A 122,889-nucleotide genomic window follows, 5' to 3' on the forward strand; every position below is an offset into this window, starting at 1 on the left:
GGCATGTCTGCAGCACATGCGTGTACACATGCATTGGGCACATGAGTACATGGCTCCATGTTGTGGGTCTCAGGCACGTTCGTCCTGGCCACACACATCCCAAATGTGCACATCCCAGACAGGTACATCCCAACCATGCACATCTCGGGCATGCTCATCTCAGCTTTCCACCTCTTGGACACACACATCACAGCCCAAATTGAGGTTCAGCTGCCATAAAGTGGGGCTCCTGCAGGCAGCCCCAGGGACACTATGTACCTCTGCAGACACATCTCCTGTCACACAAGTACCACATCGTGTCCCGAAGGATGGGCAATGCCTCCCTTGCTCTAACCTGTGGGATGCAGAAACCATGGGTAAAGCAGCAGTGTTGCAGCATGGTTAGGAGCAAACATCTGAGGTGTTGCATGGGGACCGTGAGCAGGAGCAGTTGTGCCCCCAGGAAGAGCAAGAGAAGGAAAGCACCAGCACTCCGGGAGGGCAGGTGCTCCCAGGTCTGCAGCACATGCCAGAGGATGGGAAGAAGAGGAGATGCTCTGATTCCATCGGGGCACACTACAGGTGAGGACACAAAGGCAGTGGGCACCAAATGACACTGCAGGGACACCCCTCTTGCTGTCACAGGGCTGCAGCAAACACTTGGTGCGCTGGACTGGTCCCATAGCTCAGAGCTCACCCTGATGCACACCCAGGCTGTGATTCCCTCCCTGCACCAGGAAGAGCACCGAAGGACGGTGTCATTCCACACAATGAAACCAGGGCTGCAGTGAGCCCCAACAGGAGGTCACAGCAAGCAGCGCCAAGGGATGGAGCCAGCAGCAGATTATCCTCAGTGCTCCTTCAACACCAGGTCAGGCCCTTGAGAGGGGAAGAGACAAAACCCACATCAGATTTCCATCCCTTGCTGGGTTTTCATCCATCCCCTGTTGTCTCCCTCCTCCCGCAGCCCCCGGAGCTGCTGCTGCTGATAAGGTGATAGCATCTAATCACCTGCTGCCAACCGCTGCTGCAATAAACCCCTGTGCAAGCTGCCGGGGGGATGCCACCCGTGTCAACCCCATTGTCCCCAAGGGCCCACCCTAACAGGCTCAGTGGGGAGCACCCAGGGGTCCTGGTGAGGTTTGGGGATCCAGCATCCTGGTTCTCTTCCATGTGTCTCCATCAACATCCACCTCACAGGAGCATCCTCATGGAGGAAGGAGGAGGAAGGCTCCTTTCCCAAGTGCCGTAAGGGGTTTATGATGCCCCCAAGCCCTAGGGTTAAACACAACTGCAATCCTGGCACTGCACTTCCCAAGCACAACCAGAGAAGGGGTTTAATACCTAGCGCTGGTGTTCGGTGGGTGAATTAAGGCTGCTAATTGAATTTCATCAGGCAGCGGAGCCAGGCCGGTGGGAGGCAGGCAGGAAACGCGTTTGATGTGTTTTAAAGGCTGCAGTTTCGGAGCGCGATGGGGTTTGGGGCCGGGTTTATTTGCTTTTTGCTTTAATTTAAAGCCGGTTGTAAAACGATCCCATCTTTGAGGAGCAAATGACTCCCATGAATTATTTGCTGTTGATTTAGACACCCACCCAGCTTTTAAATAATGGTAATACAGTGAAAGGGAATCTGCTCCAGGGAGGAGCAGGAATGATGCTGCTGGGGATGGGGGGGAACAGGGATGTGGAATGTGACCAACACTCCCATAGTGCGGCCAGGCTGTACTTTGGGTTAAAAGCATCAGTATTCAGCATCGGGGCTGGAATGGGCACTTTTCATGCCGGTTTGGTTTTATTCTGACACCAAGGAGCTGGTGTCCCTCTTGGCTGTTGATTTACGTTGGTGATGGTTTAATTGTGCGATTCAGCACGCCTTGAAACATGAAAAACTGCTCCAGTTCTGAAGCAATTAAAAGGCAGTCGGGTAGATCAGCCCCTTCCAACGAGATCAGTAAATCACACCATTAAAAGCTCATCGGGTGGCAAAGGGGAAGCAACTCCCCTCTGTGTGAGCCCCACAGGTCCCACCCCAGCTGTGCCCCAGAGGTCTTAGTGGGACACTGGGAGCGCTGTGGGATGCAGTGATGCGCACACTGGGTCAGGGTGCCACAGCAGCCACACAAGAGCCACCAGCTCCATTAATTCCCTCTTTCCACCCTGGGAATGCCTGACCAGGACAAGCCACACCACTGCTCCCATCACCCATGGGGCCCAGCACCTCCAAGTGATGACCCAAGCTGGGACGTCCCTTCATGAATAGAGGGTCCCTGGATGGACTGATGGGCAGCCTCCTGTCCCCATCATCCCCATTGCACCCCATGACCCCGTTTAAGCACCCAGAAACCAGCATCACGGAGAGCACCCCAGCATCCCCATATACTGCTCCTCCCGCATATAGGGCTCAGTGGGATGCGGACAGGATAAGAGGGATTGATGGGATTCAGGGGTCCTGAATGGGGTCCTGATGGGGTCCCTCGCTCCCCCCGATCCCCCGATGGTTATTGCAGGGGTTTAGGGTCATTGGAAGGGGTTTGAGTGTGGCTGAAGCTCTCCCTTGTGGCAGAGCTGCTCCATTACACCCCTCCCTGAAGCATCGAGTCCGGCATCAGACACATCGAGCCCGGCATCAGACACATCGAGTCCGGCATCAGACACATCGAGCCCGGCATCAGACACATCGAGTCCGGCATCAGACACATCGAGCCCGGCATCAGACACATCGAGCCCCATCATCTCTCGGGGGGGGGAGCCCGGTGCAGGACCCCATCTCCTGGATGCTCCCGGAGAGATGCAGGGTTCAGGAGTGCGGAGCACCCGGCCCTGCAGCCGTGCACGGAGGGGTGCGGGCGGCCGCCGGTGCCCGGTGCTCCTGCACACGCTCCGTTACCCACGGCACGGGGCTGAGCCGCTGCCAGCTCAGCACCAGAGCCGCGCTCCCCACCGCGATCGCCACTCGGCGCTGTTTGTCCTTCGGCCCGAGCCGTAGCGGCGCTGCGAGGGGGAGGGTTTAAGCCGTGTGTACGGAAGTGGGAGCTCACTTCCGGTGTGTGCGCTGAGGAGGGAGCGGTGAGCATGGAGCGGGGGGTACAGCGGCATCCGCCGCCATCCGCGGCCGTGCGGGACCGGGCGGCCCCGGGGGGAGCGGGGGGGATGTGGGGGGAGCCGGCGGGGACCGATGGGCGGGCGGGGGGAGCCGATGGGGGCCGGTGGGGCTGACGCCATCTTGTTTTGTGTCTGTCGCAGGGTGCAGCGCTCCGAGCCCGGCCGGAACCATGGTGAGGAGGGGCCGGGGGGGGATCCCTGTCCTGCCCGGGCCCCGGGGGGGGGTCCCTGTCCTGCCCGGGCCCCGGGGGGGGGGGGGTCCCTGTCCTGCCCGGGCCCCGGGGGGGGTCCCCGTCCTGCCCGGGCCCCGGGGGGTGGTCCCTGTCCTGCCCGGGCCCCGGGGGGTGGTCCCTGTCCTGCCCGGGCCCCGGGGGGTGGTCCCTGTCCTGCCCGGGCCCCGGGGGGTGGTCCCTGTCCTGCCCGGGCCCTGGGGGGGGGTCCCTGTCCTGCCCGGGCCCCGGGGGGGCCGCGGGGTTCGGGGGTTCCGTCCGTGCTGAGCCGCTCTCTGCTTCCAGCCCCGCAAGATTGAGGAGATCAAGGACTTCCTGCTGACCGCCCGCAGGAAGGACGCCAAGTGTGAGTGTGCGGCCGCTGGGGGGGGGAGGTGGGACCCTCGGTACCGGAGCAGGGCACCAGGAGCGGCCCATGGAGCCCCGGTGGGGAACGGCCGTGGTTTACAGTGGTGCTGCTCGGGGTGGAGCCGGAGCGAGGCCGCCCTGGAGAGGGCGGTGCTGTGGGTGCAGGACCTGGGGTGTCCAGGATGCTGTGGGTGCAGGACCTGGGTTCCCCAGCGGTGGCTGCGGTGACGCTGCCTCAGCCACGCTCACCCAGGAGGGCTCAGCCAAGCCGCGGCTTGGAGACTGCTCTCACATCACCCCAGGCCTGGTGCTCTGCAGCCTCAGAGCCCTGCAGGTGTCACGGCTCTGGCTGAGCTGTCACAGGGACAGGGGAATCCTGCCCAGAGTTGGGTTTCCTTCCATTGCACGTACAAAGGTGGTGAGGATTGAAGCTCTGGCAATGCCTTGGTTCGGTATTTAACCATGTGTGAGGAGTTTTCCCTCATCTCTCGCTTATTTGGATGCAGCTGTCCCAGGGAAGGGCACTTCCACACTGAAAGCTTTTTGTTAACCCACGGGGGTGGGTGAGAGGGAGAGTTCCGCATTGAAACACTGATGGAGCTGCTGACAGCCCCTCACAAAGCATTCCTGTGCTGGTCCCCTTGGGTTTCCCAGCAGCTCCAGCCAAGTGGCTCGGATCAAATGGCTTTTGGGGAGTGCTGGGTGTGGGGCTGGGGGTCTGCAGTGTGGAAATGGGAGATAAAATCACTTCTTCATGTTGTTTATTGTAAAACCATCCTCAAAATGAAGCTGTTGGCTCTGAGAAGCCTGGGACTGAACCCCTGGATGCAGCACAGGCTGCTGGTGCAGCAAAATCCACTCAGTTTTGGGGTTCCCAGTGGATGCTGGGCTGGGGGGGCTCCATCCTGAGCTGTTCCTGACCCTGCAGCCGTCAAGATCAAGAAGAACAAGGACAATGTGAAGTTCAAGGTGCGCTGCAGCCGGTACCTCTACACCCTGGTCATCACGGACAAGGAGAAGGCTGAGAAGCTGAAGCAGTCGCTGCCCCCAGGTACCTGCTGGTGTCCCAAGGAGGCTGTCTCCCACGGGGAGCCCCATCCTGGGATGTGTCCCTGCTCCAGGCTGTGGGGTGCTGTGGGACTGCAGCCGGTGCTCACCAGCAGTTCCTCTTCTCCGCAGGTTTGGCCGTCAAGGAGCTGAAATGAGCCAATAAATGGGAGTTTTGTTGTTGTTTGTTACAATAAATAAACCTGACTGTTCCCCACTGGGGTGTGTGCGTGTCCATGCGGCCCTGGTGATCCTGCAGGGCTTCCTTTGGTGACCCCAGCCCTGCTCTGGGGGGTGCTTCCTGGGGGATGTGGGGGGTCTGGGACAATATGGAGCTACCCTGGAGTTTGTGGGCAGGGGGCCATGTTATAGCAGGGACAGGATGGGAGTGTGGTTACCCTGTAGCAGGGCAGGGATGAGTTGTGCTGTGTATATAGCAGGGCAGTGGCAAGGTGTGAGGCCCCTGTAAGAAGGCAGTGGTGGGGTGCAGTGTCCCTATAGCAGGGTGGTGACAGGGAGAGGCTGTAGCAGGGAGGGGATGGATGTGGTTCCTCTTACACAAGGATGGTGGCAAGGTGGAGATGCAGTGAGGTCCGTGTGGCAGGGAGGGGATGGGGCATGGTGTGGTTCCCTTACAGCAGCGGGTGGTGGGGTGCAGCACCCCTACGGAAGGTACTGGCAGGCCCCTATAGCAGGAGGGATGGGTACGGTGCCCCTATAGAAGGGCAGTGACGGGATGCGAGGCCCTATAGCGTGCTCCACGCTCATTGTCCCTATAGGAGGGGCCGGATGCGCCGCCCCGTCCGCTGGGTGGGCGGGGCGAGAGGCGTGGCCTGGAGCAGGGGGTGTGGCCCGGGCTGAGCGGCGCGGGTCGGGTCCCGGTTCCCGGTTGCGGGTCCGCGATGCCGCCCGCCCGCACCGGGTACGCGGCTCCGTGGTGGGTGTGGTGGCTGCACCGGCTGCCCCGCCGGGGGCTGCGGCTGCACAGCGTGTCCGCCGCCTTCCGCCCGAGGGACAGCGACTACCAGCAGGTACGGACCCCCCGGTAACGACCCCCTCCCGGTACCGGCACCACGGTACCGACCCCCCCCCCCCCGGTGCCGACCCCCCCCGGTACCGGCCCCGCCGCCTTCCGTCCGCGGAGCGTAGGCTACCAGCAGGTACGGACCCCCCGGTACCAGCACCCACCAGTACCGGCACCCACCGGTACCGGCCTTGCTGCCCTCCCCTCCCGGGTTACCCCCTCCTCGGGCGCTCGCTGGGTCCCCCTGCCCCGGGGCATTGAACCGCCCCGGCCCCGAGGCGGCGGCGGAGGCAGCGCCGGTGCCCGCAGCACCCTTAGAGCTGTGCTCCATGGCCCGGGATGGGGACGGTTCCTCCTTCCCGGTGTGAGCGTCCCGTGGGGCCCCCGCATCCCGCAGCACGTGAGGGACACGAGCGCTGAGTGCCCCTTCTCCTCCCCAGTCGCTGCTCTTCCTGGGCTTGGTCCCTGCCGTCTGCCTCGGCCTCAACCTCCTCTTCCTCACCGTGTACCTCATCTGCCTGTGCTGCTGCAAGCGGGACCAGGACCCTGAGACCAAGCGGCCCCACTCGTGCTGTGTCACCTGGATGGCGGTCACCGCGGGGCTCATCTGCTGGTGAGCATGGGGACCCGGTGCTGTGTCCCCATCGTGAGCTGCTCAGCCCCAGCCATGAGTTACTTTAATTAGATCCTTGCAGTTAAGCACAGCCCATCCCTGCTCCATCCTCAGCCGCCGATGCCGGCTCCAGCCCTGTCCCTGTCCCCACAGCGCCCGTGCCTCTTTCCCAGCTAATCCCAGCCGGGAGCGGGGCCGGCCGCTAATCCCAGCCCGGAGCAGATGGCGGCTCCCGGCTGCTCCTGATTGCACCCACAGCAATCAGCGAGGGGAGCTGGGGCCTCCCAGACCCGTTCGGGGTTATGGCTGGGAGCGATCCCCGTCCGCAGGCCTGAGCCGGGTGATGGGCTGGGACATGGGCCCTTCCACCACGAGACAAAGGGGCTGCTTCTCCCTGGGCGGAGCGAGGTGGTTGCCTGGAGCGTGGTGCGGAGCAGGGAAATGGCACCAGGGATCTTGGTGTGCTCCCACCGGGATGGCTCCTGCTCCTCCAGCCTCGGGCACCCCACAGAGCATGGCAGGGGTGCCGGGTGCCCGCTGGCAGGCAGCAAAGGAGCTTCCTGCAGCTGCCAGGGGCTCTGAGCCTCTCCCACAGCCGCACTGAGCCTGCTGTAGATGCTAAAGGCTTAATTGTGGTGAATGGGTTTGTGTCTGTTGGGTTTATGGCGTTTGCCATGGGGAGGGGGCACCGCGTGCATCAGCCACGTGCCTGGCACATCCTTCCTTGGGGCCAGCTCTGACTCCACCACGAGCACTAAAGCAGCCACGCTGAGCACTGCGGTGCTGCCCCTGTCCCATCCCCTTTGGCTCTGCCCTGCCAAGGGTAAGGGGTCTCCCCAACACCAGGATGCTCCAGGGAGTGTCCCCACATCCTCCCTGCCCCCAAATCAAGGGTTGGGGTGAGTGTTTCCCTCCCTCTAATCAGGGGTCCTCTCTCTGCCCACAGCACAGCCGTCGGCATCGGCTTCTATGGGAACAGTGAGACCAACGATGGGGTGTACCAGCTGCTGTATGCCCTGGACCACGCCAACCACACACTGACCGGCATCGACTCCCTGGTAGGGCCATGGGGCCGGGTCCCCCCGTCCAAACCCCTCCATGTCCCACAGGGTCACATCCCTCCTCCATCCTGGGTTTGGTTAAAGCACAGTGGAGAGTGAAACATCCGGCTGAGGGACCCAGGCTGAGCCCCAGGCAGCCGTGCTGGTCACAGGGTGACAGTGATGTCACACGGCAAAATGGGCCCTTTGTGGCTGGGAAGGGCCGCGGGGGCCATGGCAGGGCTGTCCAGAGGATGGATCCTGCTGGAGCACAGGGCACTGATGTGGAGCTGCTGTCCTGGAGGGAGCATCCTATGGATCATTGAACTACAGAGTACTTTGTGTTGAAGGGACCTTAAAGCTCCTCCAGCTCCAACCCCTGCCAGGGCAGGGACCCCTTCCACTGGAGCAGCTGCTCCAAGCCCCTGTGTCCAACCTGGCCTTGAGCACTGCTGGGGATGGGGTGTTGGGAAGCGCTGGTACTGCCCATCCCGCATCCATCCCCAGGTAGCAGACACCACACTGCAGATGCAGGTGGGCCTGGAGCAGCACCTGCAGCGCCTGAACGAGCTGCTGGCGGCAAGGGGGGACTACCTGCAGACCCTCCGGTTCCTGCAGCAGCTCTCGGGCAGCATCGTGCTGCAGCTCGCGGCGCTGCCTGTGTGGCACAGCACCAGCACCGACCTCACCGTGCTCGCCGGCCACGTCGCCTACATCGAGTACTACCGGTGAGCGAAGCCGCTGGTGGGGCTGGGGACGTGGTGGGGACATGGGTGATGGAGCCTTCCTGTCCATGCAGGTGGCTGTCTTACCTGCTCTTCTTCATGCTGGTGCTCACCGTCTGCCTCCTGGCCTGCCTGGGGCTGGCCAAGCGCTCCCGATGCCTCCTCACCACGTGAGTACGGCGGTGCCGGGCTCGGCGGTGCCGGGAGCCACATCCCTGTGCATCTCACCCCTGTCCCCGCAGGATGCTGTGCTCTGGGCTGCTGACCCTCATCCTCAGCTGGGCCTCCGTGGCTGTGGACACGGCAGCGGCGGTGGTGAGTGGGGCTGGGGCAGAGCAGGGGGTGAGGGCACCCACTGCCATCCTGCCCAGCACCAGTCATGTCCCTCTTGTCCCCACAGGGCACCAGTGACTTCTGCGTGGCCCCAGACCAGTTCATCATGAACCAAACAGAGAGTTACATCAGTGCGGGTGAGAGGCGGCTGTGGGGTGGAGATGTGCTTGGGGGGACACCAGTGACACCCCAGAACCTCCCTGGGGACCCCGTGTCCTTCAATGCTGGTGCGCTCACACCAACATCTCCCATTTGCTTTGCAGAGGTGGTTCACTATTACCTGTACTGTGACCAGGGCCTGAGCAACCCCTTCCAGCAGGTATGGGGGAGCCTTGCACCCTGCTTGGTGCTGCCTGCTGCAGGGGTGCCCCATGCGATGGACAGCTCTGTGCCTGCTCCTGCTCCTCCTTGCAGGCTCTCACCGTCTTCCAGCGCTCGCTCACTACGATGCAGATCCAGATCCAGGGCCTGATCCAGTTTGCGCTGCCTGCATTCCCAACAGCCGAGGTACAGGCTGTGGGGAGCCCCATGTCTTCCCCCTGCTCCCCATCCTGCTCTCCTGACCCCCCTTCTCCCACAGAAAGACCTCCTGGGGGTGCAGCAGCTCCTCAACTCCTCAGAGACCAGCCTGCACCAGCTCACGGCCATGCTGGACTGCCGGGGGCTGCACAAGGTGAGCTGGGGACACACAGCTCCTGGGGTCCTCCTGTTGCCACCAGCACTGCCCTACTCCATCTCCTGCTGCAGGACTACCTGGATGCCCTCATTGGCATCTGCTACGATGGGGTGGAGGGTTTGCTCTACCTCATTCTCTTCTCCTTGCTGGTGGCTGCCTCCTTCTCCACCATCATCTGTGCCACACCACGAGCATGGAAGCTGTTCACTGGACGGTGGGTCTGCTGCAGCCCTGCCTTCACTGGGGACCTGAGCTGGGCATGGGGGGGGTGATCGTCGGTGCCTTGTCTCCGCAGGGACCGGGACTACGATGACATGGACGATGAGGACCCCTTCAACCCGCAGGCGCGGCGCATTGCCAGCCACAACCCGGCACGGGGGCAGCTCCGCAGCTTCTGCAGCTACAGCAGCAGCCTGGGCAGCCAGAGCAGCCTGCACCCGCCGGCACAGACCATCTCCAACGCACCCGTCTCTGAGTACATGTGAGACCCACACAGACACCTTTGGGTACCGCACACCTTGGGGATGGAGCATCACCCACACCGGGTGCAGGAGGACGGGGGTACCACACACATTGGGGATGGAGCATCACCCACACTGGGTGCAGGAGGATGGGGGTACCACACACCTCGGGGATGGAGCATCACCCACAGCGGGTGCAGGAGGATGGGTGTACCGCACACCTTGGGGATGGAGCATCACCCACACTGGGTGCAGGAAGAGGGGGGTTCTCACTGCTGGGATCTCCCCCCTCAGGAACCAAGCTGTGCTCTTCGGTGGAAACCCACGCTATGAGAACGTGCCCCTCATCGGCAGAGGCTCTCCTCCCCCCACGGTACGGTGGATGGCCGAGGCCAAATCCTTCCTGTGACATCCCTGGGGGGTGGCAGAGGGGGGACCAGGGACCACAGGGCCCCTCTGCTCCACTGTGGCACTGATGGGGAATGGGGTGAGCTCAGCCCCCTCCTCCTGCCCTATCCATGAGCGCATCCTTGCTGCCCTTCTCACTAACCCAGATCCCACCGGGCTGCAGGGAGAGGGCAGCAGCCACGTGCTGCTGGAGACCGAAATAGTCTTCCCTTCTTCCCTTGCTCTCCTGCTTTATTTCTTCATTGTGACTTTGAAAAGACACCTGTCCCAGTGACCCCTGCACGTCCCCATTCCTGCTGCTGCTCTGAGCCCTGCCTGGTTCTTAACACCTGCTTTATTTGATTTATTTCCTTCTTTTTATTTTCATTTGCATCAATTCTTTTGGAGCTAAGTTGCCCATCAAGAGTAAGTTCAGCTGCTTCCTTCTCCCACCTTGCCCTGGGTTCCCATCCTCCTTCCCCTCCTCAGTGCCTCTCTCCATCCCTTTTTCCATGGAGCTGGTTTGCTTTTGGGAGGAGTGCAGAGAGCTCGGGAGGTACAAGAGGATTTGCAGCTCCTGTGTGCTGGGAGTGGGAATGGTCCCTGTCTCCATCCCCTTCTTGGTGCACTTTTCCCCTCTCCTTTTCTGACAGTGTTTAATCTGCTTTAACACCTCCATCCAAAGGATGGAGCACGGTGGGACTGGGCTGGGGCAGCCTGGGGAAGAGAAAGCTCCTTAAGGGGAGACCTCAGAGCAGCTCCAGTGCCTAAAGGGGCTGCAGGAAACCTGGAGAGGGGCTTTGCAACTGGATGGGCTTTAAGCTCCCTGCTGTGATGCTCGGGCTCTCTGGCAGCTCAGCAGCACGTGGTGGTGCAGGGGCTGTGTGTGGCTCACACCACAGGATGGGTTTACACTGACCCCATGGCCTCTCCCCACAGTACTCCCCGAGCATGCGAGCCACGTACCTGTCCGTCACCGATGAGCACATCCGGCCCCACAGCACCGAGGTCCCGGCCTAAGCCTGGCCCCACGCGGCTCCTGGCACCGGCATTCCTGTGATGGGAAACCAAAGAGCCCCAGGACAGACGTGGTGGGGAGCCCGGCAATGGCTGGAGGATGAGCCCCGGCGGTGGGGAAGCCCCCGGGCTCCCTTTACCCTCCTCTTCCCCCTTGGCAGCTCCTTCTCCATCTCAAGTCTTCCTCTCCTATGGCTGGCAGTGACTGGGGCCGCACACTGGAAGATTGGAGATGCTTCACCCCCACCTTTGGGCTCCTCCGGTCCTTCCCCACTTGGGGATGTTCTATGCCATGGAACGGAGCCTTCTCCAGCTCCCTGGAGCACCCAGCCTGGGACCATGGGTGGCTCCTTCCTCCTGTAGCAATGCAGCACCAACCACTAGTGATCCCAGCTCCCACTCCTCATGGATGGAGCCGGCTCCCGTGTCCCCCTCGCTGCTGCCCTGGGTTCAGGGGCTGTAGAGTTGAGGATGCTGTGTCCTTGCTGGTTTCCCTTTGCTTTGCTCCCGGGTTTTATGAGTTCTCTGCAGAGCAGAGGTGCAGTTTGACTCGCTGCCTCTGTGTGAATGGGGTTTCACTGCAGTGTGCATTGGTGGCAGGTTTTGGGCTGGTTTGAAGGCTCTCTTTGGCTGCTCCTCTCAGCTGGGCTGAGCTGGGCTCCCTCCTGCAGGACAGCCACAAACCCCTGGGAGAGCGATAGGAACATCCCTGGGCAGGATGTGGTGGTCCTGGGATGGGCATGGTCCTGCCAGGGCTCCAAGGAGCCGGGAGGAAGCAGCATGAGCTGAGATGGATCTTTTCTGGCTGCCCGTTTTGGTGTGGACTTTTCTGGAGCGCAAAGGCTTAACCCTTAACCCCCATCTCCCTGCAGGCAGCAGCCTCCTGCTGCCGGTTGTGGTTCTCCATCCCTCATCCCTGCTTTGGCTAACGGCTGGGATAGCCAGGCTGTCCCTTGATAGCAGCGACTCACTGTGTGGTAACGATAACCTGTACATCCCCTCAGTCCCTTAACCCGGGTTCGTGTGACTGCGATGCTCCCTGTTGGAAACTGCCTTCCAGGGAGTATGGGGGGGGGGGGGTTGGTGTTTGACTGTAACGGTACTGATAGAAGAGCTGGTGTTAACGCATGTGAACTGAACCTGCCCAGGGCTGCAGCCCCATGCGGATGTTCCCTGTGGGGCAGGACAATAAACACTTGTACTAAACACACTGCTCAGGCCGGTTTCTCTGGGCTGAGCTGCACCAGGGCCCCCTCCTGCCCCCAGACCAGGCTGGGATCCCATGGGGTGTTTGGGGGGGTCGCTAGCTCCTGGTGCCAGGGCTGAGCAGGAGGGGTCAGGGGAGCACAGAGGGATCCCCAACAACGGCCATGGCCCCTCACTGGGGCCCAGCCTGGTCCCCCCATAGCAGAGCCCCATTAACCGTGGGCACTGCGCTGATTACCCCAGCTCATCACCCGCCACCATGGCGGCCGCCATGCGGCACCGGTGCTACCCTCACCGATCACGTGATCGCCGCCCCGCGTTGCCTGGCAACGGCAGACGCGGTGCTGCGGGGCCGGGGCTGCCGGGTCCCCCTGTCCGCCCGCAGCAGCATCCCCGGTCCCACAGCAGCATCCCCAGTCCCGCAGCAGGATCCCCGGTAATGGAGATCTCGTACGTGTACAAGCGGAAGCGCAGTGAGTTCGGCCGCCCCTGCTGCTTCTGTGACCAGGCGGCCATGGTGACCGCGGACATCCCCCCCGAGCCCGGCCTGGCCCACGGCTTCGTGCCCAGGGACCCGGTGCACGCGTCCGTGCAGCACAGCCCCGAGATGTCGGAGCACGAGGTGAGGGCTGGGTACCAGCAGGGGTGTGAGTCACAGAGCCAGGGACCCCTTCACTGGAGCAGCTGCTCCAAGCCCCTGTGTCCAACCTGGCCTTGAGCACTGCCAGGGATGGGGCAGCCACAGCTGCTCTGGGCACCCTGTGCCTCAGCACCCTCATGTTAAGAGCTTCTTCCCTATTTCCAACCTAAATCTCTCCTGTTTCAGTTTGAACCCAGCACCCCTCATCCTACCACTGCAGCCCCTCTCCTGCATCCTTGTATCCCCCTCCAGACACTGGAAACTGCTTTAGCGTCTCCACGCAGCATCTCTTCTCTTCTGAAGGGCCCCGGTGTTCCCAGCCTGGCTTCCTATGGGAAACGAGGGGGAACAGTGCTTCCACAGCATGGTTTAGGTCAGGTTTTGCACCTCTTTGGCTCCCACCTTTGCTTCCTCCCGGCCCCCCCAGGTCAACACGGACCGGGTGAAGGTGCAGTCCCGCGGTGTGAACCACATGGAGGGCGGTTGGCCCAAGGATGTGAACCCACGCGAGGCAGAGCAGACCGCGCGATTCAGGAAGAAGATGGAGAAGGATGAGCACTACATCAACACCATCACACAGCTCAGCACCGTAAGCACCGGCCCCCACAGCCCCTGCCCCTGCCCGGGCCGCTGCCCACAGCCCCTGCCCCTGCCCAGGCAGCTGCCCACAGCCCTGCCCCTGCCCGGGCAGCTGCCCACAGCTCTGCCTGCGCTCCCCGCAGCTGATGGAGCACTGCGTCAAGCAGAACAACGCCATCGACATCTACGAGGAGTACTTCGAAGAGGAGGAGGTGATAGAGGTGGAGATCGAGCCTCCCTCTGCAAAAACCATCAGTGCCCTCAGGTAGCACCGGCTCCCACACAGCACCTGTGTCACCTGCCTTTGGGGACAGAGGAGGTGGAAAACACAGCAGCCTTAGGGTCCTGCTGGATGGGGTCGTGGATGGAGAGCCCTGCCCCATAGCTCCACCCGTTCCTCTCCACCCTGCCCAAACACTTTGGGGATAGGCACCACCATCCAGGGACTGCTCTGGGCATCTCCTCAGTGCTGTAAGCAGGATGTGGTGAATTCTTTTTATGCCTCACAGGTAATTTTCCCAGGTCAGGGGCTGCTCAGGTCATTTCTAGAAGTCAGATCCAGTAACACAGATGGATTCTTAGAATCATATAACTGGAGAGACTTCATTCAATCAACTCTCCTCCCACCCCACCCCCAGGAGAGCCGTTTCCTGCACTCACTGCTCATGTTGTTGGAATTGCTATTCCCCCAGTCTCCTTTGGGAGACAGTCACCCCAGGGCTGGCAGAGCTGTCAGCAAACCAAGTCTTTATTCCATGTTCTGTTATCAAACAGGGATCCCAGGACAGCCAAGAGGACGGCCACGCACCTCTCCTGGTGCCCCAACGCCAGCAAGAAACTGGCAGTGGCTTATTCCATCCTGGAGTTCCAGCAAAGCAAGAAGGATGTGAGCCTTGACTCGTACATCTGGGATCTAGGTAAGGGCAGAGCTCACCGATCAGCACTGCGGAAGCACTTTGTGTCTTCAGAGCATGTAATGAGGCCTCCCAGCACTCTGGAGGGGGTGAACAGGGGGTCGGGGTCTGCTTTGACCACGGATCAATGCGGAGAAGGGGAGGAATGGGGCCGGAAAGCTGCCTAACGGGTGGGAAATAACCACTAACATCCCCCTGCACCCGGAGCTGCAGAGCCTGTGGCCACAGCAGGCAGCTGAGCCCTGCGCTCATGTGGTTCTTGTCTTGCTCTGGTTCACTTGTGATGGATTCCAGCCGAGGCTGCACAAGTCAGGTGCAGAACTGCCCTGCTCTGCCAGGGCTCCCTCAGATCGGTGTGTTCTGGGGTGAGGAACACACGGAGGAGGGCTCAGGGTACCGGGGTCCTGCCGGGTGTCCTGGTGCCACGGCCGCCTCACCCACCCGGTGCGGAGGATCCGGTCTCGAGGTGGGTGCTCACCCTCCAGCCTACCCCTGTACTTGGCTCTTCTCTCATCCCTCCTTGGCAGAGAGCTCCAGCAGGCCCGAGATGGCTCTCAAGCCGCCATCCCCTCTTGTGACACTGGAATACAACCCCAAAGACTCCTTCGTGCTGCTGGGAGGATGCTACAATGGGCAGATGGGTAAGGAGGATGGATCCATCACTGAATCACAGCCTGGTTTGGGTTGAAGGAAGCTTAAATCCCCTCCAGCTCCAACCCCTTCCACTGGAGCAGCTGCTCCAAGCCCCTGTGTCCAACCTGGCCTTGAGCACTGCCAGGGATGGGGCAGCCACAGCTGCTCTGGGCACCCTGTGCCAGCGCCTCAGCACCCTCACAGGGAACAGCTTCTGCCTCAGAGCTCAGCTCAGTCTCCCCTCGGGCAGGTTCAAGCCATTCCCCTTGGCCTGTCCCTACAGACCTTTAATCCAAGTATGAAGCCATATGAACCAGGGTCTTCATGTTAGTTCAGCAAGAGCTGCCTCCAGCTCTGCCTCCCTCACAAACACATCGTGTCCTTAGTGCTGCAGCTGGAACATCCCAGGCAGGGCCTGAAGCCTGGAGCTCTGCAGGCATCCAGAGAGGAGAGGACCCTGCCTGGATCCCTTTGCAGGCCCTCGAGGCAGTGACCCTGCTGTGGGCATCACTGCAGCAGACACGGAGCAGCACATATGCCGTGCCCACCCTCACCTGGATCACGGCATGGCAAGAGCCATGGGGAGTTGCCATCATTTCATGCCCTGAATTGTCCTGTGCTGCTGTTCAGTGCTTGGCAAGGGCTGCTCTTTGCCAGCTTCCTTTATGGCTCTGTTATTTACTCAGCCGGGCGAGCTCTGGGTTTAATTGCCCTCATTGCACTGTTTCCCTTCCCATTGCAGCAGCAGCGCTGGGAGCAGGCAGGGCACGTGTGGCAGGGCTGAGCTGCACGCTCAGGGGGATGGAGGGGATGGACATCACCCCGTCCCTCCAGCACCTGCAGTTACCTAAGGAGCAGTGAGCAAGAGGAGTGCGTGGGGTTCGGTGCCACCACAGCCTCGTGTCAGGGGCACAGATGGGGAAACAGGAGAAGGAAATGCGTGCGGGGGACCTGCCTTAGGCAGCATCCTTTGGGCATGCGGGAGGCAGGATCAGGTCACACAGGCTGGTTTTCAGCATCCTGAGTGCAAGGGGCAGGGTTTAGTGCTGCCAAGGGGCTGCTCAGAGCACATCTGGCCCTGCACAGCCCCTTGTGCAGAGCGGGGGGGCAGGGGGGATTTATTGCCTCTGGGGATTGCTGTGCATCTGGCCCAGAATGATGGGAGCTGAGGAAATGCTCTTGAGGATGTTACCATCCTCCAGGCCCTGCTTGCAGAAGGTGCCAATTGTGTTGTGGCTCAGGGTGGGCGTCCCTGGTGCCTGTGGGGCTGGGAGGTGTCAGGGAGCCCCCAGTGAGGTTTGCTCCCATCCAGGCTTGGGCCATGGGGCAGCACCTCCTTGGGAAGCGTGTGGCAAACAAAGGAGGCCGGGAAGAGCTGGTGCAGACCTGAATGTGTCCTCTTCCAGCCTACTGGGACACCAGGAAGGGGCAGCTGCCCGTGGAGGTGTCTGCCGTGGAGAGCAGCCACAGGGACCCCGTGTACGGAGCCATCTGGTTGCAGTCCAAAACAGGCACCGATTGCTTCTCAGCCTCCACCGATGGGCAGGTAAAGGGCAGGGGCAGGGAGCAGGGCCCTGCACTCACAGGGACCCTGGCAGGAGCTCACAGCCCTAAAGAGCATCCCTGCAGCCCCATCTGTGCCGCAGGTGCTGTGGTGGGACATCCGCAAGCTCTCCGCACCCACCGAGCAGCTGGTCCTGGATGTCTCTCGGAAGGGGATCCTGAAGGATGCTCTGGGTGCTGTCTCGCTGGAGTTTGAGTGCACCCTGGTCAGTGAGTGCAGCCCCGGGGGCAGGGATCCATGGCTGCAGCACCAGTGGGTGATGCTCAGAGTGATCCAGAGCACTGTGCTGCAGCCCGGGCGGGTTCCTGCCTGCCTCTAAGCATCGGGAGTTGATGTTCTCCCAAAGCACAGGCTCTCACTGCCACTTCAGTCTCTAAATCACTGAATCCCAGCCTGGGTTGGGTTGAAGGGACCTTAAAGCTCCTCCAGCTCCAACCCCTGCCACGGGCAGGGACCCCTTCCACTGGAGCAGCTGCTCCAAGCCCCTGTGTCCAACCTGGCCTTGAGCACTGCCAGGGATGGGGCAGCCACAGCTTCTCTGGGCACCCTGTGCCAGCGCCTCAGCACCCTCCCAGGGAACAGCTTCTGCCTCAGAGCTCAGCTCAGTCTCCCCTGTTCTGGCAGGTTCAAGCCATTCCCCTCGGCCTGTCCCTACATCCCTTGTCCCAAGCCCCTCTCCCGATTTCCTGCAGCCCCTTCAGGCACTGGAGCTGCTATCCCAGTCTTCCAATACCTAAATTCCTCAGATCCCTGTGCTCCCACAGCACTGCCCTTTGCTGCCCCACGTATCATGGGATCCCATGAGCTGCTGACAGCTTCTGTCTCCTCCCCCCACCCTCAGCCCACCAAGTTCATGGTGGGCACGGAGCAGGGCATCGTCCTCCTCTGCAACCGCAAGGCCAAGACCCCCACTGAGAAGATCACCTGCACCTACAGCGGCCACCATGGACCCGTCTATGCCCTGAGCAGGAACCCCATGTACCCCAAAATCTTCCTGACAGTCGGTGACTGGACCGCCCGCATCTGGTCGGAGGATGCCAAGGAGTCTGCCATTATGTGGACCAAGTAGGTGCTGGGGTGCTTGCCCTGCAGAGAGCCATCCCTCTGCTGTGGAGAAGCATGGTGAGGGCTGGTGAGCAGCAGGCTCTGCTCTGGTTGGGTCAGGCAGGAGGTGCTGGGGTGGTCACCAAGCAGTGCGGTGCTGTCATGGCTGAGGGCACTGCGAGAGGGTGGCTGAAGGTGCTGCTCAGAGCCCATCCCCGCGGCATCGGGTCTGCCGGCAGGTACCACCTGCCCTACCTGACGGACGGGTGCTGGAGCCCTGTGAGACCGGCTGTGTTCTTCACCACCTGCTCCGATGGGACGATGGACGTCTGGGACTTCCTCTTCAAGCAGAAGGACCCCTTCCTCAGCCTGAAGGTCGGTCCCCAGCAGCTCCAGTTCCCTGCACCCACAGCTCCTTGGCAGGGCTCCCACCTGCCCTGCATGGAGCGGACATTGCCAGGGGTGGAATCCCACCCCATGTCCATGGAGCTGGGGATGAGCTCCATCAAGTAGCCCCCTCAGCCCCAGGCTGTGCCTGGAGCCCATCCTGCCCAAAGCTTCACCCGCAGGCTCCTGTTGTTGGCAACCGCATGGATTTGCCTCATTGGGTTCATCCTGCCTGCATCCCCCATGGGGCATCACATGGGGGTCAGTGCTGCCACCTCCCCTGCTCCCCCCCAGGTGTGTGACGAGCCCCTGTGCAGCCTCCGTGTGCAGGACAGCGGCTGCATCGCTGCCTGCGGCTCCCAGCTGGGCACTGTCACTGTGATGGAGATGTCCTCAGTGCTCTGCACCCTCCAGAGGAACGAGAAGAACCTGGTCAATGCTGTACGTGTGTCCCCCCCCCGAGCACCCTGAGCCCTGCGCTGCCCCTCACCCCACACCTCCTGCCCCAGATGTTCGAGAGGGAGACGAGGAGGGAGAAGATCCTGGAGTCGCGGCACCGGGAGATGCGGCTCAAGGAGCGCACCAGGTCCGAGAGCCACGGGATGGAGATGGAGGAGGAACTGGCACAGAGCCCCCAGGAGGTGTTTGACCAGGCCCAGAAGCAGTTCCTAGAGGTGATCCAAGCGGAGCTGCAGAAGAAGGCACGGGCAGAGGTGCAGCAGCTGCATGGCAAGGTACCGGGCATGGGGTGAACCGGCAACGGGAGCCGGGACCTGCTGCTGTGGGGAGGGGGACAGGGATCAGCCTCTGCCTTTCAGGTTAAGGATCACTCTGAGGAGGCAGCTTTGCAAGAGGAAGAGAGCCAAGTACCTGAGGAAAACATCCAGGTACCTGAGGAGAGCATCCAGGTACCTGAGGAAGAGAGCCAGGAGCCCAAAGGAGAGAGCCAAGAGCCCAAAGGAGAGAGCCAGGAGCCCAAAGGAGAGAGTCAAGAGCCCAAGGAAGAGAGTCAGGAGCCCAAAGGAGAGAGCCAGGAGCCCAAAGGAGAGAGCCAAGAGCCCAAAGGAGAGAGCCAGGAGCCCAAGGAAGAGGAGGGGAAGAAGGAGGATGCTGCCGAGGTCAGTTGTTGTTTCCCCCCTTGCTCGTGTTGCTGCTCCATGGCTCGTGTGGGGCTGAGGCTGCTGCCCCTGAGCTGGGCAGAGCTCGGGGTCTGCCTCAGTGGGGTGGTGAGCAGAGGGCCCCGCACAGCTCCTGACCCCCATCTCCCTCTGCAGGAGCAGTAGGAGCCCTCGTGTTGGGCACAGCCGCTCCCTGCCCCTCCTGGCTCGTGGGGTTTTAATCCAGCCGGAATAAAGGTGTTTTCCATATCACGTTTCCTGCTTCGCACTGCAGGGTTGAGCGGGGGGGGGGATCACAGCCTCTTGCTCCTGTCCCCTCCTCAGGCCACAGACGCAGCTCCTGACCATGGCAGAGCATCCCCAAAGCATCCCCATCCCCATCCCGAGGGGCATTGCAGGGCCCTGGCGGTGCCAGCAGCACCGTGCAGCACTGAGCCCCTTCCAAGCTGCAGAGTGATGCTGAGCAAAGCCCCACGGCCCCAGCCTGCTGCTGGCCCTGCAGGAGAGGCTGTGGGGCCTGGGCTGGGGCTGTCCATGCTGGGCAAACACCTGCTGCTCACCCTGTGAATCATTAACCAGGCACCTGCAGCTCCAGGCTGGGCGCTCAGGGGGCAGGGAAGCAGCAGAGCACCAGGTCTGCAGCTTACCAAGCACCTCCCCATGGGCCACCCCTCATGGTTCCATCAGGAGAGGTGGGAAGTGCTTCCCCAGCCGTGCAAAGCCCCTTCCCCAGGTGCTGGGGTCCCTCTGCCCCTCCAGCTCCCACCACCCCCTGGCAGGAGCAGCTCCCATCACTCAGCACCACCGGCAAGGATGGATGGAGCCACTGGTGCTGAGCCCATCGCCCTGCCAGAGGCTCTGTGCCAGGACAGCGGGATGAGCACCCATCCTGCCAGCCCAGCACCAGGCAGCACCCCCCCGAGCCAGCTAAGCCAGGGGCAATGGGCAGGGGGAGGGATGGGAGCAAGCTCTGCCCATGCCAAACCCACCCCAAAGATGTCCCCACATGCCCCGTGTTTGTTTTCTGGCTTTATTAGGCAGGGATGGGGGTGCTTGGTCAGGGTGGGCATCCGGACCCCCCCCCCGGGCACATACCCGGCTCACCACTGAGGTGCTGGGGCCCCAGGACAACAGCCAGAGCCAGCACCCAGCACAGGGGTACCCAGTGCCACATCACAGCAAGGCCAGGCTGTTCCCGTCCCCATCCTCTTGCCTGTTGGGGTCTGTGAGCCGGGATGTGCCGTGGGCTGCATGTGTCACCTGCATCACCTGCACGGGGCTGGGGGCTCCCAGAGTCAGCACTGAACCCCAGCCTGGGTTGGGTTGAAGGGACCTTAAAGCTCCTCCAGCTCCAACCCCTTCCACTGGAGCAGCTGCTCCAAGCCCCTGTGTCCAACCTGGCCTTGAGCACTGCCAGGGATGGGGCAGCCACAGCTGCTCTGGGCACCCTGTGCCAGCGCCTCAGCACCCTCACAGGGAACAGCTTCTGCCTAAAATCTAATCTAAATCTACCCTCTCTCAGCTTAAATCCGTTCCCCTTTCCTGTCACTACAGGTCCTGGGCAAAGGTCCCTCTTCATCCGGCTCCCCACGGGCACCCAGGACAGTGGTGGAGCAATGGAGACGGGACATGGCAGGGGGACAGCAGGGGAGGGATGGGGATGGGGAGAGCTCAGCCCTGGGATCCCCAGCACAGGGACCTCCATGGGCAGAACCGAACAGGAGCCCCGCGGGGCTGGGAGCAGTGCGGCACCGGGACCGTCCCCCTCGTTACTTCCTCACCCGGATGAGGGAGTGGTAGACGGGTTTGACGATGATGTGGAGGTGCAGAGCGTTGTCAATGAGGTACTCGGAGCCGCGCTTCTGCAGCTCGGCCTGCGCCAGGAAGTCGGGCGCCTCGTCGGAGCTCTGGTGGAAGCTGTACACGTGTCTCACCAGCACCCGGCCCTGCTGCCGCACCCCCACCAGCACCGTCTTCTGGAAGCTGACCCCGGCGAAGTCAGGGCTGCTCATGGCCGGGGTGACCACGAGCCGGGGCCGCCCGTCCTCGATGCGCGCGGCCGGCACCGCGCCCGGCACCGTGTCCGAGTACACGGGACGCAGGCTGAGGGGCAGCCAGCGCGGCGAGAACAGCGCGTTCCACGTCACCCTCCTGCCGGCGTCGTGGCTGCTGGGCCCCAGCTGCGTCTGGAAGCTGGTGCTGCGGTCGTCGCGCGCGGGGTTGGTGATGACCCACGGGGAGCCCCAGCCGGGAGCCAGGTAGTTGCGCGGCACGAACATGCTGCAGTTGACCTCGAAGTACTTGGCGAAGTGGAGGGGGGAGGCTGCGTGGAACTGGAAGGCCTGGAAGAGCAGGTCCTGCACCGCGGTGCGGTGCCGCGCCAGCACCGCCGACTGCGCCTGCAGCCGGAACAGCTGGTTGGGGGGGATCATGGGGTACCGGATGGCGCGCAGCACCCGCTCGGCCACGGCAGGCTCCGGCTGCCGCCGGCCCAGCCAGCCCTCCACGGCGGTGAAGAGCTCCAGCTCACTCTGCAGCACCAGGTCAGAGCGCTCCAGCAGCAGCAGCAGCAGCTCCACGCTCACCGAGCCCCACTCGGCACTGCCCAGCACCGCAGACAGGTTCCAGGCCAGGAACTGGAGGCAGCTCTCCTGCAGCGCCATGTCCCCGGCGCGCACGGCATAGTGGTACCAGCTCACCACGTGCCCCTGGCTCGACTCGCTGGCCAAGTGGCTCTTCATGTAGTCGGCCACGCCGCGCTGCAGCCCCCAGACCCGGTACTTGCTGGCCAGCTGGTGCATGGGGATGGCTTGGTGCAGCAGGATGGAGACCCCCCCGCAGTACAGGTACCTGCGGCAGAGCATGGGGATGTGATGCTGGTGTCCCCCAGCCCCATTCCCAGCCCTGACGCAGGCTCCATCAGCCCAGGGTATCATCCTCCCTCCTGGGCTGCATCCCTCCAGGTGTCCCCATCCCACAGAAACATCCCTTTTCCTCAGCCACATCCCTCCAGGCATCCCATCCTCTAGGGTCCCAGGGGAGCATCCTTCTTTGGCTGTATTCTCCTGGGTACCCCATCCTTTTGAGTTCCTGTGGTCCCCAGAGAGCATCCTTCTTCTTTGCCTACATCCCTCTCATTATCCCCATCCCATGGAGCTCCCCCAGGAGACCATCCTTAGCTGCATTCCTCCAGTCATCCTTCCTGTTGAGCCCCCATAGTCCCCAGAGGAGCATCTTCTCTCCACGGCTGCTTCCCCCCCACCAAGCCCATCCCACTGTGGTCCCCAGAGGAACATCTCCTTTCCTTGCCTACATCCCTCTCATTATCCCCATCCCATGGGTTTCCTGCAGTCCCCATGGAGCTGCATCCCTGCTGCTGTCCCCATCCCATGGGGCTCCTGCAGTCCCCATGGAGCTGCATCCCTGCTGCTGTCCCCATCCCATGGGGCTCCTGCAGTCCCCATGGAGCTGCATCCCTGCTGCTGTCCCCATCCCATGGGGCTCCTGCAGTCCCCATGGAGCTGCATCCCTGCTGCTGTCCCCATCCCATGGGGCTCCTGCAGTCCCCATGGAGCTGCATCCCTGCTGCTGTCCCCATCCCATGGGGCTCCTGCAGTCCCCATGGAGCTGCATCCCTGCTGCTGTCCCCATCCCATGGGGTTGCCGCTGTCCCCATCCCGCAGGTACCTGATGAACTTCTCGAAGAGCGCGGCGGTCTCGGGAGGCTCGTGCAGGGTGAGGACACTCTGGTTGCGCAGGAGGCTCTCGAAGACCTCGCTCTGGAGGCTGAGCAGCAGCTGGTGTGTGTGGAAGACCTTGGCCTCGTCCGAGGCCGCCGTGTGCACCCGCAGCACAGAGTCACTGCTGTTGCTGTTGTGCAGCAGCTCCTGCAGCCGCTGCAGCAGCGTCAGGGAGTGGTTGATGGTGGCAGCTGTGGCCTCACCGCTCAGGTCGGCTCTTTGGGCTGCGGGGAGATGGGACCGTCCCAGAGCTGCACCCCATGAGCCAGGCACAGCGGAGGGGGTCTGGGTGTGGGGTTGGGGGGTAATGGGCAGCCTGGCTCTGTGCACATCCTCCTCCCCGGTGCCAAAGAGCTGTGTGGTGCCAAGGGGATGTGGGGAGGACAAAGGGCACGTGGGGACATCTGTGTCCTGAGGAGCCAAAAACCTGCTTTTCTGCAGCGAACGGGGTGAGACCATCATGTCCCAGGCTGGGATGTGCTGGGAAATGGCCCTGTGCCGGGTGGCACTGGCTCCCAGCCCTCCTGCAGCAGAGTGAGCCCCGGGCATCACCCCCAAACCTGCATCCCAGACTGACCTGTGGGGCTGCATGGGGGGAGCCTGGCACGTGTGCCCTGCACCCAGGGATGGGTTCCCATGGTCCTGGCTGCCCTGGTGTCAGTGCAGACCCGTGCCCGGCGCCATTCCTGTCTCCTCACTGATGCTCTGAACCAGCATCTCCTTCCCAGCCAAACTTCACCCCTGTCCTCCCGGCCCCAGCTCGTGCATGCACCAGAGGTGTCCCTGTCCCTCCCGTGCTGGGCTCCCAGCAGGGACTGGAGAGGGAGGTGGGAACGTCAAACGGGTCTCTGTGCTCCTGTGGAGCCTTCACCCCTCTCCTCCTCTCCCTCATTCCTGCCACAGCTCCCACCCGCTCCCCAGAGCATCCTTCTTCCAGGGTGAATTTGGCTCCATCTCTCTCAAATCCCATCTCGATCCCAGTGAGCGTCCGATTACCCTTCCCAGCACCAGCTTAAACCCAGCTGAGCAGGGATGGAGATGGGGATGAGGATGAGGATGAAGATGAGGACGAGGAGCTCTTCGCCCCATGGTGCTGGACATTGCTGCCCACAGCACCGAGTTTTCCATGGGCACAACTCTATAACCACTGACACCCCCTGGGCACAGCCGTGGGGCTCAGCACACCCATGAGCCACATCCATCCCTCCCAGTTCAGCTTCCCATGGGCACCACCGGACACCACATCACAGCCCAGCCCCACCGCGGTACCGGCATTGGCAGAGGGGTCCCTCCACACCTCCCCCCGGCACAGTGCCCTTACCTGCTTGCACGGTGAGGATGAGGAGGAGGAAGGCAGCAGCACAGCCCCAGCAGCGGCCGGGCCCGGTGCCCGTCAGCCTGGCCATGGCTTCGCAGGCGCATCTGCCGGGGCTCGGCACCAGCACACGCCGGGCGCTTATGTAGGCCACGAGCCTGCCACATCGATTGGTGGAAACTGGGACCGGCCGTTGCCAAGGGAACCGCATCCAGCCCCCATCCATCCCACCCTGAGCCCGGACCCCGGCCCCGCACCCCGGGGTGCTGTGATGGGGAGCCCCGGCACACCATGGGGGCAGATCCGTTCACCCCAGCCCTGTGCCATGCCGGAGCCCCACGCACGGCTGCAGCCCTTTGTGCAGCTGGGACGCATCAGTGGGGTCTTTGCATTCAGGGCACAGCTCTTTGTGGCCTCCCCGCTCCCCCAGCTCATGGGTATTCATGCCGGCAGCAGCCCATCACCATGGCATCCGGGCTGCCGGCAGGAACTGCCTGCCCTTTTCCCAGCCTTTGCAGCCAAGAGGCTGCCTGCACCCTGCGAGTGCCCAGTCCCGGCCCCTGCTGGCTCCCTGCCTGCCCCACACCCCTTGTGGGGCTTTGGGGTGGGAGCACAGGGTCTCTGAACCCCACTTTTGGCTTTGGCCCCAACAGGAGGGAGCCAGGAGCCCAGATGGGATGGAGATGGGGACAGACCCCACAGATGGAGGCTTTCAGGGACACGGCAGCTCCTCACCCAGGGCTGCAGCCCCCCATGGAGGTGTCGGGGGCTGCCAGGCCAGGCCGGAGCCCCACAGCTCGGTGCTCCCCAGGCAGGAGCAGTGGTATCGCTGCACAAGGTCACTGTGGGGGGCAGCAGGACCCCCCTTGGTCCCTGCCTCCTGGGGACGCCGCAGGGGAGATGCTGTGACCTTCAGCATGGCAGGAGGATGCTCACCAGCCCCGGTTATCGAGTATCTGTCCAGGCTGATGGGATCAGCGCTGGTGCCTGTGGGGCTGCAGCTGCCAGCGAGGTGACAGTGCCGTGTGCCTGGGTCCGGTTCACACCATGCGCCCTCCTCAGCACCCACCGAGGGGACACTGCTGCCAGCACCAGCATCCTGCAGCCGGTGGGATGGGGACTGAGTGGTTCATGGGGTGAGGGCACTGGTGCATGCAGTGGGGTTGGATGGGCCGGGGGACTCCAGCAGAGCGGGGGGGGCTCAGCCCATCTGCCCCTTTGCGTCAGCTTGCCTGGCCCTGGCCCTGTGCCCCCAGTGCCACCGCCGTGGCCAGAGCTGCTTTAGTGCCAGGAGGGTTTCTGAGGACACGTTTGCTTTGGGCTCATGTGGGAGCAGGGACAGGGCTGAGGAGCCTCATCCCCAAGCCCAGCCATGGCCAGGGGGGTGAGCCAGGGGCTGGGGCTTAGATGGGGTCTGCAGCTGTTGAGCACAGGCAGATGGTGATGCAGCTCCACACATCTGGCCCTGATCCATGCATGGAGGGGCTGGGGATGAGCCACTTGTGGCTGTGGTTCCATGGGGCAGGGGAGCCTCAGGAGCGCGGTGCAGGCAGAGCCGCAGCCCAGGGCAGCAGTCCTGCCTCGTGGTGAAGAGCAGGGGGACAAGGGGCCCTGATGCAGCACAGCCGGTTAATGGCTCACCACATCCACCGATGCCTCATTTAACCACCCGCCTGCAAAGCAACAGCTTGTGCCTGGTGAGCCGCGGCACGGTGCCAGCACAGCCTGCCCCACACACCCAGGGAGCCTCGTGTGCCCCATGGCTGGCCATAGAACCACATAGGGAAGTGTGGAGCTGGTGGTCACCAGGGCATGGAGCATCCCCTCCTTGTGCCGCTGGGGAAACTGAGGCATGGGCAGGCTTCCCCTCCACTCTGGGCCATGGGTGGGCACCCAGGCACAGACAAAGCCTGGCAGGGACACACGATGGACGTCCACACCTGCACACGCTCCCCTCTGAGTGCACAGAGGTTGGCCACAGACCCCTTGATTGCCACAGGCCTTGGGGGGGGGGGGCCAAGCCATCCCCAGGCACCTGCACCACCATCCCCATTGCCCTGGGTGCAATGAGCTCTGTCAGTCACTCAGGACTGGGGCAGCTTTCTCAGGTGCCCCCATCCCTGGTTCCCATGGGAGCAGTGGGGCTCGTCCCCATGCTCTGCCAGCCCAGCCCGTGGCTCTGCCCACGCTGCTCTCCCTCCGCCCCGTGTCCCTTGAGCCCCGGGAGGCTGTGCCATGGGCTCCCGGTGCTGGAGGGGACACGGACACCGGGGGCAAGGTGGCATCGCACAGCCGGATGGTGGCACAGGAGACCCCACCTCCTGCGGGGCTCGGGGAGGGGCACGAAGGGACCAGACCCGGACCAGTTTACCCAGCAGAACAAACAGGACTGGGGCTGGGAGGGGTTAACGCGCTCCAGCCTCAGCTGCAGCGATCGATGCCCCCACTCCCTGGGGTGTGAGGGGCAGGACATGAGGCTGCTGCTGAGCCAGACCTAATCTGCCGTTAATTGGCAGCCCCTGCGCACCCTCTCACCCCTCCCAACCCCACCCAGCCCAGTTCAACCCTGGCTCCATCCCAGCCGGGAGCAGAGGCCAAAGCTCCCTCGACCCCGGGGCTGGAGAGGTGAGAGTCCCCGAGGGCACTGCTGCGGGGACCCCTCTGCCGCTGGGGGGGCCGGATGGGAGAACGGGCTCTGGGAAACGTGTCCTGGAGCCGTCGGGGGCTGCAGTGAGCAGACCTGGAGCAGTCTGGGGTCCCTGTGGGGCCAGGGGCGGGCTGGGACAGAAGCTGTGCCCGGTACCCCCACACCGGGCTCAGGAACCCCCCCCAGCTCCCCGGCTCTGGGGACCGGGACCCCGAAACCCGTGGGAGATGCTGATTCTTTTGGATGGGGGGTTCTGACCAATCAGAGCGCAGCGCTCAGATTTGGTTTCCCCATTCATGGAAGACGTGTCTCTGATTGGGTAAAACCTGTGACCCTTTAACCAATAGGAGCGTGGAGTTCGGGACGTCTGGGTTTATGAATGGTGGGGGGCAGAATGGGACCGTTTCGGGTGCGGGGTTCGGGCAGGGGTACAGGGGTACAGGCAGGGTCGGTGCTTCATGCAGACCGGCCTGGGGAGCTGGCGGAGGACTTAGCTAAACGCCTGGAGATGGCCAATACCTTTGGTACCCCCGGGACCCCCCTCCAGCACCCCTGGGTCCTCCCCCTGGTATCCATCTAAGAATGTCGTGTTTTAATCTGCTTTTCTTCCAGGAGATAACCAAGGAGCATCAGCAGTTGTAGGGGTCACCCTTTGGGGAGGGGGACTGGCACCATGGTGGACCCATGAAGGCTGGATCCCAGGTCCCTTGTCCCGCAGCAGCCATGGATGTTCTATCATGGGCAGACATGGAGGCAGGCCTGGGGCAACTGCACCCATGGGATCCAAGCCCCCCGCCGGGGTGCCACCCTCAGCCTCCTGGTGTTCCTTGTCTCCCCTCACAGCAGGTCCATGGTGGAAGGCAATGTTCTCGGTGCCCAACAGCACCGCGGAGGTGTGGAGCAGTGAAGCAGCATGGCTGGAGCTGGAGCCGTCACCCTGCATGGTCAGCATCATCCCCATCGTGTATTACAGTGTCCTGCTGGGGCTGGGGCTGCCAGGTGAGGGGCTGAGCCTCGGCAAGGGGTGCTGAGCCACACATCCTCAACCCAGCCCATGCCCTTGGCCCCATCCCAGCCCTGGGGTGTTGGGGATGGGGAGGAGAGTCCTCAAGGGCCCCCAGCCCCAGCTGTGGAGCTCAGCTCAGCTCCACAGGCAGCCCCCGGGGCAGGAGCTGCAGGGACAGATGGTATTTGTGCTGCTGGGGCTGCCGCATGGATGGGATTAATCAGCTCAGTAAATCCCCAGTGCAGTGTGATATTTATAGCTCCACACCCCAGCTGGGCCTGCGGCCGCTCACCCTGCAGCCCTGGGAGAGCCCAGGCACCCCTGGGTGCTGCAGGGAGCTGTGAGTCCCCAGGTCTCATAGAACCCCAGCCTGGTTTGGGTTGAAGGGACCTTAAAGCTCCTCCAGCTCCAACCCCTACCAGGGCAGGGACCCCTTCCACTGGAGCAGCTGCTCCAAGCCCCTGTGTCCAACCTGGCCTTGAGCACTGCCAGGGATGGGGCAGCCACAGCTTCTCTGGGCACCCTGTGCCAGCACCTCAGCACCCTCACAGGGAACAGCTTCTGCCTCAGAGCTCAGCTCAGTCTCCCCTCGGGCAGGTTCAAGCCACTCCCCTTGGCCTGTCCCATGTCCCAAGCCCCTCTCCAGGTTTCCTATAGGCTCACCACACGTTGCTCCCTTCCACACATCTTTCTCACCAGCACACATCGCTCCCCTCCCTCCAGTGAACATCCTGACTGCCGTGGCCATGTTCCGCCTGGCCACAAGGACCAAGAACTCATTGTACTGGTACCTGCTGGCCCTGACCGCCTCCGACATCCTCACCCAGGTCTTCATTATCTTTATGGGCTTCATCCTGCAGACAGCCATCCTGGCGTGGTCTGTGCCCAGCGCCCTCATCCACACCATCAATGTCCTGGAGTTCACTGCCAACCACGCTTCCACATGGATCACAGTCCTGCTGTCCATGGACCGCTACATGGCCCTGTGCCACCCGCTGCGGTACCGCACCATCTCCTACCTGCAGCGCACCCACAAGGTCATCGTAGCCGTGTTCATTGTGGCCCTGGCCACGGCCATCCCCTTCTACTGGTGGTTGGACATGTGGCGTGATGCCGACCCCCCCACCGCGCTGGACACGGCGCTCAAGTGGGTGCACTGCATCACCGTCTACTTCGTGCCCTCCGGCATCTTCCTGGCCACCAACCCCATCATCATCTGCAGGCTGCGGCAGTGGAGGTGCTCGGGGGGCGGCCGGACCCACCTGAGCAGGACCACAGCCCTCCTGCTGGCTGAGACCACCGCGGTCACCGTGCTCTGGGCTCCCCGACCATCGTCATGCTCTGCCACCTCTACGTGGCCTCGGTCAAGCGGGACTGGCATGTGCACTTGGCCTTGGACATCACCAACATGGTGGCCATGCTCAACACCGCCCTCAACTTCTTCCTCTACTACTGTGTGAGTCAGACCTTCCCCCGCACGGTGAGTGTGGTGCTCCAGGCTCACTGCCGGCACAGCCACCGGCACGGCACAGCCGCTTCCCACAGCCAGCACTGATGGTGCTGCAGCCGGCTGCTGGCACTGCCCTCTGAGCCCAGCGGGCACAGCTGCCCCACGGCAAGGGGTGACGGGTGCAGGTGAGCTGCTCCAGGCCTGGTGAGGATGCGGTGCCCCTGGGATGGTCCTTCCTCCATAAACTGCTGCACTGAGACCAAAGCTCTGCCTAGGCCTGGCTCCCTGTGAGCAGCCAGATGGGGTCCCCCTCCATCAGCACCCCCAGGCACAGGGTCCCAGCCCACCCCATTGCTCCAGAGCATCCATAGGGTGCTAACTGCAGGACCTGGCACACAGTAAGAGCCCAGCTCCAGGGGCTGCAGCCCCCGGGTGCACCCAGCACAGGGGTGCAGCATCTCCCACCCTGGGCTCAGGGTGCTGCCCTGCACCGAGCGCACCCACCACCAGTGCAGCCCTTCCACTTACACCAGTGCCAAGCTGGTTGTGATGCTGTGCTTGCGGCTGTGCCAGCCTGTCCCCAGCTGCCACCAGAGGGCAGGGATGGGTCGCCCTGCGGAGCTGGCACCCCTCAGACCCCAGCCCCCAGCATCATCCCCCACTTTCGAGACCCATTCGAGCCTCTCCGGCCGAATTCCCAAGAGAGCAGGCAGGACAGCACCCAGGGCATCCCGCTGCCCTCCCCACGGACCCTGGCTGTGCCTGGCACTGGGGTGGGATGAGGTGAAGCGTTTGCCCCCAGTGTGAATGTGGGCTGAGCCACAGCAGCACCCGCCATGCGCCCAGAGCCCCGCAGCCGGATGGGTGCCCTGCAGGGGCAGACCCCGCCGGTGATGCTGCTTTACCCCAGTCCGGATGCGTGCTCCGGTGACAGGGTTAAAGCCAGACCTGGCGGCGCGGGTGGTACCTGGGAGGTGCTCGCTCCATTAATTCTGGGCTGGAGGAGCGCAGGCTCGGGAAGAGGTTGGTTATTAACCCGGGCAGCGCCTCCCACCCGCGGCCTCCCCTCGGGGGGGCTTCCAGGGCTGGACCCCCCCCTGGAGCCCTAACCCGGGGCCGGAGGGGCCGCCTCGGCCGGTAAAGGCAGCGCTTGGCAGGAGCCCCGGCCCCGCTCGCGGCCCCCCCCTCCAACCGGGGCTTATTTACTTGGAGCGGGAGGTGGAAATGTGCTGACCGCGTCCGCCGAGGGGCTCCGGGCTGGACACAACCGGCTCGGCTGCAGAGCAGCTCCTCGGCCTCGCTGCGAGCGGCTCGGGGGCAGCCAGAGCCCCACCGGACACGGGTCCGGCTCCGGGCAGCCGGGCTCGGCCGTGCCACGGAGCCGCTGCCCCAGGCCCAGCGGGCACCCGGCCCTGCAGCTCCCGAGGAAAGGTAATGCGGGCGGCGAGCGATGTTTGTGGAGCGAGGCGAGGGGGGCCCTGGTCCGGGGCTGTGAGAGCCGCATCCCGCACCTCCCTGCGGCTGCGGCGCCGACGGACCCGCTCTGCCCGTCCCGTCGTGGGCATCAGGCTCCACAGCCCGGCCTGGGCACCGGGGAACCGGCACCGGGCTCTGCCCTCGCCGAAAGGGCTGTGCCAGGCACCGGCGGCCCCGGCACGTGGCCGCAGGAGGGGACCGAGGGCAGCCGGTCCCTTGCCAACCGTGGTTGGTCCCTCCAGGGCAGGCAGCGCACGGTGGCATTGCCCCCAGCTGCTGGGGTGCTTCTGCAGGACCCACACACAGCCCAAGGGGTGCAGCCAGGAGAAGGGAGAAGGAAACCGCTTGGTGTGGGGGGGACACGGCAGTGGAGGTGTCCATAGGGCAGCCTCGGTGGGAGGTACCCCTGCCAGTGTCCCCATGGCCGGGGCCGGGGGTCGCGGGGGGGTTCGTGCTGAGTCAGCAGCCGGGAAACCCACGCGGTGGAAGGAAGCGGAGGCAGGAAACCGCATGCACCGCGGCCTCCGCAGCCCCGGGTCAGGGCCCTGCGGGTCTGAACCGGCTCCGTGGGGAAACTGAGTCACGACAGAGGCCATAGCAGAGCTCCTGCACCCACACCCATGGGAGAGCAAACACGGGCAAGTGCCCCAGCAGGGAGGGATGGTCCTGCCCAAACTCCATCCTGAAGCTCTTTGGGAACATGAAAAGCTTGAGGCTGCAGCACCCAAGGGGTGGCAGCAGCAGCACCCAAGGGGTGGCAGCATCAGCACAGCGCCCAGCCCAGACACGCTCCAGCCCTCGTGCCGTGGGTGCTGCCAGCTCGGGCTCTGCCTCCCGTTCTCCTGGGGTTGTTTTCGGCCCGGGCAGGGGGAGGACCCGCCCGAGGCTCCTTGAACTTTCCTCTGCATCCTTCACCCTCCCAGCAGAGCAGCGCCTGCCTCCTGGAAACCTCCCCCAGGGCTTCCCCTGAGCCCCAGGGATGCGGTGCCTGCGGGATGCCCGTGCCCGGCTCCCGGGTGCACAGGGGCACCCTCACTGGTACAGGGACCACCGGGCACCATTGGCTGCCCTGGACCCCGGCCCATTGCAGGAAAGGTTTTCCTGGGGCCCCGCCAAAGGCTTTATCCGTCAGCTGACATTCCTGCGGGAGGCCCCTCCGGGCCTGAGCTCAGGGCTTCCCGATGGGAACACCGCGGTACCCTCACTGGGTGCCCTGCTCCCGGCTCCCACCCCGGAGCCCACCCGGGGGCTGCTGACCCGGCACAAAGAGGGCTCAGTTCAAGGCCCCGTGTGGGTGATGCTGCCCCAGTGGAGCCCCCCCTGCTCCAGCTCCTGTCCCTTAGGGGGGTCTTTCCCTGGCCCACAGCTCCTGCGGGCTCAGCCCCCACAGGTTCATCCCATTGACGGCTCCGGAGCCCGAGCTCGGCAGGGCCGGGCTGACCCGGGTTCATTGGGTTCCCTCAGCCCCCACAGGTTCATCCCATTGACGGCTCCGGAGCCCACGCCCCGTCCAACGCCCCCAGTCCCAAGCTCTGACCCCACTCCCCCCCCGCCGTGCTCCGGGGCAGGTTCCCCCTCCCGGCGCGGGATCCCCGGTCCCTCCGCGCGGTGCGGGATGGGGCAGGTCCTTACCGGCCCCGCTGAGCCGCACCTCGGGGAGGGGAGGGGCCGGGCCGGGCAGGCGCGGACGGGGCGGCGGGACCGGGGCTCTCCCGGCGCTGCACGGCGCGGAGGAGCGAGGGGAGCGGCCGCGCACCGGGCGCTGGGGTCGGTGAGTGGGGCCCTGCGGGGCTGGGGGGCATCGGGAACCGTAACGGGAACGGGTCGGGAGCCGGACCCAGACCCAACCCCGGACCCGTCCGGGCCCCCGGAGCTCGCCTGGGCCGGCAGCTGGGGCGAGTCTGGGCTCCGGTACCGGTCGGGAGCGCCGGGGAGGGTGGGGGGGACCGGGCGGGCCGGGGCTGGTGCAGCCGGTAGGAGCCGCGGGCGCGGGGCTCGGTCCCAGCGCGGTGCGGGGGGTCCCTGTCCCCATCCCGGCCCCACCGCGGCTGCCCCGGGGTGGAGATCCCCCCGTTCCCCTTCCCCACTCTGGGGCTGCAGCTCCGTCTCTGCCGCCTCTTCCCGTGCTCCCCAGGCTCACAGGAGCGGGGACGGGGCCCCCATGTTGTGCCTGTGCTGAGCCGTGTCCGTGCCATGTCCGTGCCGGGCCGTGCCAGGCTGTGGCCACCTTCGTGCCAGTGGGCACGGGACTTGCGCTGGGTCAGTGCCCGGAGCCGGAGGGAAGCAGCACAGAAGTGGAAAGGGGAAGAGGCTGGCACGCAGGGACAGCCCCATCCCGGGTGTTACCTCTGCCGTTGGTGTTTGGTGCTCCCAGGAGAGCCAACGGGCATGGTGCTGCCTGCTCCTGGCACCAGAGGATGGGATCAGCACAGCTCCAAGTGCCCATCATGACTGGAGAAATCCTTTGTCAGGACGAGTATGTGGGGTGCAGGGGGCTGAGCCCCTCTGTTGGCCTCAGGCCTCTGAACAAGGAGCACTGGGGTGGGTTCAGCTGTGCCAGTGTGGATGCAGCTCCCCAGCACCTGGGTGCTCACCATGGCCTGGCAGGAGGGATGCTCTGAGCCGGCACAGCCATCACCAGGATCGCTGATCCCTGTGTCCTGACACCCCCATTGTCCCACAGGGTCCCTGGCCGCCGCGCTCAGCACCTGCAGCGCGGTGCAGGATGGGTGCTGCTGCGGTGTCACCGGTGGCCGCCTGCGTGCTGCTGGTCCTGGTCCCCACGGCCACCGGCCAGACCAGCGCTCCCTCCGGCTGCGGCAAGGACCTCTCCTCCCTCTACTACAACCTCTGTGACCTGTCGGCAGCCTGGGGCATCGTGCTGGAGGCCGTGGCCAGCCTCGGCGTGGTGACCAGCTTCGTGCTCACCATCGTCCTGGTGGCCAGCCTGCCCTTCGTGCAGGACCACCAGAAGAAGAGCCTGGTGGCCACGCAGGTCTTCTTCCTCCTGGGCACCTTTGGGCTGTTCTGCCTGACCTTTGACTTCATCGTGGGGCCGGATTTCTCCACCTGCACCTCCCGACGCTTCCTCTTCGGTGTCCTCTTCGCCATCTGCTTTGGCTCCCTGCTGGCTCACGCCGTGGCCCTCAACTTCTTGGTGCGGAGGAACCGCGGCCCACGGGGCTGGGTGACGCTGGCGGTGGCCATGCTCCTCGCCTTGGTGGAGGTCATCATCAACGCCGAGTGGCTCATCATCACGGTGGCGCGGCAGGAGGGCAGCGCCGCGGACCCTTGCCAGCTGGCGGACGCCGACTTCGTCATGGCTCTCATCTATGTCATGTTCCTGCTGGTGGCCGCATTCGGCACCGCCTGGCCGGCCCTGTGCGGCCGCTACGGCCGCTGGCGCAAGCACAGCGCCTTCATCCTGGCCACCACCGGGCTCTCCGTGGCCATCTGGGTGGCGTGGACCGCCATGTACCTGTATGGGAACCGGCGCGCGGGCGAGAAGCCCAGCTGGGATGAGCCCACGCTGGGCATCGCGCTGGTGGCCAACGCCTGCACCTTCCTCCTGCTCTACGTCATCCCCGAGGTGACGCACGTGACGCGGCGCGGCCCCGAGCAGCCCTTCGAGGACGAGGGGTACCCCACACGTGGGGTGGGCTACGAGACCATCCTCAAGGAGCAGAAGTCACAGAGCATGTTTGTGGAGAACAAAGCCTTCTCCATGGACGAGCCCTCCTTCGGTAGGTGCCTGGCTCACCGCGGGTGCTCTTTGGCATGCACCGGGCACCGGGGCTGGCAGTGGTGGGTGGCAGTAGGTGTCTGGCCACGGCCTGCCCGGGATTGGTGCCTGACGTGGTTGTGGCTCCCACAAACTCGCCGGGCTGGGTGTACCAGTTTGGGCTGAGCTCAGCACCGCAGGGATGCTCCCGGCCCTCCGCCCCGGGCAGGTGCCGCGCTCCCGAGACCCTGCAATAGCACAGGGTGATGTTATGGTAGGGAATGGCAGCTGGGCGCCAGCGAAGGTGTCTGCAGCCCATGGGCAGGGTGGGTGCTCCTGAGACCCTACAATAACAAACCCCAGCCACACAGTGCAGGGATGCAAACCCCGGGGACAGAGCAAGGGCACTGAGTCAGCTCATTTAAACCTGCTAACCAGGACCAGCTCCCCAGTGGCTGGGGTGGCTCTGAGCCCCCCTCTTCATTGCAGGCAAGAAGCCGGTGTCACCATACAGCGGCTACAACGGGCAGCTCCTCACCAGTGTGTACCAGCCCACCGAGATGGCTCTGATGCACAAGGGACCGGTAAGCACGATGCTGGGCTCTGCAGTGCTGGCTTCATCCTGCCTGGATGGGCTTCCAATGGGAGTGGCTGGGATGGGGACCAGGGTTTGGGAGACCCCCATGTACAAGGGCTGCTGTAATGGGGTATTGGGGAGCATCACCCCCCACCTTCCTCCCCTGGGACCCCATGGGGCTGGGGGTGATGGTGGTGATGCTGCAGCCCCCCCATTCCTGCCCTTTAGACTGAAGGTCCCTATGACGTGATCCTGCCTCGCGCCTCCACCGCCAGCCCTGCCGCCGGCAGCACCAGCTCCACGCTGCGAGCCGAGGACGCGTTCGCGGTGCAGGCCCGGGCCGGCGGTGCCCCACGGGACACCCGGAGCTGCCAGGTGGGTTAATGTGCAACACCACAGGTGGGGAGCGGGCACCAAGGTCCACCCATGGCAGGGGCAAAGTCTGTCCCCACCGCGGCGTCTCCCGTGGGAGGACTCTGCTCAGCCCCGGTGACTCAGGCTGCACCACGGCACCGGTGCCCAGTGCCACCCGCTCTGCTCTGCCCGCAGGTGCAGTCCCCGTACAGCAGGAACCGGTGGTGAAGCCCCCATGGCACAGACCCCACAGCGCCGGCACAGCCGCGGCACCACCGTCCCGCTCCCGAGGTCTCACCGAGCCTCCTCCTGCCCCACCACGTCCATCCCATCCCATCATCATCCGGAGCTGGGTCCTGTGCAGGGGAAGCCTGGATGCACCCTGAGCCATGGCTCCTGCCTGTGGCACCCACAAGCTCTGCCGGACCCACATCCCTGCCTCCAGGACTGGCTCCCATGGGGCCACCCCGACTTGTCCCCTCGCTGCCTTCATGATGCACGGACACCCCACGGCCCCATGCCAGGGACCACGCACTGCCAGGGAGCCAGGGGATGCTCTCGCCACCCCATGGGCCCTGACCTGAGCCAGCAGCGCCCGCTGCAGGGCACCGGCTCTGGCTCCTGCTGTGCCTCAGTTTCCCCATCGTTGGGGCTGGGACTTGACCCCCTTGCGGCTCCAGCCGCCTTCTCGGTGCCTTCCCCACCTCAGGGCTCAGGATCCCTCCTGGGGAGCAAGGAGGGAGCTGGGCCCTCGTTTTCCTCTTGGCTTGCTCTGGTTTTCCTCTTTCCTCCTGTTTTTCAGGTCAGCCCCAATAAAGGTGGTTTTTCCTATGCGGCGCTTGCCCATGATGGGGAGGTGGTACCCAGCTCCCGATCCGTGACCCCACCATAGCATCAGCTGTTACCACGGTACCAGTGGGGTTCAGCCCTTTCCGGGGGGCTGCGGTGCCCCTCATGGCAGCACAGATGGGGCCGGATCCGGCAGGACGGGCAGCACAGTGCCGGCAGATGGGCTGCTGGCAGGACGCACGCACAGAGGACGTGCCAAGGTCGGGGTGGTTTCTCCTGCCCGGTTCCTCCGCCGGCAGGAAGCCTGCGGCCAGCAGCACCATGAATTATTCAGGGCCTCAAATGGCTGCGTGGGGCCGGCATGACCTGGTCTCCTTGAGCAGGGATGGGGCCGTGCACCAGGGATGCACAAGGAAGGGTTTGGCACACGCCGTGTCCTGGCTGTGCCCTTGGCATCCGGCACGTGCCCGCAGCAGCCCCGGAGCCCAGCGATGGCCACGGGGCCGGTTGTTTGCGGCAGGATCCGGCCGTGGCCCCCAGGGCTGAGCTGCGTCACCCGTGTTTACCTGGTGCCGGTTGGCAGCAGGGACAGCTCCAAGCAGCACCAGGCACTCAGAGTCCCCGGGGCCGCATGGTACAGCAGTGAGCTCACGGTGAGCTCATGGCACAGCCACGTCCCATGGCACCTGCGAGCTGTGCATGGAGCAAGGGACAAACAAGGTGCTGCCGGTGGCTCCGCTCTGCCCGCACCCAGCCCCTCCGGAAGCCTGGATCCCACCACTGCCGCCAGCGCGGCCGCAGCACCGGGGCCGGCCCCGCTCCAACAGCAGAGCTTTGTGCCGGCACAGGGCAGGGAACAGCGCGGCCTTTGTGTGTGCAGGTGAAGCCGGTGCCTCGAGCATCCCCCTGGAGAGCTGTTCCATGGGGGCCTCATGGCACGGGGCTGGTAACGGTGCAGTGATGGGGAGGGCACCGCGGTCACCATGACACTGGTGTCTGGAGGACACGGGCAGTGCCAGGCTGGGTTAATGGCACTGAGGGCAGATGAAGGGCTCACGGTGTCCCCGTGTGGTGACAAGGGATGGGAACAACACGATGCAAGTGAGCTCTGTGGGATGCTCCATGTCCCTGGGGTGAGAGCTGGAGGGGTCATGGCCAAGCACTGGGGTCTCCCCCATGGCTGAGCAATGGCAGGGTAAGGGACAGGGACTGCCCACTGTGAGCCAGGACTGCCCTTTGCCAGCCGACACACAGGAAGGAAGCTGGGCAGGGTGTGAGGACACAGACAGCCCCACGCCATCAGCACTCAATGGCACCTTTACTACAAGCATGTCCTTGGCGCTGGGGCCGCACCAGCTCCAGCACTGAGCCCATGGGGTGCCCTGAGCTTAGGTTTGGGGCTATGGGGAGTCCCAGGGCCTGGCAACAGCAGAGCAGCATCAGGACAGCGTCCCCTTCAAGTCCTGGGGCCCGGTGCTGCCTGCCCGCTGCCTGCCCGCTGCCTGCCTGCTGCCTGCCCGCTGCCTGCCTGCTGCCTGCCCGCTCCATGGTGACCACGCTATGCTCAGCGCTGGAGCCTGCGTCTGGCCTCGGTCCTGGCCTCTGCCGCCTCCCGCTGCTGCAGCTTGCGCCTCTGGATGTCCCGGTAGGCCTGGATGACACGAGCCCTCTCCTCCGCCACGATGCGCTGCCGAGCCATGGACACCGGCGCTTCCGGCGCTGCCAGGCTCCGGCCCAGGCGCGGGGTCAGGAGCAGCCGCTTCCGCCCAGCCTGCGGGCAGGGATGGGGCAGTCAGGGCAATGGGGGGAGGCAGGAGCCGGCTCTGGGGAGCTGACCCCCAAGGCTGAGCCGGGGCTGGGTGCCCGGCACGAGGGAGGGGTGACCCGGGCCCAGCCCAGCACTGTGGGTACCCGAGGGGCAGGAGGCAGCACCCCCTGACCTCACCTGCTCGGCAGGGCCGCGGCCCCGGGGCCGGGATGTGATGGTTGGTGGCTGTGTGACCACGTCCCCAAATGCCACCGTGTCTAAGGGACAAGGAGACGCCGGCATCAGACCTGGAACACCTCCACACACTGCCAGGTAAGGGGGTGACTCCAGGCACCCCAGAGCCAGACCCACCTTGGAACAGGCTCTTCTCCAGCATGGCCTCTTTCTTCTCCTCCTTCTTCCTCCGAGCTTTTTCCAGCTTCTTATTCTGAAACCTGAACAGCTCTGTTATGGCCACAACTTGTGACCAAGCAAACAAATGAGCTCCTACCCCATAGGACCCCCTCAAACCCACAGTCCCCTGCTTGAGTGCAACCAGCAGTTCAGCCCCACAGAGGTTCACAGCCCTCCACCTGTGCCCCAGTCACTGCTGGAGCCTGGACCAGTGCTGCAGCACCAGCAAAGCACCCACCACAGCCCCAGCCCAGGCCAGGGCACAGCCCCGGGCTGCCCCGTGCCCAAGCCTTGCCCTCACGCTTTCTTCCTCTTGGACTTGGGTGCCACCAGCTCCTGCTCCGGCTGCTGCTGTGGCTGGTTCTCGGTGAGGAACAGGACGCGCTGCACCTCCTGCTCCATGCGGCACACAAAGGAGCGCTCCGACTCCCCCTTCCCTCTCCTGAACCGGGGCACGGGGACGTCCCCCTGGGCTCCGGGGCCCTTTGGCTTGGGCTGCTTCTTCTCTAGGAGAGACGCTGGCATTAGGGCAGCAGTGCTGGCTGCGGGTCCGTCCCATGGCAGGGTAGGGATGGGACAGCACAGAGGATGCTGCACTGCGGGATCCAGCTGTGCCATGGGATGCTCAGTGCACTGCAGGATCCAGCTGTGCCATGGGATGCTCAGTGCACTGCAGGATCCAGCTGTGCCATGGGATGCTCGGTGTGGCTCTCTCCCACCTGCTGCTTTCTGCTTCCCGGGCCCCGGGCGTTTCATGGCCTCCCGGCTCCGCATGAGCTCCCGCAGGCGGAAGGGGATCTCCTGCTCGTCCGGGTGCTTGGGCTTCATGTTGTCCAACTTCTGCTTCCTGCGAGAGAATGGACACGGTGAGGGGCCTGTCCTGAAGCACCGGGAGCCAGGCACGGTGGGCACCGGGATGTGGGCACACCAGTGGGACACCGGGATGTGGGCACACCGGGATGTGGGCACACCAGTGGGGCACTGGGATGTGGGCACCAGGACCCGAGCATGGAGGGACACAGGGACCAGGACACGGCAGGATACCGGACACCTGGTGAGGCATCTGAAGGCCCGAGACCCGCGTGGGTCTAAGCCCGATCCCGACCGGATCCCATGGGCACTGACCTACTGTGTTGTAGGGCGGCTTGTCCCGATATCTGCCCCGGTCCCGATCCCGGTTTCTGTCCCCATCTCTGTCCCAGTCTCTGTCCCGATCCCTGTCCCGATCCCGGTTTCTGTCCCGGTCTCGATCCCGGTTTCTGTCCCTGTCCCGATCCTGGTTTCTGTCCCCGTCTGTGTCCCGGTCCCGGTGCCCTGCCCATGGCTCCGCCGCTCCCCACGTGCCAACCCCACCGCCTCTTCCGCCTTCCCCTCCCCTGCCCCGCCCCCTGCTCGTTATTGGCCTCACGCAGCCCCAGTCCCTCCTCACCCGGGCTCCCATTGGCTGGCAGAGCTGTCACTCAGGCGGGACCGGAAGGGGGCCCAGAGCCCGGATGTTGTTGCGCGGAGCCCGGGGGCTGGCGGGGGCGCGTCGGGGGGTGAGGAGGGACCGGGGGAGGGGGGGGGGTCAAAGGGGGGTACGGGGGGACAATGGGGGGGTAAGGGGGTGCTGGGGGTGGGGTATGGGTGTGATGGGGGGTGCTGGGGTCTATGGGGGGGGTATGGGGTGCTGGAGGGGTAAGGGGGGGTGCTGGGGATAGGGTGAAGGGATGGGGGCACAGAGGGGGGGTTAAGGGACTGCTGGGGTGTGATAGGAGGGGATGGGGGCAATGGGTGCTGGGGATGTGCTGCGGGGCTGCCGAGGGGGAAAGGTGAGCGGGGGGGGGGCATAAGAGGATGCTGGGGGTGAGGTGGAGGGATGGGGGGGTAAGGGGAAGCTGGGGGTAAATAAGGGGGTGCTGGGGATGAGGTGTGGGGTTAAGGGGGGAATTGGGGAATAGAGGGTGCTGGGGGTGGGGGGGGCCATGGGGGGCGGCCGTGTGAGCTGTGGGGGGTGAATGGGGGTACGTGGGGGTCAGGGCTGTCCCCTGGTGTCCCCCCGTTGGTGCCAGTGTCTGTGTTCCCAGGAGCCCCCGGATGGCACCAGCGGCAGTGGGGGGGGGCTCGGGGCAGGGCCCCCCCTGTCCCACCGCCCCCACACCTCCAGCACTGGGGAGCACTCGGACACCCCAGCAGAGGACAGCAGCACCGCAGGGAGCGGGGGGGGACCCCGAGGTGCCGAAGGGCTCCCCCCGGCCCCGACCCACTGCTGCGGCACCGGCTGCCCCACATGCGTGTGGGTCACGTACGTGGAGGAGCTGCTGCGGCAGTGCCAGGACGGAGGCGCCCGCGCCCTGGCGGCCGTGGAGGAGCACGTGGAGGACGAGAACGTCAAAGCCGTGCTCAGGATGGAGATCAGGCTGCGCATGGGGAAGCACTGAGCACCCCCCGGCCCCACTGAGCCTATGGGGACACCCCCCATAAGAGCCTCTGCATGTCCAAACAGGGCTGTGCTGGTTGGAAGTGTGTCTGTGTGTGCTGGGCTGGGCACATCCTGACCCCCCAGGCCCTGAGCGGCATCACCCCATGGGCCGGCAGCGGCTCCGTGTGCTGAGCGCCCTGCGCCGGTCAGTCCCATCCAAGGGCAGTGGTGCTTCCCCCCCCCCAACCCCGTCACTGCTCTCGCCCTGTCCTTGTGCTCCCAGCCTGGGCTTTAAGCACCGTTGTGAGTGGGGAGGGTTGGGACCCAGCACCAGACCCCCCCTCCCTGCGGCTCTAAGCCTCTTAGGGGCTTCTGCGGTGTGAAGGGAGGCAGAGGCTGTGTGCGGCCCCCAGCACGTGGGGCTGCAGCCTCCAAGGGCACCAGCGCTCAGGTCACAGCCAAAGGGCTGCTCCTGATGCCCTTTCCTCCTCCGTTGCCTTTGTTTCCATGTTAAACCCCATCAGTTTGGCTCAGCTCATCCCTGCTCCATCCTGCCCGTCGGGGCCATCGGGATGAGCTTCCCCAAGGAGCCACGAAGCCTTGGAGCTGAGCTAGAGGCAGCCATTGAGCCCAGGGCCCTGCTCTGTGCCAGAGGAGGAGCTGGTTCTGCTGCCTCCATAGGAAACACACCCAGATCCCTGTAATCCTCTTGGTGGAGTCCAACTAATTGCAATTAGCGGCAGGGGCTGAAGTTCAATTAAAGTGTACTGAGATCATTCCTTTTTATAATTGCTTTAAGGCTGGGATTAAGGGAAGCTTTGGAATGATACCATCCCAGGCCAGTGGGGCTGCCCAGCCACTCTGCTGCCAGGCTTTGGCACAACTGCCAGGTAAAGACACCGGCAGCGGCATCGGTAGGGAGGAATCCATCCCTAGAAGGACAGGGTACACCCGAACCAGGATGGGGTTTGGCAGTGCCTGCAGGCAGGAGCCCAACAGCAGCATCGCTGTGATCAAGGGGCATTGGGGTGACCTTCGGGAAGTGGGGTGTCCCCTTGGTGGTCTGGGATCCTGACACCGTCATTCCCACAGCCCTAATCCAGACACCCCCATCCCTGGAAGGACACCAGATTACCCCGCGGGAAGCAGGGACGTGAGTAATCCTATTACCTGGAGCAGGATAAATCTGCCCTCCCCTACCCCCCCAGAGCTCTGCAGGGGTGAGCTGGAGGACGGAGGGGTCCCACGGAGCAGCGCTGGCCTCGAGGACCGCAGCGGACGAGTAAGTCTGGGGCTCTGCCCCATGCATGGGATGGGACCTGGTCCCGGTGGCACTGGGACTCGGATGGGATGGGATGGGATGGGGTGGGATGGGATGGGATGTGCTCTGCTTCAGGCAGGAGCCTGCTGTTGGGTTCTGCTTCTGCAGCCAGGAGCCGGGTACCTTTGGATCTCCCCAGGCCAGATCCCATAGTGGGGACCCCATAGTGGTGCTGAACCCCTCACATCGGTGCTGGATCTCACCCAGCTCATGGTGTGGCTGCAGTGCTTGGTGGCACAAGCACAGTGGGATGGAGCCCAGGTGCTGCCCGGTGATGTCCATTGGCTCTTGGCCGCCTGCATCCCAGCATGGACCCAGAGACATCTGCAGCGTGGGGTGCCCACTGTTCCCACATCCCATCCTGTTATCCTGAGGGACACGTTGCTCCCATGCCTGTGGCACAGCCCCGGCATGAGCCATGGCTGGGGGTGCTGGCAATGCCAATGAGGGGCTCCATCCACGCTGAGGCAGGGGCCAAGGGCTGGAGGAGCAGCCCCAAGGAGGCAGCAGCTCTGTATCCCTATGGACACGCTTCCCTGCCTTTGGGGCAAGGGGATTATGGGGCTCGGAGCTGGGCTAAGGCAAGGCTGCAGGAGGGGGATCAGTGATAACCGAGGGGTGCCGGAGGCACACAGGGTGGTGGCAGGAGCTGGTGCCCCACATCTCCCCTCATCCAGGTGTGAGGAGCCGTCCAGCGCCAGACCCACAGCGACCCCAGCACAGCCATGAGCCTGGAGCCCCCCAAGCTGGAGGTCAAGTCCGCGACAAGGGTGACGGGGGGACCTGCCACCCCCCGGAAGGGACCCCCCAAGTTCAAACAGAGGCAGACGAGGCAGTTCAAAAGCAAGCCCCCCAAGAAGGGGGTGCAGGGGTGAGTGGGGCAGGGATGTGGGGGGCACAGCTCCATGTGCCTCCATGGGGCCGGGGGGCTGGAAAGGGGTCACACACTGCCTCTCTTTCCAGGTTCGGCGACGACATCCCAGGCATGGAGGGACTGGGAACAGGTACATGGGGGTCCCGTCCCCCCTTTGTGGGGGGTGGGGAATGTGGCTCTCTGCAGCTGCAATGGGGCAGCTGTGCTGACACAAGCTCTCTCCTCTCCCCAGATATCACTGTCATCTGTCCCTGGGAAGCCTTCAGCCATCTGGAGCTGCACGAGCTGGCACAGTATGGCATCATCTAGGCAGGCTGCGGCCATGCTGCCCTCCCACCCTTTAGTGCTGTCGGTAGAGCCTGCCCTGTCCCTATGGCGGGGCTCAGCCTGGAGAAATGCTCATTAAAACCCTAACGAGCACAGGGAGCCTGGCGTGGTGCTATGGGGTGGGCAGGGATGTGCTATGGGATGGACAGGACACAGATGGGGCTGGCTTGGACAAGGTTTATTCTGGGTTAGATCATTCACCACTGATGTCCCCCCTGCCCCTCACCCCCATGCTGTGATGTCTCTGAGCACCTTCACCGCCATGAGCGCACCGAAGGCCTCAACCAGCACCAGCACAGCCACGCCGGCCACGATGGCACCGGCCTGGCCATGGAGCCATGCGCCGAGCTGAGCCACGCAGCCCTCCATGAACACCACAGTGCCAGCCGCCGCGTCCCCGAGGCGCAGGACTCCAGCGGCACACAGGGCATTGACCACAGAGCTGTTGTGCCACGGCTGCAGGCAGCAGGACGCAGGCACACTGCAGGCCTGGGCACCAGCGCTGCTGCAGTTGAAGTACCTGCAGGGAGGACAAGAGAGCAGCTGTGTCCGCATCCATGGCTGCAGGTGATGCCCACACCCGCACCCACACCATGCCCACTCACGGGTTGCTCTCCCAGTCGCGGTAGGAGCCGAGGCCACAGCAGCGCAGCCCCTGCTGCAGCTCATCCACCAGCAAGCGCAGGTCGGGCTCGTCCGGGTAGCGCAGCAGGCAGAGGAGCAGCAGGTCCCGCAGCTCATCCCGCAGCCGGTGCCGCGCTGCCAGCACCAGCACTGCTGCCAGCACCTCCAGCCCCGCCAGGCCCAGCACAGCACCCACGAAGCAGCGCAGCAGGCAGCGGCTGGAGCGCAGCGCACCCAGGCAGCCGGTCATGGACACGGTGCTGGCGCTCAGCCCCACCAGCACCAGCACCAGCATCGGGTCAGAGCTCATCCCGGCCTCAGAGCCCTTGGCCAGCAGCCCCCAGACCCCCATGGCCAGCACCAGCAGCCCCAGCAGGAGGAAGAGGAGGTTCCAGAGGAAGGCCAAGTGCCGCACGCAGCGGCTGAAGGCGCTCGGAGCCCGGCGGACGCTGCAGCCCTCGGCAGGGTCCGGCTCGGGAGCGGGGGGGTCCATGGCTCCATCACTGTCATCGTCAGAGGAGGCACAGGGCAGCTCCACCAGCCGGGACACCTGCACGGATGCACTCACAGCCATTGGGACAGGCTCCCCCCCTTGCCCCTCAGCCCGTGTACCCAGCCCCACATCCAGGGGCTGTCACACCCCCCAGCCCCACATCCCCCCCATCACAGTGACCCCGAGGGCAGAGACCGTGCCCCTGACCCCCGTTCATCCCCATGGGTACCCCACGGGATGAGGGCGCTGCCTGGAGCCAGGACCCTGCGGCCGGGAGCGGGGTCCGAGGGGGGCACCGGAGGTCCCGAGGGGGGCACCGGAGGTCCCGAGGGGGGCACCGGGTCCCGGCGGTACCTGCGGCAGCAGCGGGACACGCTCCCCGCCGCCGGCCGCCCCACGGGGCCGCGCTCTGCCCATCGCCATGGTGCTCGCAGCCGGTGCTGGGACTCGAACCGGTCACGCTGCCATCATGTGAGGGCTGTGGCCGCCCCTTAAATAGGGCTGCGGCTCCCGGCCCCGCAGCTGCGGCCGATGTGGGTCCGGCCCCACCGCAGCCCCCACACCGGGGCCGGTAGCGGGGCACAGGTACGGGGTGAGCGCGGAGCCAGCTCCGGGAAGAGCCGCGGTCCTCGGGAGCCCACCCGAGCTCCGTGCGGGGACACCGGGGACCCCACGGCCGGGCCGGGCCCCGCTGCATGGTGCCGGGGGGACCGATTGTGTGCGGAACCACAGGGAGGGTGCGGTAGCACGGAGGGACGGCTGAGGTGGGTGCGCCGAGCAGCGCGGGGGACCGCTATGGGTGTAGCACCGAAGCAGCGCTGGGGGACGCTTGTGGCGGTTGCACCGCCCCGCCCGGGGTAGGAACTCGGGAGCAGCGGAACGCGTGCGCCGGGGCGCGGGGCCCTGCGAGACGGTGGCGGGGGCCGGGCCGGGAGGCGACGGGGCCTGCAGCGGCCGGGACACGCTCGGAGCCGGCGGCGGCGGGACCGGGACCGGAACCGGGACCGGGACCGGGACCAGGCCTCCGGGCCCGGACGGCGGCAGCGCCATGGCCGAGACCATCGTGAGTGGGGCCGGGGGGAGGGGCCATGAGGCAGCACATTCCTGTGGGGCGGCGGGGCCGGGCCCGGGGCTCCGGTAGCAGCGGCCCCGGGTAAGGGGCTCCCGGTGCCGTGAGGGTGCCCGTGTGCTGGGCTCGTTCCTGTGCTGGAGCTCGGAGGGGCACCGCAGGCTCCGTGTCCCCGTGTCCCCCCTCCAGCCGGCCTGGGCCCGGCCCTGCGGAGCCCACCCGCAGCTGAACGAGCTTCAGGGCAGCCGTAGAGCAGCTCCAGCCCCTTCTGCAGCTCAGCACGGGGACGTTGAGGTGGATGTTTCCCCTTTGTGAAGGGCCATCCCCGGCTGTTGTCCCAGGAGCTGCTGGGTGTCCCCATTCTTCACCCCAGCTCATAGCACGGCTGCTGCTTCGGCTCCCAGAGCACCCGAGCCTGGGGCTTTGCCCTCGGCTCTTCGTTAGCGATGGAGTCACACATCACTTGAAACGAGAGCGCAGGTGCCCACGAGCACCGGTCAGAGCAGGGGCTGTGAGCAGGCACCGCACAAACCCCTCCCCTGGAACCTCTGATTCACGCTCCTGGAAGTCTCATTACACATCTGAGATCACACCTTGGGCCCAAACAAGAGCAGCGTCAGTGTGTGCCGGTGCCCGTCAGTCTGTGCCGGTGCCCGTCAGTCTGTGCTGTGCCCGTCAGTGTGTGCCCGTGCCCGTCAGTCTGTGCCGGTGCCCGTCAGTCTGTGCCGGTGCCGTCAGTCTGTGCTGTGCCCGTCAGTCTGTGCCGGTGCCAGCTTCTTGCCCCCCCCCCCCCCGTGCTGTGCACTCATCAGCCGGTGCCACCCCCCCTTCTGCAGAGGGGCGCAGGAGCCATGGGGGGGCTCCGGGGGGCTCAGGCCCTGCCCGGCGCTGACCCCGGTGTCCTCCCGCAGATCATCCGCGTGCAGTCGCCGGAGGGGGTGAAGCGAATCACAGCCACGAAGCGTGAGATGGTGGCCACGTTCCTCAAGAAGGTACCGGGCTCTGGGGGGGGGATTTGGGGACACCCGTGTAGGGTCTTGCAGAGGGGGCAGCTGGGGCTGACACTGACACAGGAGGGCTGAGAGCAGCTCCAGGGGCTGCAGGGAACCTGGAGAGGGGCTTGGGACAAGGGATGTAGGGACAGGCCAAGGGGAATGGCTTGAACCTGCCCGAGGGGAGACTGAGCTGAGCTCTGAGGCAGAAGCTGTTCCCTGTGAAGGTGCTGAGGCGCTGGCACAGGGTGCCCAGAGCAGCTGTGGCTGCCCCATCCCTGGCAGTGCTCAAGGCCAGGTTGGACACAGGGGCTTGGAGCAGCTGCTCCAGTGGAAGGGGTCCCTGCCCTGGCAGGGGTTGGAGCTGGAGGAGCTCTAAGGTCCCCTCCAGCCAGTTGGTGACTGTGAAAGCTGATAGAGCCTTTGGCCTTTTCAGGTCAGACTCAGCTGCTTGATTTATGCTTTGAATAACATTTGAATATGCTCTGTGTGCTGCTGGTTTTCCAGGATGGGTTTGGAGAGAGCAGGGAAGGAATTGAAGTAAATTCTTAAGGTGATGTGGGAGCCTCTGGCATCTGCTGGGAAGGATTTCTCCCCTGGGATGAGAAGAACGTCTGAGTGCTGGAGCTGTCACATCTGGAGTTGGCTGTGGCTTGTTCTTTGGTCTGAACTCAACTGCTCAGTGTTTAAAGTGTTTCCTGTTCTGTTTCCTTCCCTCCTGAACTCTGCTGTAACCTGGAACTGTCAGATTAGGATTCCTTTGCTTTATAAGACAAGCACTTTGTGTTCCTGTGCCTTTCTTTCAGTCAGCTCCATTTCCTTTCCCCCTGCAAGGGGGAATGGGAACAGAGTGAAACCTTCTGCTGTCTGTGAGTCATTGCCTTTGTTTGGTGCTTGGGCTCCAACCATCCCATCCATCCCCACCTGACCAGGCGAAAATCCTGGTGGATGTCAGGACTGGGTCAGAGCCACCCCTCCATCCCTCAACAGCTGCACCCAGGGAAAGAAAAGCTTTCAGGATCCCTGTGCAAAACAAGCTGCTGCTTTCAGGGGTTCATATTACCCGAGGCTGGGTGGAACAATCCTCCTGCAGCCACTTGGTTGGAACAAAAGCATCAGCACTCACTGACACTGCCTGTTGGCCTGGGGAGAACTGTCCTCTTCCTGAGCTGAACACCAGACATGGTTGGGGTTCTTTTCCTGATAAAGGGGTTGTTTGAAAGAGGAAAACAGCAAACGTTACCACCCAAGGTCTGTGCATGTTAATAGCTGTGGGTTTTAACACTGAGGTGTTCATCCATACAGTGGGGTTTGTATTTAGCTGCAGTTCTAACAGCATCAGGTTGCTGCTTCTGTGCTGGCCCTTAGCTGGGACTCCAGAGAACCCTGAAAGAAGCAAGAAACCAGAGTGAGGAGGGTCTCAGTAATCTGCCTTTTACAGCACGTCCTTGGTGAGAGCTCTGGGGTGTGCACAGGTTAGCATGAGATGGGAACTGCCTCGTGCCTCTTGGTAATGTCCTGTGGGATTTGTCTCCCCAGAACTAAGTGACGAGGCAACGGTTGACTCGAGTAGAGCAGGTGCTTTCCATGCCTTTGCGCTCTGTTTGTGGCTCCTGAGGCTGTGCCTGTGCGCAGCCACTGCCCATGAGTCCTGCCAAAGCCACAAGGAGATGTTCTTCATGGAAATCAAGTCTGCTCACTTGAGGGCTTAGGATGAAACTTGTCATCTAGAGAAGCTTTTACCAGCACCTGAAGTGGTCCAGTGTGAGAATGGCTGTTGCTGTGAAGAGGTGTTTGGCTGAGCAAAACAGCCTTAAAGAGAACTGGTGAGAGGATGAGCAGGGCAAACACTGCCTGGGACTGAGAGGTGGCTGTTGTGAGGGGAAGTTCCATGGGGAGAAAAGAGGTAAATGAGGAAAACCAGAAGGGAGAACAGCGGGAAGAGCTTGAGTGAAACTCGTGTAGCATCTGGTGGGGGAGAGCAGAGGAAGGTGAGAACAACTGGGAGATGAGGGCAAGAGATCCTCAGAGGTGAAGCTCTGGATGGAGGAATTCTGGTCACAGGAAGAGGAGGATGACTTGGCAAGGCTGAATGAGAGACCTGGGGTAATGAGGAGAGAGTTTCCCCCTTCTAGTCATGACAGCACTTGCCTGGATTTAGATAAAGTGCTGCATTTGTCTTGTGTGAGTGAGAGACATGTTCTGTTTCAGTTCCTTTTTAAAATAGATCTCTTGTGTTACTCAGTGTTTCTATTTTCCTTGGTTTTCCTCTGCCCTTCAGGAACGCAGATGAATTCAGCTCCATTTCTGCAACAGAAGTTCCCTGGGTTTAGCCCTCTGAGCAGCTTTCAGCATCTGCCCAGGGGTGTGAGGAGCCTTCAACTGTGTCATTTCTTGTCTCTCTTTCAGGTTGCAAAAGAATTTGGCTTCAGGAATAATGGCTTTTCTGTGTACATCAATAGAAACAGGACAGGCGAGATCACAGCCGCACAAAACAAATCCCTCAACCTGCTGAAGATCAAGTGAGTCCCGGGGAGCACAGCGGGTGCAGGGGGGTCTGTGTGCAGGGGGCTCCCCTCTGAGCCTGCCTGGCCTCCTCCCTCGAGCGGGGCAGCAGCAGCCACGTCACCGTACAGCAGAGCTGAGCTTCTGGCTGTCTCTTGCCAGCTCCTTGGAGGGACAGGGTTGATGTGAAATGGGGGTGATCAGGTTGACAGCGTGTGAGGCTGTGGCAGCTGTTTGTTAGGGCACTTCTGCTGGGGTGTTTGGTGGTGAGGCAGCACCAGGCCCTCTGTTTGCTCTCACAGCCTGCAGCAAGCTCTTCATCCCCTCTTTCACTCCCCTCTCGCTCTGCATCGATGCCACAGTCTGACAGTCCTGGAGCTGGGATGAGTGGTGCCAATGGTGCAGTTGCCTCATGTTTGCTGAGAATGTTTTCATTCTGTTGGTGTCAGGAGTAACATTAAACTGGTTAAAAATACAAGAGCTGTTACCACTGCTTGCAACTTGTCACTTGAATGTGTCAGTGCTGGCAGCTGCTCGGGAAGGCTGGGACTTGATGGGCACAGGATCCACATGAGTTCTTTTTTCCTGCTGGAGCTGTTACTTCTCTTCATATCCTCCTGTTGCCTTTTTCTCCATCTTTACCCATCCCTGGCAGTGCTCAAGGCCAGGTTGGACACAGGGGCTTGGAGCAGCTGCTCCACTGGAAGGGGTCCCTGCCCTGGCAGGGGTTGGAGCTGGAGGAGCTTTAAGGTCCTTTCCAACACAAACCAGTCTGGGGTTCTATGATTAGTTTATATGCATTTATTAGTCTATATTAGTTTATATGTTATTATATGTGATTCTCTGATACAGTTTGTGATAAATTACGTGCTCTCTATGGTCTGGGAGGTTTGCTCCCCAGAAGTATCTCCTGATACCTGTGTGTTGCTTCCCACCCCTACAGGCATGGTGATATGCTGTTCCTCTACCCTTCAAGCCCAGCTGGCTCCTCCTCAGAGACCATGGACACCTCTGTCTCCCAAAGCTTGCGGCCTGTTGGGGCCCCTCAGGTGGTAGAAGATGAGATCGACCAGTATCTGATCAAACAGGATGGGAAGATTTACCGGAGCCGAGACCAGCAGCTGTGAGTACAGCTCCAATTTGCTTCTGCTGATGCATTTGGGCCTCACCAGAGCTTGTAGCCGGCAGCCAGGAAATGTACCACAGGACCTGCCCCTGCACTGCTGCTATGGCCCTTGCTGCCTTTGGAATGTTCACAAGGGAAAACAGCCCTTATCATTGTCCTGGAAGGTTAAATCAAGCTCTGGCGAAGGAAGGAAGCAGATACCAAAATCCCAGGGTCTTTGCCAGGAAGGACTCATTTAGAGCATCCATTGTTCTGGTCAAGGTGGCCCCTGCTATGGGGCTTGGGATCATATAGTTTGTGTTCCTGAAACACTGGAGTTCTCTGGATTAAAATGAATACTTTGAGTCCTTCCCGGGATGTCCCAGCAGCCGCTGCTGTGTCGGAGCAGGAGGTTGTGCTCTGTGTGTGGCATATTGCTTAGGAAGCAGGGGCCTGCTGTGCACAGCAGCTTCTGTCCCATATGGTCTCAATATGCAGCTCCCACCCAGTGCTGACTGAGCATCAAGTTCAGATTTGCCTCCTAAATCCTCTGTCAGAGCAGGGACCTGAGCAGTGTTGCCTTCTCTGGTCACTGCAGTCTGCCCTGCTTGGGCAGAAGCAGCACAGCCACACATCACTGTCCTCAATGGTGCCTCACCTGATGTCCCAAGCAGGAACTCAGGATCTTCAGATCCAGCCACTCCTGATACAAGAAAAACACAGAAGAAAAGGGCATGAGTGGAAGTATCCAATGGTAAAGATGTGGAAGTGAGACTTGGGTCTCTGCCTGCTCAGTTTTTGGCTTCCTTTCCATCACGTGCCTTTCTAACCTTTGTGTGGAAGCAGGGAGTCCATTTTGCTTGCAGCAAAACAACACAGCCTGGCTTTGCCAGGGCTCTGAGCTGCAAGAGGCTTGGGTAAACAGAGCAGCTTGTGGTTTTTGTAGCAGTAAGAACACAATGGGAGTTAACACCAGCCTCCATCTGCACTGATGCTGCTACAATGTCCTGTATCCGCAGAGCTGGGTTTTACTGCTTTAATAACGTCCCTGGGTGCTGGCTTGATGTCTTATTCTGATACAGGCTTGGGGCTGGACCCCCCTGCAGGGTAACTTCTGAAAGGGCTCAAGTGAAGCTTTTAAAGGCAACCAGGAATTCTTTCTGTACGAGGAGAGCTCTCCCTTCCCGTGGTGTTGTCTTCCATCTGGTTTATCTTTAGTGCTGCAGCAGCAAGGAGCTCGGGAGACGTAGCCTTTACGTGGCAAATCCTATCGAGCCTTTTCAGGCTGATGATAGATGAGGGAAGTGTCACATTATTGCAACAATCAAGGCAAAACCCCAGCGCTCCATGGCACAAAACCTGCCTTTAACTTGACCACATTTTTCAGCACAATAAATGAAGGTGTTGTTCTTAGCAGGGAGCCAGAGCACAGTGGTGGGTATTTATGATAAAAAGAGTGTGTCTGGGCTTGTTCCTGTATTTGGGAGTGGATATCAATCTAAACATGAAGGGATGCTGGCGCTCAGCTGAGTGCATTAGCAGCCTTTAGACGTCCTTTATGTACATTATCTGCCACAATACTTTGTTAAAAGCAATGCTGCAACTGGATCTCATCCATTTTGTCTTTACAAGTGCCGTGCTCCTCTCCAGAGGCTTCCTTTGAAACCGGCTCTGACCTGAAGCTGAGGGGGGGGGAAGGGTTTATTGGTTTGGGGTTGGTTTGAAGCAATCACCTCAAAAGGCAATGTTTTCCCCTCTGCTTTATAACTTCCCCAGCAGGTCTTTATCTGCCCGATAAACACATGCTGCCCTGTTTGCTCCACACCAGCCCCAGGGGCCTGATAAAGGCTGAGCGTTTTGGTTGTCTCTTTGTGAAACCACCCGGGCCAAGCCCCTGACGTCGGTTTGGAATTCTTTGACTTGAAAAGCAGCCCCAGTGTGGGGCTGTAAAACCTGAGACGCTGGGATCTGAGAGGGCTTCCCGTGAGCAGGGCTTCCTCTTGACCCGGGACCCCCAGAGCGAGCCTTTAATCTCGGGGTGACCCCGCTGTAATGTTCCCAAGTGGGCAGGGGCTCAGAGCTCTCTGTCTTTATAGATCTTCCACAGCAAACCAGTCTGATTGGCCATGGTTAAATGAGATCTAACGCTGCTTCTCTTTCTCTTTGCAAAGGTGTCGCCACGGCCCCTTGGGGAAGTGTGTGCATTGTGTGCCACTGGAGGTAAGAGCCCTGGGATGTCACACAGAAACACATCCTCTTGTATCCAGCATCCTCCAGGACAGAGGCTTCTCCTCGGAGCACGGCCCACGCAGGGGTGGCAGCTCTGGGTCAGGATCCTGCTGTGCTCTCAGAGGTGCTGGCTCACATCCAGGCTCACTAAAGCTCTAGGCCTTCCTGACCCTGGGTTCATTCTGGTTCATGTTCTGCTTCTCTGCATGAGGAGTTTAACAGAAAGTCCTTTAGGAAAGCTCCAGTTTCCCTCCCTCTTGTCTCCTGCCTGGACCTGCTTGTTTCATCCCCTCTTATGGATCCCAGCACTTCCCAGTTCAACCACATTGAAGGCAGCTTTAGCAATGCCTGCAAATGTGCTGTGTGATTTATGGCATGAAGCAGAGAGCCCTCAAACCAGGATGGCTGTTCCGCCGCTGGGTGCTCGGGAAGTTCTTTGGCCCTGTTTGAGCAGCTGGGCTCTTTGTTTGCTGTTAGATATTGAAAGGGGAAAAGCCTTTTGCCTTTGAGGCTCATTGTGATTTGTGGAGCCAATCTGTTCTAAAAGTAGGAGGTGATGCTAAAACTCGCTGTTGTAAAGCCCCACTGTTTGTATCTCAGTAGTAGCTGCCTGGAAAATGAGCCTAAGCTGCTTTGATAGTTTCCACATTGAGAGGCAGAGGGGTTGACTCTAGAACATCCATTTGCTCAGTGTGTTAGCACACAGGTGTCTGACCTGCCTTTGCTTTGTGTGCTGGTTTTTGGCAGCCTTTTGATGAGGATTATTTGAACCATCTGGAACCTCCTGTGAAGCACATGTCCTTCCATGCCTACATCAGGAAGCTGACCGGAGGGGCAGACAAGTAAGGAAATCTCTGGGTTTGAGGGAATCTTGTTGTAGCTTCTTTTCCTTTTAAAATGCAACTGAAAGCACAGACAGATCTGAGCGGAGCAGTGTTGGATACAGCTGTGGGAATGGCAAACTGAGGAGAAAACGGCACGTTGAAAAGGGGAAGAAAAGCAGGAAAACAACTGTGTTTTTCTTTTCTCGCTTGCTGTGGCAGTGTAATTGCTTCCAGGAAACTCTGCTGATGGAGGAGGAAGCCAGATGGAAGGAAAGAGGTTCCATAATGATTCCAAGCCTGGGTCTCAAACCTCATGGAGAGGCACTGAGACTGTGGTGGGCTTGGGGAGCTTTGATTCCTCAATGGCTTTCCGTACCTACAAATGTGAATAGGACAGAAGGATGAGGCTGATATTCCTCAGGGCCTGACTCTGCTCTGTCCCATGCTCTGTGTGTCCTTAGTGAAACATTTGCCTGTCATGGTGCCAGGAAGATGTGTTCTACCCCTGTGTGGGCTGGAGAAGGCTGTGGTGACACAGGCCAGGAAGTGCTGAGCAGAGAGGGAGCACCAAAAGATCAGCAAAGGATCTCCAAGTCCCTTCAGGACTGCAGGGAGCCCATGTGTTCTGAAGTGCAGCTCCCCAAGATGAGTTACACAGAGGTGTAACCTTCTCCCTCCTATTCCTAAATGCCACTGGGATTTTTCTAATGGCCTTGTGAGATGCAGCTCAAGTCATTTGAAGGGAACTTCCCTTTGCAGGAAGCCTCCTGCACATGAAAGGAGCTCTAATTTGCCCTAGTGGTATAATCTATTACTTCCCCTGTGCTGCATGAATTATTTAAGCAGGGTCTCATGAGTTTTCTGTCTCTGCTCTTGCTTGAATATCTGCTTAAAAGCTGAGTTGGGGACCACACATCAGCCTCTCGACCTCCCACACTAAGTGGGCACCAGAGGTTACTCAGGGATCGCTCCCAGTGGGAGTTTGCAGGGTGCTTTGAGCTCCTCTGAAGATGCCGGGCATTGCTGCCATTACCCTGCATCCTCTTTATTTCTATCACTTGGGTTTTTTGATACCCAAAAGCATTTGTGTGGTAACAGCAGCCTCCTCTTTCCCTCCTTGCAGGGGGAAGTTTGTTGCCCTGGAGAACATCAGCTGTAAGATCAAGTCAGGCTGTGAAGGGCACCCTCCATGGCCAGAAGGCATCTGCACAAAGTGCCAGCCGAGCGCCATCACTCTCAATAGGCAGGTGAGATGGAGCTCGCAGGAGCCTTGTGCCTAAAGCTGAGAAGGGGCTTGGCTTTTGTTTTGGGAGGGGTGACTTCAAGAGCAGCCACCTTGGAAGGAGAAGCCCTTGAGTATTGGCAGGTGCTGGGAAATGGCTGCTAAGGTCTTTAGTCCTTGCAGGAAAGGACTCCAGAATGGGTCTGGATCAGCAGTTTCCTCTAGGCATGGAGGACGCCTGTGCTAACCATGAATCCCCATTCTTTCCTCGTGGGATTCAAAAGGCCACCCACTGCTTTTCCTTATTTCCTCTTAAATATCAGTGCCTGGTTTCAGTTGCAAAGGGCCCTAGGAAAGAAGCCAAGCTCAGGGGGTGCTCAGTGCTTCCCCACACTCCATCCTATGGTGGGTTCTGCTTGCTGGGCAGGGCAGTGGTGCCACCGGGGAAGGCTGCAGCAGCAGGGATGGGTCAGCTCCCTTTGGGCCAGGGAAGGCTGCAGGGGGGTGGTGTGTCCTGGGCAGTGGGACGGTTTCGGTGGTAGGATGGCCTGACGCTTGAACTTTGTCAAACAGAAATACAGGCATGTTGACAACATCATGTTTGAGAACCACACAATTGCAGATCGCTTCCTCGACTTCTGGCGGAAGACAGGCAACCAACACCTCGGGTACCTCTATGGCCGGTACACAGAGCACAAAGACATCCCCCTGGGCATCCGCGCCGAGGTTGCTGCCATCTATGAACCCCCACAGGTAAAAGCTGGGCCCCGTGGAGTCAATCTTCTCTCATGGAGATAATCAGGGAGCACAGAAGTGCTGTGTTGGGAAACTTCCTGCAGTATTTCCAACTGCAGCTCCCTGAGCAGGAGTCCCATGGGAAAGCTGATGTGATTTATGTCTTTAATGTCCCTGTCAGTTATTGCCACTGGAAGACTCTTAAAACCCAGATGTGCTTTTTGGTATTTGTACACTTTCTTTTACATTACTTAGCTTTAAATCATGTGAGCACAAAGGGTGACTTCCGAGGAGTGGATTTCACCTTTCACATTTCCTTGCTGACTGGATTTCCAAGGCTGTGATACACAACAGCTTGAAAACAAAGTCTTTCCTAGGAAAAAGAATCCTTATGAGCTCTCTGGGAAACTTTAAGCAGTTTAATGAGACAGAAATGCAGTGTGCTCCGTGATGGAGAGGCCAAGGAGGAGATTCGATGCCTTGGAGCAGCCGAGTCCCCACTAGATGGTGCACGGCTCCACACAGAGTCTGGCCTCCCAGGAGCCCAAAGGCTGAATGTGCTGTCAAGAGAGCTGGAAATGGAGATGGCAAAGGCAAAAAGCCACACTGCCCCCAGCCCAGGGCTCGGCTTGCAGCAGGGTTTGCCTCCTGGCTCTTCAGTGCTGATCAAAGTCACTTCTCTAAGTGCAGGTGCTGTGTACAATGTACTGCAGTGGGTTGTGTGTTTTCTTCCTCTTGGTGATTCTGCAGGTTGTTAGAGTAAGATGCAACAGATTTGTCAGTAGAAAAAAGAACAAGTGGCTCTTTAGGAGCATATGTGAGGGCAGAATTGCAAGATTTTTGTAAGTTCTTCCTTTCTCTCCATGTGGATCCTGTGTAGAATCAGGGAATGGGTTGGGTTGGAAGGGACCTTAAAGCTTCTCCAGCTCCAACCCCTTCCACAGGCAGGGACACCTTCCACTGGAGCAGCTGCTCCAAGCCCCTGTGTCCAACCTGGCCTTGAGCACTGCCAGGGATGGGGCAGCCACAGCTGCTCTGGGCACCCTGTGCCAGCGCCTCAGCACCCTCCCAGGGAACAGCTTCTGCCTCAGAGCTCAGCTCAGTCTCCCCTCTTCTGGCAGGTTAAAGCCATTCCTCCTTTTCCTATCACTACACACTCCTATGTATGAGCAGAGCCAGGCCCTCTATTGTTTCAGCATCACTGTTAAGCTTCTGATTTGGAAGTTCATGTGCTTTCGATTGTGCACGGTAAGAGCAAGGAAGCTTTTGCTGTCCTGGCAAGCAGTCCCTGCTGTGCTTCTTGACACGGCATCTCCCCACACGAGAGCTCGCCTCTGAAACACCCAGATGGGGTTGTGTGTTCCAGAGCACGAGGGGAAAGCCTGTGCTGGGCTCTTGGATTCACCACATTCCTGCCTCTCTGCTGCTCAGAGATGCAGACAAATGAAGCATCAGTGAAACTGGCAGTTGAACACAGAGCTCTGGAAAATGATTTAATCTCTTGCATTTTCCAAAGTGCTCCGAAATAGCAGTGCCCTGTTTGTGAATGCTCAGTCTTTCATTCATAAACCCTGACCCAGGCTGAAAACACAGCTGAAGAGCTCCGGTGGGATGGGCCTGTGAGGAGAGGAGGTCCCTGGGGTGGAACTGGTCAGTGGTAACGTTGGAGGGGACACCTTGACCTCTGCTTCCCTTCTCTCTCTCGCTCCTGACAGGGGCCAAGTGTATTATGTTTTCCCTGGTTCTGTCCCACCAGCAAGCTTTTCTCTGCTGCAGATTGGTACCCAGAACAGCCTGGAGATCCTGGAAGATCCCAAAGCTGAGGTTGTGGATGAGATCGCGGCAAAGCTTGGACTGAGAAAGGTTTGGATGATGTTGGATCTCGTGTGTCTTGGTGTGGCAGTGAAGAAAGTCCTTGGTGGTTCCCTTCAGGCCCAGGGGGTTAACCGAAATGTAGTTTGTGTTGGTAGTTCTTAGGCTTTTAGGTATGGAAAACAAACCAAGAGCATTTTCCTGAGCACAAGCATCTCTCCAGGCTGTGCAGCTGAAGTCAGCATCCTCTGTCATGAGTACATCAAAGGGAGTAGCAAAGAAGCAGAAACACCATTTTCGCCTTTATTTCCCCTCAGATAGGGGCCGTTCCTGGTAGCATCTCCCCAGTGAGTGCTAATTTGGTGCAGATGCAGCTGCAGTTGCTTTCTGAGTTTCTTCCTTTTGACACAGTCTGTGCTCCGCTTCCAGAGCAGTCTCTTGCGTGTGTTTTATCCTCCTCTGTGGGGTCCTGTCCCCTGATGCTGCTGATGCAGGCAATCTGTGTGTTGTTTAGGGGTGCCGTTCCCCCAGCAGCTGAGCCTCAGCCCTCTGTTCCCCATCAGCCACCCAACCCAGGCGCATGGCTGCTGGGATCCAGGGGACTGCTGGCATCTCTCAAACCTGTCCTGATTATTTTCCTGTGTGGGAAATGTTTCGGTATCACACGAATGCCAGGAATGAGATGTACACAAACAGGACTTGGCTTGCTAAAGAAAACACAAAGCAGAAAAGCCTCAGTGCAGCAGACTATAAACAGCTGTGGGGAGGTCTTTTGTTCTCCACGATAAGATCTGCAGCCTTTTGCCAGTGTCTGAAGCAAAGCTCCTGTGTGTGTGTTATTTATTTCCACGCTTTTCCTCTGCTTCTCACATCAGGTATTTTTAACCAGTATCACCACGTACCTGTGTGCTGGGTGTGGGGTTTGGTCTGAAGCAGCAGCTCTCCCTGTGAAGGGTTAATGGTCAGGAGGGGCCCATCAGAGCTGGCCCCAGCACGTGTGTGAAGGGTTCACGCAGGGGTGTGTGTGTACACATCCATCCTCCTAGGTGCAAACAATGCAGAAAGCAGGAATGTGGTTCTTGGATGGGAGCAGGCCGGGTTGGAATGAATCATACTCCAGCGGGAACATTTGAGCTTTATCTTAGCTAGAGACTGAGCTTCCAAATGAGATCATGTGAGCTGCTTTGTCATCTGCTGGCGCTCCCGCCCCGCTCCATAGGAAATGCTTCTTGCTGTGGGTGGGAGGAGGCAGTGGCTGAGAGGCCTCTTGCAGCCTCCAGATCTTTCCATGCAAAACTATTCCATAGTGAAACATAAAGCTGCAGGTGCCCCCGGCCGGCCAGCTGGCATGCTGCTCCTGGAAATGGGATTCAAATGAGCCCGGCACAGCTGGGAGAGCCATTTCCTTCAGGCAGCTACAGCAGGGCCGTGCGAGGAGCCAAGAACATCTTGTCCTGCTAGGAGAAAATGGATAAGCTCTCTTCTGGTTTGGGGTTTGGGTGGGGCTTTTTTTCCCCCTTAAAGCAACTTTCCTTGTAATGCTCCTTATAGGTTGGCTGGATATTTACTGACCTGGTGTCTGAAGACACTCGGAAAGGGACTGTTCGATACAGCAGAAACAAGGTGAGGTTCAAGCATGCAGCTAATGAGAGCTGCTGGTGCTGAGGGTTGCTAATGGCTAAATGCTGGCTGTGCCCAGCAGGGTGCTGAGCAGTGCTGGATGTGATGCTGGGAATAGAGTCCTTGTGAAATGGGGTTGGTTTTTCAGAAGCTTCTGGAGGAAAAGGAGCTCCCAGAGCACTGTTGAAGCTGTTCATCTAGAATGCAAAGCTGCTTCCAGCCACTCTGCTTTAAGAAACGGTGCTCCTGGTTTAAGAAACTTTGGATGAACTTTCATATCCCTTCCAACCCAAACCAGTCTGGGATTCGAAGATGATTCTATGATTGGGGTGGTTTCAGGTGCAAACTGAGCCAAAGTGACTCTGTCAGAGGGTGTTCCTCTGGGCTGGCCTTTGTGAGACAGACATAGCTCAAACTTTGACCTTGTCAGCTTCCTGTCATTCTAAATCAATGACGTCCCCATCTGGACAATGAAACCCTGTTGAAAGGAAAAGCAGAGGTGTGCAGAGGTGGGGGAAGCACAGGTGGGGCAGTCCCTCTGGCAGGAGCCAGGCTCAGGCTGGGGAGCTGACCCGTCCCATGCTTCCCCCAGTCTCTGCAGCCCCATTCCATGAAAGCATGTTTTGTGGGGGTGTTGGTAGTTTTCTTTGGCTGCAGAGCAGGGCAATGGGCCTGGGCTCCAGCACGTTGTCCTTGGTATTGATACTGCTGCTCTTCCCTCAGGACACGTATTATCTAAGCGCAGAAGAGTGCATCACAGCTGGGAACTTTCAGAACCAGCATCCCAACATCTGCCGCCTGTCTCCAGATGGTCATTTTGGATCCAAGTTTGTCACAGTTGTGGCTACAGGTATTCACTGGCCTGGGCTTGCCCCAGCTCTCCAGGTTACACGTGAATTAGCTCTTGTTAATAGAAGAATATACAGCTGTGCCAGGAGGAACCAGACATCCCGGTCCCCATCTGTCCTGTTTAACAAGGGCTTTGCTTTGCTCTAGCAAGTAAAACACTTCTTCATTCCTTCTGCTATCTTCTATACAATCATTTACCCTGTCCCCTGCAGGAAACTTCACTGAGGGTCAGGCTTGGAGCATCCACCCCTCTGATCCAGAAAGCATTTTTTGCCTGCAGCCAGGGGAATAACTGTTCCTCACTTCTCCTTTGAGTCTTTAAGCTCCAAGTGCTGCTGCCTGAAAATGGCAGTGCGGAACCAGAGGACTGCAGAGCCTGAGAGTTAACTCTGGCTGGTTCAGCATCAAGGAGGGACCTTTATCTCTCGTGTTGCTGTCACAGAAGCCCTTACATAGGATGCTGCTCTCTTCTGCACATGGAAACATTTCATGTTTGCTGAATAAAAGAGAGAAGCTGCAGAACCTGCTTTGCTTTGTCCCCTCTCATATTGGCCATTTCACAGCAAAGCCTCCAGCAGCACCGGGGAACGCTCTGCACTGCCCAGGCTGAGAGGGGAGATGTTGGTGTGTGCTCCCTGTTGTCAGGTTCGAGGTTCAGCCTGCCACGGGGTGACACATGTGCTCCGTTAAAACTCCCCTGGAGCAGATACGCTGGGTTCTGGGTCTGTTTAACACCATAACCCCAACCCCAAACCTCATGATTTCCAAGCAGTATCCAGTGTAAAAACTGAAAGTGTGATGTTCTATTGCCTGCTCCGAGCCCAGGTTTTGTAAGTGTTCCCGGAGCCTTTTCCAGTGAAAAGCTCTCTCTCAGTTGAGGCCGTGCAGTCAGACAGCTGCCCGTGCATTCCAGACTGCTCAACGCATCCATCTTTCAGTACAGATAGATGTGTATCTCACTCACCCTTTGTGTTATTTATTTCTGGGTTTAAACACGGTGTTTTACTGAGAAGCCAATGGGCAGCTTTGTTCAGACCTTGCCTGGGTCTAGGTCTATGTTTAATTTCTAGGAGTGTTTGTTCTGGAGCAGAGAGTGATTGAGGTTGGAGATCAAAGGGTAGAAAATGAATATTTCCTCTTTTCTGTTCCAGATAATCTCATTCTCTTCTGTTCAATCAGCCCATCAGGTTTCTATTTAAACATCTGATTCCTTCGTTTCGTGCCGTATAAATATATTTGGATAGTTTGCATCAACTTTGCCTTTAAATCCTCGACATGGATTAATTCCTATCCCCTCCTGAATTCCCTAGGTTTGGAAATAGTAACGTTTTCCTACCATCTGTCTGTATCTTCTCCTTCCAGTTGTATTCCACTGACATATGACCTGATGGTGCTTACATTACCCAAATTAAAGCGCCAAGCATGTGATCTATCAGTGAGCCAGGGGCTTAATTTCCACTTTCCATGTCAGATTTCCACCGAGCCATCCATTACAGGCTGAGAAAACACTTTTTCTTCTTATCCCTGACATCTCTTAGGTGACCAACCCTCAATCTGCGGCTCACAGCTCCTTGGAAATGAAATAGGCTCCTAGGAGCCGTGTGTCTGCTGTCTGTTCTGAGAGAGAGGAGATCCCCACAGGGTAGCAGGAGGGTGTTGCTATCCGGAGCCATCCGAAAGGGCAGCTTCACCTTTCAGCTCCTGGCAGAGTGCTCTTGCTGTCACTGCAGGGGTCTGTCCTGTTAGGCTGGCTGTGAAAATGTGTGTTACTTAATAATTGTAGAGCTTGGAGGGGCTTCTTGCCTAGAAATCTTGCCATGCAGCAGCGCCAGGGGCTTCATCTCGTCGTTCTTTGCTGTTGGCAACAGCACGGTGTCCAGTGCTGCTCCTGGGGTTGTGCCTCGCAGAGTTAACACTGGGCAGATCACCCCTGGGTGGCATTGTTAACCAGACTCTTCTCTTCCAGGTGGTCCCGACAACCAGGTCCACTTTGAGGGGTACCAGGTCTCGAATCAATGCATGGCTCTGGTTCGGGATGAGTGCTTGCTGCCCTGCCGGGACGCACCGGAGCTGGGCTACACCAAGGAGTCCAGCAGCGAGCAGTATGTGCCTGATGTGTTCTATAAGGTAAGGGCTGCGTGCCTGGGGCAGGGGGGAGCTGCAGGACCAGCTCTGCTGTGTGTCTGGAAATCAGTGTGGCCAGCTCAGGAAAGGATGTCTTTGAGGTCTGAACTATTTTCAGTAGTAACCGTTCACCACATGTCTGCAGAGTAATTGCATAAGCTCCACTTCCCCCTCGTAAACGTGCTGTTATGGTTCCCAGCACAGCAGTAGCCATTGGCTATCCAGCTTCTAAATGAAGTCTGCAGTGATCCACCACGAGCCCATAGCAAGTGCTCTCAATTCACCTCCCCTCTCTACGTGTTGGCAGTATTTGCCATGCCTCTCTGTTGATTTTAATCCCCAGCTGAGTTTAGCTTCCTCCACTGCACTGCCATATGATGTGTGCTCGCAGGAATGGAGCAGTGGGTTCCCTTTGCTCTGCCAGGGATTTGCTCGTGTGTGACACACTTACAGGCACCAACTGGGCAGCAGATGCAGCAAAAAATAGATGCAGGAAGAGGAGGGCCAGCCTTGTGCGTGCTTCTCTGGGACAGGAGGAAGGTGCAGAGGCTGTCAGAGCAAGGGCTGTGCCCCAGCTTTCCTCTCGAGTGCTGGGGTGGCTGCCAGTGCTCCAGTTCTTGGGTCACACTGAGCTCCATAAACTGGTCCTGAGGAGCAGTGGGGGATCCACACCCCCAGCGTGGATCCAGAACACTCCTGCGTGATGTGTCCTGCAGGAGCACTGCTGGTAACCTCTGTGCTGTGGTTCTCAGAGCAGCCGGTGATGAATGGACTGTCATTATTCCCCTGACAGTTGTTCCTGGGCATCTTCAGCCCCCCTGTACCTGCAGGGCTGAGTTAGAAACTTGGGGACAGGAGCTCTGTGGAGGCTAATGGCACCGCTTCTCAAACGTGTGTATGCTGGTGCCCTGTGAGCAGGGACAGAGGAATTCATTAATGGTGCTGTTTGCCAGCTAATTAGCCATCCATCACCCGAGCTGGTTATCTCCTCCTTGTCTGTGATATTCACAGCGTGCTCCTGCTGCCTGTACTAAAGCTGTCCATGAAGGAGCATGGGGTAAGCAAAGCTGCCTTCACTTGGGGTGACTGAAATGAGCCTATCATGCAGCAGCAGCAGGAATGGAGCTGGTCAAAATGCTCTTGTGTGCCCGGAGTCGGAAACGCTGGCCTGGGTGAATTAGCTTGGGAGACTCCATTCCACCCCTTAACACCCAGCTGCTGGCTTGTCTAATAAGGAGGAACAGCCCTTGGCTGATCTCAGTGCTGGAGAGGAAAGGTGGATGCAGTCTGTGCCTCTTCCCTCGCACAGCGGCTCTCAGGTCTGATCCAGAGGCAGCAGAGCTCGGCCGTGCAGGGGTTGGCCCTGGCTGTGAAGATGAGATCACTCCTGGCATGCTCGGGTCCTGCTCAGAGCCCGCGCTGTGCCACACTCGGGGCGCAGCCTTGCAGGAGGTCCCGTAGTCTGTGTCCCACATGTGGGCCACCCGGGGTGCCGGGAGCAGCAGGGAGGCAGTGGGTGTTCCCACACGCTCTTCACTCCCATTCGGAATCTGGGAGATAACCAGAACGGGAACCGATGGCTGCAGTCTGGTGTGGAAATTTCCATCCCCAGACGTTCGGGGCTGCAGCTGATTTCATGCGTTTTGTAACTCGTATCCATGATCACCTCTTCCGTGCTGAGGGGACTTGTCCTTCAGCCTCAAACGTGTTTGGCTGTAGGATCCCTTAGGTTTTTTGCAATGTTCTGAAATCAACGGAAAGCTTCGTCACTGCTGGCATAGAAAACCTTTGGAGTCTCATTGAATGCGCAAGGCTTGAGGTCAGAGACACTACCTCATAGTTACTGGGTGGGTGACAGCGATGGTGTCAAAGCCTTGGTCAAGTGCAGTGTGAGGAGCTGGAGTCCAGCACTTGGCCTCGCAGCAGGGAGCAGATGGTTCGAGGGCCAGTGCCCTGCTCCCTATTTCCCTGCTGAAGCTGCAGGAGCTGAGCCTCCAGTCCTCCCTGCGGAGATCCCCTCTATGCTGGCTGCCCAAAGAGCCTCGGGCTGAGAGCTGCACTTTGGAGGAGTTGCTGTGTTTTGTCTCATGCTCAGAAGCTATCACTGCTAAAGGGAAAAGTCCATAAGTGTATTTCTATGTAATGCACAAGTATTCGTTTGGAAAGCCCTTTGGGATGAAAGGAGCTATTGGATGAGAACCAGAAGAGCAGTGTTCTGTGTAGTGTGGGTATATTTACAGAGCAGCTGTGCATCCAGATGTGAGATCTTCTGGACCCTCCTGTCTGTCTGCAGCAGGGCAGCACAGTACATTCAGCTTCGGCTTTGCGAATAGGAATAGGAAGAGGTGCTGCTGGCTGCATTTCTGGTGAGGGGTAAGCCAGCAACTGTGCTTTGATCATGCTCAAAGATGTCTCATGCCTCTGCAGTAGGTGTTGTTTCAGTGATGACTGCTAGAGATGCACTTGGATTGGCATCGCTGCAGGCACAGGAGGGTTGAGGGCCTGTGCTGCAGGCAGGAGCTGCAGCCTCAGGGCTTCCCTGCGCGGCTGAAGCTGTGTCCGTGCTCAGAGAGCTGCTTTTCCATGGCTTGCACCTTGTTTTGTGTCTGTGGAGCTCCCACGTCCTGTGGGGCTGCAGCTGCTCCTGCCTGAACGTGACTCACATTGTGTGCTCATGCGGATAGGCTGTTCTTCCACGGCAAGAGGAGAGCTGATGGCACCGGTGCTGTCCTGCCTCAGGAGCCGAGGCCTCCTTCCAGAGGCTTACCCTTGTGATTCCTGGATTTCTTTACCATTCTCTTTATGTTGGCCCCTGGCCCTGCTGCTTGGAGGAACCACCCCCGTGGAACTGGCAGTGTGTGCTCTCTGCATGCGGCCGCTGCTTCCCTGGCTCCGGAAGGCTGGAGTTCTGCTCCAGCATGAACACCGAGGGCTCTGGGGACCGTGAGTACCAGTTCTGAGGTGCCTCCCCAGGTAAGATCAGCCAGAAGGAAGAAGCCATCCCCCTGGGTTGTCCGTGCAGCATCACTGCTCAGCGTGGTCTCCAGTCTGAGCGCTGCGCAACCGGCACAGGCATCTCGGCGCGTTCAATGCAGCGAAGCTCATGGAGGAGTCACTCGTGTCAAGACACAGACACACAGGTCAGAGGAGCTGCTCTCTGTGAGTAAAGACAGTGGTGCTGCCATGGCCACGTCACCCTGTTCCTCAGCTGCGTGAGGCAGAGCCTGTCTGAATGTTACACACGAGCATTTTCCATTCCCTGCCTTCTACCCTTGAGCGGTCTCCTTTGTCCGTCTGGTTCTACAAATGAAGGGTATTGATTCTGGTCTCACTAAGAAGGTACCTTCCAAGCCTTGGGTTGATTATTCAGAGCTGAAGTTGAGGAGATTGGCTGCATTTTACAAACCCTTTGAAACACTTGGATAATTGGATTTTGGGACTGGCTTTGTCTCTTATCACAGGTATTTGTGTCGGCTTAGTGCAAACATGGAGATGTCACCCTTGCAGTGAATTGCATTTTACAGCTGCCGTAACATTCCCCCTGAGTTTCTTTGGGATGGTGTAAGACGAAAGCCCTTTACAATGGCACCAGTGTTGTGAAAGAGCCCTTTGCCCTCGCAGGGACCAGCGTGGGCTTTGTGCATTTACAGCAGCTAAGCCTTGGCTTGCAGCTTGCAAAGCGTGGTCCCATCTGGCCCTGGGTGAGCCCTGTGCCAGGGCACTGCTTTTATTAGAGCAAAGGCACCTCTGAGGCAGGCTGCCCCCGGCAGGGCACACGCTGCTTCCTCCTGTCTGCTCTGAGATCCTCTTGCAGGGCAAGCACCGGAGCCGGGCTGCAGGGAGGGTTCACTGACAGGGAAGGACTTCCCCTGCCTGGCCTCCTCCCAACCCTTCTGTTGGACTGGAAAAGCCGCCTTAGCCTTAAATGTCCCAGCTGCTCTGGGGAGGAGGATGCTTGATTAGCTCCTGAGGAGTCTCCTGAGAAGGGTTTCAACTCTCGCTGACCTATTGCTCTTATGAAAGTTGCTTCATTTCTGTGTCAGCTGCTGGATGTGTGCAAAGGGGCAGGACTGGCAGGTAAAGCTCTTGGAATCAGCGAAGGGAAGAGTGAGGTTGGGCTTCATGAATGCACAGGAAGGACAGAGAGCTGCTCAGCTCCGTGGTGCCTTCAGCAGGGCGAGTCCAGCGTGGGATGCTGATGGTGTGGGATGCTAGCAGCCATCCAGCCCTGGGACATGGAGCCAGAGCCTCCTGCTTGACTGAAGCCAGCCAGGCTCCTCACTCAGCTCACAAACCCGAGGCCACCCAGCATCTGGAGCTGCAGGGGTGTGCAGTGCATCCTGCATTCCCTATGGGAGCATCCCATCTTCCCCCTGTTTGACCTCCGTTTGCAGCTCCTGCCTCCAAACAGGGGTTCGCAAGGCTCTATTCGCAGCGCCTGATGCAACCTCCAGCTTGTTCCTGCCTTCAGGATGATTCATTGTCCAGATCCTCCAGGCTCTGCTGCTTGATTTTTGTCCAGGAACCAAATACTTGTGCCTTCGTGAACCTCTTCCTGGCCTCCCTTTGGAGTCGTTGCTTCTGGGCGTTCGTGGCTTGGGGGTCTCAGCAATAACAGCCAAGAGGCACTGCTGGGGCCCTGGTGGCTGCTGAGCTCAGGATGAAGATGTCTTTCTCCCAGCTTGATGTTTGTTAAGGCCTTTAAAACATAATTGCCTCATAAAATGGTGTTATGGGGGTTGGAGAAGTGCTGGCGTCGAGGGGGCTCTGTCTGAGAGGGGCAGGGACTGGAGGGGATGAGGTTCCAGTTTGGTGCTAAGAGCCCAGCACCCGTCTGGAGGCCTCACTCAGCAGCTGACATTCAGAAGAAGGCATTTACCATGGAAATCCCCAGAGGCAGGGATGAAAGCGAACAGGTGCTGGAAAACCCTTCCTGCATATTAGAACTTAATTAGATCTGAAAACGAATTCCAGATGGGCTCATTATGGGTGAGTTGTTGCAGGTTCCTTCTTGCCGGGGCAGGGTTGTGTTTGGGAAGCGCTTGGGTCTGATGGGATTTGGTTCCTGCCTCTTTGCAGTATCACGATGATCTAGGAGCAGGTTTGGCTTCCAGCTCCTGTGATCTCCCTGCGAAGGCTCCAGTCTCCTCCTGCTGCTGTCAGAGGCAGGGAGATGTGAGGCCAGGAGCCACCGGCTCCATCACCACAGGGCCAACAACTGTCATGTTCAAGGACACAGAGATCCTTATCGGGGCTGCTTTTAAAGAGGAGCTTCAAAGGCTGGAAGGTGGATCCTTGACAAAGGGAAGGGTTCCTGGGACCGGTTGGGAATGGGGGATGCTGCCTGGAGGGAGCAGCGTGCCGGAGCCTGCTCGCCTGTCTCAGGGTGCACCGGGAGCAGCGGCAGCTGCCGCACCACATACTTGGGCTGTGTAAATACCAACGTAAGGCAGGGGTGCTGATAGCAGAAACCATGGATCCAGGGAGGAGGGATCGGCTGCGGGCGGCTCATCCCGGGAATGCTGCTCCAGACCCCGCTCTGGGGGGGTCACAGCCTCCAGTGAGGTGTCAGGGGCTGCCTCAGCCACGGGGCTTCCGAGAGCTCCGTGAATGCAAACTCCAGAGTAAGGCCCTTGGTTGGGAATTATGGGCGTGTGATTTATGTGGGGCTCGGTGTATGATTTATAGCACGTTAAGTGATGATTTAGGTAGGGAATAAACTCCCTCTTAGAGAATCTTTAATGAAAAGTGTCAGTTCTCATGAATTTATTCCTGGAGCCGCGTTTGAACCCGGCGTGTTTGACATCAATCACGTCTAATTGTCATCCCGTGATTAATGAACATATGCTGGCCGTTCCTCTCCCTAATTAAACTTTACTTTCAATGCGCCTGGCAAAGCAAAACAAGTTTGTGCCTTGTGATGTGCTGGTTCTTCAGGCTGTGTGGGAGATTCCACCTCCCAGGTGAGAGGCTCAGACCGGTCCTGCAGTCAGGTTTGCCTTGGCTCAGCGGTGCTGCCCTCCCTCTGAGACACCTGCATCTTCCAGGGGCATCCGCAGTGCTCCGGTGGTGCCAGGCATCTCCCTGGTGCTGCCAGCTGAGGCAAGCAGAGCCAGGTGGGTTGTGACCACGCTCATGGCCTCCTTATGGAGATCGGAGCCATCCAGCCCCAGGGCAGCACCAGCCCCATAGGAGCAGGTTCCTCTCTGCACCCTTAGGTCTGCCCGAGGCGAGGATCCCAGGCTCCTGTGGGGTCTGCAGGGCAGGATCCTGTTGGCTTCACTTCCATGCTGAGGAATAAGAAGTCTCTTTATTTTGCAGGACATAGACAAGTTTGGCAACGAGATCACCCAGCTGGCTCGCCCGCTGCCGGTGGAGTACTTGATCATAGATGTGAGTATTCCTTGCACTTGTTTGCTTGCAGCAGGAGGTGGCCAGGGTGGAGGGAAGCCCTTAACCCACTTCTGAATTCACATTGGAGGTGATTCATGTGACAGACATTCCTCCTTTCCCCTCTGGTGCCAGGCATTTCTAGCACTGAGGTGTGCTCTGGGGTGGTTCCAGAGCTCCTTGGGATCTGTGTGGTGCCAGGGAACTGCCTGGTGTTATCCCAGCTGGCACACAGCACCCGGTGGGGAGCAGCCAGCCCGACGGCTGCTGTGCTGGGCACCACCTCACGTCCTGTCTCTTACAACCCATCCCCTTCAGGGGCTCAGCAGAGCAGGTTGGTTGGATGGGGGAGGGAATTCCCGATGGAGCCGGGCTCTGCCTGCCCCTGAGCTAGCACTGCCAGGCCCTGGAGCACAGCTCTGCCCTTTGGCTGCAGGGAGGCTGTGGAAGGGAAGCACATCACTGGGATGACAGATGAGGTGCTGGAGGTGGTGCCAACAACGAGGAAATCCACCCGGAGCAGCGGGTGTGGTGCAGCTGCCCCTGGCACAGGCTCATCCTTCATCCTGGGTCACTTGTGTCACTGGGGCTGGCACTGGGATGTGACACAGGAGTGGTGTGTCTGGAACAAGGGGCTCTGTGTGCCACTCGGCAGCGCTGCAGCAGATGTATTGCTCCGGTAGCAAGAGCATCTGTTCCCGGGTACCTGGGCTGTAGTTAAGGTGAAAGGAGATGGATGGAACATGCACAGAGGAGCAGTCAGGGAAGTTGCACTTCTGAAACGTTGGGGTTTGTCTCTTTAAAGGGAAAAAGGCTTTAGTGCAGCCAGTGCTGCCCTGGCAGGTAGTGCTGCAGCATTGCTTCCAAAGGGCCTTGCTGACAGAGCCCAGGGACTGCCACCAAACCTTAAAGCCCCCAGGGTTAGGACTGGCTTAAACATCAGAAGCTGGTCTGTGACATGGTGCAGTGTTGTGTTGCCCTGTTCCCATCCCTTTGGCACAGGGTTTGTCCACCCAGAGCACAGGGTGGCTGTTCTGTGAAGGGCAAAGGTGTTTTCTTGGCACCCATTCCAGCCCCAAATGGAGCATCATGGACCCCTGGTCACCCCGGGGCCAGTGTTCTCCCTGACACCCCTTGGTGTTCAGGTGACATCAGTACCTCACCCTTCAGCCCCACTAGAGACACCGGCCAGGAGGTACAGACTGTGCTGATTGGAATCTCACTGTAAGCATTCAAAGCCATCAGAAGATCCTGGCTGCAGTTCCCTTGGCTGAGCTCTGACATGTATCCTGGCTGCTCTTGGCTGTCAGGAGCTTCCCATGTCCCCCTTGCCTCTCCCCCTGCCAGCGCTCTGATCATCCTGTCTTGGGTTTACAGATTACTACAACGTTTCCCAAGGATCCTGTCTACACATTTCCTATTTCTCAAAGCCCATTTCCCATCGAGAACCGTGATGTTTTGGGAGAAACTCAGGTGAGGAATGCTTCTGGGTACGGGAAACGGCTTGAACCTGCCCGAGGGGAGACTGAGCTGAGCTCTGAGGCAGAAGCTGTTCCCTGTGAGGGTGCTGAGGCGCTGGCACAGGGTGCCCAGAGCAGCTGTGGCTGCCCCATCCCTGGCAGTGCTCAAGGCCAGGTTGGACACAGGGGCTTGGAGCAGCTGCTCCAGTGGAAGGGGTCCCTGCCTGTGGCAGGGGTTGGGGATGGAGGGGATTTAAGGTCCCTTCAACCCAAACCAGGCTGGGATTCCATGAGACCTTTTCCTGCAAGAGGCCCATGGGGCTGAGCAGAGGCAGCTGCTGAGCTCAGGGCTCTCTGGGTGTTGCCAGCACACAGAAACCTTGGGTTGCTTTAAAGCAGCAACAGCTCCTGCTTTAAGGAGGCTGTGCCAAAGGCATCAGAGGCTTCCTCCAGGAGTCATCATGAGAAGGGGTCAGTGCCTGTTGTGGCTTTGGGAGAGGTTGGCTCTGGTCCTTCGTGCTGAGGACATCCAGGGTTCAAGAGCAGAGAAAGGAGGGGATGGAAGGGAGAGTCAGAGTGAATCTGCACAGGGCAGTAAAGACACGACGTGGGGAGAACTGATCTATCTTTATTGCTGTCCCTCTCCAGGACTTCCACAGCCTGGCCACATATCTGTCCCAGAACACCTCCTCCATCTTCCTGGACATCATTTCTGATTTCCATCTGCTCCTCTTCCTGGTCACGAACGAGGTCATGCCCCTGCAGGTATGTAACGGGGAGGAACGGCTCAGGTCAGCGTCGCTGGGTCCCTCAGCTCCTGTGGAGGGCACGGAGCTATGGGTGCAGGGCACTGAGCCATGGGTGCAGGACACTGAGCCGTGGGTGCAGGGCACGGTGCCATGGGTGCAGGACACTGAGCCATGGGTGCAGGGCACTGAGCCATGGGTGCAGAGCAGGGTGTGCTGCTGACCCAACACCTCCTCTTCCAGCTGAGCTGTTGGGAGAAGGTTTAACAGTGAAGGCAAAGCCCAGACTGGATCAAGAGGAGCTCAGAGCAGTGAGCTGTGAACATGGTCACAGCCCGGCCTGAGCCAGCTTGGCTGCAGTGCTGGGAGCTGGGAATGTTTGTTCTAGGATCCTGGGATCAGACATTCCTGTTGGAATGATGATGGGATCAGAGCCCCCCGATCCGTGAGGCCAACGTGTCCCTGGCTGCACAGCTTGGCTGCTCCACATCTGCACTGCTGGATGCCAGAGCACAGGGCCACGTCTGCCAGAGGCTTTGAGGACACGTGTGGGGCAGCAAGGCTGACCCTGGGCGGCTGGAGATCGGGCTGGGGTGCTCCAGCACAGTGGGTCTGCACCCCTGGGTGCCATGCTCAGCACCCACACGCTCTCCTGCAGGGCAGTGCAGCTTGGGTTGGTGAGAACCTCCTCTAAGGAGAGGCAAAGGAAGTGTGAGGGTTTGAGGGCTGGGGGAGCAGAAGGGATGATCTGCATCCCGCTCCCTGCCTGTGAACCTCACAAGGGCAACCCCAAGGCCATTTTCAGCCAGCTCAGACTCACGCTTGTGTCTTGCTGGGGCTGGTGGAGCAGGGCAGGAGGTGCTCCCCTGGTCCCAGCCCCAGTCCGGGTACTGCAGGAGTGCTCCATTTCCCTTACGGTTTGCAGGACAGCATCAGTTTGTTGCTGGAAGCAGTGAGGACCAAGAACGAGGATCTGGCACAGACCTGGAAGAAATCAGAGCAGTGGGCGACCATCGAGCAGCTCTGCAGTAAGAAGGGGGGGGGGGGGGTCCTGTGTCCCTTGGGCTTGGTCCTCTCAAGCCACCTTGGAGGCAGGGAGTGGGACTGGGCTCTGGGTACCAGCACCTTGGCACTGCCCCCGGTGCTGGCCCTGGGGCAAGGGCAGCATCTCCTGCACTGGCTCTGTCCCACAGGCACGGTGGGGGTCCCGCTCTCAGGCCTGCAGGAGTACGGGGCCGTGGGGGGCTCGGCGCACGCGGCAGCCGCGGCCATGTGGGGCTGCCAGCACTGCACCTTCATGAACCAGCCGGGCACGGACCACTGCGAGATGTGCAGCCTGCCACGCACCTAAGCAATACAGCAGCCCCAGAGCAGCAGCAGCAGTGGTGTTTGTCCCTCTCTTGTTCTCCCTTCAGCTTCCCGGGCTGCGGAGCCGGTGGGGGGAGGCTCCAGCATTCCCAATATCCCAACCCCGTGAGGGGCAGCCCTGTAGCAGGAGCCGGTGCTCCGGCTTTATCTTAATGCTGGGTAACCAATGCTTAACCTCAGCCTTCACCCCACCACCCCCAGCCCTGCTCTGGGTGAGCATGGGGCTTGGGGACCCCCCAGGTGCTGCCCAAAGCACCCTCCCTGCATGGTGGAGGTGATGGGAGGCTTTGGCATCCCCCTGCCCACAGCTTTGCTCCCCCTTCCCTGCCCCTGTGGGTGCCCAGGTCCCAGCTGCTTCCACACCAACCAGCCCAGGCCAAGGGCCGGGCCAGACTGCGGCTCTGCCAGACCCAGCCCTGTGCTGGAGCAGGATGGAGCCCCCCTTGACAATGGGCATGTGCCAGCTCTTGTTTTGGCACCCCTCCTGTGGCACACATTGTCATGCATCAGGCTGGGTGCAGCCCACGTCCTGCCACATCACCCTGCAGAGAGCACTGTGTTGTCCCCTCTGAGCGAGGCTGGGCAGGGGCAGACACAGAACGTGGGGCACCCACGGGCCTTGGCCTGGGGAGGGAGCTGCGCCCCACAAGTGGTGCCTTCCCCCATGTCCCTTCTGAGCTCTTCCCCCCCTGGTGCTGGGGCTTTTTCTCCCCTTCAGCCCCGGGTAGGGGCAGGCAGATGTTCGCATTGCCCCAAGGGCTTGACCCCCCTCTTGCAGGGTCGCTGGAACCCCCAACCCTGGCACTGTGGGTCTGGGCCTCAGTCACCCCCTGTGCTCTGCTCATAGCAGAGGCCCCATCCTGCACCAGGACAGCGCCAGCCCTGCCTGGGGCCCGGTGCAGGGACCCCGGTTTGCTTTCCCCTGGGTGTGCGGGTGTTGGTGTGCAGGTGTTGGTGTGCGGGTGTTGGTGTGCGGGGCCTGACCCGGCTCGGGGTCACCTTGAATAAAGAGCACCTGAACCAAGAGCCAGCGCCTCCTGCGCTCCGTCCCTGGGGGCTGCGGTGCCAGCACCGGACACACCGCAGTCAGCTGGGGAAGAACAACCCAGGGACCAGTACAGGTTGGGGGCTGACCTGCTGGGAAGGGACCTGGGGGTCCTGGTGGGTGGGAGGATGACCATGAGCCAGCAATGTGCCCTTGTGGCCAGGAAGGCCAATGGCATCCGAGGGTGCATTTGAAAGGCTGTGGTTAGTAGGGCAAGAGAGGTTCTCCTTCCCCTCTGCTCTGCCTTGGTGAGGGCACATCTGGAATATTGCATCCAGTTCTGGGCCCCTCAGTTCAAGGACAGGGAATTGCTTGAGAGAGTCCAGCGCAGAGCCACAAAGATGATGAAGGGAGTGGAACAGCTCCCTTATGAGGAGAGGCTGAGGGAGCTGGGTCTCTTGAGCTTGGAGGAGACTGAGGGGGAGCTCAGTGCTTACAGATATGTAAAGGGTGTCAGGAGGATGGAGCTGGGCTTGTTCCAGTGATATCCAGTGGTAGGACAAGGGGCAATGGGTGTGAACTGGAGCATAGGAGGTTCCACGTTAACTTCTTTACTGTGGCAGTGACAGAGCACTGAACAGGTTGTCCAGGGGGTTGTGGAGTCTCCTATGTTGGAGATATTCAAGGCCCACCTGGAGCAGCTCCTGTGGGATGTACTGTGGGTTACCTGCTCCTGTGGGATGTGCTGTGGGTTACCTGCTCCTGTGGGATGTACTGTGGGTTACCTGCTCCTGTGGGATGTACTGTGGGTTCCCCATCTCCTGTGGGATGTGCTCCGGTTCCTCTGCTCCCGCAGTTTGTCCTCGCTGCTCTCTGCGGTCCCGTCCATCCCGTGGCATTCCCCGAGCCGGGCCCGGTGCCAGCCCCGCTGCTTCAAAAGGGCCGTCGGGAGCCGCCCGGCGCCAGAGCCGCGGGGGCCGAGCCCGAGGCCGGAGCGGGGCTCCCGGTGCGGCCGCGGCTCCGTGCGCTGCCCGCAGGGCCATGGCGCGGCCGCTGCCGGTACCGGTGCTGCTGCCGCTGCTGCTGCCGGTGCTCGGGGCTCTGGGCTCGGCCCCGCCGCGGGGCTGCGCGGACCTGAGGGCGGTGCTGGACGCCTGGAGCTTTGCCATCACCTCCGAGCTGCGGAACCTGCTGCTGCGGGAGCCCGACTCGGTGCTGCCGGACTACGGGAGGTGAGCGGGGCCCGGGCGGGGGCACCGCGGCCCGGGCGGGGGGTGCTGACCGCTGTGCCCCGCAGGATCCGGCCGCTGGCGGCGGCGCTGGAGCGGCTGCACCGGGACCTGGCGGCGCTGAAGGTGCAGCTGCGGCTGCTGTCGGAGCGCTCCGCAGAGCTCGAGGCCACCGTGGAGCAGCTGAGCCGGGGCCGCGGCACCGGAGCCCCCCCCCGCCGCCGTGGGCCGGCCCGGGCGCCGCCGTAGCCCTGGGAACCGGGCGGGTCCATCCCGAGACCGGGGGGGGGGGGGGGCATCAATAAAGCCGCTGCCTCCAGCCCTGCCTCGCCTCTCTCTGGTGCCCGCCCCCCCCCACACCTCCGGTACTGGGTCCGCCCCTCGCGGCTTTACGGCTTGTCGCAAACTCTCCGCCCATTGCGGCGGCCGCCGCGCAGCCGTAAAGCGGAGCCGCCCGCGCCCCCCGCCCGGTACCCGCAGCCCCACCGGGAGGCGATGGGGGGGGGATGGGGTGAAGGGGGGGGGATGGGGAGAAGGGGGGAGGGATGAGCTGAGGTGTGGGGCTGAGGCTGGGATGGGAAATGGGGCGGGAGTGGGGTTGATGCTTGGGGGGGGCTGGGCCTGTGGCGTGCGGGGCTGTGGGGCTCGGGTAGATCTGGGGGGGCTGTGGGCCTCCGGGGGAGCGGTGGGGCTCTATGGGGCTCTATGGACCGGGCGCTGTCAGCGGCCGTGGGGTCCCGGTGCTGACCCGCTCCCGCAGGCCGGCAGCACCGGCGGCACCGGCAGCACCGGCAGCACCGGCAGCATCAGCCCCAGCAGTAGCGGCCCCACCGGCAGCACCTGCAGCACCGGCAGCATCAGCCCCAGCAGTACCGGCAGCACCGGCCCCACCGGCAGCACCTGCAGCACCGGCACCATGGCGCACGGCGGCCCGCGCCTGGATTACCTGGCCGGGTTCTGCTGCCCGCCGGGGGGGCTGGCGGCCGGCAAGCCCCGGGTGCTGTGCCACGACACCGACATCTTCCTGTGCAACGGCAGCGAGTTCGTGTACGTCTATGAGCAGGAGGGGAAGGTGCTGAAGGTGAGCGGGGGGGGTCACACTGCGGGACCCCCGTGCGGAGGGGTGCGGGGCCGCTGCCCCGTGGCAGGGTGAGCACCGGCACCGGCGCTGTCCCCGCACCGGAGCCCTCCTGCGCTCCCTCCGTCAGGGACCCCCGTCCTTGGGCAGCCGGAGCCCCTCACCCGGCCCTGGGGGTGCTGCTGCCCGTGCCCCCTCTTCGGCCCGCAGGACAAGGGGGGCATCACAGCAGGAGGGGCTCTCGTGGGGAGCCGAGTGCCGTGTCTGTCATTGCTCCCTCCCGTGTCTGTCATTGCTGCCTCCCAAGCACTCGCTATTGTCCCTGCTGTGACTGACGCGTGCGGAGCTGTCCCCGCCTGCTTTTTGTTCCTGTTCCCGTTCCTAAGCAAGCGCCGCTGTAAGATCAGGGTTTGCCTCCCACGCTGCTGCTCGGAAAGAGCCCTGTGCTCCTCCTCTCTGCGCCCTGCTCCCCCTCTGAGCTCCCTGCCCCTCACCAGCAGCCCTCGGCTGTGTCCATGAGCCACAGAGCTGCCCAGGGATACATTTATCTCTGGAACCCACTTGGTGTTGGGACATAATGGCTGTGATTTGGCTTTGTGCTGGGAGTCGCTGCTGTCCAGCAAGAGGTTTCGTTGCCAAGGCTCTGCCAGCCTGGCACCATGGCCACCGTGGCTCCCGCGGTGCTCACACCGGTACGGAGCAGCCCCGTCCCCATGGGTGCTGCAGGAAGGTGACGTTTCTCTCTGCTGTCCCACCCAGGCCGTGTACCGATGCCCTGACCAGGTGTGGCACATGGAGCTGCTGCCCCAGCCCCGGCAGCTCTACATCCTCTGTGCCCACAGCGGCATTTACTGCGTGTCCCTGGAGCAGCAGAGCAGGTGAGTGCCTCTCGGCCCCGGTGCTGGTAGCCATGGGGCCACCTCTCATGGCTGGGATGGGGCATTGCCCTCTCCTGCCCGTGCCCCTGCGGCCATGGGGAGCACTGGGTGCTTTGGAGCTCTGGCTCTCACTGACCACTGCTCTTGCAGCAGATGCCAAAGGCTGTGCTGTGGGGAGCCTGTTTGGGAGGGCCAGGGCGAGAGGCGGCCAAGGGAAGCGCTGGCATCGCCCCACGGCTTGGCTGCGAGCTCTGCCCTGTTTGCTTGAAGGTTAATGGAGCAGACGGATGGTGACGGCCAAGAAAGCAATTGCCCTTCCGGCGTTCTCCCGGTGGAGTCGGACGCCTGCATCTTCCCAGACTCCAGCCTGTGCATGTTCACTCTGCTCAACAGCTTCGTCATCACCTTGTCCCAGGCTCAGGGCAAGTGGTGGCTGAAGCTGCACGAGCTGCAGGGCCCCGAGCGGCAGAGCCCCCCGTACCGGCAGGTCAGCGAGGTGGGCTTCTGCCCCGGCCCCCCGCCCGGCGAGGCCGAGGGGCCCCCGGCCCACTTCCTGCCCGTGCTGTGCTGCGCAGCCTCCCCCGGCACCATGGGCTCCGGGGAGGGGCTGTGGTGCTCGGGAGGCTTTGTGCTGGAGGAGCCGCTCTTCAGCCTGCTCTTCGGCATCGATGTGGCCATGCTGGAGTCTCCGATGATCCTGTGTGGGTTCCCGGATGGACAGCTCTGCTCTGTGCCGCTGAAAGCCCTCAGCTCCTCACCTCCCACTGACGGCTGCCACGATGTGTCCAACCACGACCCTCCGGTGAAGATCCTCCATCACCTGGAAGAGCCCATCGTCTTCATTGGGGCCCTGAGAACGGAGCGGAGGGCGGCGGAAGAGGCTGAGGACGAGCAGCTCTTTGGGGACTCTGGCTGTGACTGTGTGGTGGCCGTGGGGCACTACGGGAAGATGGTGGCAGTGAAGGCGGATCAGAGGGAGGAGGCCACGGTGCCGGAGCTCCGGGAGTACTGCCTGCGCGGGCCCATCCTGTGTGCTGCCTGCGGCAGCGGCAGCCGCATGTACTACAGCACCCACTCGGACATCTCCGCCGTCGACCTGGACCGGGCGGGCGACTCCTCCGACCCCGAGGACGCGGAGAGCGGCACCGGTGTCCTGCCCCCGGTCCTGGCTCCGGCCAGCTTAAGTATCTGTAGCGTTGTGGCTCTTTCCTTGTCGTCCCGGGCGTCAGAAGGTACTGCTGGCAGCGGGGCGTGCGCTGGGGCGTGGGGTGGAGCGGGGCCCGAGAGCCGCCGGTGCCGGCCCGTGCGTCTCCACCGCTCCGCTCATGGTCCTCACTGGGCTCCGTCCTCCACCCGTTCTTGTTGACTCCCCTCGTTTTTGTAAGTCCTCTCTGTGTTGAGCTCGGTGCCTCGGGACCGGCGCGGGGGCTGCTGCCAGCTCCGGCTCTTCCCTCTGCTCAGCGTCGCGGTGCCGGCACCGGCCCTGCCTGTCCCCTCGTGCCCGAGCTGGGGTTCGGCTGTGCTGCTGCCTGCACCCGGGGCTAGAGCCTGCGCTGTGCTCCCCAGCCCCATAGCTGTGGGTGCTGATCGTCCTCCAGCCCCGGCGAGGGCAGCGTGCGGTGCCTGACCCAGCCTGGGAATGCAGCAGGGTGCAGGCTCCCCTCAGCCCCGGCTTTAGGAGCAGAGTGCATAGAGAGGGGGAAAGCCTCTTGTAAGCGCCCTGAGCCCCTGCACGAGGTGGCACAAGCAGGGTCAGAGCAGGCAGGGGGTGAGGAGAGGCTCCGGGGTCACCCAGGTGAGAGCAAGGCAGCCCTGCCTGCACCCGCCCCCCTGCTGCCTGCAGAGCTGCATGTGGCTCGCTGCTGGGGACCCTGCATGGCAGTGCTGGCTCCCAGGGGGCTGCGGCCCCCCCAGCTCCTGCTGGCCTTGGCTTGGGTTAGGGTTAGGGAAGCATGGCTGGGGCTGTTGGGGACAGGACAGGGATGAGGGGGGCATTGCTCACATGGCTCTGTGTGTGAGGCGGCCAGTGGTGCCACTGTGGTCTGTGTCCTGTCTGTTGTACCCCACTGCAGATGGACGGGATGCCTTGGGGCAGGCAGTGCCACCCTGTGCTCCCCCATTGCTCTGCATCCCCTCCAGCCCCCAGGGAAACCCTGGCTGCCTTCCTGACCCCTCACAGCCCTCCCGTCTCTGCCTGCAGGTGAATCAGAGCTGCTGGCCCTGTCTGCCAAAGGCCGCCTCATGTCCTGTGGCTTATGCAGCCCTGAGGAGCCTGACGTGGAGCTGACACCTGCCGAGATTGGCCGGAGGATTAAGGAGCTTCTGTCTGGGATCGGCAACACCTCAGAGAGGTAAAGGGCCCCCAAGAGGATGGGTTTATGGGCACCGAGCTTCTGTGCCTCTGCCATGAGCTCTGTGAGTGCCTGCTCCAAGGCTCCCTCTCGGAGCACAGGACAGGGTAAGAGCAGGGCCCCCCTCCCCGGGCAGGCTGGTATTTACAGCCTCAGCAGCAGAAGGTGGCAGAGGCAGCGTGCCAGGCGCTGCCAGACGCCCTGGCGCTTGCCAAGCCGGCGGGGGCAGGCGCGGGCCCCCGCCACCATCTGCACCGGGAGGGAGGCCCCGAGCTCCCCCTTGGCTGTGGCATTCCCGGGTCTGGATGGATGGAGCTGCTCCGCGGTCAGCTCTGCTCATGGGGGTTCATGGGCAGAGCACTGGGATCTATGGGGAAGGAGACGGAGCTCCTCGTGGGTCAGGGCACTGGGGCTGCTCTGCGGCAGCGCTGACCCCTTGTGTAGCAGCCCGGTGTCACCAAGCCCTGCAGTGCTCCCGTCGCTGACCCCGTGTCCTGGTTGTCATCCCTCCTGTTTCAGCTCTCACCCTTTGTTCTTGCAGAGTTTCCTTCCTGAAGAAAGCCGTGGACCAAAAGAACCGAGCCCTGGCCAGCCTGAACCAGGTGATGAACCTGAGCGCGGCGCTGCTGTCCAGCCAGGAGGGCCAGAAGCCCATTGCTTGCACTGTCACTGCCAACTGGAGCTGCCTCCTGCTCCGAGACACCGTCACCATCTCCTGCCTGCTGGAGAACTGCAGCGAGTACAGCCTGGAGGAGGGCTGGACCCTCTGCGTTCAGCTCCTGCCCAGCCCCTGTGCCTTAGAGGAGGAATCTGTGGACGCAGCCACCACCTTCACCTTCCCCATCGACCAGCTGCTCCCTGGCAACAAGCGGGAGCTGACGCTGCCGCTCGGCTCTGCTGCCGACGCCAAACTGGACCTGCCTCTGACCATCTCCTGTGCCCTCTACTACAGTTTACGGGATATTCTGGGCAGTGGCTCCGAGTCCCCCGAGGCTCTGGATGATTTCCTGCCCGACGACTCCCCCCTGCTCTCCCCGGACAGAGAGGGGATCTGCCTGCCCCTCAGCGAGTGCACCATTGACATGCTCCAGTGCCTGCGTTTGGAGAGCAGCCCCCCCGGGGCAGATCCCCCCCCGCTGGCCCCTGCACCCCCAGACCCTGTGGAGACCTTCCTCCAAGTGTGCCGGGAGCAGACTGAGCCCACGGGGGGCAAGGACGGGGAGCAGCCGCCTGCCCCGGGACAGGGGAGCCTGCCCCCGTCGGCAGCGTCCATCCGGGTGTCCTCAGAGCTGCTGAAGACTGCCCTGAAAGCCTCTGACCCAGGTGGGTTCCTGGAGCATCCCAGAGCTGCCGCCTGTGTCCTGGGGCAGAGGCGCTTCCATCCCAGCTGCCCTGGAAACGCCTCTGAGCCAACCCCCGTTTATCATTTGTGCTTTTCTTACCCTTTTACTCGGAGGAAAAGGGAGAAATCATAGAGTGAGAGAATGGTTTGGGTTGGAAGGGACCTTAACACCCAGCTCCGACCACGGGCAGGGACCCCTTCCACTGGAGCAGCTGCTCCCAGCCCCTGTGTCCAGCCTGGCCTTGAGCCCTGCCAGGGATGGGGCAGCCCCAGCAGGGGTATCCCCTGGGCAGTGCCTCAGCCCTGTAACGAGCTCCTCTTCCTGCTGTGTCCGCAGAGGTGCCCCTGAGCTGTGCCACACTGCGCTGGCTGCTGGCAGAGAACACCGGGGCCGCGGTGCTGAGCAGCGGGACCCTGACCTCGGTGCGCGGCGCGGCGCCGGACGGAGGAGAGGTGCAGCTGCTCGTGCGAGAGGCAAGCAATGGGTCAGCCCTCAGAGGAGCTCCCACCCCACCAGCTTCACCCCACAGCCCCTCTGCTGGGGGGTGATGGCCCTGACATCCCAACCCCACAGCCCCTCTGCTGGGGGGTGATGGCCCTGACATCCCAACCCCACAGCCCCTCTGCTGCTGGGGGATGATGGCCCTGACATCCCAACCCCACAGCCCCTCTGCTGCTGGGGGGTGATGGCCCTGACATCCCCACCCCACACTGTCACCTGGGGCTCTGCTGCCTGCTGTGCGCTGGGTCTGGTGTGCGGGGCTCAGGGGGTCCTCTCCCAGCCCTATGCTTCCCAAAGGCTGTGGCCACTTCCCTGCCTCTCTAGGAGGGTTTGTGTCCCCCCAGTGTTCTCATTTCCCTGCTGGGCCGGGCACTGGGCTGCTGCCATGTGCCACCTCCCCTCCCAGTGTCCTTTTGCTGGCCCATAGGATCCCTGGGGGTGTTCTTGGCTATGGGCTTCCCACTGGAGTGGTGTGGTCCTGGCCACCCCTTGCCCGTCCCCTCTGAGATGTGACAGTCCCCCCTAAGCACAGGGGTAAAGCACAAAGTGCCCAGCTTTCCTGGTGCACCCCATGGCGAGGGGCCTGGCACGGGCTGGTTCACGCCTGAGAGCTCCAGTACCACCACTGCGATCAGTGGCAGTGTTCATTCTGCCTGGCTTCAGCTTGGTTGATTAAATCCACCGGGATGGCAGCCAGTGTCTTATCAGGAATGGGCATCCCTTGACCCCCAGCAGCACTGGTGAGAGCCATTGCTCTGCTGGCTGCGGTACCAGCTCTGCCTTGGCTGAGGGAGCAGGCAGGGGCTCACCTGGAGCCTGATGGCCACCAGGGCTGGGCTGGGGGCAACCACTCCTGAGAGGGGCTGGACCAGGGCTCTGATGTGCCCAGCTGGGCTGGCAGCATCTCTGCTGCATTTGCCTGTTCCAGGCTGCAGAGGAAATGGGTTGCAGGGGGTAGGGATGGGGGAGAAGAGCCTCTTGGGGACCTCTGTGCCGTGGGGATGGGTCCTGGGTGCCCTCACCCCACCTGCTGTGTGGCAATGGTGGTGGTGAGGATGTTCTCCCTGTCCCAGGTGTCCATGAACGACCTCAGCCCTGCAGGGCCCATCCAGGCCGTGGAGATCCTGGTGGAGAGCCCGTCCTTGGCCGACGTGTGCAGGATGCACCACGCCGTGATCCGGCGCATCCAGGTACGCTTGGTCCCTGCAGGCCTGGCCCTGGGGGCAGAGGGGACCCTGAGGCCACCAAAGCCCCGAGCTGGGCGCCCCGGGAGGTTTCTCTGGCACCACCGTGTGGCAGCCGGGCCTGGCTTTGGCAGGGCTGGGACCGTCGTGCGCCCCATTCCCTTCCCGAGCCTGGAATGCCGGGAATGCCGCCTGCCTGCCCTGGGAACAACCCCGGTCAGCTTGGCAGCAGAGCAGAGCAGTGTGGGCTGGCGGCTGTCCCGGAGGTGCCGCGGTGCCGGCACAGCGGTGCCAGGCCTGCGGTGAGCCCGGCTGCCAGGCAGAGCCGTGCCTCGGGCCCGGAGCCGGGGTCCCTGTGCTGGGGGCTCAGAGCTCCCCGTTCCCGCAGGCACTGGTGCTGGAGCAGGCGGCACAGGGCTCGGGGCCCCCAGACCTCCGCATGCAGTACCTGCGCCAGATCCAGGCCAACCACGAGGTGAGCCGGAGCACCAGGCCCCACTGTGGCAGTGCCCTCCCCGGGGGGTGCACCTTATGGGGACCCCGAAGCCGGCGCCCATCTCATGCTCCGTCTTTGCAGACGCTGCTGAAGGAGGCGCAGACCCTACGGGAGCAGTCGCCCCACGGCGAGGACGGAGCCGCCATGGCAGAGAAGCTCCTCCAGATCTACCGGCAGCTGCGGAACCCCAGCCTTGTAGTGCTCTGAGCAGGGGGTGAGCCCGAGCCCCGCCGGCCGGGGTGGGTGCCCATGGGACAGCGGCTGGGGGGGACCCCACCGGAGGAGGAGCGGGCCCGGTGGGCGGTGAGGCCCCGGGCGGCCGCGGCGGTGACCCGGTGGTGGGGACACGCGTGTGTGTGTGTGTGTGTTCTGTGGTCGTGTTGGCAGCACCGGGGGTTGGGGGCTCCGGCGGCAGCGCCGGGGGCTCCTGGGCTGGCCCCAGCCCGGCCCTGCCGCTCCACAGGCGGCTCCGGGGCTGCGGTGTCTCGTGGATCGTTGTAGCCGTGGTAGTTGTAGTGCTCTCCCGGCCGCGCCGCGCCGGCTGCGGGCTGTGCCGCGGTGCCGCCTTGCCTTCAGGACCAGGACAAACAGGGTGCTGTGCCAGGTGCCCAGCGGGCGCCCACCCGGGGGAGCCCCGTTTTCTGCTGGCCAGGGGAGGGGGTTTCCGCTCCCCCATTGTTTCTATCAAGGATCCCGTGTTTTGTGGCGGGGCCGCGGGGTTTGGCCCCGTCCTTCCCCCCCCGCTCCGGTGTCTGTAACTCTGTTGTCTGCCATGAAATCGATCGTGCCACTCACCGGTGCCCGTCTCTTTCCTTCCTCTCTCAAGCGGGGCCCTGCCGGCTCCCTGCGGTGCTGCCGCTGCTGTGCCCCTGCTCCCCCAGCCTGGCAGAGGCTCCATGGCCATCCCAGTCCCTCCGTGCCCCGGTTCCCAGTGCAGCCCCTTGGGATGCTGCTGGCAGTGGGTTTGTGTGGCTGAGCCCCATCTGCCGCATGGAACCCCCAGCCCTGTGCCCCCCAGGCCTGGCAGCTCTGCCTGCAGCAGCCCGAGTGTCCCCATGTCCTGGAGCGGTGGCAGGGGTGGGATGTGGCAGCAGGATCAGCCCTTTCCCTGGGCTGTCAGAGCTCAGGATTTGAGGCCGCAGGCTGGGGCCGGGGATGGGGATGGGATGCTGGTGCTGCCAGCAGGGAGATGAGGCACTGCCCTGGTGTGATCCAAACTGACTTTAATGCCGTGAGCCGAGGGGCCCGGGGACAGCGGTGCCGGTGCCGCGGACGGTGCTGGTGCCGGTGCCGCGGCGGGTGCCGGTGCCGCGGCGGGTCAGTACTCCCAGAGCGTGGCGCGCAGCACCGAGTCGCTGTCGGCGCGCAGGGAGCCGGCCGGGTCCCCGCGCAGGTACCGCCCGTTCTTGGCTTTGATGGCGACGCGGCCCCGAGCCCGGAACTCGAAGAAGAAATCCTCGGAGAGGTCCCCGTCACTGCACACGGCCCCGGAGCTCGCCACGTACCAGAACTTGCCCCCCTGGCCTGCGGGAGGGCCCCGGGGCTGTTGGTGGGGTCTGGCAGGGCCATGGCACCCCCTGACCCCAGAACACCGCACCCCTCACCCACCTCGGATCTGGTAGGCGCCGTCACTGAAGCTGATGTGGAAGACGTCGTAGACGGAGCGGTTGGAGTCGAGCAGGTTGGAGCCGCGGTGGTGGCAGACGAAGCCGTGCTCGCCCCGCAGCACCAGCATGGGCCGGTTGATGAGCTTCAGCGTGAACTCCTCATCCTCTCCTGCGCGGCAGCCAGGCCGTGAGCACCGGAACCGACACCGGGACCCCCCCGAACCCCCCCACACTCACCCACGGCATCGCTGACAGCCGCGAGCTGCCCGTTCCTCTTGGTGCAGACGTAGCGGCCGTTGCTGGCGCGCAGGGCCACGCGCCGCCCGCGCCACTCGATGTCGAACATGGTGTTGGCAGCGCTGGTGAAGGGGGAGCGTGAGCCGGGATCCCCTGTGCCCATCCCACCCCAGCCCATTGCACCACTCACACTTCAGTGGCCACAGCCTGGATGCCCCCATGGGCCACGAGGGTCCAGTAGCTGCCGGTGTTGGTGTGCAGGCTGCACTTGTTGGTGTCGCGGTCGATCTGGAGCTGGAAGGTCTCATGGTTCAGCTCCTCGTCCTGGTTTGCCGACACGTTGATGCCTGCGAGCAGGAGGGGACGTTGGCAGCGGCCACGCTCCAGCCACGTTCCCCCTTGCTGGTAAATCCCTCTATGAACAACCATGCTAATTGGGCTGGGTAAGCTGATTGCTGCCCGTCCATCTGGCCAGCGCCGCCCCACACAATTCCCTATTTATAGCCTGCCTGACACTGCCACCCGGCCCTAAGCTGCTTGGCACAGGGGCAGCGCGGTGCCGGGGCAGCCGGGGGCATGGCACAGCCATGGGGACCCTCATGGGCTCCGGAGGCCGTGGCGCAACCGTGGCCGATGCCAGGCACCCCATGGTGGCTCTGGCCATGGGCATGGTTCTGCACAGCCCCTGCTGCTGCCTGCCCCCCGTGCACAGCCCCATGGCAGGACACGCGTGCAGCTGTGCATGCAGACACAGGCACACACCTCCATGGCACTGTGCAGAGCCCTCGGTGTGTGTGCACCACCACAGAGCATGCACACCATGATGGCCATGCATAAACATGTGTGAACTGTGCATGCAGATGCATGAACACAGGCACCGTGTGCAGCTCAGTGTGCACACACACGTGCACCCTCCCTGTGCACACCCACAGAGCCCTGCGCATCCCCACACACCCCTAAACCCACACCTGGATCTCTGCATGCACACACCCCTATATAGACCTATACACACCCGTGGAGCCCTGTGTGCACACACACACCCTACACACACCTATGGAGCCCTGTGTGCACACACACACACCCTACACACACCTATGGAGCCCTGTGTGCACACACACACACCCATGGAGCCCTGCACAGCCCCAGTTCTGCTCTGGCCACAGCCCCAGGCAGGCAGGACCCAGCAGCAGCGCTGGGATCCCCCAGATCCCTGGGGAGCAGCTTGGGACAGGGCAGCTCCTCCCCTGACCGCTCCTGTGGGGTCTCCCCAGGCCAGAGCTGCACTATGGGGTTGTTATTGGGGGGTTCCCATGGGGCCGGCAGCGCTTACCCTGCCGGATGGAGACGTATCTGCCGTTGGCGGCAGTGAACACCACCTGTGGGTGACTCTCCTCCAGATCGAACAGTTCATCTTTGCCCGGCTTGGAGCTGCGCCCGGACTTGAGGGTGCCGGTGGGCCCGGTGGGAGCCAGGTACTTGCCATCGCAGTCCTTGAAGGCCAGTTTGCCTGCCTTGAACTCGAGGGTGTAGCCGGTGCGGGCGCCGGGCTCCGGCACCAGGGTTCCATCGCAGCGCAGGTAGCGCTCGTCGGCCGTGCGCAGGCTGTACCTGCGGTCCTGGAAGCAGAGGGTGATGAGCGCGTCCACACCCCACGGCAGGATGCTGTCGGTGGCGATCTCGTCCTCGTGGGCGCTGAGGTGAGCGTAGCGGCGCCGGCTCACGCTGAGCAGGTTGGCCTGCGGGTGCATGGCCAAGTGCACGGTCCAGAGCTCGGCCTCGGTCACGCTGGGCGCGAAGCAGGACAGGCGGTCCTGGCGCCCGCCGAAGAAGCGCCGGTGCGGAGCCGACTGCAGCGCCCAGCGCCCGTCTGACTGTGTGATGATGCTGAAGCGCTCGTCCCGGCCCGGCTGCTCGGCCTCGCACCGCACCTGCCCGTCCTTGTCGGCACCCAGGTACCGGCCCAGGTGGCTCTTGAGGAAGACGACGGAGCTGTCGGCCTCATCCTGCTCCAGCGTCCAGATCTGCTTGCGCTTCAGGCTGGGTGCCGAGGCGTTCACCTTGTAGCCGAAGCTCTCTGCCGTCAGGTACCGGCTCTCGCAGTTGATCAGCCCGAACTGGATCTTCAGGACCTGGTGGATCCCATTTGTTGGCATCTTCTGGGGGGGCAGCGGGGGGGTCCCCGGCCCTGCCGAGCCCTGGGACGGCTGCGCTGCCCCAGTGTCGGTTAATCGGCTGCTAGAGGGTTATGAAGCCCAGCCAGGCTGCGGCGAGCACCGGGGCTGCCGGAACCAGCCACGGCGGCAGCCCCCGGCCACCGTCCGTTCCCGCGGCCTCGGCTCTCCTGCCACGGAGCCGCGGGTGGAAAACTGGTGTGGGAACCCGATCCGGTGTATCCGTTCCCGCAGGGTTAAGGTTACCGGCCCCTCTGATTGAGCAGCGGTCACCTCCAGCCGCGCCGCCTCCCGCCCTGCCCATAAGCGCCTTTACCAATTAGCCAGGCATTCTGATTAGTTTAAACCTTTTATCCTGCTTTGGGGCCCTCGGCCTCCATCTGCCCTCTTAGCACCAAATCCCTCCTGGGGCTCTGGATCGGGGTCATGGCTGCTTCTCCCCCCTCCAACAGGCACTGTGGTGATGGGGGGACCCTGCATCTCCAGCGCCGCAGGGCTCAGAGTGGGTGAAGCCCATGGCAGTGGTGTGGGCGCTGCCTGAGGGGATGGTCCCCACCGCACCTTCCCCTCAGCCCGGCCTCAGCTTTGACCACGCTCCACTGCAGGCACCTATGGACGGGCTTTGGTCACCCCAAAGCGCTCAGCCCCATCCCACTGCAGGCCGCGGTGATGCCGCTGTGCCGCAGCCATGGCTCCGGTGTCAGCGCAGCACCAGTTATTGTTCCACAGCAGCCCCGGGGATTGGGTACTCATCACTATTTCATGGCCGAGCCTCCCTCAGCCCCCCCGGCCACGGTGACACCCGAGCCCGGTGCGGTGTAACTGACCCCCAGGGAATGGATACGGGTCAGCTTTCGGGATGGGGGGATAAGTGGGTCAGGGTCCTGCGGAGGGGCTGTGGGGAGCTGTGGGCAGCCGGGGCTGGGGGGGTCTGCAGCACTGGGTGTCGGTGGGTGCCCATCAGCACTGAGCCCCCAGGAGCTGCATTTGTGTTGGCCCCCCCCATGGGGGACAGGTTCCCTTTGGAGGGGCTCGTTTGGGCCCTGCCCCACAACCACACCTGTCCCTGAGCTGGGGACACCCGGACCCCCCTCTGCATCACTCCCAGCTCTGGGGGGTGGCTTTGAGACCCCACATGCTCACAACAGCCCCCCCTGTGCGAGCATCACGAGGGTACCCCCACCCCAGCTCTATCCAACACCGTTCCACAGGGATGGGGGATGCCGGGGGGGGGTTTGGGGTGCTCAGGGGGTATTGGGTCCCCCTCTTGTCACCCCTCCCAGCGCCAACACCCGTCCGGGCCGTCACCGTGGCGACGGGAGGGGACTGGACCGGGGGTGTGTGTGTCTGTGTGTGTGTCTGTGTGTGTGTCTGTGTGTGTGTGTGTCTGTGTGTGTGCGTGTATGTGTGTGTGTGTGTGTATGTCTGTGTGTGTATGTGTGTCTGTGTGTGTCTGTGTGTGTGTGTGTATGTGTGTGTGTGTATGTGTGTGTATGTGTGTGTGTGTGCGTGTGTGTCTGTGTGTGTGTGTGCGTGTGTGTCTGTGTGTGTGTGTGTGTGTGTCTGTGTGTGTATGTGTGTGTGTGTATGTGTGTGTATGTGTGTCTGTGTGTGTGTGTATGTGTGTATGTGTGTGTGTATGTGTGTGTGTCTGTGTGTGCGCGTGTGTGTATGTGTGTGTGTGTGTGTGTGTGTGCGCGCGTGTGTGTGTGTGCGTGACCGCATCACGGGGGGCGGGGCGCGGCGCCTTCCTCCTCCTCCTCCTCCTCCTCCCCCCCCCCCCGCAGCCGGCAGCCCCACACCCCCCGTCCCCACCGCTCCTCATACGGGCGGGACGCGGTGCCCGGGCCCGCCCCGGCCCTGCCCCGGCCCCGCCGTGCACGGGCAGAGGAAGGAGCGGGGCCGATCCCCGGCACCGCCCGTCCCCGGTGCGCCCCCCCCGCTTTGGGTGCCCCGGACCCGGTAATGGATGAGGGGGGGGCTCCCCCGGTCCCTGCGATGGGAGCTGTGGGATGCAGCCACCACCTGCACATCCCTATGAGCTGGGTCCTGCCCGAGCGCACCGGGGCACGGCACAGGGTGTGAGACCCTTCGGGCTGTGCCGGGACCCACATCCTCTGGCACCCACATCCCCGCTCTGCTGCTGCGGCACCGGTGACCCCTTCACACCGCGCTCGGCCACCGGCAGCACCGGGGCCTGCAGGGAGGCAGGAGCTGCGGAGCTTTGTCCCCAGGCAGCACCGGGCATCCCATGGGAGTCAGGGATGGCAGGGCCCGGAGCTGCCCCTGCCAGCACCCAGCAGCCCCAAGGGGTGCCAGGATGGCACGTGGGGCTCTGCTGTGGTGTGTGGCTGCCTCCCATGGCACTTGGATACCCAGCATGGTGCACGGGGCTGAGCCATGCCATGACACTGGCAGCAGTGGGGGTGACGCAGCCCAGGGTACCCCAGGATGAAGCTGGGGACCTCAGACATGAGAATGGGCCCAGGCTGCGGGATCTGATGTTGTCCGTGGCCAGGGTGGCATCCATGGGTGCACAGCGGCAGCTGTGGGGTGTCAGTGCTATCAGTGGGTGCATGGCAGTGCTGGAGCTGAGAATGAGAGCTTTTGGGTTGCCTGGTGCTGTCTCTGTGGTGCTGTGGCACTGCCAGGGTGCAGGGTGCTGTTATGGGGTGCAGGTTGCTGTCTATAGGGTGCAGGGTGCTATGTGCAGGGTGCTGGGTGTCGCTCCAGCACCACGGCCCATCCACAGGCGCAATGGGCAGGGGGTGCTGATGGCTGCAGGATGCTGATGCCAGGATGGGACCGGGGTGGGTGCGATGGAGCCGCGGTGCTGCTGGGGGTGTGCGGGGCTCAGGGACCCCCTGTGCTGTGGGTGCCATCGGTGGGTGCCATCAGTGGGTGCTGTGGGTGCCATCGGTGGGTGCTGTGGGTGCCGTCGGTGGGGTACACGTGCTGCCCGCGGCGCTGCACGTGCTGCCCGGGGGGCACCGGGTGTCGGGGGGGGGGCAGTGCCGGTGCCACCTCCGGGGAGCGGAGCTGAGCCCGACGGTACCGGACGGACCGGGCCCTGCCCGGGGGGGGGGGGGGGGGGCTAATGGGGGGGGGTCCCCGCCGGGGCCGGGGTCGTCGCCGCGCCCCCCCCAATAACCCCATGCAGGTTCCGGGGTGCGCGGGGCGGGGGCAGCCCGGCAGCCGCCCCACGTGGCCGGGTCCGCAGCAGCCAATGAGAAGGCTTGTTTCTGAAAGATCTCCATATATGGCGATGTTCTCGGCCGGGTGGGCGGGGCCGCCGCCCTCCCGGTATAAAAGCGCAGGGCTGGGAGCCGGGCGGTCTCACTCAGCCGGCGGCAGCGGAACCCGCGGCAGCGTCAGCGCAGCGCCGAGAGCAGCTCCCCCGCACAGGTACCGCGGCCGCACCGGGGCTGTCCCCGCTCCGCCGCCGCTTCCCCTGCAGCCCCCGGCGGCGGCGGGGCCGGGCCCCACCGGGGAGGGCTGAGGCCGGGGCCGGGGCGCGTCCCATGTACCCCCCCCACCCCGTGCCGGAATGGTCTCGCCCGCTTGAACGGGCCCTTGTAGGGTGGGGCGCGATTGGTGGCGGCGGCGGGTGACGTCAGGGCGCGGGAGATTCAAACAGCGCGGGGGGGGGGGGTCTGTCCGATTGGGTGCGGGTCAGTGACCGTCCCCCGTCCCGTCCCCCCCCCCCCCCAGAGCCTCCGCCATGGAAGAGGAGATCGCCGCGCTCGTCATTGACAACGGCTCCGGGATGTGCAAGGCAGGGTTCGCCGGGGACGACGCCCCCCGCGCCGTGTTCCCCTCCATCGTCGGGCGCCCCCGGCACCAGGTAGGCGGGCGGGGCGGGGGGGGCCGGGGCGGCGCTGCCACGGGCGGGTGCTGACTCAGCCTCGTTTCCCCAGGGCGTCATGGTGGGCATGGGGCAGAAGGACAGCTACGTGGGGGATGAGGCGCAGAGCAAGAGGGGCATCCTCACCCTGAAGTACCCCATCGAGCACGGCATCGTCACCAACTGGGATGACATGGAGAAGATCTGGCACCACACCTTCTACAACGAGCTGCGCGTGGCCCCCGAGGAGCACCCCGTGCTGCTCACAGAGGCTCCCCTCAACCCCAAGGCCAACAGAGAGAAGATGACGCAGGTACCTGCTCCCGGCCCGCCGGGCACCCCGACGCTCATCATTGTTCACCAACCTCCTTTTGTTACATCTCAAACCTGAGTTTGGTTCTTTTTGTTTTCTCTCCGACGTTTTCAGGGCTCTGTTCTCGTGGCATTTCTTCCTTGACGCCTCAGGTTCCTTTCGTTTGTGTTTTCTGCCTGCGGTCTTTGCGTTTTCCCTTCACACACCATGGGTTTAGTTTAATTTTGTGCATGTCAGCATGCGTGTTCTAACGGGGGGGGGGGGGTTGAGTGGCCGCTGTGTCATTACTTTCTGCTAATTACTTTCTTTATTCTTTTGCTTTCCAGATCATGTTTGAGACCTTCAACACCCCAGCCATGTACGTGGCTATCCAGGCTGTGCTGTCCCTCTATGCCTCTGGTCGTACCACTGGTATTGTTATGGACTCTGGAGACGGTGTCACCCACACTGTCCCCATCTACGAGGGGTATGCTCTGCCCCACGCCATCCTGCGTCTGGACTTGGCTGGCCGGGACCTGACAGACTACCTCATGAAGATCCTGACAGAGAGGGGCTACAGCTTCACCACCACAGCTGAAAGGGAAATTGTCCGTGACATCAAGGAGAAGCTCTGCTATGTCGCGCTGGACTTCGAGCAGGAGATGGCCACTGCTGCCTCCTCCTCCTCCCTGGAGAAGAGCTATGAGCTGCCTGACGGCCAGGTCATCACCATTGGCAATGAGAGGTTCCGGTGTCCTGAAGCCCTCTTCCAGCCTTCCTTCCTGGGTAGGTGTGGGTCCTGGGGGGCTGGTGTTGCCAGAGTCAGGCACAGCATGGGTGCTAATGAGCCTGCAACTCTGCTTACCCAGGCATGGAGTCCTGTGGCATCCATGAGACCACATTCAACTCCATCATGAAGTGTGACGTGGACATCCGAAAGGACCTGTATGCCAACACGGTGCTGTCTGGAGGCACCACCATGTACCCCGGCATCGCCGACAGGATGCAGAAGGAGATCACAGCCCTGGCACCCAGCACGATGAAGATCAAGGTAAGGGATGCTCTGTGGTGGGGTGGCCCAGTCCTCGCAGGGAGAGGAAGGCCACTCCACCCTGACCACTGCTCTCCTCCTGCAGATCATCGCCCCACCGGAGCGCAAGTACTCGGTGTGGATCGGCGGCTCCATCCTGGCCTCGCTCTCCACCTTCCAGCAGATGTGGATCAGCAAGCAGGAGTACGACGAGTCCGGCCCCTCCATCGTCCACCGTAAATGCTTCTAATGGGACTGCGGCGGTGCCGCGCGGGTGGCACTCGTGTCTGTGCCCAGGCAAAGCCCACACCTCATGCCAGCCTCCTACAACTGGAATAAGCCTTCTGCAAGAGCACCCGCCCTCGGACACCGCAGCCGGCACTGGATGGTTGAGCTCTCGCTTGACTTGACCCTTGTTACTCGAGTCAGCCAATAATACCCTGTACCCATCGGCCCCTGCGCCGCCCCGCTGCGTACAGGGTATTGGGGGGCAGAGCTGCCATGCATCCAGTGTGTGGATATTCCAGATTCCCTGTAGAGGCTGGTAGGAGTCCATCGGGAATTCACCTCTGTCGCTGCCGTTCTAGCAAGGTTGGGAAAACATATCGCGTCCGAGCCTTACGAACCAGCCTTCATCCTCCTCCTCTTCCCCACCCGCATCCCACCCCACATCACGGGGCTGAGGTTCCTCAACTTGAGTTGCTGAAACTTTGCATTTACACCTGTAAATTTTCCGCATCGTTTTAATTTATGTCAGATTTTTGTACGTTGCCTTAATTGTTCTCACACATGACGGTAGGAAACCAAAATTTGTAACCGAGTCATCGGGAAGTTGAGAAATTGTAATGCCCACAAAACCACCTCATCGTGTACGGAAATAAACCAGCTGCAGTAAACTCCAGCTCACCTCTGCACTGGCCTTCCTGGGGCTAAAAATGGGGGGGTTAGGTCATAGAGGGTGATGGGACCTGTTGGAGGCTGGTGGTCATGAGGTAGGAATTGGTTTGGTGCTGCTGCGTGGTCTGCCTCCAGTGGGGTGGGAATCCCATGGTGTTGGGCTGGTGCTGGGAGTGGTTCCTGGTGTTCTGGTGAAGGTGCCACTAGCATGGGGTGCGGGAAGGGGCATTCCCCCAAGCCTGGGCCTGTTTCCAGCTCAGGGAATCCTTGTAGTTCCTTGATGGGTACCTGCAGCAGAGGCAGCACTGCTGCTGCAGCCGTTGAGCCCTGTGTGCATATCCTAACCACCATCCTGTGCTGAGCCCCTGGAGCTGGATCCCTATGGAAAACCGGGCTTCTCTTGCCCTCTGCACAGGTATTCCCAGCCCCAAATGCTCTCCCTCCTCTCTTTCCCACCCATGTGAAGCAGGCACAGCTGAAGCATGTGGTGTCCCTGGGGGTGGTGGGGATTGCTCCATGGGCACCAGGCCAGGGCTGGTTGATGCCATTGTGGTGCCCATGCCTTGGGTGACGGTTGGGACAGGCACTGAAGGGGATGGCACTGCTCTGGTCACCTGCGAAGATGGTGCTGAGTGGGGCCGATGGCTGTGGGCTGGTCCCTGTCACCCTGGTGCTGGCACACACTGCAGTGGTTTGGGGTGACCCACGGGGGCCAGGGCAGGATGAGGCTCATGGGGCCATCTGTGCCCACCAGCTGCCTGTCTGTCCACCCATCCGGAGCCCTGGGCACCCATCTGTCCAGCCAGCCCTGCCTGCACCTGTCCTGCCGTTCGTGTCCCCCGTCATCTGTGTCCATCTGTCCGTCCCTGCTCCGATCTGTCCAGCCTCCCTCTGCTCATCTGTCTGTGCAGCTGCGCATCCCTTCTGTCCTTCATCCATCTGTCCGTCCGCTATCCTGCACCGATCTGTGCAGCCCCCTTCCGGCCGGCTGTCCGGCCGGCTGTCCGTCGGTCTGCCCTGTCCGGCTGTCTGTCCGTCGGTCTGCCCTGTCCGGCTGTCTGTCTGTCCTGTCCCTCTGTCCGGTCCCCCCCCCCCCCCCCCACCCCGGTTCGGTGCCGCCGTGTCCCGCGGCGGCCGCCAGGGGGCAGCACGGCCCCGCCCCTCGGCACGAGCTGGCGCGGTCTCGGCAGGGAGGGGTTAACGGCACCCGGGTGGTGAGAACAAAAGGGCTTCCCGCCAGCCAATGAGCGCCGGGCTCCGCATCCCGGCACCCTCTGGTTGGCTGCGGGGTGGCCAATGGTGTGCGAGTCCTGCCTGTCCTTCTGTCCCCACGTGGTGTAGGAGCAGTCTGCCCCCCCCTTCATGCTGCCTGCACCTCCTGCCTGCACCCTGCTCACCCCATTGAGCCCCTTGAACCTCCCTGCCCCTCCTGCATCCCTCCTGCAGCATCCCCTCCTCCTCCTGCCTGCATCCTGCCCGTATCCTGCCCTCATCCTCCTCCCAGCTTCCCGCAGGCTCCTGCATCCTTCCTCCCTTCCCGCACTGCTCCTGCAGCCCCTTCCTCCTGCCTGCATCCTTTCCACCCTTCCCTCTGCTTGCATTCCTCCACCCCTGCCTGCATCCTCCCATCTCTTCCTCCATCCCTCTTTCCTCCTCCACCCCTTCCCCATCCTCACCATGTCCTGGTACCCCCCTTGGACCAGCAGCCCGGGGCCACCCAGCAGGTTCCATCCTCAGCCCCTGCACTGAGCTGTGGGTGCTGCTGTGGGTACCAGGGTTAGGGGGTGCCAGGAGGGACACGGAGGCAGAGCCAGCACCAGCAACCAACGGTTCATATATTTATTCATAAGCCAAGTTATCAATAAAAAAGTTCCATACTAAAAGGCCTTTACATAGAGTTTGCTGCTCATAAAACCTTTGTGTTTTAACCCTTTTTTTTCTTTTTTTTCCCTTTTTTAATTATTTTTTATGTTATTTTTGTCCCATTTTGTGTGTTTCTCATTAGTGTTTACACTGGAAAACCCCCTGTACACATTTACAGCGCGGGGCAGCGGCGGGCAGGGCTCGGCGGGACGAGCCAGCGTCCCCCGGCACCGCGGCCACCCCGCTATTGCACTGGGGCCGGGGGGGCCCCCACCCCTCCGCACCCCCGTCCTGCCGCCGCAGCCCCCATCAGCGCTGCCCCGCTGGCCTCGTCCCCGCCAGGCTGGGGGATGCAGTGCACTGAACGGAATCACCCCCCCGACCCCATATTATCAATAATTCCATTTTTTTTGTGTATTTTTTTGTGTTGGGATTTTTTTTGTTTTTCTGGTGTCTGTTTTGTCAGTTTTTTTTTCTTTTCCTTTTTTCCATAAAACTTCCCGCAAGAAATACAATATTTACAGGCAAAATAAATAGAACAACACACCTGATTTCTGCTTCACCTGCTGGCAAACAGTCAGAGGTACTAGGGAAAGTATGGCTTGTAGGGGAGCCCCCCCCGCGACAATGACACCCCCCGTGTGTCCCTGGCCCCCCCCTCCGGCCGCCCCAGGCTTTGCATAAGTGCCGGGGGGGTGGGGGGCTGCCCGTTGTCCCCGGGGGTCAGCAGAGGATGGGCACCCCATCGGCGGTCACCAGCCGGCCGGTGGTGGGGTCGTAGGTGCCAGCCAGGTAATAGAGGTCCTGCCGGTCCTGGTACTTCTTACTCCGGGTCATCTGCTCGTAGTGCTCCCTCCCCACCACTTGGCACTTGTGGGAGATGGTCTGCACGTCGTTCTCGTCCTCGTGGCACGACTGGTACAGGGCGTTCTGCAACGGCACCGCGGCATGGGGTCAGCACCGCGGCACGGGGTCAGCACCACGGCACGGGGTCAGCACCGCGGCACGGGGTCAGCACCGCGGCACGGGGTCAGCATCCCGGCGCACCGGTACCCGTGTGCCGCGCCCGCCGCGGCGCAGCCCTCACCTTGCCATCGCTCTGCCGCTTGCCCAGCTTGGTCTCCTCGGGGTGATAGAACCACTTGACCTTCACCACCATGTTGCTGCCCCAGGACTCCCACATGCTCTCGATGCGGCCGATGTAGGGCAGGTTGGGCCGCCCGGCCGACAGGAACACGGCGCAGTCACCAATGCGCAGCGTCTCCTTGCCCCGCACGATGGCCTTGTAGAACAGCTTCCGTGCCTTGCCCTTCATCCCCCGCCGCTGGGGGGGGCAATGGGGGGGGTCAGGTGTGGGGCATGGACCCCCAAACCCGCATGCACCCGCTCTGACAGCCCACACGCACCCAGCAGCAGCAGCGCTGGGATGCTCTCATGGCACCCATCCAGTCTCAGACACCCAAGTGCCGTGGCCGGTGTAGCTGACACCCTGCCCAGTGCACCCATCCCATGCGTGCACATCCCTGGTGTTGCACATCCAGCACCGTGCCCCATGTGCTGTGTTCCATGGACCCTGCCCCATGTCCTGTGTTCCACGGACCCTGCCCCATGCCCCAAGCACCCCCTGTGCCCCGCAGCTCCCTCCCCCGGCCGTGCCGAGCACCAGGCTCCATCCCTACCTGTGTGGGGTTCCCCGACCACCTCCAGAGCTGGCGCGCGGGCAGGAACGCCGAGATCTTTGGCCGGTTTTCCACCGAGGGCAGGCGCTGCCGCCGGGAGAACTCTTTGGCTTTGGAGAAGCTGATGACCTCCTTGCGCTTGAGCTTGGCCTTGGGGCCGGCGGCGGCCGCCTTGCCGAGGAAGCAGCGCTGCGGCGCGCTGCCCTTGGAGCGCAGGGCCTCCGGCTGCGCCAGCAGCGCCGGCACCGGGTGCGAGAGGCAGGTCTGGAGCAGCAGAGCAGAGTCCTCGTCCTCGGAGCTGTAGGAGGAGTCCTCGTTGTCCGAGGAGCAGAGGCTGGAGGTGGAGCCGGAGCCGGAGCTGGAGGAGGTGGAGGAGCCCGAGGACGAGGAGGACACCGAGAGGCGCGTCAGGAAGCGCGAGGGCACCTCGGCCCCCAGCCCGCCCGGCTCCTCGTCCTCGTCCATGTCCGAGTAGGAGCTGTGGCAGTCGCTGTCGCAGTTGAGGCTGAACTCCGCCTGCCCCGAGTACTTCCTCAGCGCCAGCCCCACCGGCAGCGGGTGCACGGCCGCGCGCCCCTTGCGCTCCTTGCCGCCCAGCGCCGCGTGCCCGTAGCCGTGGCTGGAGAGTGGCCGCTCCAGCTTGGCCCCGAAGTCCTTGTCCGCCAGCAGCAGCGCTTTGCAGGTCTTGTTCTTGGGGGACATGACCCCCTCGTGGTCCAGCTTCACCAGGAACTCGCTGCCGCCCTTCCTGCGGCTGCTCTTGCCCATCTCTGCCTCCAGCCGCTCGGCCTTCTTGGAGCGCAGCAGTTTCTGTGCCGCCGGCAGCACCAGCCCCGCGCCGGCACCGAAGGACGCGTACGAGCTGGCGATGCGGCTGAAGGAGTCAGCGCCGAAGCCGTTGCCGAAGACGGGGGCCGCGAGGTGGTGGTGGTGGTGCACCGGGAACAGGGCCTCCTTGGCGCGCAGCTTCTTGGTGCTGCCGTTGACCTGGAAGAGGTTCTGCAGCACGGACGAACCTTTGCTCGCCGCCTTCCGCTTCGTCTGCGCCACGGCCGACCAGCTGAGCAGCGGCGTGCCGCGCCGGCACAGGAACGGCTCACCCAGCACCGGCGCCTTGCTGCCCGACAGCACCTCCAGGGCCTTGCCTGGGGGGAGATGGGGGTCAGGAGGGGCTGGGGCATATGAGGGATAACAGAGGGATGGGCACAGGATTGTCCCGTGTCCCTGCATGGTCTTCCCCCAGGCCTTACATCCATTCCATCACTGCAGTGCCCTGCACCACCCTCTTCTCCATCCCAGCCCCACATCCATCCCTGCATCCTGCCATACTCAGCTCCAATCCTCTGCACCCCATCTTTTCCTGCATCCCGTCTGCATCGCTGCCTCCTATCCTCCCCCATGCCAGCATCCTTCCTTGCATCCCAGCTTCCTTCTCTTCAACCTGCCTCTCAGCATCCTTCCCCACATCCCAGTATCCTGCCATAACCCTCTCCCAGTCCCCTGCACCCCATCCTTCCCTACATCCCCTCTACCTGCCTGCTCCCGTCTCCTTGTCTTGCCCACACCTGCATCCCAGCATCCTTCCCTGCATCCCAGCACCCCTCACACCACCGCTACGGGTGCCACCTCCCTCAGCACCCCGGGGCAGGTGCTCCATGGCTGCAGCCCCCCCGTCCCCTACCACTCTTCTCCTTGCCGGACGCCTTCTTGCCCGAGCTCTTGGGGGTCTCGGGGCCGTCGTGGTTGGGGCAGAGGCCGGGGGGGAGCTCGCCGGGGGCAGCCATGTCACTGCACGACCGCTTCGTCCTGCGGCACGAGCCGGACACCAGCAGCGCCGGGGACGGCTCCGTGCCTGGGGGCAGAGCCGGGGGTCAGAGCCAGCCCCACTGCACCCCCTGCCCATAACCCCCCCCTCAGCCCCCAGCGCACTCACACTGGATCTTGAAGTCGGGGGGCAGCAGGCGGATGTTGGACACCGCGATGTGCCCTGTGTCCCCATCGTCAAACTCCACCATCACGGCCTCGGTGTCCTCCTCCTCCTCATCGCTGGATGAACCTGCAGCGGGGGGGGGGGGGGCCGTTGGATGGGGCCGTGCTCCCCCCCCCCCCCAACGGCACCCGCCCGCTCCTCACCTCGCACCACGTTCCCTGGGTACAGGCACCGGGATTTCTGGCTCCAGTAGGCGCAGACGCGGGTGCCGGGGGGGAGGCTGCGGCGCGACTGCGGCCGCACATCGAGGACCTGCGGGGAGCGGGTGTTGGGCTCCATGGGGTGCACTGAGCACGGGACCCCCCCGACCCCCCCGGACCCCTGCTCACCGCCTCCTGCAGCAGCTGCTCCTGCGAGTAGATGCGCTGCCGGTTGCCGCGCTCGCCCTCGATGATGATGCTGTATCTGGGGAGGGGGCACACAGAGGGGCTCACCACCCGCACCCCCACCCTGCAGCCCCCCGGCCGGCAGCGGGCGCCCCCCCACTCACATGTCGGGGGGCTGGATGGTGCGGACGCTGCCGGCATAGAGCAGACTGTCCTCCTTGGGGATGAGGATGTGCAGCCCATCCCGCAGGTCCTCCTTCTGGATGGCGCAGGCGTGGGGCAGGGGTGAGCGGTGCCCCCCCCGCGCGGCCGCGCAGCCCCCCACGGCCTCCTCCTCCTCCGAGAAGCTGCTGTTGTCATCGAAGTCGAAGTCATCCTCCACAGTGAAGCTCTCGAGCAGTTTGCTGACCGCGCGGCCCTTGCACTGCGGGACACGGAGCTCAGTGGGGCTTGGGGGGGCTGTGGGGGGGCTGGGGGGGGGTCCGGACCCTGCCCCTCACCTGCTTGGTGCCCACTTTGCTCTTCACCTTGGCCAGCTTCTTGCCCTTGCTCAGGATGGTCTTGGCGCTCCGGGGGGACAGCGCCAGCGAGAGCGCCCCGTTCTTGCGCTGCGGGCGAGGGGGGGTCAGAGCTGCACATGGGGCCTCCACAGTGACCCCAGCCCTCTGGGGCCGAGCACTGCCTCCCACCCACCCCAATCCCTGCATCCCATCTCTCTGCACCCCATAATCCCATAAACCACGAGGGGCCCGTCAGTGCTCCCCAGCATCTCAGCATCGCCAGCCCATGCACTGCTGTCCCCCAGCCTCAGCACCCATCACTCTGCGCCCCATGGTACCCCCACACTCACCCTCAGGGCCGACTGCAGCACCTTGCTCTTGCGCGTGGCCTTCTTCAGCCTCTCGCTGGCCAGACGAGCCCCCTCGTCCCTCGCCCCATAGTGCCGGGGGTCGGTGCTGCCAAAGATGCTGCCGGCAGCAGCCGCGGCGCTGGAGCCGCCGGGGGCCGGGGCCCGGAGGCTCTCCTTGGGCTTGGCCTTCAGCTTCTTCTTGCCACCCTCCTCGCCCACCTTCCGCCGCACCGGCACCTTCTCCAGCTTCCCCGTGCCCGGCTTCACCGGCCGCCGCTTGATCTTCACCTCGCCCTCGGGGCTGCCGAGGCGGCAGGGCCCTGGGGGCACAGCGGGTCAGGGTACCCCATGGCTGCCCACCTGGTCCCCATTCCCCACGCTCCACTGCATCCCGTTACCTAGCAGTCCCTGCCGTTCCTTCTTCTTCTTGGCCTTCTCGTTGGCCTCCATCTTCACCACGGAGGACGGGGAAGGTCCGAGCACGGCCATGGGCACCGAGGGCGGCAGGGACAAGCCTGGCTCATCATCACCATCCTCACTGTCTGTGTCATCATCGTGCTCGTCTGCAAGAGGAGGGGACAGCAATGAGGGACCCCGTGCACCCAGGGGTGCAGCACCCCCATGCCCAGGGAGCTGCAGGACAGGGAGATGCTGCTCCCACCCCAAACACCTGCAGCTGGATGCGTCCCAGGTACCCTCATCCCGGTGCCATCCTTACCTTTGAACACCAGCGGCTGCCGGGGGTTGGGGTCCTGCGGTTGGTACTTGGTGGCCTTGGAGCTCTTGGGCCGCGACAGCTTCTTCTGGATGCGGCCGCCGGGGTTGGGGTCTTTCCGGCGGAAGGGGCTGATGCCAGAGGGCAGCCCCTTGCTCTTCACCTTCTGCTTCAGCTGCGACACCTTGTGAGCCACCTTGCAGGCCAGCTTGCCCTGTGAGCCGCTCTTCTTGCACCGCACCTTGTCCTGCAGGGCACGGGAGGTTAGCATGGGGCTGGCACCCCCCGAGCACCGGGATGGGGTCACTGGTGGTGGGGCCGGACTCACCGGGGAGCCCTTGATGGTGCTGAAGGCAGCCTCGGACAGTTTGCTCCGCTTCTTCTTGGGCTCGGGGTCCCCCCGCAGCTCAGCACACAGCAGGGACAGGCTGCTCTTCACTGCCCTGGGGGAGCGTGGGCACAGTGCTGAGGGACCCCAGAGGGATGCAGTACCCCCAGACAGGTCCTGCAGCCCCAGATGGATGCTGCACCTCCTGTACGGATCCTCCCTCCCTGGCTGGAGCTGCACCCGCAGACAGACCCCACACCCCTGGATAACTCTGTACCCCCGACTGCCTCCTGCACCCCTCATCTGCATCCTGCACCCATAGCGGGATCCTGCACCTCCCCATCCGCCACGATCCACCAGCTCCCCCCCTTCCTCCCCCCATAACCTTCACTCTCTCACTAATGTTTTGTGACATAAAACCTCGAGATTAATTTTTTCTTCCCCTTTCCCTTCCGTCTTAATTGAAGGGCCCATTTAGCGCAGATTTAACTGTTATTAGGGCCGGGGGGGCCGGGGGCCGCGCACACGCGCGCTCCCAGCGTGTTTGGACTCGCTCGGAGGATTTATGCAAATGGGCCTGTCGGGAGAGGCAATTTGTAGTGGAGAAGGACAATTATACAGGGCCCGGGAGTGGGGAAACGGCTGCGCCGGGCGGCTAATGGGTAATAATAAAGCGCCGGCAGCGATGAACGCCGCTGCAGCGTGACCAATGGCTTTATACGGCACAGATAAAGAGGCTTTTATGCAACGCTGCTCCCGTGGTCGGTGGTGGGGAGGGGGGGGACACACGGGGCTGCCACCCAACCGAGCCCCCTACCGTGGGGATGCGGCTGTGGGTGACTGAGGGATGGGATGGGGCGGATGGACTCCCCCCTCCATCCCATGGGCCGGTGCCGGCCGGTCCCCGGCACTCACTTGACCTTGCGGCTCTCGGCCCTGCTCAGTGCACTGCAGTGTTTGCGCTTCCTCGGCCGCCCCGGCCCGCGCCGCGCTGGGCTCCGTGAGCTCTCCTCACGCCTGCAGCATGGCAAGGGCAGGGGCAGCCTGAGCCGCGGCAGCCGCGGCACCTGCCCCTGCAGAGCCGGGCTGAGCACCGGCACAAACTCATGGCACTGGTGGCCAGCCCTGAGCTGCCAGGGATGGGGATGGGGACGTACTCGTGGTCATGGCGCCTCTGCAGCTTCACCAGCTCCCGCTGCTTCTCCTTGTAGCGGCGCTGGAGCTCTGCCAACCGCATCCGCACCTCCACCTCCTGCGTGTTGAGCTGCTCCATGGCCGCCTTCAGCGGGCACACCTGGGGGTGAAGGCAGGGGTGAAGGCAGGGGTGAAGGCAGGGGTGAAGGCAGGTGTGGGCAGCTCACAGCCGCGCACAGGGCTGAGGTTGGGCACCGCTCACCACGCACACACACACACACTCACGGCCTTGGTTTTGGGGGTCCACGTGTACTTGCGGCGGGGGATGCGGGCGCGGGGCGGCGGTGAGACGGGCAGGGGGCTCAGCGCCGGGGGGCTGCCCTCCCTGCTGGCGGCAGCCTCCACCAGTGACCAGGCGGCCGCCACCGTGGCCAGGTTCTGCAGGTTGAAGGCCAGCAGGTCCTCGTCCTCCCCTGCAGGGACAAGAGGTCAGTGGGGCTGGTGCAGGATGTGCCCCAGGCCCCCGCACTGCCCCACACATGCTCCTCGGCAACCCATGCGTGCCATGGTGGCAGTGGGACCACTACCAGGATGAGAAGGGTTGTCTGTGGAGCAGGATGTGCTATGGGGTGCCCCAGAGCAGCACTGGGGTCACACATGGGATAGTACTGGGGTTATACAAGGGGTGGCACTGGGGTCACACTGGGTACAGAGCCGGTGCTGCATGCGCGGCACAGCAGCCGCGGGGGGGGCAGGGCCGGGTGCGTGGCAGTGGCCAGCAATGAACTCATCCCGGAGCAGAGCCAAGGCCGGGGCTGGGAGGGATGCGGTGACGCACCCATCCGGCCCCATGCGCGGCCCCACGGCCACCCCCGGCCCCGAGCACACGGCACCGCCAGCACCCGCGGCAGCGCTGGGGATGCGCCAGGAGCGGCCTCCCCTGCCCGGGCCCCGGGATTCCCTGGGGAAGCCGAGCCGGGAGGGAATCCCAGCGCCTGCCTGGAGCCAGCGCTGGAGCCGAGCCCCGGCTGCGAGCAGGGCTGGGACAGGCACCGCTGTGCATGTATGTAACCACACGGGCACAGCTCTGCATGTATGTAACCACATGGGCACAGCTCTGCACACATGTAACCGCATGGGCACAGCTCTGCACGCATGTAACCACATGGGCAATGCTGTGCACGCATGTTGCCACATGGGAACCACACACATGTAACCGCATAGGCACAGCACACATGCAGCCCCTTTGTGCGCATGCAGCCAAATATGCAGACACCTTCTGACTGCACAGCACAGCCCTGCACAGCCCTGCTTGTGCAAGAGCAGCCGTGTGCGTGCAAATACTGCATGGCCCCTCCATTGCACACACACTGCATGACCCTGCGCCCTGCACGCAGCAGGCAGGGGACCAAGGCTGTGCAGCTGCAGGACAGGGGTGCTGGGGATGGAGGTACCGGGGGCACCGTCACCACTCACCCTCCAGTGCCAGGTCGCAGCGGCGCCGGCGCAGCTCCAGGTCCGCGAGCTCACTGAGCAGGGCGATGCCAGGGATCCCTGGTGCGCAGGGGGCGGGTGATGGGGGTGCCGGGGGGGGGGCTCCACGGGTGACCCCAGCGCCGGCAGCTCCCCCAGGTCAATGCCAGCGGCGATCAGTGCCTCCAGCCCCCCCGGGCAGCTCTGCCTCCCGCCGGGGCTGTCTCCATCCTCCTCATCGCCGCTGTCCCCTGGCTCGGAGCCGTCGCTGCCGCCCTCCTCCTCTTCCTCCTCCTCCTCCTCCTCCTCCTCGGCAGCGGGGGGCAGTGGGGAGGCTGCGGCCGCAGGGGACGGGCGCTGCTGCTCGGGCAGGTTCTGCTCCGGTGCTCCCGGAGCCGCCTCCCGCCGGGCCCCGAACGGCACCGCTGCCCGCTCCTCGGTGCCCGGCGGGGTCCGCTCCCCGCACACGGGTCCCGGTGCCAGCAGGAGGTGGTGCCGGTGCAGCAGAGCCCCGGGAGCCTCGGCCATGGCCCCCCCCGCCGGTGGCTCCCGCAGCGGCTCCGCAGCCGGGCTGAAGGTCCGGGACTGCTCGGGCTCTGCGGGCGGGGACCCGGCGTGCATCGTGTCGGGATCGGCCGGCTCCGAGTGCGCCTCCGAGAAGCCCATGGGGGCTGCGGGGTATCTGTACCCGGGGGGGAGGTCTGCGGGGAGGGGGGATGCTCAGAGGGGACCCCTCCATGGGGCTCCATCGCCCTCCCCATCCTCGCGGCCCATCCCTACCTGGCTCCAGGGACTTGGGGTAGTCGCGGGGCGGTTGCCCCTCTCCGCGCTTGTCGTCGGCGTCGCTGCCCTTGCTCTGGACGGGCAGGGGGCTGTGGGCCGGGGAGCGCGGGGCCACGGCGGGGCTGGCGGAGGGACACACGGGTAAAGTGCAGGGGGCCGTGGGCAGCGTCACGGGGCACTTGGCCGAGTGCCGCAGCGCTGAGGAGTGGCAGCAAGGGGACAGCTTGGGGGGCCCGGGAGCCGCCGAGGACAGGCCCTTGGCCGGGGGGTTTAAGGCAACTGCTTTGTGGGAGGGCTTGAGGGGCTTCTCGGGACCCCCGTCCTCCAGCTCCAGGGGCTGCTCCTCCGGCTTCCGCTGCAGGAGACACCAAGGTCAGCACACGCCAGACCCACCCCAGCCCTGCCCTGCACCCTCAGCCCTGCCCAGCACCACGCAGCCCAGACCCACATCCCATCCCCTGCCCCACTGCTTGGCCGCAGCGTCCCCACCCCTGCCCCACATCTCCCACAGCAGCATCTCCCACATCCCCACCCTGCATCCCAGCCCCCTTCAGCCCCACATCCCATCCCACAGGTGGGTACCTGTCCGTGCGCCTGGCGCTGGATCTCGAGGGCCTGCGCCGCGCGCTGCTGCTGCTGCAGGGCATAGAGCTCCTGCTGGCGCAGGAACTGGGAGCGGGGGTACACGGGCAGCTGCCCCGTGTGCTGCAGGTGGGCGCTGGGGCCCCGGCCCGGGTACATCGGGGGCCACAGCGATGCCTGGTCCATCACGTCAGCTGCCGGGGGGGGGGTGTCAAACAGGGACCAGCATGGGGGTCACCCCACAGACCCCAGCAGTGCCCCCCCCCCCATCCCAGCTGTGTATCGCCAGCATCACCGACACGGACCCATCTCCCACCCCTGCATGACCAACAGCACCCATGGGGACCCCATCTTCTACCTTTGCATACCCAAAAGCACCCACAGGACCTGTATCCCACCCCTTCATCCCCAAAAGAACCCAGAGGGACCCATTTCCCACCCTGCAGCCCCAAAAGCACCTCTGGGGACCCCACCTTCTCCCCAGCCCTATTACAAGCCCCCTAGCAGCACCCCCAGCACAAGGCAGGGGTGCCCGGTGCCAGCCTCACCCAGCGTGTGTGGGGTACCATGGGTGGGGGGCTCCGTGGGCAGGATGACGAGCTGTGCTGGGGGGTCCTGGGACAGGGGGAACACGGGCTGCATGGTGCTGGGCATGGAGGCGGGGAAGGCAGGCGGCAGGTTCTGGTGCAGCGCGGGGTGCCCGATGCCTGCGGGACCACGGAGGAGCTGTGAGCACCGGGGGGGGTCAGCACCCACCCAGCCCCGATCCCCTCCATTTGCCACCAGCACTGACCATAGGAGTGTCCCCCCATCCAGATGGAGGGGCTGCGGGTGCGGGGCAGCCAGTGCGTGTGTGCGGGGTGCGCATGGGCAGCAGGGTCCCCCCCGAGCTGCCCCGCCGGCAGCGAGGACCCCCCAGCGATCATCAGGTGTGGGGTCAGCTCCCCAGGACACCCCCCTGACGAGTGCATCCGGGCGAACTCCACCAGCTCCTTGTTGTCCCTGTGGGAAGAGCAGGAACAGGGGGGGTGGCGGCACCGTGGGGCACCCCCCGTGTGGTCCCCATATCCCTCCCCTATGGCACTTACTGGAGGAGCAGCTCCCGTGCCGGCAGCCCCAGGCGCTCCTCGCAGAGCCGGCCCCGCTCCTCCTCTGCCTCCAGGTCCATGAGGTGCATGGGCCGCGCCGTGCCCGCTGCGCCGGGACAGGACGATGGTATCAGCGCATCCCTGCCAGGCCCATCACCATCCCCGTGCCCCTGCCCCGGCTCCTACCTTTGATGCCAGCGGCTGCCCGGCTCTGCCGCCCGGCGCCGCCGCCGCCATAGGAGGGCTCCGGCCGCCCCAGGGGGTCCTTCTGCCTCGCCACGGCCACGGCGATGCCCACGGGTGGCTGCCGCACCTCGGCCTCGGCGGGAGCCAGCGCCTCGTGCTCCCTGCCGCGGGCACAGTCCGGCCGCTCCAGCTCCGGCTGCCCCTTCCCCGGGGGGAATTTGGTGTCCTGGTGTGCGCAGCTGCCCTTGACGCCTGCCAGCCCCACGAACGGGGGCCCCTTCTGCCCCCCCAGCAGCGCCTGGTTGCTGTACTTCAGCAGGTTCTTCATGGCCGAGACCTCGTCCGGGGCCGTCGGCACCTCCTGGCCCAGCACCGGCCCCTGAGTCATCAACGCAGCCGGCTGCAGACTCGTGCCGAAGGGGTCCAGGTACGGCCCCTTCCGCTCCTCCGCCACGCTCAGGGGGGGCCCCTGGTTCTGCACACCCCAGGGGGGCAGGGGGGGGCCCCCATAGCCCAGGGCGCTCAGCTCCAGGGGCTTCCGCTTGCCCTCGGGGGCAGCGGCCGCCTCGGCCTCGGGGTGCTGCTGGTGCCGGATCCTCGCCACCTTCTGGGGTCCCGGCACGGGGTCTTTGGGGGGGCCCTTCTCTAAAGTGCAGCAGGAGGGGCCGACGCGGACGCCCAGGGGGTCGGGGCGGGCGGCGCGGGAGCAGTCGGGTGCGGGCGGCACCTCGAAGTAACCCTTGTCCAGGGTGCCCTTGGGTGCTCCGCGGCCGGCGAAGGGGGGGCCCTCAGCGGAGCCCCCTCCCAGGTACTCCAACCCCTTCAGCCGGGAGCCGGGACCCCCCCACTCCATCCTGCGCTCTGCCGGCCCCTCCGCCTTCAGCGGGTGGTGGAAGGGGCCGCCGTAAGCGGCCGTGGGCTCAGCCCCCACCTCTCCATGCCGCTCCTTGCCCTCGGCACGCTCCATGCCGCCGGCTTCCGCCGACACCTGGAAGGAGCGGCTCTTGTCCGTCAGGTGCCCCACTGAGGGCACCAGTGTGGCCCCGCTCAGCTTCAGCTCCCGGCCCGCCGGCTCCGGCAGCGGGCACAGCACCTCGGCACCGGCGTGGAGCTGCAGGCACGGGAAGGAGCCGGCGGCGGGGCCGAGCGCGGCTGGGGCCGTGGGCACCGCGTAGGACACGGCGTGATGCAGCATCTGCCGCCGCTCCACGCACTCCCCGTAGGGCTGCGGCACCTCGGCCGTGCCCGGCTCCCGCTCGCCCCGGCACGGCTCCTTGGCACCGCAGCGGCCGGCACGGGGCATGGCGCTGCCGGCACAGCTGGGCAGCACCGCGCGGCCGCCATCGCCCTCCAGCCCCTTGGCACCCAGCAGGCAGGACGCGAGGTGCTTGGGGCGGCCGTCGCCGGCCCCCCGGCCGGGCAGCCCCTCTTTGCAGTGCCCATCCGGTGGCACTGGCAGCACCGCCTTGTGCCGCTGCTCCTTGGGGTCCTCCTCGGGCGGCCGCTCCTTGGGGTCCCCCTTGCCCACCTTGTCCTTGCCTGCCAGGAAGCGGTCATAGTCCTTGGGGGTCTTGGGCAGGGCTCCGGGGTCCCGCTCCCGGCTGCAGGAGCCGGCGGGGGGCCCGGGGGCGGCGCGGCCAATGCCGGGGAAGCTGTGGCCGGTGGGCAGCAGGGCAGGCTGGGCAGGCAGGTTGCGCAGGTAGAAGTTATCTGGAGGGGATGGCACGGGGTGAGCCCCTCACCACGCAGTGCCCCTGCCCCCGCGGCCATGCCAGCCCCGGCGCCCGCTGCTCGGGGAGGAGCGTGGGGAAGGCTCAGCCTCATTAGCTCCGTTTCCCACCCAAACAATGCTCCCTATTAAACACCCGCCACAATATTGTGAAAAGCGAGAGCGGCGCTGGGACCGGTGCCCAGCACCCTGCGCCCGCCGGCACCGCGGCTACCAGGACCTGGCCCCACCGCTGCGCTCCCCGGCCCTGCACGGTGGCCTCTGCGCCGGCCCATGCCACACCGGGGACGTGTTCTCCCATGGGGGCTCCCCAGCCAGCCCCACAGGTTGCAGCGGCCGCATGCACCACGTTGGCACCCCAGTACCTGCCTTTCTGGCTCTCGTAGAAGCGGTGCTGGCCGTAGAGGACGTTGCTGTTGCCGTGGTGGTCCAAGTGGCTCATGGGCAGGAAGGTGGAGGCCAGGCTCCCGGAGAAGCGGGGGTACCCCGGGGCTGGGGGTGAGGACAGCAGTCAGGGAACACACACAGGCACACAGCCCCCGTGGCATCACCACACACACAGCCCCCATGGCATCACCACACACACAGCCCCCATGGCATCACCACACACACAGCCCCCATGGCATCACCACACACAGCACCACAGCCAGAAACGATCTCCCGGAGCCTGTGATCTCCATCGCAGGGATCCCCCCAGCACCCCAGGCTGACCCCCCCAGCCCCTGTCAGCAGTGCACGTCCTGCAGCACCCGGCGCAGCTGCAGCCTGGTTCCCGGCCGCGCTCGGGCTGTCCATCACCGCCGGAGCCGCGCGCAGGGCCCGGACCCCCCCACGCCCCCCCGGCACGCCGGGAGCCAGCTGGCAGCCGGTCAAACTACCAGCCGGGCCGGCTGCCAGGGCCCTGCGCCAGCACCACCTCCCGCTCCTTAACTCCATCGGGGCTCGCTCCGGACACTCAGGTGGGGACGGAGACACCGGTGTGGCCATGGGACAGCACCGGGACACCAGAGACCCCGCTCCTCACCCCGGGGAGGGGGGGTAACCAGGGCTGCCCTTATGGGGTCCCCACAGCGCTCTGCACGGGGGTTCCCATGCGGGAGGGGAGCATCACCACTGCTCATCACCAGTGACACGAGCCAGCCCGGCCTCAGCCATGGAGCAAGGTGTGTGTGGGGACTCCCTGCTGGGACACCCCCCCCCCGGGTGCGGCTCCACTCACCTTCATGGGAGTGCGAGAACCAGATCTGGGAGGTGCCGGAGTGGGGCCCACAGAACGCCGGCTCCGGGGGGGATGCGGCAGGGCCGCCGGGGTGGCTGGGCCCCCCCGAGCCCAGGCTGCTGCTCAGGAAGCCCCCCATGAAGGACGAGGTGGGAGCGTTCCCCATGAGGCCGCTGCCGGCTGCGGGGGGAGAGGACAGAGTCAGGGAGGGCAGCCGGGGTCACCCCCCCACCACAACCGCCATGCTCACATGTGCACGCACACGCGTGTGCACACGGCTGCTGCATGGCACACATTGCTGCATCCCTGTGCACGATCAGACCCTGGGCACGCACACCCCTCATGGCCCTCGTGCACCAGAGCGTGTGAGGCTCAAGGGGCACCGGTGCCCTGAGCCTGTGCACACACCCATGGCACACACATGTGCTGGCACATGGGAGGCTCTGCCACACGCGTGTGCTCCCCATGCTCTGGTTCCATTGGCAGCTCTGAGCAGCTGCAGGACACCGGTGCCAGGACCTCAGCGCAGCCCTGACTGCACCGTGCCAGATTGAGCTGGGCCATCCCACTGCCAGCACCGGCATCCCAATGCCAGTGTCCCGGTGGCAGGAAGGATGGGGACACAGGAACATCGTCCCATGACTGGGGCAGCAGCTTCCGGGGCTGGGTCACGGCAGAGGGGACAAAGCCCCACGTGTGCACACATGTGGGGGGGACATGGCTGTCATGGGGAGCACAGGGCAGGGGCGCAGCCCCCGCCCTGACCCTGGCAGCCTCACCGCAGCCTGGGGGGCCCCCGGCGCTCCCCATCCTGCTCCGCATCCCGGCCAAGCCGTGAGGTCATGGTGGAAACATGGGAGCCGGTGGCCAGTGGCCGGGTGGGAGCTGGGGCGGAGGGGCCTGGACACCCCTCACCGCCTGAACCCGCTCCCCACGTCCATGTGTGCAGCACGGGCTGGTGGGGCCGTGGCCGCTCGGGCCCTGCCCGGCTCGGCTCGGCACGGCTCGGCACAGTGCGGTGCGGAGCAGCCCGGGCTGGCCGGCCGCCCGGCCGGGGCAGGAAGCGATGCTTTGCTCTCTAAGCCGGCCCACGCTCCCCAGCTAATCCCTCCGGGATGCCTCTGGGATGAGTGTCGGGATGTGGTTTCAGGCAGCTCGCTCCTTCCTACGCCGGCCGGGGACCGGGATGGGGCAGGGGCGCGTGGGCCGGGGGCACGGCTGAGCCCTGGGAACCGGCACCCCCGGCTCCGCACACACACCGCAGGATGGGTGGGCACATCCCACTGTGCCAGTGCATCCCAAAGGACCCGTGCCCAGAGCTGCCCACTGTGGTGGTGCCACAGGCCCCGGCGCAGGGTGTGAGCCGGCAGCGTGCCGGGCGGCTGTGCCGGGCAGGAAGCCGAGGTTTCCAGAACGAGCCTTTTCTGGAAGCTGTGAAACACGCTGTAAAAGCATCACCCCCCCCTCCCCCCCCCCCATTCCCGCTGCTCCGATGGCGGCAGGGCCCGGCTGGCGCGATGCATCCCGGCGGGAATGGCGGGGCCACGGCCGCCGCTCCCCACAGCTCCCACCCGCTGACTCACAGCCACTGGCACGGATGGATCCCCCGGTGCGCGCCGGCCGTGCCATTCCCACCCACTGCTTGGCATGGCTCAGCTCGGCACAGGGCAGGGCGCAGCCCCCGGCTCTGACCCTTGCCAGCGAGGACAGGGAAGGGTCCCCGAGACCCTGCACAGCTCATGTCAGCAGTGCAGGAGGAGCCGGCACCGCGGTGGGGTCGGTGCCATGGGGCCGGCTGCCAGCACCACGCAGATGGGCTGTGGGGTCCCACCCCGGCCCCCCGGTACCGTCAGCCTGGGAATTCCCTGGCCAGGCTCCCCATGGCCAGTGCTGTGAGTCAGCCCCACCAGCACCGCTCCCTGCTCCCAGCTCTGCACCGGCACAGCCGGCAACAAAACCGCCCTCACTGGGTGCCAGCACCGAGGGACGGGGGGCCCACAGCCATGGCCACAGTCATGGGGCTCCAGTGAGATTCTGGGGGCCACATGGACCATGCTGGAAACCCCGGCAGCTCTGGCACAGCCACAGCCATGCCACAGTCCCCCAGGCAGGGAGGCTGGGGCAGGGGTGGGGACGTGCTGGTGAGTTTTGGTGCTGTTGGCACTCAGGACCCCTCAAATGGGGCTGGGGGAGGCAGCAGCTGGAGGAGAGGGTTAACAACAGGGAAGAGAAAGCGCTTCCCCCTCAGCACCAAACCCAACCGGGGCGGCTGGGGGGGTTCACTCTGGCCTCACATCCACCAAGGGTCACTTGTGTGACAAACGTGCCAGGTCTCAGCACAACCACACCAACAGAGCTGGGGGGTGTGGGATGGGAATGGGGGGTTAGGGGGACAAGAAGGGGTGATCCCCATCCCAAGCTGCTCCTCACCCCCGCTCACAGACGGGAATGTGATGGGAAGATGGAAAGTTTCCTGGGCCAGCAAGTGGGGTGGGGGGGGCTGCAGCCCCACGGTGGGGTCGCTTTGGCCATGGCTGCTCCAGCCTGGCAGGTTTATGGGATGGCAGCGGAGTCCTCATTGCTGGGAATGGGGGTTCCCCAGGCCCCTCTCCAGGGCTCCCCATGGCTCTGGGAATCTGGGAGCTGCACCCCAGGATTTATGGGCTCCATAAAGGAGGGTGGGGGGTGCAGCCCCCCCGGACACGCCTGGGCACGGTGACGGCCCCGGGACGTGCGTGGGGTTGAGTTACTCCCTCGGCTATTTCGGGGCTGGAACATTCCTCATATACATGTGGAGACGCCAGGAGCTGGCAGGGACCCTCCCGCACCGCGTCCCCAAGGCCGGGCACCCCAGGGACGTGCCACCCCCGGCCCCCAGACCAGGATGTGACCCCCCCTTGTGCTCTGCAACCCACGCAGCCCCTTTAAATATTTGCCAAATGAGAAATAAGTGTAATATAATTTCCTCGGTGTTATAATTTAAGATTAATCCATATTGTTATGGCACTAAATAAATGCCGTAATATTGAAATGCAGTTCAAATGAGCTTGACAGAGTGCCAGCAGTACAATTAAAACGTTATCCGATGGGTAATCACACGGCAGTCGCTCCGTGCTAAGTGCCACTCGCAAGCTGTCGGCTCTGGGCGCAGGGAAGGGGAGGATGGAGCCGCCGGGAAGCTGTGCTCGCACCGGGGCTCACGGGGACGGTGTGTGCTCCTTGCACACTGCCCGGTGCGTGCTCCCGGTTGTACGCCCGATGCACCCAGTTCCCAATGTCCGGGGGCCATTTTAGGAGCAGACGCAAGCCTGGCATGGGCTGGGATCATGGGAATGAGTTGGGAAGGGCCCAAAGGGTCCTGGTGTCACAGCAGCCCAAGGAACCCCCCAAAACTTGGGGCTCATGCACTCCCCAGCAAGAATCACATCTGTGCTGCCCATGCATGGAGCAGGATGGAGCAACCCCAATGGGTCGGGAGGACACGTCCCATCCCCTTGGGGATGGGGATCACCAGCACTCAGTGGGGCTGGTGATGCAGTAGGGCAGGCAGGGCAGCAGGCAGGGAGCAGGCAGGGCAGTAGCACAGGCAGGGTGCAGGCAGCAAGGCCACGCTGTGCCCATCTGTTTCGCTTTACAGAGCGGATAACGAAGAACTCCAAGAATGAGATTATTGGGTGAGTGTTTATTTACGGCGGGGAGGGGGCCGGGGGGGCCGCGCAGCCCGTGTGAATCGCGGCACAGTCACCCAATTGCCAAATCCGGCTATTTTTATGTCCCGCCGTAATTCCCCACTCGCCTGTTGCGGATCACTGCCATCACCGGGAGAGCAACCGGATGGGGGGGACAATGGGGACACCACAGACCTGGGGGGGATCCCAACGAGATGAGGGGCCCAAAGGGGCACCCAAATGCTCCATAGAGCCTGTCCACGCCCCCAGTCTCATCACGGGGATCAGCCCATGGAACCGGCGGCACAATCTCCCCAGCACAGGAGGCAGCACCAGGGGCGCAGGGATGGGAGCAAAGGCCGAGTACCCACAGTGGGGTGCTGAGACCCCCCCAGTTTGGGTCAATCACCGCATTCCCTGGCAGTGACCAGAGATGCCGGGTCAGGCCATGCTGGCGCTCGGCAGCACATCCCCATGGGCCCCGGCGTGCAGCGGCGTCTCAGCTCATCACTACCCAACCGATGAAACCACCCCGGGGTGATTCCATGGGATCAGGGGTTCTGCGCATCCCGCTCTTCCCACCGGACACATGGCGCATGTGTGTGTCCCCCCGGCATGAGTGTGGCTAACGAGGAGCAGACGAGTTAATCTCAAAATCTGGTTTAACTTTGACACCTACTTTTTAAGATGCGGCGCATGCGGCGGCGCTGGCACGCGGTGCCGGTTGGGGGACACGGAGCTCCACGCCGCAGCCGTGCCGCGGCCTCACAGCCCCTCACCAGACCCCGGCTTCAGTCATCAATGGGAAGCTGCGGCGTGGAGCAGCGCTGGCACTCAACGGCAACTCAATACAGGGACGGGGGACAGCTGCTGGAGCCCATCCGGATGCCAGCACCACGGCACTGGCACCAGTACACAAACCACCGCGGCCAAGCTAGATGTGAACCAGCCCCGGTGTGCAAAGCAGCACCGACTGGGGGAAGCCGCACACCCACAGTGCCACGGTGCTCCCGGCAGAGCCACCCCGGTGCTGCTGCACGGTGCAATGCACCGAGGGCTCCACCGCGGTGACAACAGCCGCGATCTCCACTCTTTTCGTCCAGAGAAACACCACAAGGGCAAAAACCGGGGCCGCAGAATAAAGCTTTGGCTTGGCCGAGCCTCTGCCAAAGTTTCCCACCCTCCATGGCCGTGGTGAGGACACTGGGGACCCCTGGCCCTGTTCGGCACAGGGCTCGGCATGGGTGTGCCAGGGCGGTGGGACTGCGGCCCCCAGCGTGCATGTGCCACGATAGGGAATCAGGGGCTGCAGCCCCCGGTAGCCCCGGGGGTCTCCAAACCCCCGTCCCCGTCCCTGGGCAGGGCTGTGACTCCCCACGCTCCGGGCCCCCAGTGCCGTCTCCTGCCATCATTTGCATGGTCCCGGTGCCAAAACCAGACGCAAAGCGAAGCATTTGTTTGCAATAAGTGCGCGGGGCTGAATTATGGCTTTAATAAAACCAAAGAAACGCTGTTTTATCTCCCGTTGGTTCCCAGGGCGGCCTCGGCCCCCGGCGCTCGGCAGAGGCTCCTGGGAGCCGTAGTCCCGGCCGGACGCCGGGAGCCATTTGGGGGAGCTCGGCCGGAGCCCCCCCCCGGCTCGGGCGGCCGCGGTACCCCCGGGGCAGCCTCGTGCCGCGCCGGCAAACCGCGGCCGGCTCCGGGTGCCGGGAGGGGTAATTATCAATCACAGGCGTTAATTACGGCCCCGCGCGCTGCCGCCGCTCCCGCCCCACGGCCGCGGTGGGGGCACCGGGGGTGCCGGGGCTCGGCCCCCGCCGCTCGGGGCACTCGGGGCTCCTCGCTGCGGGCTCCAGCAGCGTTCCCGGCAGCGCGGCTGGGCGGGCAGGGCTCCGGCAGCGCCGGCCCTGCCAAAGCCGGAATATTTTTAGCTCTTTCTGTGTTGGGTTTGGCTTCTCCTTTTTTTTTTTTTTCTTTTTTTTTCTCTCTTTTTTTTTCTCTTTTTTTTTTTTTTTTTTCCCTCCCCGCGCGGTTTCTGCCGCGGTATTTTTAGATTTTCAGCCTGATCCGTGTTATTTTAACAACCTCCGCCGCGTTCGGGCTCCCATGTGTCGCCCAGGCCCCGGCGGGAGCGAGGCTCCGGCCGCCGCCGCGACACCGCCACGGCGAGAAGCCAGAGGGAAGCAGCGGCACCGGGCGCTGGCGATCCCCGGGGATCCCCCTCAGCCGTCACCATAGAGAGGGGCCGAGCCCCCGCTCTGATCCCCACCACGGCCATGGGCACAGAGCCCCTCACTCCCTACAGACGGGGGGAGGCCGGGGAGCCCCCCCCAGCCCGGCGGGGGGCCCGGCTGCAGCCTGGGGGCCGCCGGCACAAAGCGAAACCGCCCCGGGCCGGGCCCGATCCGGCGCCGCCTCCCCGGCACCCCCCGGTGCCCCGCGGGCTCCATGTCCATGCCGGAGCCGTGGGCACCCCCCGCCCCGCACCGGCCGGGCCGGTCCCCCCGCTCTAATCCACGCACTAATTGTAATCCCATTAAAGCAGATATAATTTTATTGGTATTCACAGCTCATCAAGGCGGCGACAAAAACCGGCGAGGAACGGAGGGGCTGCGAGCGCGGTGCCGAGGCGGCGGCAGCGCTGCCCCCGGCAGCGGCCGTGCTCCCATCCCGGAGCTCGGCGGCAGGAGAGCGGCTCCCCCTGTGCCGTGCTCCCCGCCTCAACCCCGAGCGGCCGCAGCTGAGCGCCCGCTGCAGACAAAGCCGCGGATGCCGGCGCAGCGGCCGGATCCGCCGAGCCCCATCCCGCTGCCGGCGCGGTTGGGCCGTACCACGCCGGGCCGCATGTGCCGCACTTTGTCCGGCTCCGGCAGCTGCAGCCCATTCTCACCCTGATGCTTCAGTGCTTTATATAGAGCCGGTGTTCGCTGACCTTCCCGCAGCACCACGGCCCCGCCGCGCCGGCCCCGCGCATAACGGCCTCCTTGTTCACCCAGAAAACGCTTCCTTGTTCAGGCACCGGGATCGCGCGGAGCCACCCCGGGAACCACACTCCTCCCGCTCCGGTAAAGCACGGAAATACCCCCGTGTACGCGGGACCCCGCGGCCCAACGGCACCGGGCGCGGTGACAGCGGCATCGGCACAAAGGGGACGCCGACCCCCGGTGCCGTGCGCGGACCCCCGGTCCCTCCCAGCCCCACACCCCGCGCCCGGCGCGGCGGCTCTGACCTGAGTGCGTGGCCATGGTGATGGGCGCGGGGAAGTACTTGGTGGGCTGGAAGTGTCCTCCGGGCTGCACGGCCCCGTGCGCCGCGCCGGCCACGCGCCCCGCGCCGTGCCGGTGACCGAGGCTGCCCCGCTCCGACAGCAGCCGCGGCGGGGGAGCGAACTCACGGCCGTCCATGCCGGGGACCCCCCGGTGCGGCCCGGGCGCTGCCGGCGGCGGGCACGGCCGGACCCCGAGCCGGCTCCTGGGCGAGCCTCAGCGCCGCGCCGGGCAGGCTCCGGGGGCGGCGAGCGGCGCTCCGCGCCGGGGCTCCCGGCTCATCCTCCGCTCCTGGCGTAAGGGAGAGAGAAAGGAGAGCGTGAGCGCGCGGCCAGGGCCCCCGGTGCACCCCGTGTATCCCCACTGAACCCCCGTTTGCCTCCGGTACCCCTCGTGTGCGGCCCCGACCGCCCCGGTGCCGCTCGCACACGGGTCTCTGTTTCCTCGCCGTCCCTGGAACGCAGCCCCCCCATCTCACGAGTACCCCCCTGCACAAACCCCCGTACCCCCAGTGCCCCCCCCCCCCCCCCCCCCCCCCGACCCGTTCCCGGTGCTCCCGGCACTCCCCGCCCGCCCCACCCCGGCTCTCCCGGGGCCCGGCCGTGCTCCCGGTGCCCCCGTGCTGCGCTCCGGATCCTGCCGCTGCTCGGGCCCTTTCCCCGCGCTGCTCCGGCCCCACTTCCCCGGGGCTTGGGTTCTTTTATTCCCCCGCTACCCGGACCCCGGTTCCTCCCCGGTGCCCCGACCGTATTCCCCCGGTGCCGGCCCCGCGGCTCCCCGTGGTACGGGCCCCGCTTTCCGGCCACGGCCTCCCCGTTCTGTCCCCGGCGCCCTTCCCTGCCCGGTTCCCGCTTCCCCGTCATCGGTGCACGGCCCCGGGGCCGCTCCCGGTGCTCCCCCGGTGCGGCCCCCCCCCCCCCCCCCCCGCCCGCCGGGGCATTGTTCTCGGCAGCGCCGGGGCCGGCGGGCCCGATCCTGCGGAGAGACCGAGGCGGCCGGGGCCGGGCCGGGCCGCGGCGAACAAAGGGACGAGCGCGGCCCAGGGCTACCGGAGGCAGTGGGGCCGCTGGGCCGGGGCTGCGGGCGCGGGGTGAGCGTGTCCCGGGGGCACAAACACACGCGGGGCCCCGAAAAGCAGTAATATGTGCGCGGCTTTTTATTGATACATGCGGCTGGTTTTATTCAATCGCGTTGTTGTTTTCTTTTTTTTAATTAATTAAAATTGAAGAAAAACGATGTAAAAAAAAAAGATTTTTTTAACTTAAAAAAGAAAATAGAGCAAAAAATAATTAATGCGGAATAAATGGGAGCGAAGGCGCCGAACGCGAGAAAATAACAACCGACAACAACAACAATAATAATAATAATAATAACGCAAAAAGGGTTCGCCGCGAAAAACGCTGGGTTTTTTTCGCGCATCCAATTTTAAGGCGGAGATTTGTAACACGGCGGTTTAAGGCGATGATTTTTAACGGCGACGTTTTTAAAGGCGATGTTTTTGACGGCTGAAAATATTTGGATAAGAGAAAACGTTAAAAGCAAAATGAAATAACGCGAAAATAAAAGGAAAAAACAAACGAGGGGAAAATGTTTTTTAAAAAAGCGAAAAATGTTTTGATAAAAAAAAGAAACGAAGCGAAAAAAAAAACCAAAATCACGGTGGAAAACACGAAAAACGCTGAAAGGGAAGCGCCAAAAATTAAAACAACCCCCGACCGCCGCCGCCCGCGCCCCCGATCGCAGTCACTTACCGGCGGGGCGGCCGTGGCGGGGCGCGCAGCGTGCTCCTGCCGGTGCCCGTGCACTGCCCATGCACCGGCTGCTGCTGCAGCGAAGGGAACCGGGGGGGGAGCGGGAGGGGTGGTTGGGGGGGGTTAAGGGGGGTGGTGATGAAGGGGGGGGGACCCCGCCGCGCCTCCCCGCTCACGCCGCGCACTCCGCCGGGCGGCGCGCCCCGCATGCTAATAAGCGCGTGCCCCACGCGCGCTCCCGCCACACACACACACACACACGCACACACACGCACCCCTCCCCGCCCCCTCCCCCCGTTCTCCTCCCTGATTGGCCGCCGCGCGGCGCTCGCGCCCCGGCCTCCAACAACACCTCCCCCCCCCCGCTTTGGTTTCATTCTCCAGCTACGCTCCGCTCGCGCGCCCTGACGTCACGGCCGCTCTCGGCCAATAGGCTGGCGCCCCGCCAGGCTCTCCGCCAATCAGAGCGCGGCCAGCGTTAGGACCCGCAGCGGCGGCGCCTAATTCAAGCCCGGCGGATGAATGGGAGGGGAGGGGCGGAGGAAGCAGCGCGCATGCGCTGTGGGTAACGGTGAGTTGCAGCGGGGGTTGCAGCGCGCCTTCGGTTGCATTCCAGCGCCCCGCCCCCGCGCGCTGATTGGCTGGCCGGCAGCCAGCCCGCTGCCAATCACGCAGTGTAAACAAGGCGCTGATTGGTGAGCGGTGATGACGCGCCCCAGCGCGGTTTCAAGGCTCCCCCGCCGCGGGAGGGAGCGCGGGGAATTGGAGCCGGTTTCGAGGCTACCCCCCCCCCCCTCCCCGGGCGGACCCGGGAGCGCGGCCGAGACCGGCATCAACGCGGCCGGAGCGGAGCGGGACCCGGTGAGGCACCGGTGCGGGGGGGCAATGGGGCTGCAATGGGGCTGCAATGGTATCGGCTGTGTAATGGAGGGTGCAGTGCTGAGGCGGTGTGCAATGGGGTGGCTGCGGTTAGCGGGCTGTGGAACGGGGGTGCAGTGGTATGGGGCTGTAGAATGGGGATGCGATGTTATGGGGCTCTGCGATGAGGAGGTGCAATGTTGGGGGGCCGTGCAATGGGACAGCTGTGGTTAGAGGGCTGTGTTATGGGGGGTGTAAGGTTGTGGGGCTGTGCACTGAAGGGGTGCAATGTTGGAGGGCTGTGCCATGTGTATGTCGGAGGGTGTGCTGTCGGGGGGCCGTGTGGTGTGAGGGGGTGCGAGGTTATGGGGCTGTACAATAGGGGGTGCAATGTTAGGGGGATGTGCAATGTGCAGAAGGAGAGTGAGGTGTTGGGGGACCATGCGGTGTTAGGGGTCTATGCAGTGGTGGTGGGTGATGATGGGGGGATATGTGGTGCGAGAGGGGAGCGTGCAATGTTTGGAGGCTCTGCAATGTGGGGGGGAGGAAATGTGGTGTTGGGGGTCGTGCAGTGCAAGATGGGGCAGTTCAATGTTAGGGGGCTGTGCAATGGGGGCTGCATTGTTAAAGGGCTGCATAATGGGGGGGATGCAATGTTGTGGGGGCTGTGCGATGTGGGAAGGGAGAGTGAGATGATGGGGGGCCATGTAGTGCAAGGTGGGGGGATTCAATGTTAGGGGGCTGTGCAATGAGGGTGTGCAATGTTGGGTGACCATGCACTGCAAAGGGGGGGGCAGTGCAATATTGAGGGCCATGCAATGCAGTACCGGGGGCCATGCAGTGGGGAGGGCAGGGAGCAGGCAGCAGAGGAGCAGGGGGAGGCCGGGGTCGGTACCGGGTCCCCACCGGGGCCCCGTCTGTTGTGTTGGGGTTTTCTTTTTGATAAAAGGCTGTAATTGATTGAAAATGCTGAAATAAATCCCAATAACGTGTAAAAGTGATTGGATTACATGGGAGCTATTCATTACACCGGGATGGCAATCGAGTTAGGAGGGTGAGCAGCCGGGGAACGCGGCACAGCCCGTGGGGAGCCCCCGGCACGGCACGGAGCACAGACCCGCACACCGGGATGCACGGCCACGGCGTGGGGACGGGCACAAGGACAACCGGGACAACCGGCGGGGACATGGCGCTGGTGCACGGGATGTGCGGCAGGGACAGCCGCGTGGAAGGGCACGGATCGCACCAGCACCCAGCCTCCCCATGGCTGCGTGGGGCCGGGACCGCTGTGCCGCAGGGATCTCACCTCCACCCGCATGAGGAGCAGGGCTCCTGGAGGGGGGGTCGTGCGGGGACCCCCCCTCCCTGTTCGCTGCCCCCAAGAAGCTCGTTTTGTTCCTCGGTTATTGGCACCGTGGGGTTCCCAGCTGCAGGCAGAACGGAGCAGCCCGGCTGGGCTGGGATGAGCTCTGGGCCTGGATGGGGGAAGCCTGTGGCGCACAGCAGGGCTGCTGCATCCCGACCCCCCTGCAGCATCCTGGCCTGGGTGTGCACACCCTGCACTGGGAACCGTGCTGCGGCATCCCCCTGGGATCTCTCTCCATCTGGGGAAGAGCTCCGGCCTGATAAGTAACATTACAGATTAACCCAGAGCATGGAATTGCTGCTGAATGGGAGCACGGTGCAGATCCCAGTGCTGGTGCGGATCCCGGTGTTGGGATAACGTGTGCTGGGTTCCAGCAGCGCTGTGGGTTGGGGCTGGTGCATTATTTGGTCCCTGGTGCTCAGGGAGCGCTGGGGAAGGGTTTCTGCAAGAAAAGACCTGCAAAAAAAACCCCAAAATCAGCAAACCCAGCGGCTGCGAGGCTCTTCCTGCCCTTGGGAGCACCGGGGGTGGGAAAGGGCTGGGAAAGCTCCCGGTACTGGGTGGGAACACTGGGAGGCCCAAGCCTCCATCCCTGGGCAGAGTGAGCAGCCACCCACGGGTAATTCCTCCCCATCAGCAGCCCTCTGCATGGGCAGATTCCCTATGGGCAGCCCCACAGTGGGTCACCAGATACCCCCACTCTGGGTACCATCTCCCCGTGGGCACCCCCCACATGGGCTCCCCAGGGGAAGTTGCTCAATGAAGCGAGTCCAACCTTAACGCTGGGTAATTGATGTTCCCCAACCCCACGTGGCCCCGTGGCCACCTTTGTACCGGGGACAATGGGCTTTGTCCCACACCGGTGCTGCCGCCCTTCCGCAGCACCCCAGGGGCTGACGCTGCTGCGGGGGCCATGGGGAGCGCATCGGGAGCCAGGCTGGGGCTGTGCCATTGCAGGGTGCCCTCAGCACCCCTGCGGAGGGGTTGCAGGGCAGGGGTGCACAGGGGGCTCTCCATGGCCTGAGCACGTTTAGGATGCAGCAAGGAGGCTGCAACTTGTGTGTTGGCACTGACCGGGTCCCCGGCTCCCTGCCTGCCTTGGCTGGAGCCTCTTCCTGAGCTTCATTCGCCTGGGAGCTGCTGGTCCCCCTTGGAAGGAAGCCTGGAGGGTTCCTCACAACCCTGCTGCTGCTCCTGCGCGGCCCACTCGGGCTCTGCACCATGGTATGGCCGAGAATGGCATGGTATGGCACAGGACAACATGGCATGGAATGGCACAGGATGGCATGGCACAGGATCGGGATGACATGGCATGGAATGGCACAGGATGGCATGGCACAGGATCGGGATGACATGGCATGGCATGGCACAGGACAGCATGGCGCAATGCGGGTGGCTCAGGCTCCTGGCGCTCGGGACAGGCGGGTTTCCAGCTGGCTGCAGGTTTGCTGCGTGGTGCAAGGCTGCTGGCGACCAAGGGTCGTGTTTGCAGGCACCAGGGGAGGGAAGAGGCAGCTCAGTGTTGCCGTCACCTCCATCATCCTCTGCCCTGGGCCTGGGGAGGCTTCTGCATGCAGGGGGCATGGGGCTGCTTCTCCTTGGGGGTCCCAAGGAGAACGGCAGGAACTTCCCTCCCACTGACTCCCATTGTATAGGCCGTGGTAATAATCAGGTTTTGCTAATGCAATTGCTGCTGTGCCACGAAAATCCTACTGGAAAATGTATTAGAGCAATTATCCGTCTCCCTCCGCAGCCGGGTGGAGCGTTAATATTCAATTGTGAGGTGCAAGTCCTATTATGTTAATGACTTCGGTGACAAAAGTCATTAACGGGAGACGTTTTCCTTTATGGCGGCATTAGCAGGGGTGGACACCGATGTGATACTGGTGCGCACGGTGGGATGGAACGGGACATGCTGTGAGGGCCGCGGTGGGACTGGGCTCCCTCCCCGGCTCTGCACCGACCCTGTGGCAGTGCGGTGCTGCCGGTACCCGTGGCCATGCGGGAGGGCTGTGCCGGGCAGTGGGGTGCTCCCGGCCGGATTAGCCGCGCTGCAGCGCATCCGGCACTCCCTCTGCCGCAGATGCCCTCCTTTGTTCTCTCCCGGAGCCAGGGGAGATGCTCCGGCACTTCCCTGCCTCCCGGAGAGCGCGCCGGTGCCGGCCTAGGGTGCACCGGCATCCCTGCCTTCAGCGGTGACACTGGGGCTGACCCCTGCCTGGCTGCTGCCTGTGGTTTGGGCAGCATCACAGGCAGGCCTGGAGGGATGGATGGCTCCTCCTGCGGCCATGCTGGTGTAACCATGGACTAGTGGTGGCAGGACACAGGGAAGGGGTTGAGAAGTGCAGCCAGTGTCCAGCAAACCTGGCAATGGAGGTAACACCCCTTGATCTGCCCATCACCAGCCACCACCATGGCTCCTGAATGGAATGGCAGTGCCATGGCCTGCACAAGGCTGAGCCCTGCCATGACAGTGTTCTGGAGCACCAGCGGAGATTAGAACCATCAAACACAGGAGCTGGGAGCTGACTGTGATGGCAAAACCAACCGTGACCTTCACCTTTGCAGCAAAGGGCTCATCTCAAGCAGCCATGCTCACCACTGGCAGCCCGGGAGGGACGGAACACACCAGCCTGGCTGCAAGCTCTGGCAGTGGGCAACCCCATGGTGTGAGGCCAGCCTGGTACTGCAGCTGTGTAGGAAGCACATTTCTCATTGCCAGTGGTTCCTGGGCATAGCCAGGTCCCAGCATACAGACTGGCACATGGCATAGCCCTGATGTCACCCCTGCTGCTGTGCCTGCTCTGCACCAGCCTTGGCCCACAGCTCAACCAGGGTGGAACCCAAGGGACAGGGCTGGTGCTGGGGCCGCACCTCACGGCTGTGCCGGGGCAGGAGGGTGCTGGTGTAGTGCTGGCACAGGAGGGTGCCGGTGCAGTGCTGGCACAGGAGGGCTGACATTACCGGTGCAGTGCTGGCACAGGAGGGCTGACATTACCGGTGCAGTGCTGGGGCAGGAGGGTGCCAGTGCAGTGCTGGCACAGGAAGCTGACATTGCCGGTGCGTGGCTGGGCACGGCCGGGGCCGAAGGGCCTCGCGTGGGAGCGGCCCCGGGGGCTCCGTGCTCGTTGTTCCCGGTGGGGGGGGGGCACACGAAGGTAACAGCGGGGCGGGGCCCAACCGGGGCCGCTGCGGTCCCCGGGCCCGGCGGTGGCGGCTCCGCGCGCACGTGGCCGGGCAGGGCCATCCCCATCCGCCCCGCCTCCTTATCTCCCTGCGTTCCCATTGGTCTTCCTTTCCCCCTCCCGCGCTCCCATTGGCCACGGCTCCCTCCACAAACAAAGGCCAGGGCCAGCCGGGGGCCCGGAGCGCCGCTCTGATTGGTGGAGCCGGGAGAGGGGGCGGGACGAAGGGGCGGGCGTCTGAGCCGCTCCTCATTCCTTATAAGGGGGTGGGCGGGGCGCGGCCATTCATCCGCGCAGGGGAGAGGCGCTCCCATGGCGTGGTCCCGCCCACCCGGGGGCGGGGCTTGTTCCCGTAGCGCGGTGCGGGCTGCCCGGTGAGCTCGGTGCGGCTCCGTGCACACGGTACGTGCGGGTGCGTGCGGGGGGCGGGGCGGACGGGACCGCATGGGGCGCGGCTGCGTGTTGACCCCCCCGGTGAGTCCCCGGTACCGGGGGGCTGCGCGTACCCCACGGCCCCGCGGGGGTTGTACAGCACCGCGGTGGTTGTACAGCACCGCGGTGTGCGGGTCCCGTGCAGCCCCACGTGGGGCTGCTTCCCCCGCAGCCTGGGGTCACCGGCCCCCAGAACCCACCCTATGGCGAGCACCGGCTGCGGGGCCCCATGGGCACCCCATGGCTCATGTGCCAGGACATTGGGTGGCACCCAGGGAGCCACCACAGCCCTTGGGTCCCCCCAGCAGGGTGTGAGCTGCTGAATCCCCACCTGGGTCCATCCCGTGGGTGACTCGGGTCCCATGACCCTGATAACGGCCATACATTGATTTCCATTTCCCATCCACCAGCTTCTCTTCCTGACGCATGGGAATCCCAGCCCACGCCAGAGATAGGGGCTGAACTTTAGTCTCTGAGCAATTAAGGTGCCTGAAACTGCACTTCATTAATGGTTGTTATGCAATAAAACCGATAAAACTGCCCTTATTTGCAATATAAAACCGCAATTTGTTTTAATTTATGTTTTTAAACACTTGCCGGGTTGTTCCCCAGCTCTGCCAGGGATCTGTCAGCAGGGAGCGGGGCTGTGGGCTCCCATGGGGACACTGAGCTGCACCCACCCCTGGGCTGTGCTGTGGGGGTCCTGTTCCTCCAGGCCCCCGCCTGCTGTCCCCTCGCTGTGATGCTGCTCTATGGAGCGTGGCTGTGCCATGGCACAGCGAGGGGACAGCGGCGGATGGGTACATGCCACTGACCACCGCGGGTGCCACTGGAGGAAGAGCTTTCTCTTGGAGGGGTTACATGTGCCAATGGTGCTGCTGGGGACAGGGTAGAGCCCACCC

General features: G+C 63.0%; 15 protein-coding genes across 20 annotated transcripts; 10 read left to right on the top strand and 5 right to left on the bottom strand.

The window, feature by feature from the left end:
* The first annotated feature begins 2,969 nt into the window (after positions 1–2,969).
* On the top strand, positions 2,970–4,923 carry RPL38 (ribosomal protein L38). Of its 2 annotated transcripts, none has more exons than XM_005141099.3 (5): positions 2,970–3,022; positions 3,223–3,254; positions 3,597–3,657; positions 4,588–4,710; positions 4,839–4,923. In XM_005141099.3, the coding sequence occupies exons 2-5, from the start codon at positions 3,252–3,254 to the stop codon at positions 4,862–4,864; spliced, it is 213 nt and encodes a 70-aa protein (XP_005141156.1). In that variant the 5' UTR covers positions 2,970–3,022; positions 3,223–3,251; the 3' UTR covers positions 4,865–4,923. The 2 variants fall into 2 exon arrangements, with proteins under 2 accessions (XP_005141156.1, XP_030910743.1); XM_031054883.2 differs by having other exon boundaries at positions 2,971–3,045.
* A 640-nt stretch (positions 4,924–5,563) lies between these two features.
* TTYH2 (tweety family member 2) lies at positions 5,564–12,036 on the top strand. The gene is made up of 14 exons (XM_034067978.1): positions 5,564–5,737; positions 6,171–6,343; positions 7,290–7,401; positions 7,891–8,111; positions 8,183–8,278; positions 8,351–8,423; positions 8,509–8,578; positions 8,705–8,760; positions 8,856–8,948; positions 9,022–9,114; positions 9,189–9,331; positions 9,413–9,598; positions 9,873–9,951; positions 10,905–12,036. Exons 1-14 carry the CDS (start codon positions 5,609–5,611, stop codon positions 10,983–10,985), a joined length of 1,605 nt encoding a protein of 534 aa, XP_033923869.1. The 5' UTR covers positions 5,564–5,608; the 3' UTR covers positions 10,986–12,036.
* A 591-nt stretch (positions 12,037–12,627) lies between these two features.
* DNAI2 (dynein axonemal intermediate chain 2) lies at positions 12,628–19,232 on the top strand. The gene is made up of 13 exons (XM_034067791.1): positions 12,628–12,810; positions 13,256–13,417; positions 13,551–13,672; positions 14,182–14,324; positions 14,849–14,962; positions 16,361–16,500; positions 16,601–16,723; positions 17,360–17,583; positions 17,802–17,937; positions 18,244–18,390; positions 18,459–18,683; positions 18,768–19,067; positions 19,224–19,232. The coding sequence occupies exons 1-13, from the start codon at positions 12,628–12,630 to the stop codon at positions 19,230–19,232; spliced, it is 2,028 nt and encodes a 675-aa protein (XP_033923682.1).
* A 1,314-nt stretch (positions 19,233–20,546) lies between these two features.
* Positions 20,547–24,289, bottom strand: BTBD17 (BTB domain containing 17). Its single transcript, XM_034067295.1, has 3 exons — positions 24,129–24,289; positions 22,755–23,031; positions 20,547–21,917 (listed from the first exon to the last, which is right to left on the bottom strand). Exons 1-3 carry the CDS (start codon positions 24,211–24,213, stop codon positions 20,837–20,839), a joined length of 1,443 nt encoding a protein of 480 aa, XP_033923186.1. The 5' UTR covers positions 24,214–24,289; the 3' UTR covers positions 20,547–20,836.
* Positions 24,290–27,163: 2,874 nt separating this feature from the next.
* On the top strand, positions 27,164–29,330 carry GPR142 (G protein-coupled receptor 142). Its single transcript, XM_034067792.1, is given in 4 exon segments — positions 27,164–27,293; positions 27,616–27,768; positions 28,499–29,098; positions 29,101–29,330. Coding segments are annotated over 4 exon segments (1,113 nt in total).
* Positions 29,331–30,532: 1,202 nt separating this feature from the next.
* GPRC5C (G protein-coupled receptor class C group 5 member C) lies at positions 30,533–36,184 on the top strand. Of its 3 annotated transcripts, none has more exons than XM_034067940.1 (5): positions 30,533–30,656; positions 33,385–34,444; positions 34,912–35,006; positions 35,228–35,374; positions 35,549–36,184. In XM_034067940.1, the coding sequence occupies exons 2-5, from the start codon at positions 33,427–33,429 to the stop codon at positions 35,579–35,581; spliced, it is 1,293 nt and encodes a 430-aa protein (XP_033923831.1). In that variant the 5' UTR covers positions 30,533–30,656; positions 33,385–33,426; the 3' UTR covers positions 35,582–36,184. The 3 variants fall into 3 exon arrangements, with proteins under 3 accessions (XP_033923831.1, XP_033923829.1, XP_033923830.1); XM_034067938.1 differs by lacking the exon at positions 30,533–30,656 and adding an exon at positions 32,280–32,472; XM_034067939.1 differs by lacking the exon at positions 30,533–30,656 and adding an exon at positions 32,381–32,468.
* A 1,257-nt stretch (positions 36,185–37,441) lies between these two features.
* CCDC137 (coiled-coil domain containing 137) lies at positions 37,442–39,660 on the bottom strand. The gene is made up of 6 exons (XM_034067849.1): positions 39,429–39,660; positions 39,023–39,150; positions 38,605–38,809; positions 38,262–38,344; positions 38,088–38,167; positions 37,442–37,913 (listed from the first exon to the last, which is right to left on the bottom strand). The coding sequence occupies exons 1-6, from the start codon at positions 39,623–39,625 to the stop codon at positions 37,707–37,709; spliced, it is 900 nt and encodes a 299-aa protein (XP_033923740.1). The 5' UTR covers positions 39,626–39,660; the 3' UTR covers positions 37,442–37,706.
* Positions 39,232–41,480, top strand: OXLD1 (oxidoreductase like domain containing 1). The gene is made up of 3 exons (XM_034067850.1): positions 39,232–39,357; positions 39,755–39,841; positions 40,370–41,480. Exons 1-3 carry the CDS (start codon positions 39,247–39,249, stop codon positions 40,721–40,723), a joined length of 552 nt encoding a protein of 183 aa, XP_033923741.1. The 5' UTR covers positions 39,232–39,246; the 3' UTR covers positions 40,724–41,480.
* On the top strand, positions 40,735–43,312 carry PDE6G (phosphodiesterase 6G). Its single transcript, XM_034067851.1, has 5 exons — positions 40,735–41,594; positions 41,913–41,986; positions 42,703–42,896; positions 42,989–43,029; positions 43,132–43,312. The coding sequence occupies exons 3-5, from the start codon at positions 42,751–42,753 to the stop codon at positions 43,206–43,208; spliced, it is 264 nt and encodes an 87-aa protein (XP_033923742.1). The 5' UTR covers positions 40,735–41,594; positions 41,913–41,986; positions 42,703–42,750; the 3' UTR covers positions 43,209–43,312.
* Positions 43,313–43,448: 136 nt separating this feature from the next.
* TSPAN10 (tetraspanin 10) lies at positions 43,449–45,050 on the bottom strand. Its single transcript, XM_034067793.1, has 3 exons — positions 44,698–45,050; positions 43,832–44,400; positions 43,449–43,746 (listed from the first exon to the last, which is right to left on the bottom strand). Exons 1-3 carry the CDS (start codon positions 44,764–44,766, stop codon positions 43,449–43,451), a joined length of 936 nt encoding a protein of 311 aa, XP_033923684.1. The 5' UTR covers positions 44,767–45,050.
* Positions 45,051–45,335: 285 nt separating this feature from the next.
* On the top strand, positions 45,336–72,417 carry NPLOC4 (NPL4 homolog, ubiquitin recognition factor). Its single transcript, XM_034067348.1, has 17 exons — positions 45,336–45,406; positions 46,324–46,404; positions 48,814–48,926; positions 49,853–50,032; positions 52,186–52,234; positions 52,991–53,085; positions 54,191–54,314; positions 54,863–55,042; positions 56,801–56,887; positions 58,388–58,459; positions 59,180–59,306; positions 61,272–61,432; positions 67,751–67,822; positions 69,197–69,292; positions 69,928–70,044; positions 70,951–71,053; positions 71,219–72,417. Exons 1-17 carry the CDS (start codon positions 45,392–45,394, stop codon positions 71,374–71,376), a joined length of 1,830 nt encoding a protein of 609 aa, XP_033923239.1. The 5' UTR covers positions 45,336–45,391; the 3' UTR covers positions 71,377–72,417.
* A 2,014-nt stretch (positions 72,418–74,431) lies between these two features.
* On the top strand, positions 74,432–82,232 carry FAAP100 (FA core complex associated protein 100). 2 transcript variants are annotated; one of them, XM_034067828.1, is made up of 9 exons: positions 74,433–74,688; positions 75,445–75,563; positions 75,834–76,795; positions 77,764–77,914; positions 78,456–79,237; positions 79,594–79,730; positions 80,832–80,948; positions 81,331–81,417; positions 81,520–82,232. In XM_034067828.1, the coding sequence occupies exons 1-9, from the start codon at positions 74,524–74,526 to the stop codon at positions 81,643–81,645; spliced, it is 2,646 nt and encodes an 881-aa protein (XP_033923719.1). In that variant the 5' UTR covers positions 74,433–74,523; the 3' UTR covers positions 81,646–82,232. The 2 variants fall into 2 exon arrangements, with proteins under 2 accessions (XP_033923720.1, XP_033923719.1); XM_034067829.1 differs by lacking the exons at positions 81,331–81,417; positions 81,520–82,232 and having other exon boundaries at positions 74,432–74,688; positions 79,594–79,741.
* Positions 82,233–82,756: 524 nt separating this feature from the next.
* FSCN2 (fascin actin-bundling protein 2, retinal) lies at positions 82,757–85,435 on the bottom strand. Of its 2 annotated transcripts, none has more exons than XM_034067786.1 (5): positions 84,613–85,435; positions 83,473–83,629; positions 83,283–83,404; positions 83,047–83,214; positions 82,757–82,962 (listed from the first exon to the last, which is right to left on the bottom strand). In XM_034067786.1, the coding sequence occupies exons 1-5, from the start codon at positions 85,433–85,435 to the stop codon at positions 82,757–82,759; spliced, it is 1,476 nt and encodes a 491-aa protein (XP_033923677.1). The 2 variants fall into 2 exon arrangements, with proteins under 2 accessions (XP_033923677.1, XP_033923676.1); XM_034067785.1 differs by having other exon boundaries at positions 83,253–83,404.
* Positions 85,436–88,744: 3,309 nt separating this feature from the next.
* Positions 88,745–91,520, top strand: ACTG1 (actin gamma 1). Its single transcript, XM_034067471.1, has 6 exons — positions 88,745–88,858; positions 89,165–89,297; positions 89,371–89,610; positions 89,937–90,375; positions 90,459–90,640; positions 90,726–91,520. Exons 2-6 carry the CDS (start codon positions 89,175–89,177, stop codon positions 90,867–90,869), a joined length of 1,128 nt encoding a protein of 375 aa, XP_033923362.1. The 5' UTR covers positions 88,745–88,858; positions 89,165–89,174; the 3' UTR covers positions 90,870–91,520.
* Positions 91,521–93,341: 1,821 nt separating this feature from the next.
* BAHCC1 (BAH domain and coiled-coil containing 1) lies at positions 93,342–114,533 on the bottom strand. Its single transcript, XM_034067503.1, is given in 27 exon segments — positions 93,342–94,309; positions 94,467–94,703; positions 95,059–96,203; positions 96,740–96,910; positions 96,992–97,114; positions 97,192–97,300; positions 97,378–97,453; positions 97,539–97,798; positions 97,875–97,982; positions 98,225–98,544; positions 98,623–98,787; positions 98,943–99,186; positions 99,268–99,382; positions 100,183–100,284; positions 100,425–100,561; positions 100,687–100,874; positions 101,878–101,994; positions 101,997–102,575; positions 102,655–103,012; positions 103,240–103,433; positions 103,788–103,946; positions 104,033–104,241; positions 104,328–104,433; positions 104,514–106,223; positions 106,612–106,734; positions 107,462–107,641; positions 114,359–114,533. Coding segments are annotated over 27 exon segments (7,617 nt in total). The 3' UTR covers positions 93,342–94,102.
* Between the last annotated feature and the right edge of the window lie 8,356 nt (positions 114,534–122,889).

Source organism: Melopsittacus undulatus, chromosome 11 (assembly GCF_012275295.1).
Source record: "Melopsittacus undulatus isolate bMelUnd1 chromosome 11, bMelUnd1.mat.Z, whole genome shotgun sequence".
NCBI lineage: Eukaryota > Metazoa > Chordata > Aves > Psittaciformes > Psittaculidae > Melopsittacus > Melopsittacus undulatus.

Coding starts and splice junctions, on each gene's coding strand:
- RPL38 (XM_005141099.3), top strand. Junction 3,658..4,587: donor CCGCAGGAAGGACGCCAAGT/GTGAGTGTGCGG, acceptor CTGACCCTGCAG/CCGTCAAGATCAAGAAGAAC. Junction 4,711..4,838: donor GAAGCAGTCGCTGCCCCCAG/GTACCTGCTGGT, acceptor TCTTCTCCGCAG/GTTTGGCCGTCAAGGAGCTG.
- TTYH2 (XM_034067978.1), top strand. CDS start 5,609: ATGCCGCCCGCCCGCACCGGGTACGCGGCTCCGTGGTGGGTGTGGTGG. Junction 6,344..7,289: donor ACCGCGGGGCTCATCTGCTG/GTGAGCATGGGG, acceptor CTCTGCCCACAG/CACAGCCGTCGGCATCGGCT. Junction 8,424..8,508: donor TGGACACGGCAGCGGCGGTG/GTGAGTGGGGCT, acceptor TTGTCCCCACAG/GGCACCAGTGACTTCTGCGT.
- DNAI2 (XM_034067791.1), top strand. CDS start 12,628: ATGGAGATCTCGTACGTGTACAAGCGGAAGCGCAGTGAGTTCGGCCGC. Junction 13,673..14,181: donor AAAACCATCAGTGCCCTCAG/GTAGCACCGGCT, acceptor GTTATCAAACAG/GGATCCCAGGACAGCCAAGA. Junction 17,938..18,243: donor ACCCCTTCCTCAGCCTGAAG/GTCGGTCCCCAG, acceptor GCTCCCCCCCAG/GTGTGTGACGAGCCCCTGTG.
- BTBD17 (XM_034067295.1), bottom strand. CDS start 24,213: ATGGCCAGGCTGACGGGCACCGGGCCCGGCCGCTGCTGGGGCTGTGCT. Junction 23,032..24,128: donor CATCCTCACCGTGCAAGCAG/GTAAGGGCACTG, acceptor ATCTCCCCGCAG/CCCAAAGAGCCGACCTGAGC. Junction 21,918..22,754: donor CTCTTCGAGAAGTTCATCAG/GTACCTGCGGGA, acceptor GCTCTGCCGCAG/GTACCTGTACTGCGGGGGGG.
- GPRC5C (XM_034067938.1), top strand. CDS start 32,317: ATGGGGCAGGTCCTTACCGGCCCCGCTGAGCCGCACCTCGGGGAGGGG. Junction 34,445..34,911: donor CATGGACGAGCCCTCCTTCG/GTAGGTGCCTGG, acceptor TCTTCATTGCAG/GCAAGAAGCCGGTGTCACCA. Junction 35,007..35,227: donor CTCTGATGCACAAGGGACCG/GTAAGCACGATG, acceptor CCTGCCCTTTAG/ACTGAAGGTCCCTATGACGT.
- OXLD1 (XM_034067850.1), top strand. CDS start 39,247: ATGTGGGCACACCGGGATGTGGGCACACCAGTGGGGCACTGGGATGTG. Junction 39,358..39,754: donor GGCAGGATACCGGACACCTG/GTGAGGCATCTG, acceptor ATTGGCTGGCAG/AGCTGTCACTCAGGCGGGAC. Junction 39,842..40,369: donor TGGCGGGGGCGCGTCGGGGG/GTGAGGAGGGAC, acceptor CTGTGTTCCCAG/GAGCCCCCGGATGGCACCAG.
- CCDC137 (XM_034067849.1), bottom strand. CDS start 39,625: ATGGGCAGGGCACCGGGACCGGGACACAGACGGGGACAGAAACCAGGA. Junction 39,151..39,428: donor GCCGCCCTACAACACAGTAG/GTCAGTGCCCAT, acceptor ATTCTCTCGCAG/GAAGCAGAAGTTGGACAACA. Junction 37,914..38,087: donor GCCGCGGCCCTGCCGAGCAG/GTGAGGTCAGGG, acceptor CCCTGCCCGCAG/GCTGGGCGGAAGCGGCTGCT.
- PDE6G (XM_034067851.1), top strand. CDS start 42,751: ATGAGCCTGGAGCCCCCCAAGCTGGAGGTCAAGTCCGCGACAAGGGTG. Junction 42,897..42,988: donor CCCAAGAAGGGGGTGCAGGG/GTGAGTGGGGCA, acceptor CTCTCTTTCCAG/GTTCGGCGACGACATCCCAG. Junction 43,030..43,131: donor CATGGAGGGACTGGGAACAG/GTACATGGGGGT, acceptor TCCTCTCCCCAG/ATATCACTGTCATCTGTCCC.
- TSPAN10 (XM_034067793.1), bottom strand. CDS start 44,766: ATGGCGATGGGCAGAGCGCGGCCCCGTGGGGCGGCCGGCGGCGGGGAG. Junction 44,401..44,697: donor GTGTCCCGCTGCTGCCGCAG/GTACCGCCGGGA, acceptor GCATCCGTGCAG/GTGTCCCGGCTGGTGGAGCT. Junction 43,747..43,831: donor CGCGACTGGGAGAGCAACCC/GTGAGTGGGCAT, acceptor TCCTCCCTGCAG/GTACTTCAACTGCAGCAGCG.
- NPLOC4 (XM_034067348.1), top strand. Junction 53,086..54,190: donor CTGACCGGAGGGGCAGACAA/GTAAGGAAATCT, acceptor CCCTCCTTGCAG/GGGGAAGTTTGTTGCCCTGG. Junction 56,888..58,387: donor CAAAGCTTGGACTGAGAAAG/GTTTGGATGATG, acceptor TGCTCCTTATAG/GTTGGCTGGATATTTACTGA.
- FAAP100 (XM_034067828.1), top strand. CDS start 74,524: ATGGCGCACGGCGGCCCGCGCCTGGATTACCTGGCCGGGTTCTGCTGC. Junction 75,564..75,833: donor TCCCTGGAGCAGCAGAGCAG/GTGAGTGCCTCT, acceptor GTTTGCTTGAAG/GTTAATGGAGCAGACGGATG. Junction 80,949..81,330: donor CCGTGATCCGGCGCATCCAG/GTACGCTTGGTC, acceptor CCGTTCCCGCAG/GCACTGGTGCTGGAGCAGGC.
- FSCN2 (XM_034067785.1), bottom strand. CDS start 85,435: ATGCCAACAAATGGGATCCACCAGGTCCTGAAGATCCAGTTCGGGCTG. Junction 83,405..83,472: donor CAGGCTGTGGCCACTGAAGT/GTGAGTGGTGCA, acceptor CCCCTTCACCAG/CGCTGCCAACACCATGTTCG. Junction 82,963..83,046: donor CGGCGCCTACCAGATCCGAG/GTGGGTGAGGGG, acceptor GCCCTCCCGCAG/GCCAGGGGGGCAAGTTCTGG.
- ACTG1 (XM_034067471.1), top strand. CDS start 89,175: ATGGAAGAGGAGATCGCCGCGCTCGTCATTGACAACGGCTCCGGGATG. Junction 89,298..89,370: donor TCGGGCGCCCCCGGCACCAG/GTAGGCGGGCGG, acceptor TCGTTTCCCCAG/GGCGTCATGGTGGGCATGGG. Junction 90,641..90,725: donor CCAGCACGATGAAGATCAAG/GTAAGGGATGCT, acceptor CTCCTCCTGCAG/ATCATCGCCCCACCGGAGCG.